This window comes from Martes martes, assembly GCF_963455335.1.
Source record: "Martes martes genome assembly, chromosome: 9".
Classification (NCBI taxonomy): domain Eukaryota; kingdom Metazoa; phylum Chordata; class Mammalia; order Carnivora; family Mustelidae; genus Martes; species Martes martes.
In genome coordinates, this window is record NC_137896.1 from 98801588 (window position 1) to 98923483 (window position 121896).

At 43.2% G+C, this 121896-nt stretch overlaps 1 protein-coding gene across 2 annotated transcripts; it reads left to right on the forward strand.

Moving 5' to 3' along the window:
* Positions 1–45400: 45400 nt before the first annotated feature.
* KCMF1 (potassium channel modulatory factor 1) lies at positions 45401–121622 on the forward strand. Of its 2 annotated transcripts, none has more exons than XM_080814853.1 (7): positions 45401–45756; positions 92286–92453; positions 97812–97951; positions 111077–111178; positions 113873–114047; positions 116550–116832; positions 119518–121622. In XM_080814853.1, the coding sequence occupies exons 1-7, from the start codon at positions 45741–45743 to the stop codon at positions 119777–119779; spliced, it is 1146 nt and encodes a 381-aa protein (XP_080670979.1). In that variant the 5' UTR covers positions 45401–45740; the 3' UTR covers positions 119780–121622. The 2 variants fall into 2 exon arrangements, with proteins under 2 accessions (XP_080670979.1, XP_080670980.1); XM_080814854.1 differs by lacking the exon at positions 45401–45756 and adding an exon at positions 46204–46409.
* The last annotated feature ends 274 nt before the right edge of the window (positions 121623–121896 follow it).

Genomic DNA, 121896 nt, shown 5'->3' on the forward strand with positions numbered 1-121896 from the left:
CTGCCTTTGGCTTAGGTCATGATCTTAGGGTCCTCGGATCGAGTCCCACATTGGACTCCTTGCTCAGCAAGGAGCCTGCTTCTCCCTCTGCCTGCAGCTTCCTCTGCTTGTGCTCTGTCTTAAATAAGAACTTTTTTTTTTTTTTTAAAGAAGAAGGGGGAGGGGGTCAGGAATAGTAGACATCCGGCAAGGCACGGGACAATTCCACACATCAAAGATTTGTGCTGTGCCCTACATGACTTCTTTTTTTTTTTTTTTAAAGATTTTATTTATTTATTTGACAGAGAGAGAGAGCAGCAGAGGGAGAGGGAGAATACAATATGGCACAGTGATACCCTACAGCTAAAGAAACAGTCTGTACTTGATGCTTATTTGGACCTACACACATCCTACCCATGAATCCAGTAGCTTCCAATGAGCACTGATACAATTGCCTTGTGTCAACAATTCAGAAGCCAAGAAAAATATCACTGTCAGTGCCACGAACGCTTGGGAAAGCTCAGAGTTAAAAAACAAAACGAGCATCCCACGGTTTACATTTACAGGCTAGTTGTATTCCTGGAAAATGCAATGTATACTAAATTGGTGCAGAATTCAGTTTTGCTAGATTCACGTAATTATAATGAGAGATTTCATCGATACAAATGTGCAGTAATTCATTTCCAAGACCATTTAGATAGAGTTCAAAAGTAGGCAAAACCTACACATGCTGTGAGAAGTTAAGACAGGTAATGACTATCCTAGGCACTAGGATGTGTTCAGTTGGTGAAGGTTCATCAAGCTGTACACTCATTTTTAAATTTTTTACTTTTTTTGAGCTGTATACTTGTGACCTGTGCATTTTTCCATATGCATGTCATACAACAATGAAGAGTCGTTTAAAAAAGTCACTTGGGGGCGCCTGGGTGACTCAGTTGGTTAAGCACTTGCCTCAGGTCACAATCCCAGGCTCCTGGGATGGAGCCTCACATGGGGCTCTCTGCTCAGCGGGGAGGCTGCTTCTCCCACTCCTCCCTGCTCTGCGGTCTCTCATTATCTCTGTCACTATCTCTGCAGTCAAATGCTCTACCACTGAGCTATACCCCGTCTGTCACTATCTCTAAAGAGAAAAAAAAAAAAAAGAGGAATGCAGAGCCATACAATGGCTTTTCAAGCTCTTCTCAGATGTGGCCCTTCCATTCACATTCCATTGACCAAAGCAAATCATAAAGCAAGCCTGACATCATCATGACCTGAGCAGAAGGCAGACGCTTGACGACTGAGCCACCCAGGCACCCCAAGCCTGACATCAACTGAGTGAGGCACCACGAGTCACATGCTAGTGGGTTGGTATGTATAATTCTGTTATAGGGAAGGCAGGAAATAACTGGGAGTCATGATAATACAATTCACCATATAGATTGAAATGCATATATATAATTTTTTGTAAACTCTCTTTATTTTACCTTTATATTCCAATAAGGGCTTGTATTGATTTGTTTTGAAAGTATGTGTGAGGGTAGATTATATTATCTTTAATTTCCACTTCGGGAAGGAAGAGTGTTATAAAATATTTGATGCAAAAGGAGATCTTGGTTCTAAATGGTTGGAAATTAGCGGTCTGACCCAATTGTGGTAATTTTATTATTACCCTTACAATGATTGACTTAAGAATAGATATGGGTTGAGGGGCACCTGGGTGGCTTAGTCGTTGAGTGGCTGCCTTCAGCTCAGGTCATAAGCCCAGGGTCCTGGGATCGAGCCCTGCATCAGGCTCCCTGCTCAGTAGGAAGCCTGCTTCTCCCTCTCCCACTCCCCCTGCTTGTGTTCCCTCTCTAGCTGTGTCTCTCTCTGCCAAATAAATAAATAAAATCTAAAAAAAAAAAAAAAAAAGAATAGATGCAGGTTGAAAAAAAAAAAGAAAAGAATAGATATGGGTTGCAATTCTGGTCAAGGAGACCCACGAGAAAGCCTGTTGTGGGATTTCTGGGAAGACCACATTGCTCCTTGAGAAGGACATAAGAAAAAGCATTACAGGCCCTTGTGTGAGGATGTGATGCCCTCTCGAACCATGTCAGTTCTCTTGAAGCCGTTAAGGGAAATGCAACACATGGAGAGTGGCAACGTGGAAAAATAAAAAGAATCTGTGTACATAATGAGCTCTTGAGATGCTGAGGTTTCTTGAAAGTGCCTTATCTTCGGATATTTTGTTATGCGAAGTACATGTTTCTTATACTTAAGAAATCTGTATTTAGGTTTCCTGACTTTCATTCAGGAGTCTCTACAATGATTGTCCGCAGTGGGAAGTCTGGGTGCAGAGATGCTGGTTGTGAGTATTAGGGGAAGGCCGGTTCATCCACGGTGGGATGCTGGTCAGTGTTTACCCACCAGCTGTCAGTCAGGGTGGAGGTAGGTAAGAGCTGATCCACAGCATTTGCTGATTTCTGTGGTGTAAATATTGTGAATTTTAAGCTGTCAAGAGTTTAACCATCAGCTTGCTGCCTTCTGAAAATGGGGCTCCTGGATGGCCTTCGGCTAAGGTCCCTTCCCAGCAGGAAGCCTGACTCTCCTCCTCGCACTCCCCTCATTTGTGTTCCCTCCCTCGCTACCTCTCTCTCCCTCTGTCACAGAAATAAGTAAAAAATCTTTAAAAAAAAAAATGTAACAATTGGATCTTTGCAAAAGGAGAACTAGCAAGACTGCAGACGATGGGGTCAATTACAGAAGTTGTACTCTAACAGACAAACAGAAACTTTTACTGGTCTGTGTGGCTTCATTTGTTTGTCTCAGGTTCTAGAGGGGAACTTGATAAGCAGGGTACTTCCCAGAAAGCACACTGGGAGACCTTACGGCTTTGGAGAGAGATTCTACAGTCCCCGAGTCAGTATCATAAATTAGTTTTATGGCCAACACATTGTACAGAGAGACAATAAAATGAGGCCGTGATGAAGTGGGTGTCTCTGGCACTGAGCCCAGGGAAGGGCAAGGTGATTCTGCAAGTCATCGCAGACTAAACCTGGGAAGTTGCCACTGGTGGGAGGCTGGATGGAAGCTCGTGGTGGAAAAAAGCAGCAGGGCCGGCCAGAATCAACACACTAGGTAGGGACAGCCACAGTGGAGAAGCTCTCGATGTTCAATGAACTGTTGCTTTCTCTACTTACTCAACCACAATTTATTAACCATCTGCTAAGGACCCCGTCCCTGGCTAGGTAGTCGCTCAGGATAAACAAAGTCAATTCTCCTGGACCTCATTCGTTCACAGGTAAGATAGACAGGTACCCTGGATTAACGACAAAGTATAGGATCATGGGATACTGTATTCTGGTTAAAAACTAAACAGGTACCAAGCTTAATTCTTATCTCTCCAGTGAAATTCAGAAGACTGAGCCCTTAAGATGAAGAGATGGCCCCGTTGACTCAGTCCTGGCGGTATTCAGCATTTATTCTGAATGTCCGTGGCATTCATGTCACCTCTGTAATGTTCTATTGATGTGTTTCATAGAAGTCAATAAGATCAGAGGACTCGGTTATTAATTAGAAGATTAAAAACAAAAACAAAAACCGGTTGGCCCCGTGAATGCTATCTACATTTATCAAGCACCCACCCCACAGTTAAGAATTTTTCTACATTGTGGAGAAATCCTATTCTCTAGGAAGGCAATTCCGCCCAAAAAAAGCTCCCACTCTTGCATCATTGCAGACCTAAGATCTTCATCAGAGACATCAGTAGCTAAAAAGAACCTGTTCTTTGAGTCACTGTTTTTGTCCAAATGTTACCTCGTGCCAAGCTGTCCCTTACTTTGTTTCCTGCTACTCAGATCCCAGGTTATTTGATCTGGCTTGTTCTTAGGGGGAAAAAAAAAACAGTAGAGTACAGACTCCTACCATGTGGATTCTTTGTGTTTTTTTGTTTTGTTTTGTTTTGTTTTTAAAGATTTTTTATTCATTCATTTGACAGACAGAGATCACAAGTAGGCAGAGAGGCAGGCAGAGAGAGAGGAGAAAGCAGGCTCTCCACGGAGCAGAGAGCCCGATGCGGGGCTCGATCCCAGGACCCCGGGATCATGACCTGAGCCGAAGGCAGAGGCTTTAACCCACTGAGCCACCCAGGCACCTCATTCTTTGTTTTTTTTTTATTTAAAAATTCGTATCCGGCCTGTCGTAAGCAAAAAAAGGATTTATTTACTCATGTAAGCGAGAGATCCAGGGAGTAGGTTTTGCTTCAGGGGTGGCTGATGGAGATAGTCAGATGATGTCACAGGGACCTGGTTTCTCTCTCTCCATCTTTCAGTTCCGCATCCTCCTTCTTGGGCTGGCCTCCTGACTCATGGTGACAAGACAGCTGCTGCAGCTCGAAGACTACATTCCCCCAGAGTGTGAGAACAGCAGAAAAGAGAGAATCTCTCTTCATCCCCTTCAAACACAAGCCTGGCTGGACCTAAGTTTCACCTGCCAGAATTAGGTCAGGTGCCCCTTCCTGACCCAATCACACTGGCCAGGACACAGTTTGGTTTAAACCTAGGTCATATGCTATGCCTGTTGTTAGGGGATGGGTCGGCCTCACTAGAATCATAGGAACATCAAGTAGAGATGGAGTAGATGTCTTTATTTTTCTTAATGAAGTATAACTGACATATGACATATTAGTTTCAAGTGTACAACATAATTATTTGATATTTGCACACACTGTAAAATGATCACCACAATCAGCCTTGTTACCATCTGTCACCATACAAAGTTGCAAAATTCGAGTGGATTTGTAAATGAAAATTAAGGACTGCTATTAAGAACGCCGTGAATGGATATTAAGCACCCAGACTCATCATTATTCACCACAGTCATGTACTAAACTGGCATATAAAGGCTTCATGTTAACCTCTTAGCTTCTGAAGACTACAGGAGCCTTACCTTGGTGTACATGAACTTGAATTGGTAGAGAACCCCTAACTTCTTTGTCATCATGGCCCTTGTTCCCAATGTTCTTACCAAAAAAATCAGGGCTGGGGCAAGGGCTCTGAGATTAAACACACACACACACACACACACACACACACATACACACACCCCACCTATCTACATATGTGTGTGTACATACAGAAAGAGAAGACATTTTTAAGGAACTGGCTCACACAACTGTAGAGGCTAGCAAGATCAGTATCTGTACAGCAGGTCAGCGGGCTGGAAACTCAGCAGTTCTCCTAGGTTACAATCTTAAGACAGAGTTCCTTCCAATCCAGGAAACCTCACTTTTTGCTTTTAAGGCCTTTCAACTGATTAGGTGAGGTCCACCCATTTAACAGAGGGTAATCCCTTTTACTTCAAGTCAGGTGATTGTAAATGCTAATCGCATACCAAATACCTCCACAGCAAGACTGTGTTTGACAGATAACTGGGCACCACGCTCTAGCCAAGGTGACATATAAAATTAACCAGCACAGAGAGGGGCGCCTGGGTGGCTCAGTCAGTTAAGCGGCTACCTTCGGCTCAGGGATCTTGGGATTGAGGCTCCTTGCTCGGCGGGGAGCCTGCTTCTCCCTCTGCCTGCCACTCCTCCTGCTTGTTCTCTCTCACTCTCTCTTTCTCTGACAAGTAAATAAATAAAATCTTTTAAAAAATTAAGCAGCACAGTGCCTTTGAGGATGATAGGCACCGGATTCCAGGAGGCCTTGTCTCCAGGGAAGAACACAGAATGCAGAAGTCAAGTTCCCACCCTGACCTAAGGCCAGGAAATGACCCTAAAGATAGAAACTATATGAGGGATAGTGGAGCAGAAAGCTTGGAGGAGCCTCAGTTCTGAGCCTCAACCTCAGAGCCTCTGTGTCAGGCTTGGGTTGCCTTCTTCCAGACTTCTGCATGAGAAAGACGAAAAAACTTCTGTGATATTTAATTCACTGAATTTTAGGGAGTTTCTGTTATGTGCAACAAAGAAAACACCTTGTTTGAGAAAACAAAGGACTAACCAAGGAAACATTGTTTTATTTATTTTTAAAGATTTATTTATTTATTTGAGAGCAAGAAAGAGCGAGAACACAAGCAGTGAGGAGGGGCGGAGCGAGAGGGAGAAGCAGACACTCCCTCGAGCAGCGAGCCCGATGCGGGGCTCCATCCCAGGACCCTGGGATTATAACCTGAGCTGCAGGCAGATGCCCAACCAACTGAGCCACACAGACACCCCAAGGAATAAGAGAAATAAGACTAGAGAGTTTTGTTGTTGTTGCTTTTAATATAAATATAAATGTTATTTAAAAAAATCTTTGTTGCAGTGTGGGGAGGGAGGGGAGCACCTGGGTGGCTCAGTCGGTTAAGCATCCACCTTCTGGTTCAGGCCATGTTCTTAGGGTCCTGGGATCAAGCTCCCTGCTCAGCGGGAAGCCTGCTTCTCCCTCTTCCTCTGCCCCTCCCCCTGCTGATGCTCTTTCTCTTGCTCTCTATCTCAAATAAATACTTTTTTTTTTAAAGATTTTATTTATTTGACAGAGAGGGAATGCAAGCAGGGGGAGTGAGAGAGAGAGAAGCAGGCTTCCCGCAGGGCAGGGAGCATGATGTGGGGCTTGGTCCCAGGACCCTGGGATCATGACCTGAGCTGAAGGCAGACACTTAACGACTGAGCCACCCAGGTGCCCCAAATAAATACATTTTTTTTTTTAATCTTAAAAAAAAAAAAAAATCCTTGCAAAGGGGCACCTAAGTGGCTCGGTTGGTTAAGTGCCAAACTCTTGGTTTCAGGTCAGGTAGGGATCTCAGGGTCGTGAGATGGAGCCCCACCCCGGGTGGAGTCAGCTTGAGATTCCCCCCCACCTCTGCTCCTCCCCCCAGCTCACACCCCCACCCCAAATAAAATCTTTTTTAAAAATCCTTGTGAAGGTCTCTTAGTCAAAACTATTTTCAATCTTTTTTCAAGAATGGTATGTCAGTTTTCAGAAAGGCAAACTTAGGGTGTTAATATCAAACAAAGTAAAATTCAAGTCAGAAAACAGTAAACAAAGAGTGTTGTTTAATATTGGCAATCACTATTTTAAAACATCCACAAGCTTTTATGCACCGAATAACATCATGGGCGCGCACACACACACACATAGACACTTCGCACATCATTATAACTTAGTAGAGTGCCAGGCCCAGATGGTTTCACAGATGATTTCTTTCAAAGCTGCAAGAAAGCAATAACTTCAACACCTCAAAATTTGTTTCAGTAGCTAGAAAAGGACATATGTCTACCAATACATTTTGCAAAGCCAAAAAGAGCCTGAAAACAAATTCTCCTATGAATATTGTTCTAGAATTCTAAATAAAATACATACTAGCAAATTTAATCAGGAAGTACATTAAAATAGTACCACACAATGCTGCTAATTAAAGTGTATTACAACAATGCCAGGATATTTCAGTACCAGGAAATCTATTGTCATAATTCAGCTCATTAATTGGCAAAAAGAAAAAAGTGTATTTATCTTGCTATGAGCCCCAAAATCTGCTTTTATGAATTTGAACAGTTACATCTGATTTCTTAAAGTTCTTAATAAACTAATACTAGATGAATTACTTCTTAAAAGAATATAAAACTACCTGGTTCGTACTAACAGCCAACACATTATTTAACAGTGAAACAGAGCAGTTCTCACTACAATCTTCATCAACCTCATAAATAAAATAAACACCTATAATATCTTCATGTCAATGCAATTAAGACATCTCTAGAAAATACTCTGCTTTATTAAACTGCAAAAGCAGCGTCCTTACTAGGCACAAAGCAGATCTGTAGCTGCCTCCCTCATTCCCCAGCCCACAGGCCACACTCTTCCAACTAGATTGCTGCCCCAGCCCCTTAAAAAAAAAAAAAAAGTTATCTAGAGGCCCTAGTAAGAATAGAAAGAAGACAGATGAGTAGCCTTTGGGCCAACACTGTTCCTATCACTAAGGCTTAGCTCCTCCTGGAGGAGCTTCCCCTTCTTCTGCACACGGGTTTAGGGTGCTGAGGGGGCTCTTTCCAGAAACTCTCCTGGACTCTGGCCCACCAGAACCCCAGGCCAAGTCCATGGCCTCCCCAAGTCAGGTGGGGCACAGGCTGATTCCGGGCAGGGCCAGGCAAGTGGGATGCATTGGGCTGTTATTTTACAGCGCAAGCCTCCGGAGAGGGTCTGATGACTCAACTAGCAATTTCTTGAGCCAACACCACCCATGTGGAAAGGTGATCAGGATCAGCTGCGGGGCAGAATGGGGTAGAAATGCACCTCAAGCCGGCCACTACTGGACTCGGGAGCTCCGGAGGCCATGGAACAAAGAGAAGCTGTGATGCAAGAGTGCCAGAAACGTGTGCGTAGTCCCCATCCGCTTGTGATTGCGGAGTCCCCAGAAGAATAGACGGGCGCCATCTGGTGGCTCTCTGTGAAGGTGTCCACAGAGTGGCGTGACCCCCGTAACTTAAATCACGCAGAGTACCAGCTCCTCGCCCTGCGGCAGCGTTGCCTCGCTCTCCGATCACCAGGGCGCGCCATTCTCGCCGAATCCAAAGTGAAGGCGCCCGTTGGCGTGAAGCGGTTCGGTGGTCCTGACGGTGTGGGCCTTGGAGGTACCCACAACTCGGCGGAGGGGAGGGCCACCCCTGAGCTGGTTCTTGAATGAGGTGAGGAAGGGGAGAAAGGCCCTTCGGGACAAAGAGCTTATGCCCTGGACGCAGGTTATAGAAGGGCTTGGCACAGAGCATAAGTGCCTGGGGGGCAGGTGGGCCATGGGGAGGAAAAGGAGGATGGCAGTAGCTGGGAAGGATCCCCAGAGCCAAGGTAGGGAGAGTGGACTCTATCCCCGGTCAGGCATTTTAGATCTAAGTAGCGGGCAGGTGGGCATTATTAAGCCCGCTCTGTATTTTAAGAAATTTTGAAAAAAAAAATTTTTTTTTTGAATTGGAATGCAGTCAGGAGGAGATTGTGCTCTCAGCTGGCCCCACCACTCCCCAGCTTTACCCATATACACAGCTCCCCTGGCCCCCGAAGCATGTGGGTTTCTGACCCTGTAAGGGCCTGGGGTGCTGCTTCTGCATAGCACAGCCAGGAACTTACCCAAAGGAGACATGCCAGCCAGTGGCAGGAGCGGGAGTCTTCCAATCCTCCCCGTTGGATGGTGTGGGGTGAGGTGCTCCCCCCATAACCATCGTCACCTCATGATGACATGAGAGGTCCAGGCTCTCCAGGAAAGGCTGTTGCTCTGGCCCAGAGATGCCAGGGGCATGGAGTCCTGCAGTCCCGGTTTCCTGTCCTTGCTTCCGATCAACACCGGCTGGTCCCCTCTGGGTTAAGGAATGCCTGGGTGGCCCAGGTGGGTAAGGGTCTGCCTTGGGTCATGATCTCAGGGTCCTGGGGTCGAGCCCTGCATCTGACTCCCTGCTCAGTGGGGAGCCTGCTTCTCCCTCTGCCAGCAGCTTTCCCTGCTTGTGCACCCTTGCTCTCCCATATGTCAATCTTTAAAAAAAAAAAAAAAAAGAAAGAAAGAAAAAAAAGCCTCTTCCTCCCTGGCTCAGGATTTCATTCTCTTTGATTCTGTCTCCTCTCAGGAAAGCACTGGATGTTTTAGAGGTATACAAGACCTCCCCCATGCGGGCACTCAAACCACCAGGCTGCAAGCAGCCAAAAGCAGGTTCCAGGTGCCAAAGACCAGAGACAGAGACCTTAGAAGGGGGAAAGAGTGCCATCTGGTGGCCATTTGTGCAACACAGGGAACTAGAACCCATGGTATTTTGTTCTCTGTCCTGTGATCTTGAGCATCAAAGAAAAAAGCTAGAGAGTAGTGGAATACCTATCACATCAGACCAGAAATAACAAATTCAAAACATTCTCACATTCCCGCATGGGGCGCCTGGGTCGCTCAGTCAATTAAGCAACTGCCCTTGGCTCAGGTCATGATCCCAGGGTCCTGAGATTGGGCCCCCCTGCTCAGTGGGGAGCCTGCTTCTCCCTCTCCTTCTGTCATCTACCCCACACACACTCATGCTCTTTCTCTCTCAAATAAATAAATAAAATCTTTTTTTTTTAAAGATTTTATTTATTTTTTCAACAGAGAGAGATCACAAGTAGGCAGAGAGGAAGACAGAGAGAGAGAGAGAGGAGGAAGCAGGCTCCCTGCCAAGGAGAGAGCCCGATGCGGGGCTTGATCCCAGGACCCTGGGATCATGACCTGAGCCGAAGGCAGAGGCTTTAACCCTCTGAGCCACCCAGGGGCCCCAATAAATAAAATCTTTAAAAACAAAACAAAACATTCCCTCTTCTGGGAACCTGGGTGGCTCAGTGGGTTAAAGCCTCTGCTTTCGGCTCAGGTCATGATCCCAGGGTCCTGGGATCGAGTCCCACATCGGGCTCTCTGCTCAGCAGGGAGCCTGCTTCCTCCTCTCTCTCTGCCTGCCTCTCTGCCTACTTGTGATCTCCGTCAAATAAATAAATAAAATCTTTAAAAAAAAAAAAAAACATTCCCTCTTCTTCCAGAGCTGACCTTCTCTCTGTTCCCCAGTCACACACACCCCCCTCATGTTATTTCTCTGTCTGAATACCCTTCCCTCCCTCCTGGCAGGCAGCTGCTCTTCCTTGGAGACCAGGCTCAAAGGGGATCCCTTCCATGTTCCAAGGTAGCTAATGCCTTCCTCCCGTGCTCTCCCAAACCTAGCCAAGCCGGTCCTGCACTCATGGCTGTGAGGGGTCACGCCTTGGCTCTGGCACTGTCTCCCACACCAATGGTGTGTGCGTGTTCCTTGAGGAGTGCTGAGCAGCTTCTCGTCCCGTCCTTTGGTATCAGAGTGAGTCCTGTGGGTCAGATGCCCCAGAGGCACCCAGAGGAATGAGACCCCAAGTCCTCCTTTGTGTCCCCTTTTGATTTGACCCCTGGGGGACAGAGGGGGCCCGAGAATGCTGAGATTTGGCCTTGAGCTTCAGTCCTACAGACCCCCAGCCGTGGCAGGGTGTTTGAGGACAGTCTCTGAGTTCCCAATCGTCATTGTTCACGGTCTTCACGAAGCTTCCTCCTGCTTTGACTCCACTTCAGAATTAAGTGCGGGCTCTGGGGAGGCCTCTTATCTTCCAGGGTGCTGCCCTTCCAACCACTCCCTGTGCCTGAAAAGAGGATGTCAGTGAAACCTGCAAGGCTTCAGCGGGGTCTCCTGTGCGTCTCTTCTCCTCCTTCCCAAAGCTGCCTTTCTACCCACACTCACACACTTGTATTGTGCACCTCTCAACACGAGCCTGATTTGAGTGGTTACAGTGTTGTATGTATCCCAAACACAGGCACATGAGTCCTCCGTATTGCCTTTCCGGCTGAGCACCCCTAGGAGACAGACAGCAGGCAGGTTTGAAGGCCTTTTGGGCAAAGGACAGGACCTGTGACCTTCCCCCATGCTGCTTGCAAGACAAGATGCCACAAGGCTCAGATATTTTCTTTAATTAATTGTAATATTTGGAATGGAATATTTGTGTTTGCTGACCCTTGCCATGGTCTCCCTGGACGATGGTTTTGTCCCTTCTGAGAGAATTTGTTGTTTACAGGCCTGCCCTTCATCTTAACAAGAAATGTTAAAAGAAGTTCTTTAGTGAGAAGGAAAATTATATGGATCAGAAAATCAGATCTACATAAAGAAGAGTATTAGAGAAGAAATAAATGAAGGTAAAATAAAGGGGTTTTGTTTGTTTTTTTTTTTTCTTATTCCTAATTGTTCTAAGATTCTTGTTCAAAGTTATAATCACAGCCATGTATTTGGTAATATTTGTGATACTTGTGAACTGGTAGAGAGTGACTTAAAAGTAGGCTTCAATGCATTCTAGCAAACTATAGGGTAACCACTCAAAAGAGTTTTTTCAAGAGATATAACTGAGGGGTGCCTGGGTGGCTCAGTGGGTTAAGCCTCTGCCTTCGGCCCAGGTCATAGTCTCAGGGTCCTGGGATTGAGCCCCGCATTGGGCTCTCTGCTCAGCGGGGAGCCTGCTTCCCCCTCTCTCTCTGCCTACTTGTTGTGATCTCTGTCTGTCAAATAAATAAATAAAATCTTTAAAAAAAAAAAGGAATATAATTGATATGCTAAAAGGAGAAAAAAGTTTTTTTAAATACTCAAAACCAAAAAAGGCAGAAAAAGCAGGGAAGATACAAAAAAAGTAAAGCAGGAACTACTTGTGCATGGACATTCTTAGCAGCATTGTTTATGCGCAATCACCAAAGCTGAAAACGACCTCTACCGCACAACAAAGGTCCACAGATAGATGACTAGAGAAACAAAATTTGTATATCATTGTAATGGATTATTATTCAGCCTTAGAAAGGAATTAAATTCTGATGCATGCAACAATATGGATGACACTGAAAAATATTATATTAAGTGAACCAGACACAAAAATATGAATATCATGATTCCATTTCTTTTTTTAAAAAAGATCTTTTATTTATCTGAGAGAGAGAAAGCATGAGCAGGGGAAAGGGGCAGAGGGAGAAGCAGAAGCAGACTCTCCGCTGAGCAGGGAGCCCCATGTGAGACTCAATCCCAGGACCCTGAGATCATGACCTGAGCTGAAGGCAGCCACCTAATGTACTTAGCCACCCAGGAGCCCCTCAAAATTCCATTTCCATAAGGTGCCTAGAGTAGGCAAATGCATAGAGACAAAAAGTAGAATAGAGCCTCCCTAGGGCAAGGGTGAGGGGGGATGGGGAGTTACTGTTTAATGGGTACAGATTTTCTGTTTGGAATTGTGAAAAGTTCTGGAAATAGAGAGTGGTGATGGTTATATGGCATGGAGAGTTTACTTAATGCCACTGAACTGTACCATAAAAATGGTTAAAAAAATGGATGGCTGGGGCGCCTGGGTGGCTCAGTGGGTTAAAGCCTCTGCCTTCGGCTCAGGTCGTGATCCCAGAGTCCTGGGATCGAGCCCCGCATCGGGCTCTCTGCTCAGCAGGAAGCCTGCTTCCTCCTCTCTCTCTGCCTGCCTCTCTGCCTACTTGTAATCTCTGTCTGTCAAATAAATAAATAAAATCTTAAAAAAAAAAAAAAAACAGTTTAGTTTAAAAAAAAAAAAATGGATGGCTGTCGGTTAAGCATCTGACTCTTAATTGAAGCTCAGGTCAGGACCTCAGAGTTGTGGGATCTAACTTAGCATCAGGCTCTGCATTCAGAGTCTGCTTGTCCCCCTCCCTCTGTTCCTTCCCACCCCCAACTCTAAACTAACTAACTAAATAAAATCTTTTAAAAAATGGTTAAAATGGTAAATTTTATGTAAGCATATTTTACCACAATAAAAAAAAAAGAAATAAAGAACAAGTGTCATGAATGAAAATGTTACAGACAAGGTAGTTACTCACCTAACTAAATCAATAATCAATGTAAATGTGAATAGCCTAAACACACCAACTAAAAAACAGAAACGGTCACAGTGATTTAAAGAGACCCAGTTATATGCTGTGAACAAGAAATCCACTTTAAATAGGAAGACACAGACAGATGAAAAGTAAAAGGATGGAGGAACTCCTTTCTACTTGCTAGATGGGATGCTGCCCATCTAGCTCAACTCATGAATTATTTAATAAAGCTGATTAGATCTTCAAAAAAAAAAAAAAAGGAAGGGTGGAGAAAGACAAACCACACGAACACTACTGAAAAGGAAGCTGGAATTGCTATATTAATTTTAGACAAAGCAGAGTTCAGAGCAGGAAAATATCAGAGATAAAGAGGTCAGTTCTCCAAGTGGATATTAACAATCCTTAAGCTGTATGCATGCAACAACAGAGAATTAAAATACAGGAGACAAAAACTGATGGGACTGTGCTGAGAAAACTCCACTGGTGTAGACCTCAGCCCTCTCTCTCAGTGACGGACAGATCCATCAGGCAGAAAATCGTAAGGATATAGCTGAACCGAACAGCACCATAAATCAGCTGGATCTAATTGACATTTATAGAGCACTTGATCCAAGAACAGCAGACTACATGTTCTTTTCGAATTCACAAGTAGCATTCACCAAGATAGGCCATCTCTGGGCCCTAAAACACACTTTAACTGATTTAAAAGTATAGAAACCATACCAAGGTTGCTTTCAGACCAAATGAAATTAAACTAGAAATCAATACAGAAAAGTAACTGTAAATCCCTAAATATTTGGATACATTAGTATATATTATAACCATTATATGGATATATCAATATAAGAATATATTAAACGGGATACGTGGGTAGCTCAGTTGGTTAAGTGTCTGCCTTCAGCTCAGGCCATGATCTCAGGATCCTGGGATTGAGCCCCGCTTCCTGCTTCCTGCTCAGCGGGGAATCTGCTTCTCCCTCTGCCCCTCCTCCCGCTCCTGTTCATGGTCTCTCCATCTCTCTCTCTCAAAAAATAAATAACTAAAATCTCTTAAGAAAAGAATTTATGGGCGTGCCTGAGTGGCTCAGTGGGTTAAAGCCTCTGCCTTCAGCTCAGGTCATGGTCCTGGGGTCCTGGGATGGAGCATCAGGCTCTCTGCTTGGCAGGGAGCTTACTTCCGCCTCCCTCTCTCTGCCTACCTCTCTGCCTACTTGTGATCTCTGTCAAGTAAATAAATAAAATCTTTAAAGAAAAAAAAAGAATTTATGAAGCACTTCACAAATAACATACGGGTTAAAGAAGTCTCAAAATAAGTCTTAAAACTGTAAAATATTTTTAACTAAATGACATTGCAGTTTATTGAAATTTGTGAGCTGCTCTGAGAACAATAAAGGGAAATTTATTTAAAAAAAATAAAGGGAAATTTATAGCACTGAACCGTACCCAGTACTGATACTTGCTGCACCATAGATGAGCCCTGAAAAGATGCTAAATGAAAAAACAGACACAAAGTCCGTATACTGCATGATTCCATTCATACAAAATGATCATCACACACAAATCCGTGGAGACAAAGTAGATTAGTGGCTGCCTGAGGCTCGGGAACATTTGTCCTGGGGAGTGCATCTGGAGTAGCTGCCAAGTGGATTTCTTTTTGGAGTGATGAAAATATTCTAAAATTCGGGGTGGGGCACCTGGCTGTCCCAGTCAGTAGGGCGTGTGGTGCCTGATCTTGAGGTTGTGAGTCTGAGTCTTGAGGTTGTGTGTGTAGAGATTACTTAAAAATGAAATCTTAAAAAATAAATTAATTAAATTAAATTAGATTGGGAGTGCCTGGCTGGTTCCGTCAGTAGGGCATGCGACACTTGATCTCAGGGTTGTGAGTTTGAGCTCCATGTTAGGCATAGAGATGACTAAAAAAAGAAAAGAAAAAGGAAACAACAAAAAAAATATTCTAAAATTGATTGCAGTAATGGTTGCGCAGCTCTGAATATACTAAAAGCCATGAATTGTACAAGCTAAATGAGTGAATTATACAGTATGTGAATTCTGTCTCAATGCAGCTGTTAACCAAAAACAGTAACTGGGAAAGAAAAATCTCTACGTGATCTAAAAGGCATAAGCAATTAAAATGATTTTGAAATGCTAGATGCTAGAAACACAGATTAAATAGTAAAAACAACGAGGGATGCCTGGGTGGCTCAGTCAGTTAAGTGTCTGCCTTCGGCTCAGGTCATGATCCCAGGGCCTTGGGATAGAGTCCCGAGTTGGGCTCCCTGTTCATCAGGGTGTCTGTTTCTCCCTCTGCCTGCCGCTCGCTCTCTCTCTCTCTGTCTCTCTCTCGGACAAATAAATAAAATCTTTAAAAAAATAGTAAAAACAACCAAAACAAATATTAAAACCATTTAAATCCAGTTGGTTCCATGGGACAGGAGGGGTTTTCTGGTACAAGATTGCCATGTTCTGAATGTTTGTGTCCTCCAGAATTTATAGGTTGGAATCCTACCCACCCCCAATATGATGGCATTAGGAGTGAATGGAGGCTCATGAATGGGATGAGTGCCTTATAAGAGACACTCACTGTGTCTTCCTCCCTGTGAAGACACAGAGTGAGGACGGCTGTCTAGGGACAGAGAAGCAGGCCCTCACCAGGTGACGAATCTGTCTGCTCCATGAATTTGGACTTTCCAGTCTCCAGCATGGTGGGAGATAAATTTCTGTTGTTTAGAAGCTATGGTGTTTTGTCTGTGGTATTTTGTACTGTGGCATTTTGTTATAGCAGCCCAATGAACTAAGACAAAGGTCACATATCATGCAACCAACCTAAGGCAGTCCCAACACCCTGAAGGCTTCCAACCAAGGGGCAGAGGAGCGAACAGGCAGAGGCAGCCTTTTTCCTGGAGAAGAGTCTGTGCACAGGAGGCCTACCTGGGATCGGGACACTCATCATGTTCTGTTTTTTTAATGAAGGTTTATTTTATTTACTTATTTTTAAGATTTTATTTATTTATTTGACAGAGAGAGATCACAAGTAGGCAGAGAGGCAGGCAGAGGGAGAGGGGGAAGCAGGCTCCCCGCTGAGCAGAGAGCCAGGATCCTGGGATCATGACCTGAGCCAAAGGCAGAGGCTTTAACCCACTGAGTCACCCAGGCACCCCCTACTCATCATGTTTTAAAGACGCACAGAACTTCACATCAGAATCTCCTGTGCCTTCCCACCTCAAAAAACAACAAAAACGACAAAAAAAAAAAACAAAACAAACAAACAAAAAAACCCAAACCCTCAAAATCCTGTGTACTAACGTTTGCTGGAGCAGAGCAGCGGCTGCCTCCTTTATAAAGGGCCCGGGTCCTGCCGCTCTTCCAGGACCCCCAGCCCCACCACCGCCTCACTCCTGGGTGGCCCGTCTACCTGGCTTTGCCTGCCTGGCCCCTGAGCAAACCTGTCCCTCACTGAAGATTTCTAAAGGAAATGGGGAGTCTGCTCCTCAACGTCCTCTTTGGTTTGCAAGAGAAAGAACGAGGGATCCCCTTATGGCGACTTTTCGCCTTTAAAAAATGTTCCGCAGTTGTGGGCTACATTTGAAATGTGAATCATCAAAGAAAAGGCACGGCGGGGAGGGAGAGGCGGAGGGCAAAACCCCTCCCTGGGCGGAAAGCAAACGGAGATGGAGAAAGTCCGCAGGTGTAGCGGCGGGCGCCTGCGGCCACCTGGGCCCTGACCGGCCGCCGGAGAAGGACATGCGGAGGATTTCGTAGGCACTTGGTGGGGACCGTTGGCCGTTACACTTTGGTTTCAGTTTTCAGCACGTGGCTTCGGAGGGGACTTCCCCAGCGGAGCAGGAAGAGCTGACGTTGCCGCGGCCAGCAAGCGCGAGAGCCTGAAGCGCTGGAGCGTTCGCCGAGCTGCCGGCAGCCAGAGCCCGCCAGGGGACCGGCAGGCCGGTCGGAGCCTCGGCACCTTCCGCACGCCGAACCCTGAGATTTGTGAAAGCACAACGTCTCCCGTAGGGCGTGGAAAAGGAAATGAAAGCCAACATTAGGTGGAGCAGCTCTCGGTGGCGCTCAGAGTTCATGTCGAGTCGGGGCGAAGAAAGATGCCCAAAGATGGCCTTTCTGGGGGAGGAGAAAGGGATCCCCGAGATGAAATCAGCCAGGCCCACCCTGCCCAGAGATACACGCTGCCAGCCTGCTTCCTGCCCTCAGCTAGGCATAGAGACGGGTGCTTTCTTCATTTTTCTTTTTCTTTTTCTTTTTTTTAAAGATTTTATTTATTTATTTGACACAGAGAGAGAGAGCGCGAGCGCAGGCAGTGGCAGCAGCAGGCAGAGGGAGAGGGAGAAGCAGGCTCCCCACTGAGCAGGGGCCCAACTCAGGGCTCTGTCTCAGGACCCTGGGATCATGATCTGAGCCCAAGGCTCAGAACAACTGAGCCACCCAGGCGCCCCTGAGGGGTGCTTTCTTTCAAACAGATAATACAGTAAAAAGTAAAAGATGGTAAAAATGACACAGTGAGGTCTCCCCGCCTCATCCCTCAGACACCCATGTCCTCTCTCCAAAGGAACCATGTGTCTTTTGTGGTTTCCTTCCAGATCTAGTTTGTATATGTACAAGCAAAATACATAATTTTCTTCTTTTTTGTGTGCAAAAGGGCACTTATTAGGGCACAGCTCAGACGCTTGCTTTTTCACTTCTCAGTATGTCCTTTTTGTAGGTTTTATTTGTTTGACAGACACAGCAAGAGAGGGAAGACAAGCAGGGGGAGTGGGAGAGGGAGAAGCCAGCTTACTGCTGAGGAGGGAGCCCGATGTGGGGCTCGATCCCAGGACCCTGGGATCCCATGACCTGAGCGGAAGGCAGACACTTAACAAATGAGCCACCCAGGCGCCTCTCACTTCTCAGTGTGTCTTGGAGACTATTCCAGATCAGCACCTACTGAGCTGATTTTCTAGTTGTATAGTATTCCTTTGTGTTGTACTATCTGTTTTATCAAAGTCGAGCCTCGAGGTTATTTCCAATCTTTGTTATTACCAACAGCGCTGCCGTGAAAAACCTTATACGTATCTAATTCCTTACACGTGCATGGAAAGGTACCCTTCCAGAAGAGAAAATGCTGGAAATATTTTGCTAGTGGTTACCAGATTCTGCTTCCTACAATTCCTGCCAGCTTTACCCTCCCATTGGCAACACAGAGCAAAGCACCGGGCAGAAAGTGAGGTGATATCAACCCACTGTTCTGAGGAGCTGCACAGGGGAAGGCGCCCCAGGGGTAAAGGGCTGCTCCTTCCTTCCACAGCTCTTCCTCTATAGCTTTATTGTTCATAATCATCACATTCAGGACGGTGATTTGTTCAGTCTGTCTCCCCTGCTCAGGCCCATGAATGCCTCAAGAGCTAAGACTGGGCCTTAATCACCCTTGTACCTCCAGTGCCTGGCCCAGAGTAGGTGATCGATAAATGCTTATCAGACAAATGAACAAATTAATAAATTGGGCTAGTAGGTTCCATGTAGGAAAAAGAATTAGAAACTGCAGAATAAGGACTATGGCCCTTATAACCTTAAAAGACTTGATTCTCTGCAACGTGTCTGCAGGCATCTGGGTGGGGCGGGGCAGGTTGCCTTTTTGCCTGTATTTCCCTAGGGAGATTAGCAAATCTCGAAAACAAAAAGCCTCGCAGGCCTCTAGAGTATCTTGACTCAGCCAGCAGGAGCCAGCAGGCGTCTCCACACTTTGAGCCCGCGTTGTTGACCATAAGGCCAGAGTCCCAGGTGGTGTCTTTGTGGTACCATATTTTCATGCAATGTGGAAGCATTTCCCGAGAGCTGTGGAGTGCCAGGCACGGTGCTGGCTGGCTGGCTGGTGGGATTTCAGAGTGTTGGACGCCCCCACCTGTAGTGCACATTTGTTGCTTCCTCTACTCCCCAACCCACCCTCCCCCACCACCACCAAGGACCCATCCATTCCTCCTTATCCAGCAGAAGCCCTTGCTGCTGGCTCCAGACGTCAAAGATGGGTTCAGGAGCCAGCAAACAGCCAGGATGGTTTGCTCCCACATCAGAGTGACTCTCAGGGCTGCTGCCTGCCCTTATAGATGGAAGGCTTGCTCCTTCTGGCTTGACTGGGCTGGGGAAGAATGACCTGGACCTGCGGCAGCCACTTTTTGCCACCACGCCAGGAGAGCTCGCTGACAACAGAGCCTTGAGCCAGGAAGTGAGACTAAGTCATCAGAGACTGAAATCACAGCCCCGACATTTACATCCAGTCATGGCTAAAGTAAGATCCAGCCCCTGGAATTGTCAGTTATGTGAGTCAATAAGTTCTGTTGTTTGCTGAAACCTGTGCACGCCAGGCTTCCAGTGCAAGGCAAGAAAGAGCCCTACCATGTGGCCCCGCTAAGTATAGGGAACGGAATGCATGAGAAGGGTCATTTCACGGGGCTGCCCGGGCCCTGAGCATCTGGGGTCTGGGTGTCTATAACGGGCCCCTTGCAAAGATTAACTAGGAGAAAGAATTCCCGGAATACGTGGGTGGCACACGGCCACTAAGGAAAGCTGACAAGGGGCCTTCTGCACTATACTAAGACACAGCAGATATGTGGGACACAGAACAGGTCAGACAGAAGCCATGCCCAGGATCTGGGGCCGTTCAGCTTGGCCCAGTGTGGGACGAGTGATGAGTATCTTTTGCACGCTAATGAGCTGGCTGGTGGATGGGATTCAGAGAGTTTCTAGATTAGTGGGCACATGGCGGTGCTAGGAGGGTGAGCACTCAGAGAGGACAAGAGAAGCTCCATGCCACCCTGTCTGGTCCTACACACCTCTTCTCTGTGGCTGTTCCTGAGTTGTATCCTTGGGAACAAACTGGCAAATGTCAGCAAGGTATTTCCCTGAGTTCTGTGAGTTGTAGAGCAAATTACTGAGCTTGAACAGGAGGTTGTGGAAACCCCCAGTTTATAGCCAGTAGGTCAGGTACACTTGAGAACCTGGACTTGCCATTGGGGGTGCTGTCTGGTGGAACCAGCCTTCGCCCTGTGTGATCGGACGCTAACTCCAGGTGGAGAGTATCAGAACTGAGTTGAAGTGGTTGTGTGAGGGAAAAAAACCCACGCACTGGGTGTCTGAAGTATTGTGAGTAAAATCTATTCAGGTGTCCCTGCTCCCAAACCTGAAAACCCGGAGACGTCCTGGAGACCACCCTCTCCCTGCCCACCCTCCCACGAGCCCTGCCCCATCACTTGACAAGTGTTGTGTATTGGTTTTATTTGTGACAAAAATGAAGGAGTTTTCTTGAAATTTAAATATTTCTTTTTAAATCCCCCACAACACTGGAGTTTGCTTCACCTGGTAACAGTTTACAGGACTAATAACTCTAATGAATAATCAATATAATTCCTATCCATGATACAGCTGTGTTGTAAAGTTTTGGATAATCCACTTAGAAATTTGTTGCTTTTGCTTTTACAAAAATATCCATTCAACCCATGATCTGAGTTGCAAAATTATTCCTAGACCTCTATACCTTATAAACTGTAATTGCATTTCAGTCGCATAGCAGGCGAAAATGTCAACTGAACCATTCCTTCAAAATACAGTGTGATGGAGCGCCTGGGTGGCTCAATCAGTTGGGCATCTGCTTCTGGCTCAGGTTATGATCTCAGGGTCCTGGGATCGAGCCCCGAATCAGGCTCCCTATTCAGCAGGGAGCCTGCTTCTCCCTTTCTCTCTGTTAGCTGCTCCCCCTGCTTGTGCTCTCTCTCTCTCCCTCCGTTAAATAAATAAAATCTTCAAAATACAATGCGTTAAAAGTAATTGCTACAATATAGGCACCAATAAAAAGAACTTTCTTGGCATATGACATGATCACGACTTATTCAGGTGCCTGTATTATTACAGAAAGAGAAGAGGTAATGGCCACTTGGACTAAAAACTGTGTTCTTGGGGCACCAGAGTGGCTCAGTTGTCTGCCTTTGGCTCAGGTCATGATCCCAGGGTCCTAGGATCAAGCCCTGTATCAGGTTCCCTGCTCAGTGGGAAGCCTGCTTCTCCTGCCTCTGCTTGTATTTCCTCTCTTGCTGTCTCTCTTTATCAAATAAATAAATAAAATCTTTTTAAAAATTAAATTAAATTTTTTAAAAAACCACCTGTGTTCTTTACTTGAAGAACACCTCTCTTCTAATATTTGGCAATTATTCAGATTTTTAGAAATGACTTCTGTGCAAAAAACCAAACTCTGCAGACCCAAACAACAAAACATTAACTACTAAAACTAATTAATATCAGGGTGCCTCGGTGGCTCAGTGGGTTAAAGCCTCTGCCTTCGGCTCAGGTTATGATCCCAGGGTCCTGGGATCAAGCCCCGCATTGGGCTCTCGGCTCAGAGGAGAGCCTGCTTCCCCCTCTCTCTCTGCCTGCCCCTCTGCCTACTTGTGATCTCTCTCTGTCAAATAAATAAATAAAATCTTAAAAAAAAAAACCCTGATATCAATAACTCTACAACTACTAAAATGTAGCTCTAGTTCAGAACTTAGGCAGGCATAATATATATACTGGCCTTAAAAGAGAAAAGGTATTACCCATGTAACAGCACCATGAATACACCTGAAAATCAACTGTGCAGTCTAACTTAGCTTTTGTGCAGACACAGACCATCCCATACTATGTTATTTTCATATAAACTAGAAAATGCTTATTGAAATACCCTTTCAAAAATGAACAAATGATGCTTATGTACCAGATGATTATGAAGAACAAAAATGTATAAATAGTTTATAGGACATTTCACTACCATGATGACAATATGCTGGTGTAAGTTATATTCATAGCTGTTGATCAGCTATTTAATCATACGGTCATCAGCTTTTACTCAGCTCCCCAAATCAAAGCATATAATATGCGATATATAACTTGAAGATCTTAAAAACAAAGCCTGATGAATTCCTCCAGTATTGCCAAAAACCCATCCTTGACTTAGTATTGCTTTAAATAAAAATGAAGTTGTTTTTAAGAGTAAAGCTGTTTTGAGGATGTAAAGCAGTAAAGCTGGATGACTCAGTCAGTTAAGGGTCTGCCATGGGCTCAGGTCATGATCCCAGGGTCCTGGGATCAAGTCCCGATCAAGTCCCGCCTCAGGCTCCTTGCTCAGCCAGAAGCCTGCTTCTCCCTCTCCCTCGGCTGGCTGCTCCCCACGCCTGTTTCTCTTTCTCTCTCTCTGTCAAATAAATAAATAAAATCTTTTTTAAAAAAGAGTAAAGTTTGTTTTGACATAAGAATAAAGTAAACGGGGGCACCTGGGTGGCTCAGTGGGTTAAAGCCTCTGCCTTCGGCTCAGGTCATGGTCCTAGGGTCCTGGGATAGAGCCCCGCATCAGGCTCTCTGCTCAGCGGGGGGCCTGCTTCCCCACCGCCATCTGTCTGCCTCTCTGCCTACTTGTGATCTTTATCTGTCAGGTAAATGAATAAAATCTTTAAAAAAAAAAAAAGAATAAAGTAAACGGTGTCAGGATGTCATCATATCATCTATGGTCGTTGATAAGCACTCAGTAGGTCAGCTGCTGTGGGCCACCTCGAAGGACTTATCAATAAAAACATACAGAGAAGCAACTATGTCACGGAGACACTTAGACTATAAATACCGAGAGTTTGTGAGACTATCCAAGTGTTCAGTCTGGGCAAGGCAACCTTTTGCTGATCTAAATAGCTCTCTGAAGACCTTGGGGGCAATAAAGGGGACTCTTTCTACCTCTTGTCAGTCAGCCCCCATCATTCCTAGCGATGAGCTCTAGCAACAGGGGATTCTTATTTACTTCCACCCTGACAGCCGGAGGTCCGCTCTCTGGTTGGCTAAGCCGTCTCTCCTGGGTACCAATTCCTATAAAGATACACTTTAACTCAATTTGGACTTGATTCTTTTCAGTTCCTCTTGCCTGGAACAATAGTGTGATTAATCAACCATTGGTTTGTACGCAATTGGTTTGTGAAATTCCCACAGTGTTAAACAAATGGCTGGCAAAGCCAGGCTCAGTCTCTTAGTATTAATTTGCCTCGAATAAAACAACAGATTATCCCGATTCAGCCTCCCCAATATCTCTCATCTCCACTCTTCACCTTTCATTCGGTCTTTTATTCATCAGTCGGGGGTATTTCCTAATCCCCTTCTCTGTGCCAAGTTTTATGCTAGTCCTTTGGAGACCCAAAGATTTTTTTTTTAAATAAAGATTTTATTTATTTATTTATATATTTGAGAGCGAGAGTGAAGGAAAGAGAGAGAGCAAGAGCCCGACGAGGTACTCCCTCCTGGGACCCTGGGATCACGACCTGAACCGAAGGCAGACATTTAAACGACTGAGCGATCCAGGTGCCCCAGGAGACCCAAAGATTAATGAGACCTGACTTCTATCTTAAGAAAATCACCATCTACTGATAATTCAGAAACCGAAATACAATCATAAAGCAATGAGATTCACACCAAGACAGAAATACGTGGAGCCTCGGAGAGCCCAGAGTAGAAGTCCTTGACCCAGCTGGGAGTGGTAGGCTATGGAGTGAACTTTTCACAGAAAAGTCTGTGAACTTTTCTTGGGGGAGGGAGAGTTGATGCCTGAGTTTTAAAAACTTAAAGACTAATGGAGAACTGGCCATGCCAGGAGAGGAAAGGACATAGCAAGCAGATGGGACAGCTTAGGGAATGGCCAAGAGGTGAGGGGCAGCATGGTCTAAATCCACTCTGGGGCTGAATCCAGGCTTTTGTCACTTCTCACCTGGACAAGAGATGATTGAGGGCTCTCCCCCCATTTCCCATGACCGCCAGAAAATCTTCTCAAGCTCAGATGTGACTTCCTGTCTCCCTTGCCTGCAGCCCTCTGCTGGTTCCCCTTCCTGATCCGCGGTCTTTCGGCTTCTCCTCTCTTCATAAACTTCTTAGGTGACTTTGACAGTAGTTCCCATTGCTGAAGCCTCATCTCTGCTCTTCTGTCTGGAATTTCCTGCCCTGCCTTGGTTGATGTGGCGAACTCCTATTCATACTTCAGAGTGACTCAGATGTGACTCAGATGTGACCTATTGCACAACGATCCCCTCCCACTTGCACTCCCCTCTAGGCACACATATTCCAGAGCTGTGCACTTCACCAACTAGCTAGTCTGCTTCTTCTTGCACTGTGCGGGTGCGGACCTCTTCCCCCCACCGCCCCGGGGCTGGCCTGCAGCCAACGGCCAGCTCCTGGCTCAGGCAAAAGTGCATCTCATGACCCGGAAAGCAGAAGCTGCCCTAACATTCCGTGATCCTTCAGACCCAGAAGGAGCCCGACGCAGGGGGCTACTGACCAGGGGAAGGCCTGACCTGAGCCTGCTGCATCTGTCCCCCATCTGCCTCAGACCGTGGCTTCCAGATTCACCCTCCTGACCAAGGCTCTGACTTGGCATCTCCGCCAAACCTGCCTCCCCTTTGTCCATGGATCCATCTAGACTCCCACTTATACCCAGGAGATTCTGTAGCTTAGAAGGGCTGTAGAATGGTGGTGACTGACTGTGTGGCTGTTACGACTGTGAGGTTGTTACGTTTTATGTCGAATACAAATTTATGCACATTATGAATAAGACCAGTAAAGCTCATTTGAATGGAAAAAAAAATCCCAATCGATTTATTTATTTATTTATTTTGAGAGAGAGAACAGGGGAGCGGCGGGAGAGGGAGAGAGAATCTCAAGCAGGCTCCATGCCCACCCAACCCAGCCCGGAGCCAGACAGGGGCTCAGTCTCCGGAGATCACGACCAGAGGCACAATCAAGAGTCAGAGGCTTTTTTTTTTTTTTTAAGAATTTATTTATTTATTTGACAGACAGAGATCACAAGTAGGCGGAGAAACAGGCCTAGAGTGGAGGAAGCAGACTCCCTGCTGAGCAGAGAGCCCGATGCGGGGCTCGATCTCAGGACCCTGAGATCATGACCTGAGCCGAAGGCAGACGCTTTAACTCACGGAGCCACCCAGGCACCCCAAGAGTCAGAGGCTTAACAGATAGAACCACCCAGGCCCCACAATCAAATTTTATTTTAATTACACAACCAAGGCCCTTTCAGGGCCCAACTTTCAAGCGACAAGGTAAGGAGAAGCGCCCATCTGCCCCAGCCTCCCACTTCCTCAGTCCCAGTCCCTCTGTGTGTTACTGTAAACAGTTAGGTGTGTGTCTTTTAAGACTCTTTCTGGGGACTGTACAAGTGTATGTGTAATTTTGCCTTCCTCCTTCCTAGAAATATACATACGTATATATATTTAAAGAACCTGATGGACGTCTTTGTCAATACACATAGTTCTGTTTGATCCTTTAATAGCCTCATAGAAGGGGTTCATTACAGCGGAGGTCAGCAAACCATGGCCCACAGGCCAAAGATGGTCCAACGCCTAAAAAAACTCGACTGGAACACAAACAAGCCCATTTATTTATGTCTTGTCTATGGATGCTTTTGCACTATGACAGCTGAATAGAAGGGTTGCATCAGAGACTCTGTAGCCCACAAAGCCTAAAACATTGCTATCTGGCCCTTTACAGAAAAAGCCAACCCCTGCAATATATGGCTAGACCAGGCTTTCATTAACCAGTCCCCTATTAATAGCATTTAAATTATTTTCCTTTGCTCAGGGTTACAAATAATTCCACCAATAATACCTTTTTTTGTCAGCATGACACAGTCGATTACTACCATTGGAATCAGTGAGTGAGAACATGACCAAGTGTGAACTCGATGTGTCCACAGAGAAGTATTACCTTTAAGTAGGGTCTTCATGGGGCGCCTGGGTGGCTCAGTCACTGAGCATCTGCCTTTGGCTCAGGTCCTGGTCCCAGGGTCCCGGGATCAAGCCCTGCATCAGGCTCCCTGCTCGGCAGAGAGCCTGCTTCTCCCTTTCCCGCTCCCCCTGCTTGTGTTCCCTTTCTCTCTGTGTCTCTCTCTGTCAAATAAATAAATAAAATCTTAAATTAAAATAAATAAATAAATAAATAGGGTCTTTGAGGGGTACCTGGCTGGCTCAGTCCACAGAGCATTCAACTCTTGATCTCAGGGTTATGAGTTCAAGCTCCAGGTTGGGAGTAGAGCCTACTAAATTAATAAATAAAATAAAATGGGTCTTTAAGTCAACAGAACAGTGTCTGAAGGGGGGACCCTGGAATTAGGAGCAGTTGCCCAAATCATACAAGCAAAGGGCTGTAAAGAGAGAGCTTATCTTTGTGATAAAGAACCAGAACAGCCACCAAAGAGCATCAGAGCACATTCATGGGGTGGGTGGGGGGGCACCTGGGTGACTCAGTTAAGTGTCTGCCTTCAGCTCAGGTCATGATCCCAGGGTCCTGGGACCGAGCCCTCCGTCGGGCTCCTTGCTTGGTGGGGAGCCTGCTTCTCCCTCTGCCTGCTGCTGCTCCTGCTTGTACTCTCTCTCTCTCTCTCACTCTCTCAAATAAATAAAATCTTAAAAAAAAAAAAAAAAGCACATTCTTGGATCCAAGGTGAGGAGACAATAAAATGTACATACTGACAATCAAGGGCCTACAAGACCCTAAGGGAGCCTCCCAAAAAAGAGGGAAGGAAAGAAATGAACAATTACCAACTGTATGCCAGACACACAGGCTGGATACTCAGGATGTAGGCATGGTACTCCACACATCATGGCCCTGCATCAGCCCATCAGAACAGATGCAGACCTTCAGTAATTGGTACAGCAGACACTGGATATCATGCTGCTCATATTTATTTTTTATTAATATATAATGTATTACTTGTTTCAGGGATACAGGTCTGTGAATCATTGGTCTTTTTTTTTTTTTTTAAGATTTTGTTTATTTATTTGAGAGATCACAAGTAGGCAGAGAGGCAGAGAGAGAGGGGAAGCAGGCTCCCTGCTGAGCCCAATTCAGGGCTCTCTGAATTCAGGGCTCTCCCAGGACCCTGAGATCATGACCTGAGCCGAAGGCAGAGGCTCAACCCACTGAGCCACCCAGGCACCCCATGAATCATTAGTCTTATACAATTCACGACACTCACCATTGTGCTGCTCATATTTAATACTCAACTTATTCCCCTTAGTAATATGCCCCCCTGACAGCTGGGAAAAGCCACTTTGAGGAAAACCATCCACCCACATAGCATCCCTCTTCCTTCAAGGAATAGGATAGCATTCCTACCCCCTCCAGTCTAACCCCTGATGATAACTTAAATAAGCAATGATCAGAACCCATGCACACTCTCAGACTGTCCATAGGGAATGTGGTTATGTGTGTATAGAGTTAAAGTCATATCTTGTTTGAGATACTTTTCAAAAGAAGATATACAAGGGGCCAGTAAATGTCTGAAAAGATGCTTAACATCATTTGGAGAAAAGTACAAATCGAAGCCACAGTGAGGTCTAGCTTTGCACCGAGTGGGATGGCTATCATAAAACGATGCGCAAAAACCAGGGTGGACAAGGACGTGTGGACATTCATGGTGGGAAGGTAAAATAGCACAGCCGCTGTGGAGATAGCTGATAGGGAACCACTTCCCTAAAAATATAGACATAGGGTTACCTACCATATGACCCAGCACCGCTATTCATTAAGCATGTACTCACTCCACACAGAAGCTTGACGTGAATGTTCATAGTAACATTATGCGTAATAACCAAAACATGGAAACAACACAGGTGTCCTTCTACTGACAGAGGGGTAAACAAAATGTGGTAATAGCCATACAATGGAATAGTATTCGGCCACGAAAAGGAGTGAATCACTGATGCAGGTTAGAGCTTGGGTAAGCCTTGAAACCATCATGCTCTGTGAAATAACAGACACAAAAAGCCACACACATATTGTATGAGTACATTTTAAATGTTTATTTATTATTATTTTTTAATAATCTCTATACCGTACATGGGGCTTGAACTCATGAGCTCGAGATCAAGCTTCACATGCTCTTCTGACTGAGCCAGCCAGGTGCCGCTGTATGATTCCATTTCTTTTTTTTTTTTTTTTAAGATTTTATTTATTTATTTGACAGAGAGAGACACAGCGAGAGAGGGAACACAAGCAGGGGGAGTGGGAGAAGGGACCAACAGGCTTCCTGCTGAGCAGGGAGCCCAAAGCAGGGCTTGATCCCAGGATCCTGGGATCATGACCTGAGCCAAAGGCAGGCGCTTAACGACTGAGCCACCCAGGTGCCCCCTGATTCCATTTCTTATAAAATGTCCAGAAGAGGAAAATGCAGAGCCTGAAAGTAAATTAGTGGTGGCCAGGGGCTGGGGGGAGGGGGAATGAGGAGTTCCTACTGCAGGGTGATGCCATTTTCTAGACTCTGATAATGGAGTTGGTTGCACAATTCTGTGAGTATACTAAAAACCTCCTTCTTTTTTTTTTTTAATTTTTTTTTAAATTTATTTATTTGTTAGAGAGAGAGAATGAGCGAGCACAGGCAGAGTGGCAGGCAGAGGCAGAGGGAGAAGCAGGCGCCCCGCCGAGCAAGGAGCCCCATGTGGGACTCGATCCCAGGATGCTGGGATCATGACCTGAGCCAAAGGCAGCCGCTTAACCCACTGAGCCACCCAGGCGTCCCTAAAAACCTCCTTCTGAAGGGTGAAGTATATGGTATGTGAATAAAATCCTTTTAACAGTTACACATTGTCACACCAGTGAACTATATTGATCAGTGATTTGCCTTAACATTTCATCCCGAAGCTCTCTCACCCTGAACAAAAGAGAACATTTGCTTCGTTTGCCTAATTTTGACACATCTCACCTAAGCCGTCCTTCCAGCTAATGCTGCTAGTTCCTTTTTTTTTTTTTTAAAGATATTTTTTATTTATTTGACAGAGAGAGAGAGAGAGAGAGGTCACAAGTAGGCAGAGAGAGAGGGGGAAGCAGGCTCCCTGCTGAGCAGAAGCCCGATGCGGGGCTCGATCCCAGGACCCCGATCCCAGGACCCCAGGATCATGACCTGAGCTGAAAGCAGAGGCTTTAACCCACTGAGCCACCCAGGCGCCCCGCTGCTAGTTCCTTTTTGAAACCAAGTGCTCTGCTCAGCCTTTGCTGCTGAAGGACTGCTTCAGACTGTGCTTCTCCCCGAGGCCTTGCAGGCCTCACACGGCCCTTCAAACCAAGCCCTCCGGTGCCTTGCTCAGCCAAACTGTCACCCTTGTAGGGACAAGAGTCAGCACCACTTCAGCATGGGAAAGAAGAAAGAGAGAGAAAGAGAGAAGTGAGGGAAGGAAGGTGGGACGCAGGGAAGGAAGGTCCCAGGTCACCGGAAGCCAAATCTTACTCTTGACTCATTTATTTTATTGGTTTGATAGTGTCTTTTATTTTCCTTCTCTATCCTTTCCTCCTTGAATTCATTCATCTGTTCATTCTTTTTTTCGTACATTATTCTTGTGGGCCAGGCACAGGACCAGGCTCTTAGAAAGCCACCACTTTTCTCTTTCAGATTTGTTCTTCCCTTCGGTAAATCTCCTCCTCCTTTTCGTCTATTCCCAGCTGACATTCAGGCTGACTTTGCCCAGGGGCCACGTGGCCTCGGTCGCAGAAGTCCTCTGGTCCTAGAGTTCATCAGCAACACTCAAGCAGCTTCTCCATCTGAAGCTCACTCCTGTATTTTCCTATTTCAAAGCCCTTGTACGTGGGAGTCCAATCCCTGGCCTAAGAGACGCCCCGAGCCCACAGTTCATTCATTGTAAAAGGAGCCAGTAGGTTCTGGACATTCTCTAAATTACCAGCGCTTCACACTTTGCCAGGTCATTAGGGAAGGGCAGTTAGCAAGCCTCTGTCTTTGTTCTGATGGAGGGTCACTTGTAGTGAGGGGAAGGAGAGATGACTTCATAGGGGCACCAGATTGGATAAAAGGGATCACTGGATCACAAACTGAGAGTAAAGCCAAAGGAATAGGTCTATTGACCTATTTCCTGAGCACTCCTAGTTCATGAAAGTTCAAGGTGAGTCCTACTTGCCAATTACAGGGAGCATGGTTTGAAGCAACATAGCAGGAGTCAGGGGGTGTCCGTAAACTTTTAAAGTATGGCTCACTATTTTTGGCTGTTATGTATGCCTTCCTCCTTGGAGAACAGACCTTGTCTGTTTTAATTACAGGGGAATGGCAACAACAACAACAAGAACAATAAATAACACTTAGATAGGCTGACTCTGGGCCAGGCACTAAACTGAGCACTTTCCATAAGTGAATAAACTTTACTAGGTGGGAGAAGCCGCTCTTTATACTCATAGACCAGGGGTCCCTGAGGTTTCCCCATGAGAGTTCTGAAGAGCTGGCCCCAATACTGGGGTGGTGGCCCCAGTGGTGCAGTGAGAGAGCACAGGGCTCCAGGTTCAAAAGAATCAAAAGAGAACTCAGGAGCCCGGGACGCCTGGGTGGCTCCGTCAGTTAAGCACCCAGGTTGTGATCCCAGGGTCCTGGGACTGAGTTCTGCCTTGGCCTCTCCACTCAGCGGGAAGTCTCCTTCTCTCTCAAATAAATCTCTCTCGGGGTCCTGGGATCGAGCCCCGCATCAGGCTCTCTGCTCAGTGAGAGCCTGCTTCCCCCTCTCTCTCTGCCTGCCTCTCTGCCTACTTACCTCTCTCTCTCTCTCTGTCAAATAAATAAATACAATCTTAAAAAAGAAAAAAAAGAAAACTCAGAAGCCTGATAGACGATAGCCCGGGATAGTGTTCGGTAACAGAGAAACAAGGAACCAACTGCCCCCTGATACTCCGTTTCTGCCGAGCCCCTTCAGACTGGCACCTTGGAGGGTTCCCCTCTGCACCTGCTATGAGGCCCAACCACCCACCCTCATTCCATGGCACACGTTGGGAGCAGACTCAGCTCTGCCAGCCCTGGGCTGATTCCTGAGCTCCTGTGTTGCTGTATCCAAGTCTTTGCTTTACACTCTAACCCCAGGAGTCTGCGGCCCGGGGACACCCAAAATCAGGAACCAGGTTGCACAGACTGGGATTGGAAAAGAAGTGAGAGTGGGAGGTGAGTTCCCAAAAGGGGACTGTGTTCAGCACCCCAACAGAGGGGCCGATGCTACAACAAATAATCCCAATAAGGCACAATAAATTTAATCAGGTCTACATCGAGAGTTCTTGGGGCTCCACATCAAGTAAGATGGGGCCAGAAGTATGTGGGGTGAGGGACAAAATGGCCCTGGAGTTCAGCGATGATGCTGGTATGGCCTTCCAAGCCCGATTTTCCAATGGGTCTTGATAGGGCGGTGCCTGGGAGAACAGGGGCAGGACTCAGGGCTCTGGATAGTGCTCAGAGTCAAAGATCCAGTCCACAGGAAGGGCAGGGAAGAGAGCAACACATCACAGTGGGACCCCAAACAAAAAGCCACGCCAAGGATGTAGATCATAGGCAGGGCAAGCAATGATTTCAGAAACATGTGGGCTCAGTGGGTGTCCCTGGGCCGGAGACCCCTGGGGTCAGAGTATAAAGCAAAGACACGGATTTGGCAACATAGGAGCTCAGGAATCAGCCCAGGGCTGGCAGAGCTGAGTCTGCTCCCAACGTGTGCCGTGGAATGAAGGTGGGTGGTTGGGCCGCATAGCAGGTGCAGAGGGAGACCCTCCAAGGTGCCAGTCTGAAGGGGCTCAGCAGAAACGGAGTATAAGGGGGCAGAACAAGAACTAGAGATGTCGGGGTGCCTGGGTGGCTCAGTGGGTTGGGCCTCTGCCTTTGGCTCGGTCATGGTCTCGGGGTCCTGGGATCGAGCCCCGCGTTGGGCTCTGCTTGGTGGGGAGCCTGCTTCCCCCTCTCCCTCTGCCTGCCTCTCTGCCTACTTGTGCTCTCTCTCTCTGTCAAATAAATAAATCTTAAAAAAAAAAAAAGAAAGAAAAAAAGAACTAGAGACGTCAGGATAGGGCGAATGCATTCAGAATGGGGAGACAGTCCTGGAGAAACTCCCCATGTGGCACTGGGAGCAGGTCAACCGTGGTTTTATGCCCTGCTGGGAAGAGGGTACTAATGAAGGCATCACTCCAGCTCGAATGGAGTCTGGGTCTGCCTTCCTTCCTCTCTCAACCCCACGAGCCGGGCTGAGGTTACTCCCGTACTCCCCACCTTGGGGGCTGGCTCAAAAAGTGGATTTAGGGAAAGCAGCAGTGGGCCAGCTGTGAGCTAGCATTGCTTGAGCTCTCCCTGCGGCCAAAAGCAGTTCTAAGCATGGCCTTTAAGTTACAGTTCACCTTTCCAGACTTTCCAGTCTTTCTTCCTTAAACGAAGTTCTCCTTTTGTAATTGTTTTATAACCTCTATAAGTGCCCAAATAACAAGTTTCAGACAAAATGACAAGTATCTGTTAATAAGGTAGGCATTGCGTGCATTTTACAAAAAAATAAAAGAAAACAAAAAGGTTAAGATGGATTTTTTTTTCCATTTTTGGGAGGGAAAAAACCCCATATCCCCGCTTGTTGAGCACTGTGGGAGTGGGACACTTGTGTATATGTTATTCTTTGTTCAACTGATTTGTAGTTTTAAGTCATTTGGGGTTGTTTGTTACTGCAGCAAGGTTCACTTGGCCTGATTTATATGAGAATGTAAGAGAAGGAGACCAGGACAGGCTTCCCAGAGGAACCAGGGGAGAACAGAGAAAAGGACACCCTAGAGAGGGGGTGGGGCACAGCTCCCAAGCTGCACGAGCCACTGACCTGATCTTTGGTCTGCTGTGGCTGGGGTGCAGGACACGGAGGGGAGAGGGAGAAGGAAGAGACAGGGCTGCAGAAAAAGAATGGGACCAGGTCATGAAAAATCTTGAGGGGTCCACTTGGGAGCTGCAGAAAGTAAGGAGCCAACAAAGAGGTTTGGGGGAGTAAAACCCTAATGGGATTTGTATTTTAGAAAAACCTCCAGCCGCAGAATCGAGAGAGCAGAATTGGGGGTAAGACCAGAAGCTTTCTAAAGCCTCTCTAGAGCTTTCTAGAACTTTTTCCATTGACCAGTTAGGTAGGAGTCAATACTACAGTCTGGAAGTAAGGAAGGCCTAAACCAGAGGTTGACAAACTTTTTCTGTATCGAGCCAGATGGTAAAGATCAGCCTTCAGTTGCCACATCGTTTCTGTCATAGCTTCTCAATTCTGTCCTTGTATCACAAAAGCAGCCATAGACAATGTGTAACAAAAACATGTGTTCCAATAAAATTTTATTTACAAAGAAGGCGGTGGAGCCACCTTAGCCCATAGGTTGCAGGCAGCCTACCCTTGATTTAAATAACAGGACAGCTGCCCCTGATTGAGGCCTACCAGGTACCAGGCCCTTTATATACACTTCTGAGTCCCACAATCTGGCAGAGATGTGTTACTGGCCCCATTTTGCAGATAAGGAAACTGAGGCTGAGAGATGTTGGGTAATCTGCCCAAGGTCTTGTGACAGTGTGTGGCAAAGTTGGGATTCAAACTCGGGTCTGACTCTAGAGCTCATGCTCTTTTGTGAGTTCATGCCACCACCTGCAGGTGGTCAAGAAGGAAGGGAGAGAGGGATATACAAGACTGTCAATTCTGAGAGCCCAGAGCAAGTTCACTCGTTCATTTGCTCATTCACTCACTCACTCATTCATTCATTCACTCATTCATCCATTTACTCATTTATTCCTTCTTTCAACAAATACTTGGCTTCTGCTGTGTGTGAAGTACTGGGAATTCAGAGATGAATGACAAATGATTTCCATCCCTGAACAGCTCAGTCTAACATTTAGACCTACAACTGGGTATGGGAGAATGAAGAAAAAAATGTGATCAATAAGAACAAGGAAGTAAAACATTAAAGTTGCTCTCATCCTTGCCTCCCTCTTTCCTTTACACATCCAGAGAGAACCTCTGATCCTCTGGGATCAGAGACACCCGATCCTTTTCCCCTCTAGCATGAACGCAAAGACGGATTTACTGTGAAACTATTGAAGTTGAAGCTTCTGGGTCCCTTGCTTCCTGAAACAGGGCCTTCTAATGCCCTGTGTCTGATTTTGTATTTCTCTCTTCAGAGTTGCCCCTCAGAGATATGTAAACCTCAGGCACCCAAACGCAGATCGTCTCTTGAGTGAAAGTTTTCCAGAGCCAGATCTGCTAAGTGCCATTTGTAGGAATTACTTAGGGGCTAAGGATCTTGGTTTTGGCTCTTGAGGTTTCTCTCAGGGGAACTAAGAATCTGGGGGCTATCCTCAAAGTCCCAAGTGTGGCCAGTCCAGAGGCTGTTCCCATTATGTCCACTGTCCTCCACTACCATCAGCTGCCCCTGCTCCCTCTTCCTTCCAGGTCAGCCCAGGGCCCTAAGGTTTCCCTGACTTAAGCTCTTTGGAATTCAAGGTTCCAAGAATCCCCTCAACAACCTCTCTGGGGGCCTTCGGGGCAGGAAAGGACACCGGCAATCCTGATGGGGGTTGGGGGGCGCGAGGCACTGCAGTGAAGGAGAGCTGCTGGAGGCTGGCCAGTCTCCACTGCTGGGCTTCCTGGGGTAGGGCTGTCGCATCAAGCCCACCAGCAGGCCCAGCTCTATAGCCATCTGTCCAGAGGAGACAACACTCTGGGAAAAACCGCTTCACGTTCACCCAAGTCACAGATGATTCAAAGCAAGAATGCTATTAGTGTGAGCACAGGAGGCCTGCTGGCAAAACAGCGGGCTCTGGTCACTTGCTGAGTCCTGTGCCTTGCCAGGCCAATCCGCAAAGCATACCAAATTATAGGCTGGGAGACGGGTGAGTGAGCAAGAACAATGCGGGAGTCCTTTAAGGGCAGGTACAATGTCAGTTTGCCCACTGTCACATCCCTGGCAGCCAGTCCAGCCCCAGGCCCATGATGGAAGGTGCTCAATAAAGTCTCTGATTAAAGAAAGGGGATTCGCTGTTCTTAGGAGATACCACAATTTCTCCTAAGATGAACAGTCATTGTTTTGGACTAGTTCTCTCTCAATGAACAGCACTAGCCAAAAGAATCAGAGCATGTCTATCCTTGGGTAGTGTGGGGGATACCCTGTAATTTCTCCAGGCAAGTCACACGCAAGACTTCCACAGGACTCCACCTCCCAAGCACCCATCTTAACTGCTGCATTCCAGGGCTCTTTTCCAGAGTACGTTTTAACTTCTTGATGGGTTTGGGGGAGACTTGGGTGACACAGAATAGACACTGCCGGCTGTAGGGGCTTGTTCCTATAAGCTCGTGTTGATTCTACTCAGTTTACTTCAGAGCTCTTCACATTTGAAAGAGGACTTCGACCACCTCCGTTCTGACCTCAAACTTCCCAATTAAGTTCTTCTTTCGAGCTTATCTCTAGACCCTGAGGACAAAGCATCCCCTGAAGGGAACCAAAACTATCTCTTTAAGGGTGCCTGGGTGGCTCAGTGGGTTAAGCTTTTGCCTTCGGCTCAGGTCATGGCCTCAGGGTCCTGGGATCGAGCCCCACATCAGGCTCTCTGCTCAGCAGGGAGCCTGCTTCCCCCGTTCTGTCTGCCTGCCTCTCTGCCTACTTGTGATCTCTCTCTCTCTGTCAAATAAAAAAAAAAAAAGAATCTTAAAAACAACAACAAACTACCCCTTCAAGCAATAAGCACAGTCCTGAGCCAGCAAGACCCCACCTGCAATTGACCCCGAGACAAAGATGACTTGACCTTCCCTCCCCACCTATAAGACCTGGAAATATTTTCAGCACTTCGGAGACAGTCTTTGAGATGCGAATCTGCAGTCTTCCTGGGTTTAGCCTCTCGGAAATAAATCCCTTTCCGTTCTCACCACCCCGCGGTTTCTCTGCCTTCGGATTTTGTCAGCAGGTGAGTGGCCGAGCCTGGTTTGGGACCCCTGGAGCCCATTGCCCTGGCTCTCCTGCAGCCCCACTATACTTTGGGTTTTCTCAAACAATCCTCCTTAAGCCCCATTGTTCTCAGGGTCTCTCTATGTGTGAGGTTAAGTTTGCATGGGATTTTTAGACAAGCCAAAGCAGGAAATACTTTCCTGAGAATTCAGCGGCTTACGGAGATAAAACATGGTGGAGTAGGGAGGTTGCGGATCTGGGGGTTAAGACACCTGAGCCCCAGATTTGGACACATTATTCATTTCACAAATGGCTTTCACAAAACCCAAGGCGGGCTGTACTAGAAGCATGAAAATGAAGAGACACTCCTTCCCAAGAGTAGCGTGGTGGGGGAAGGGAATAGTTTAATTTCAATAATGGACAGTTGCAAAATGAATTGGGAGCACTTAGGGGGGTGATTCTCCAATTTATGGTGCCACTGGGGTTCCCCATGGGTGTTCTTTCAAATGTAGATCTTGGGCCCCACCTCTTAGGAATTCTGACTCAGTCTGGGCATGTTCAGGGACTGGCAACAAGCCCCATTCCCCAAGGTGACTCTACTGGATCCAGCCCCAGCACACTTGAAGGAAGAAGTCAGGAAGTGGGTCACAAGGGCAGAGCTCTACAGCTGATTTTTTTTTTTTTAAGATTTTATTTATCCATTTGACAGACAGAGATCACAAGTAGGCAGAGAGGCAGGCAGAGACAGAGAGTGAGGAAAGCAGGCTCCCCTGTTGAGCAGAGAGCTCAATGGGGGGCTCGATCCCAGGACCCTGGGATCATGACCTGAGCTGAAGGCAGAGGCTTTAACCCACTGAGCCACCCAGGCGCCCCTCTGCAGCTGATTTTTAAAGGAAGGAGTAAAAATGTATAGGCACAGAGACCCAAAATGGTATGACCTTACCTCCCACTTTCGGAAAATGGAGGTCATGAGGCAGGACTGCCACAGCTTCCTGCTCTACCCAAACTGACTTTATCTCCATTGACAACTGTCAGCAGAGGATGAAGTGTGATGGCAAGCTTCATCTGGGCTCCTCCCACTCCTTCCCTCCCCTGCCCCACTTGAACACTGGCATGGACACAACATAGGAGCACACATGTCTTCCCCTCAGCCTCTAAACATGCTGGTGTCTCTCTGATTTCAAAAACAATCCCAATCAGAGCTGTTCATTTCGCTCTAGGCTGCACTCCACTTACCACCTTCTACCTCCTATTTATTTCAATGACAATCTTTACTTTTTGTTAAGATTTTATTTATTTATTTGAGAGAGAGAGAGAAAGCTTGAGCAGGGGGAGCAGAGGAAGAGGGAGAAGCAGACTCCCCACTGAGCATGAAGCCCAACTCGGGACTCAATCCCAGGACCCTGAGATCATGACCTGAGCTGAAGTCAGATGCTTAACTGACTGAGCCACCCAGGTGCCCCTCAATGCCTATCTCTTTTACTAAATATTAAAGGAGAAAAAAGAAACGAAAGAGCAATGAAACTAGTACAAGTTCATTATAGAAAATTTCAAAACTAAGGCCCTTCACATCTGCATCAGGAGCTCTCAGAATACTTATCAAAACAGAGTCAATTCAATTAATTTTGTCACCAGAAAGTAAATATCTTGAGGATGGGGACATGGTTTTCCTTCTCATCCTTGTGTCCTTGGTGGACACATAAACTCTCAATAAGTATGTATTAAACAAATAACATACATCATTCATGGTATGCCCCCATAACCATATTAAGAATCTGGTATGAATCCAGTCTATATTTTTAAAAAAATGGCATAGTGCCATTTAGAAAAGGATCATATGTTTTTGAAACCTGGTTTTCTCACTGAAAATGTACCACAAATATATTTCTAGCTGCTTTGGGCTTGTATAAAGCATAATTTATTTAGACTGTCTTCAGTTTTAAATATTAAAAAGGAACATTGTGATAAACATCCTTGTATCTACTTTGCATGTATCAGTCATGATTCAAATAGGCCAAATGTCTTGAAGCAGGACTGCTGCATCCAAGAATGGGAAAGAGCCTGTGGCTCTTGAAATCCTGTTTTGCAATAGTTGTAACAATTCTTATGAATAAATATTAAGAAAAGAAACAGGACTGGGGGTCTGGGTGGCTCAGTTGGCTAAGCGTCTGCCTTTGGCTCAGGTTCTGATCTCAGAGTCCTGGGATCGAGCCCCGAGTCGAGTCCCTGCTAGACGGATAGCCTGCTTCTCCCTCTCCCTCTGCTGCTCCCCCTGCTTGTGCTCTCTTCCTGTTAAATAAATTTTAAAAATCTTAAAAAAAAAAAAAGGAGCAAGACATTAAAAAAAAAAAAATCAGTGTGTAGGAGGAAGACATCTTCTATGAGATAGAATGGTTGGGAAAGGCTTCTCCAAGATGACCTTAAGTTAAGCCTGTCACAGGAGGATTTAGCTACAGACATGCCAGAGAAGCAAATGTGAAGTCCCTGAAAGGAGAAAAGGAGACCACTCTGAGCCAGGGCGACCCACTTAACACTGACTGTGTGGTGGAGAACACCGCCCCCAGGGCGGGGAGCAGTAGACAGCTGGAGCAGTGCAGCAGGCCTATAAAGACTTCAGACCTTGGTGGGCATTTGGGTTATCGTAAGTAAGAGGGAACATTGAAGGTGAGCCGTTGAAGGCTTTAAGCAGTGGAATATGATGCAGTCCGTGATTCTGAACAATAGCCCTAAGAAGGAAACATCTCAAAATATGATTTTTTAAAATCTCTGGGTGCTAAGATCATAAACAATTTTTAAAATGCTTTTCTGTATTTTCTAAAACTTCAAAGAACATGCATTACTTTTACAGATTTTTGTTTTATTTAAGTGGGCTCTGCTTCCAACATGGGGCTTGAACTCATGACCCTGAGATCAGGAGTCACATATCCTGCTGACTGAGCCAAACAGGCAACCTTTACAGATTTAAAAATTTAGTCAAAAAAAGAAAAAAGCTAACTGGAAATAGTATGAAGGACAGTGGACGGAAGCGTGATTAGTGGTAAGAAGTCAGGATCACTCTGAGTCTCAGGGAGGGATGGGAGTGGCCTGCAGTGGTTTGGCCACCATGGGTGTGGAAAAAGGGGTGAACCTGACCAATGTTTCATGAGTAAAATCTGCCAGTGACTGACTGGCGCCATGAGAGGTAAATGGGAGGGAAGTCTATGATGACTGCTGGTTTCATCTTGGGTGACTGACGAGGCTGATTGTGACTCTGTTCAACTCAGTAGGAGATAGAGGAAGAGCACGGACATGGCAGGCAATGTGAGCAATGGTGTCATAGATAAATGAGAGTGACTCACAGCATTAGACACCAATCAACCAGATGCATCGGGTGATAAAGTTGAGAAGTGATAGTTCTTCCAAGAAGTCTGACTATGGAGAGAAATAGGACAGTAGCCAGAGGGAGTATAGGGTTGGAGTGTTTTTGGACAAGGGAAATGAACCAGGGAGGCTGAGCAGTTGGAAGTACCGATGTTAAGGGGGTGGCTAAAGGAGAGTGAGCCAAGAAGGGTTGAAGTGGAATCCTAAGCAGAGGTGGGATTGAACCAAGAGAGGGACATCTCAGTTCTTCTGGGATGGGAGCGAGGGCGTGAGGCAGCAGGATACACATGGACAGATTACCCTAAAGGCTCATAGTGCAAAGATGTTCTTGCTTTTTATTTATTTATTTATTTTTTAAGATTTTATTTATTTGACGTAGGGAGACCACAAGTAGGCAGAGAGGCAGGCAGAAAGAGAGAAGGTAGCAGGCTTCCTGCAGAGCAGAGAGCCCAATGCCGGGCTCGATCCCAGAACCCTGGGATCATGACCCGAGCCGAAGGCAGAGGCTTTAACCCACTGAGCCCCTGTTCTTGCTTTTTAAAACTTTACTTTGTGGGGCACCTGGGTGGCTCAGTGGTTAAGTGTCTGCCTTTGGCTCAGGTCATGACCCCAGGGTTCTGGGATCGAGCCCCGCATCAGGCTCTCTGCTCCATGGGAAGCCTGCTTCTCCCTCACCCACTCCCCCTGCTGTGTTCCTTCTCTCACTGTGTCTCTCGCTGTCAATTAAAAAAAAAAATCTTAAAAAAAAAAAACAACAAGTTTACTTTGTGATTAGAAGGTGAGGTTATACATTAGGGATATGGATGCATAAGCAACTGAAGGCAAGTGAAGGATTATAGTAATCTGAGAATGATAGATGGCTGATTAAAGACACGGACTACTGAACAGAGGTCCAACTGCAGTTGGACCCACTAGATTTTTTTAACAGCTCTCCACCCCCCCCATACATTTCCATCATTTTTTTAATGCATGTTCTGCACCCTAATCAGATACAGGCGGGGAGAAATGGAGTCATGCAAGTGATTCAGGACAGGAAGTTTGCAGAGCTGATGTAGCTTGAAAACGAGGAACTAGGGGCGCCTGGGTGGCTCAATGGGTTAAGCCTCTGCCTTTGGCTCAGGTCATGATCTCAGGGTCCTGGGATTGAGCCCCACATCGGGCTCTCTGCTCAGCAGGGAGCCTGCTTCCCCCTCTCCACCTACTTGTGATCTCTGTCAAATACATAAATAAAATCTTAAAAACAAAAACGTCAAAGGTCATGAATGAGAATACCTTGAGTTGCAGATAGGGCACCTGCTTTATCAGGAAGAGCTTGGGGTTAAAAGAAAAAATAAGGGCCAAATGGTAAATCTGAGGGTTTGGGATTCTAAATAAGTAAAAGGATACATATAGTGGTAGATTAAGAAAACTGAAAAAACAGGAAGTTATGATAAAACAGGAAGTTGTATATCCAAGTTCCGGGTATGGTCATGAGAGGGGACTACGTGAAGCGTAGGTACACATGGTTAGATTTGAAATCAAGGCATTGCAAGACCATGCTTTAAAGTACTCAGGATGGCAGAATTTGAAACAGTAACAGTAAAGCAGGGTTGCTGGGGTAGCTCAATCCGTTAAACATCTGCCTTCAACTCGGGTCATTATCCCGGTGTCCTGGGATTGAGCCCTAGGTCGAGCTTCTTGCTCAAAGGGGCCTGCTTCTCCATCTCCCTTTCACTCCTGCTCCCCCTGCTGTGCTATCTCTCTGTGTCAAATAAATAATAATAATAATATATATATTTTTAAAAACTGCAAAGCAAGTTCAAGGCCTTAGTGACTCTTGCAGTGACTGTGAGGTTAGAGAGCATACAAGGGGTGAGGTTACCAGATAGCACAAGCTTTTCTGACCCTTTCCAGGCCTCTAAGGAGGTGGAAGAAAACTAGTTAGTAGCAGAGCCTCTGGAACCACAGGGGCTCAGATCCTGGCTCTAGCAGTGACTAGGTATGTGGCCAAGTCAATTAACTTCTCTGTGCCTCACTTGCCTTATGAGTAAGATAAAGATATACTAGCACCCATAAAGTAAGTAAAGGGCCCATAACAATGCCTGCTACCCGTACCAGAGCACTACTAATCGTCCGCATCATTATCTCTCATTCCAACGAGGGGGTTGTAAGAATCTCTACCTTTAGAGATTCTTAAATGTTTTGGTCTCAGAATCACTTTACACTTTAAACATATTTTTAAGAAAAATAACAATTTTCCAAAACAAAAACATTTGGAGGTGTGACAATGTTTGCTGGTTTTACAAATATCCTTAACGTTTGGCCTAACGGAAGACAGCTGGATGACCTTATCTGCCTCTGCATTCAATCTATTGAGGTATGCTGTTTGAAGTATATAAAATCCAAGCATTTTCACTGACCTTCTAGAAAGGTCTTGAGGACACTGGACCACACTTTAATAAGCATTCTTCTAGTTTTCAATCATTCATTCATTCATTCATTCACTCACTCACTCACTCACTCATTCAACGCTACTGGATCCCAGAGATAGAAATGAATCATGTGAGTGCCTACCCTGGAGTTTAGCTGAGAGATGAAATCTAATTAAAAATTACAGCACACAGTAAGAGCAGAACAGAGGAAGGTACTAGTGTGCCTAATGGAGGCAAGGAAGGCTTAACAGAGTACAGGGAATCTGAACTTGGGCCTGAATATCCTGTGCTCTCTTTAAGTGAAAGGAAGAGCAAGTGCAAAGGCTTGGGGGCAGGAATCAATACAGTATAAACAGCACAGGGTACACTGGCAGATGGAGGATGTTGGGCCTTACACAAGTTAAATTTCATTCCGATAGGCCACAGGAGGCTGAGGTGGCAAGAGCTTGCTTTCCTTTTTTTCGAGTCAGTTTTGAGGTATAATTTATATAGAAGTAAACTTACCCTTCTGGGTGCATAGTTCTTTAAGTTTGGACAAATGTATTCAGTAACACTAAGACAATCAAGACTTGGGATGCCTGGGTGGCTCAGTTGGTTAAGTGTATACCTTTGGCTCGGGTTGTGATCTCAGGGTCCTATGATTGAGTCCCACGTGGGGTCATTGCTCAGTGGGGAATGTGCTTCTCCCTCTGCTTGCTCTGCCTGCTGCTGCCCCAGCTTGTGCTGACATAAATAAATAAATCTTAAAAAAAAAAAGACAATCAAGACTTAAAATATCCCCATCACCTCTCAAGGTTCTCTCTGTAGTCAATCCCCATCCCCAGGCCCCTCAGTGGCAGGCAATTATCTGATTTGTCTACAATTTTTAACCCACCGAGCCACCCAGGCGCCCCTGATTTGTCTACAATTTTTTTTTCTCTGAAATAATTACATACACAGGAAGTTGCAGGGAGGGCCCATGTACACTCCCCTGGCTCCCTCCAATGGTAGTAACATTTTACAGGACTACAGAAAATTATCATAGCCAGGAAGTAGATGTTAGCACAATACAATTAACCAGACTACAGACCGTATTCAGATTTCACCAGGGTTTCCACGGGTTAGCTTCTTTTACTGAACAGAATTGGGCCATGGTATGGAAGATGGGCTGGCAAGGTAAGGACCTGGAAGAACTCGAGGAGATACTGGGAAAAGAAAGGACTGGAGGGACCATTTCTAGAGAACAGAAATCATCTGATAGATAATTTGGTATAAGCACTTAATCTTTTCAGAAATAAAATATCCCATGTGGCAGGACAGCAAGCAGGTTGTTTTCAACTGAAGGGCCTAACCTTTAACTGAATTGAGAAAAGGTTTCCTGCAGCCAAGAAAACCCCAAATAACTACAATATTTTTGCTTAGTCTTATGCAAAGAACAACATTTAGTCACTTTTCTTTCTTTTGACGAACTGAAAACAATGGAATAACTATCAAAGATCTGATATTCCTGTGAGTTTGGGACACTTACCTGTTTGCTCTCCTAAACAGAATTAGATAACCCCCCAAACCAAAACTAAATCTCTATACTTACTCTTATTCCTTCCTGAGTGCAATATTTTTGTCCATTCTCCTACCTACTCCAGCATGCTTTGACTGTTATTGACAATGCCTTAACCTCTGTGTCTTAAGATATTTACAGACATCGTTCACTCACAAAACTGTAGGGTGGTGGTGTCCTCACCTTTACAGCACAAGAAACGGAAGCCCATGTTTGGTACCCAGGATCACACACACCAATACTGTAAAGTGCTTAGGAAGATGCAAGTAAGCATTCAGTTTAAGTGTTAGCCAGCCCTGAACCCCAATTATGGCCTGGATGGACCGCTTTCTTTAACCACTGGGCTGGATTTAATTTAGGCAAAAGCTCCCGAAGTGCAATGGAAATATTTCTGGTGACAAAGTTCTTGTTTAAATCCTTGTTTGTTTAAACCTTATTTGGCTGATATCTATTACTAGTTACTACCAAATACAGTCCTTGGGTAGATCTGAGTGCCCTAATACCTATTTCTTGACGTAAAGATGAGCTTTTCAATATGTTTGAAATCAAGAAGTGCTTTAAAACCAAATTTAATTAAATTTGATAACAAACACTATTTTTACTATGTCCTGTGCTAGATATTGTATGTACATTTCAGCACTTAATCCTCCAAATACCTCCTTGTTATTATCATTATTAGACACAGTATCATCTGTAATCATGCTCAGTTTAAAGATGGGGAAATCAAGGCACAGGAAGGCTGTCATTTGCCCCGGGTCACACAGCTAGTAATGCGGGATTAAGAGTAGTAGCCTTAGCCTAGAGACAGGATTAATTTTACACACACACACACGCACACGCACACACCAAAAAAAACCAAGAACAACTTCAAATATAAAAGGATAAATTAAAATAACCCAAACCAAACACAGTACAATGAAACGGAGGCTCAGCAAGGTTAAATATTTTGTCCAAGGCTACACAGAGGATATCAGAACCAGAACCCGATGGCTGATCTGTCTTGACTCCAAAGCATGGTCTATTTCCAACAAACCACGCTACCACGAACACGTGTTAAGGGGCAGTATGCATGTTCGTTGAGTTAATAAGCCTGAAAACAAAGTTGACAAGAAAGAGGGTAAAAATGTAAAAGAGAAGTGAAAACGGGAAAGTGGTTCACGGGCAGGGGGAAAAAAAGGAAAATACACCCCCCCCCCCAACAGTTTTCCAAGCAGCGCACTGAAGGCGAACCAAGGTGCTGGATCAAACTTTGCGCGGGTACCGTCGGACACCCAGACTGGCGGGGGCAGAGTCTTCAAAGAGATGGTTCTCGAGGAGCCTGCCTCCAGAGCACGGTAGCCAAGCCTGGCCGCCTCCCGCGCCCTCCCGTGCCCACGCCCTCTCTCGACCGCGAGTCACCGGCCGGGGAACACCCGACGACCACCGGAGGCCAGCAGCCTCTCCGTTCCGAGCAGCTTTCTTAAAAAGAAACACAAACACATGTCCCCAGGCAGTCCGCAGCCTCTCCTCGGGGTCGGAGCCCGCCGCTCGCTTCCCCAGCCGGCCCGACAGCCATGCTCCCCAGAACCAGAGCCCCTCGGGGCCCGCAGCTCGTCGCCGTGCAGCGCCCGCCGACCGCGGTCAGTCCAGCCCAGCCCAGCCCAGCGCAGCGGCGCGGGCGCCCGCTGCCGGGACCCTGGTAGGGCCCAGACGGAGCTGGGGCGGCCGGGCAGGAGGGCGCCCTTCGGGCCACGCGGACCGGCAGTACCGGCGAGCAGCGGGCGCCGGCGGCCGGGCATTTCCTCTTCCTCCCTACGCGCTGCGCGCCGGCGCGCCGGCGGCCAGGCCAGGCCGAGGCCGGGCTCAGGCGCCCGACCGCGGCCTGCTGGCGAGCGCGGGGAGGCGCCGCGCCGCCCCCGCCGCGACCGCCGGCCGCGGGGCCTGCGGGCGGCTGGGCCCGGCGCGGGCAGCGAGAGGCGGGGCCGGCGTGCGGGCGGCGGAAGGAGGCGGAGGAGGAGGAAGAGGAGGAGGAGGCGGCGGCCGGGAGCCGGGGGAGAGGGGCGGGGGGTGGGCCGGGGGAGGGGAGGAGCGGGATTTGCGGAGCACCGCGCCGCAGCCGGGAGCCGGCGGGCCCGAGAGTGACCGAGTCACGGCGGGCGCCGGCGGAGCCGCGGCGTCGGACCCGCCTCCTGGAGGAGCTCAGCCCCGGCCAGGCCCGGCCCCATTCCCGCCCCGCGCCGCCTCCCCGCCGCCGCCGCCGCCGCCGCCGCGGGAGCGCTCCCCTGCCCACCCCGCCCCCGCGGCCGAGCCCGGGAGTCGAGTGGGAGTCGGCCGGCCGGCGCGGGCAGCGCCGGGACCCCGCCGGGGACACTGCAGCCGGAGCCCGGGAGGGGCCGCGCCGCCACCGTCTGAACTAGGATGTCCCGACATGAAGGTGAGAGGAGCCCCCGCCCCCACCCCCACCGCCCGGGCCTCGGCCTACCCCGCCCGGGCCAGGCGCCGTGGAGGGCGGCCGGGAAGCGGCGAAGACTTCGGTCGAGCCCGAGCCGGGCCCGAGGCGCCTGGCCTGGGAGCGAGCGAGCGAGGGCGGAGAGCCTCGGCGGCACGGCGGCCGCCGCCGCCGCTTCTGCCGCCGCCGCCACGGTCGCGGCCCTGAGCTGGGCCTGGTGCCGGAGGCGGGGCGGCCGGGCCGGCCGGAGGGTTTGCACTGTCATGGGGCGGGGGAGGGGGAGGGGAGTCGGCGGGGCCCGTTACCGGCGGGAGCCCGGCCCTCGGGACTGATACCGGACGCCGCGGCCCGCCTGGCCGGCCCCGGAGCCGCGGGCTCCGGCGCGGCCTAGCGCTCCCGCCGCCCCGGAAGGGCTCGGTGCGGCCGCCGAACGGGGCCGCAGGCGGCGGCGGGAGACAGAGGAGCCGTCCGTGGACCCGGCAGGCGCGTCCGGTCGCCGGGAGACGACGGAGAGTGCCCCTGCCTGCGGGCAACTGCGGGGCAGGCGGGAAGGCTCTGTGGCCGGGGAGCGAGAAGCCCCCGCCACTCGGAGCCCGCCCCGGCCTCGCGGCTAGGCCTCGGCGCGTCCCTGGGCTCGGGTAACCAAGTTCCCGGGGCGGATCCGGCCGGGCTGGGGCGGGTAAACTCCCTGCTCGATCACCCGGTCAGAGCGGGACTCGCTCCGGGCGGGCCGCGGGCCCCTCGCCCTGCCTGCACTACCTATCCAACCGGGTTTTGGTAAATGACCGTGGTGAGGTCTGTTAATGGTCAGGGGGCGTTTTGGACTTGTTTTTCGATCTAAAAACATGATTGGGGTTCAGTTGCAGGTAAGCAGACAGTTCTAACCCAGTCCCAGGGCACAAAGAGAAACATGTTTAGGACCGATGTATAGGCGTTGAGCCGGTAAAAAATAAGTTAACTTCAATTTACTGCCATATGGTTTAGAAAAAGGGGGAGGGGGTTGTGTTTTCTTTGTTTCACTACCACAGGTCTTTAAATAAACAAAAAAGTGTTAAGAGACTTGGCGAAAAGTTTATCCTGGTAAGGTTAATGCAAGATTGTAGAAGTGGCTTGCAAGTATTGTGTACTCTTGATTTTAAAATCCTGTATAGGTGATGTAGGAGTGGAGAAAGTTTAGTGAGTCAGATTAGTGTGTGCTTCACACCATTGCGAGGGTTTTCTTAGGGAAATGCAGGCCTTAGAATTTCGAGGTTGAAAAACTCAGATTGATTAAAATTATATTTAGAGTAAGTTTCAGAATTTGTATTATTAATTGCAGTGTTGAGATTGTCTCAAAGAACATTTTGTGTTCAAGGATTCTGTATTTTAAAAGGCTCAAAACTAAATACCATCTTCATTTACTGTATGCAAGTGTTGGACATTTTGAGATAATAAGGTACTTAGGCTCATAGAAATTTTTGGAAACTATGCCCATTTTCCCAATTTTGCCTACTTAATGGGAATGTATCCTCTATCTCTGGAATTTATAAGAAATTCTTACTAAAGCTCCGACCAGATTTTAATTTGGGATCTTAAAGTTTATGTTATATGTAGTTGTATGTACGTTGACCACCTTCAAGACAAAATGAAACTGAGTATGGCTGCAGGCTCTCTTACTCATGAGAATGGGGATAGTTAAAACTATAGAATCAGCAGTGAAAGAATGGTTTGAGACCCATTCTTCTGCTTCAGAAAAACATCCAGATAGTTCCATTCTAATTGAGTGGTGTCCTGGGAAGATTCCTTTACCCTCAGTAATCTTTTAGAGTAATTAAAATTCTTGAATGTAACACGAATTCTGTAATTTAAGCCCGTTTCCCCCTATTTGGCCCTGTGGAAAGGCATATGGTTATGAAACTTACATTACCTTTTAGTTACTTGATTATTACTGAACCTTAGCACATTAATAGCACACTTGCTGGTAACTTACATAATGCCAGATGTTTCTGAAAAAGGAACATTCTTATAATTGGTCAGTTGAAGGCCTACAGTACAGTATTTGACAAGTGATTATCTTTTAAGGGGCTACTTTAAGGCCTAAGGCAGCCTCATTAAGAATCACATTTAATTCATTAGATATCTGTTTTGTGGAGTATTGGTTCAGGCTCCACTAGTTACTCTATCAACAAATGTAGAGTTTGACACCCTCACTATTGTAGTTCTTTTCCCACCTTTCTCTTTTTCCGGCAAACGAATCCCATTTCTTTTAGCATTTCTTTAGTGGTATGATTTTGTGGTCTTTTAATCATCTGTCCAACCTCCAAATTCTCTGTGGTTCTTATTTCCTTTCACACTGTGACCCAGAACTCAATGTAGTAGTCTGGTAAAAGAGCTGAAGTGTGCTGCCTGTAATGTTGTATTTGGATTATGCTACCTTTTCAGGGCCTTCCGAATGCATGTGATTTGTTACTTTGTCTTTGTGCCCACCCTAAAGAGTTGCAGGATATTATATGTAATGATGTAACTTTGGACAACACAGCCCCAAGATGGACATCTGTCAAGCTTAGAGTCTCTACCTTGGGAAGCAGTGGACCACCTCTGAGAAAGGAAATGCAACCAGGAACCTAAAGAAATGCTCTAGCCAGGGTTCAGCGTACTTTGTCAGCCAGGTAGTAAATATTGTAGGCTGGGTGTGCTGGAAGGTCCCTGTCATCTCTGCCATTGTAGTCCAAAAGCAGCTATAGACCACATGTAAATGAATAAGCACAGCGATGTTCCAATGAAAACCTTATTTTTGGATGCTGACATTTGAATTTCATATAATTTTCATGTGTCATAAAATGCGAGTTTTTGTTTTACCATTTAAAAATGTAGAAACCATTCTTAGCTTGCAGGCCATACAGACACAGGTGGTGGCTGAATTTGGCCCAGTTTGGTCTGTGGGGTATAATTTGCCTACTTTTCGCAACTAGAGCTTTAGAGAGTTGGTGCAACTGACATTGTTGGGAGCCCGTAAAGGGCCCACTCTGCTCGGTATTCATTCCATCATTTCCTTTGGGTGATGGTAGTGGGGAGTAACTGGTTTGGCCTGTGGTCTGTACCTCAGTTTCTAGCAGCGCTGTGTAGCTTGGTAGAGAAGTAATTGTTCTTCAGGGTGGGATACAGGCTTCCCAACTCCTCAAGACCCTGAGTGGAGACGGCAGTACTCTATATTAAAGTCTCCTGCTTGCCCACTATGACTTTTCTAGCCAGAATTCTATTTTTCCAGCTTCTAATTCTCTTTGTAATGTTCTTGTCATGTTAACAAACCTTTTACTTCACTGCTGGGTCACTTTGTGTTCACCATACCAACACCGTCTAGTTCCATGTTACGTACAGCAAAACCAATCATTGCCTTTTTTATTTGTATGAATATTTTTTTAATGTTTCACTACATACTTTCTTTTGAATTTGTTTAAAAATAAGAATGTTACTCAGAGCTTGAAATTCATTTACTAGCTTGGCAAATTAAAAACACGTCAAATTACTCAGTGCTTATTAACTAAAATGAAATTATGAATGTTCTTGCATGAGTTCGAGCCTAATTGATTACCTGCAGTTGAAACACATGTATTGCCTTAATTCAGTCAACCTGTTTTCAGTTGCTACTATGTATAGGGCACTTTGCTAGGAACCGGGGAATGTGGGGGTGAATGAATGAGAGACCCAGCTCCTCATCTTTAGTTCGGTGGCACAACATCCACAGACAAATGTGAGACATGCCTAAGGAATGGCTAAACGAATTAATAACAAAATAATTACCAACCTTTTTCTTAACCAGATTTCTGCACTTTAGAGAGGGAATCTTTTTCTTAAGTGCCTTCTTAACTTTCTGGTGGGCTACTCTTGATTTTGGAAAAAATTGAGATTTCAGATAGAGTCCTTATCTTTACTGGATTTGTATTTCCCCTAGCATTTAAAAAATTCTCATATGTAAAAATGATACCGAGTAAGTGAACAGGTAGGTGGTCATGTTCTGATATTATTCTCAGAAGCATCTGATACTGTTTATTTTCAAACTGTAAAGTACAGAAGTAGGTAGGCCATTAATCTAGCTTTTAAAAGTTGTACCATTTTTTAAAATTGTGCCACTCTTGTTAGAAGATTTAAATTTTCTCTTCTCTAAAAATGTTATCTGACACTAAAAGCATACATGTGGATGATCCCAGAGTGAAGTACAATAATTTTGTTTTCAAGATTTGGGAACTGCAAAGCCAGGATTGGTAATTGGCTTGTGATTTTAATGTGGTGACTTTTGCCTTCCTGTAAGTGAAGTAAATTGACTCCCACTGAAAAGATTTTTATCAACATGTCAGATCATTTATTTTATTTTAACTATGATCTGTTAAAAGATTATGACATTCTTATTTAAGACTTTTTCAGTTCAATAAATCGTGACTTATATTTACCTTGACTTTCAATAAAGGATAGATAAGAATGTAAATATTTTAATTTCTCTGGTCTTCAGTTTCATGATTTCATAAAAAGCTCATTTTGGAGTTCATTTCCCCTAAATTTTGACATTCATGTTTCAGTTAAAATGTCCTAAAATATAATTTTCTTATTTTAACTTGGAAATTTAATATGGAAGAAATTCCTTTCGGTCTTAGAATTTTAAGATGTATTTGCAGCGATCTTATTTAAAGATTGAAAACTTTTTTTTTTTTTAATTTATTTATTTATTGGACAGACAGCGATCACAAGTAGACAGAGAGGCAGGGAGAGAAACAGGAGGAAGCAGGCTCGGAGCAGAGAGCCCGATGTGGGGCTCGATCCCAGGACACCGGGACCATGACCTGAGCCGAAGGCAGAGGCCTTAACCCACTGAGCCACCCAGGTGCCCCGAAAACTTTTTTTTTTTTTAACAGTAAAAACGTAATAAACTGATGTGAAACAAATCCCTAGACCAGGCTTGCAATATCTTAAAAATGAAGAAATCCGTGCGCTTATGAGTCATGATTTTCAAAACATCAGCTTTATAACATTTACCAAGTACATTTGCTGAAGTTTATGGGTTTTTTGGTGTTTTTGTTTTAAACTGGAGGTCCAAAAGCTATTTTTAGTGAAGGTTAAGGTATTGTTGGATTATCCTAGAAGTAGTGTTTTTTAATTACAGCATAAATATTCCTGGGGGTTATTTTCACGAGGATGAACTCAAAGGAAATATTTCCTACATTTTATTTTTATTTTTTTTAAGATTTTATTTATTTATTTGACAGAGATCACAAGCAGGCAGAGAGGCAGACAGAGAGAGAGGAGGAAGCAGGCCCCCTGCTGAGCAGAGAGCCAGATGTGGGGCTCAATCCCAGGACCCTGGGATCATGACCCGAGCTGAAGGCAGAGGCTTTAACCCACTGAGCCACCCAGGTGCCCCTTTCCTACATTTTATATTCATAAAAGTTAAGAGGTGCCTGGTTAAGCATCAGACTCTTGATTTCAGCTCAGGTGGTGATCTCAGGGTCATGAGATTTAGTCCCCTGTTGGACTCCACACTGGGTGTGAAGCCTAAGAGTCTCTCTCCCTCTCCAGCCCCCTCCAATGTGGGTACTTGTGCGGTTCTCTCCCCACCCTGAGTTAAAAGTAAAATACTGTTCATAGTTAAAATCTCTGTTTGTAAAAGATTTGTTTCGTATTCATTTTAGTGTTGTCCTAGGAGCCATGTTTTTTAGTTTTTTTTTTAAACAATAAGATACAGATTTTTTTGTTGCGGAAGTTATTCATTAAAATGAGGAAAGTGGGGTGCCTGGATGGCTCAGTCGATTAAGCGTCCGACTCTTGATTTTGGCTCAGGTCATGATCTCAGGATTGTGGAATTGAGCCCCTCGTGGGCTCTGTGGCTGAGCGCAGAGCTTGCACACACACATTTCCCTCTCTCTCGCTCACTCTCTCTCAAATAAATAAAATTATTTTAAAAAATTATTTTAAAAAATAAAATTGTAGAAAGAACCCTTAAGAGGTGTACAATCAGAACTTTTAAAAAAATGTAATTTTTATATGTTAGCCATGTCCTGATTCATGATGGAGATATGTGATAAGGCAGACAGTTTTCTAAGGGGGCACATTACCTAGATTCCATGGGAAGGAAGTGAGTGATCAAGAAAAGAGGATGTTCTTGGTATGGTAGGGGCAAGAGGACAGGACGGTGTTGGCAGAGGAAAGTTAGGCAAGTTGGGCATGAAGCTTGGAAATGATCTGTAGCCACAGGGAATTAGAAACAAAAGACCAACTTTCATGCCTGAGGAAATGTCCTAAGGACTGAGTACCAGGAGGTGAAAACGGTGTCCTGCGAAACTAGCAAGAGATGAATTTCCAGGGTGCCATCCCTACTACCTCTCTTACCGCCCTCCCACAGTGTTTGCTAATGGTGGTTTTAGTTGTCTTTCTGAATAGTAACAGAGCAGTGTGGGTCCATCCGCTTCGTGTATGTGGTCAGTGTGTTTCTTCCATGGCTGCAGTGCCAACCAACAGTCCAGAAGATTTTACTGCTGGCTGCAAGGAATATCAGAAGTATGGATGGGTCCCTGCAAGTCTATCACTGCTGCTAGAAAAAAACAGCTGGAATCACAAGAGTGTGTCAGTCAAGTCACCTTCAGCTAGGAGGGACAGACAATAAATGGGTGAAGCCTCTTGACATCATGACTAATTAGGTTTAGCATTAAGTCCTGCTGAATTGTGTGGGGCTTTTTTTTTTTTTCCCTCTCTTGCTGGTACTCAGTGCCAGTGTCATGAACTTCAACATTTTTTTTTATAGTAAGAGGATTTTCATTAGAGTCACTTTAGAGTGCTAACTTGGGCTAGTAGAACAGTCACAGGCATATTCAATTATAATTCATTTTTTGGTTTTGACTTATTTCTTCTGTTGTTCCTTGAAGACTGTTGTCACCCTCCCCTCCCACCCAGTAAAATTAAGGGTCCCTCTAGTGGCACTCCTACCTTATTCTCCAAGCATTTTTTTATGCTGTAACTGTTTGCTGGTTTCCCTCCCCAGGAAGCTCCCTGAAAGGTAGGTATAGTGTTACACTTACCTTTGTGCCCTACCACCGAGCCCAGTGTCCCGCCTTGAGATGCCAGAATCTATGTGAACACTTGTGTGTGATTGTTGGAGATGTTATTACTTGTCTAAAAAATGGTGAGACTAGAAACTGCTGTCTTTTTTTTATCTGGGGAGCTGGTTAAGAAGGAGGGAGAATGGGTGAAAGGGGATTTGGGACTTTCATAAAAGTAAGAGGGGGTGAATAAACTACACCGAACAAAAAAACTTAAGAGGAACTGACTCCTGGGGGAATGGTTTGTGATTAGCCTTGGGTACTGTTTTTGGTTCTACTTCTAGCTCTGGTTTCAGATTAACTGGCTGTGGGTTCTGAATATTAATTGCACCATGCGTGAGTTTCCTGATTCATTCAGTTATTCATTCCGTGGCTATTTATGGGCTTCCCACTCGAGTACCACTCAAAGTTATCTCCAGAGCTTGCCACAAGTTGTTGACCCTTGCTGCAGGATGATAATATTCAGTGGGTTTGAAACACCTTGGGGAATTAAATGCTTTCCTGCTGCCTAGACTGTGGTTCTTTTCCAGTATGCTGGAATTAGTCCTTGAAGTTTATATTTTATGACAGGGTAATTAAATCATGTATGTATTTTAATGTTTTGGCAATATTCATCTCCCCCTCCTTTTTCTTTTTCTTTTTTAAGCTTATTTTCATTTAAGGTTCTCAATTACTTCTAACTCTGCCCAGCAGTACATTTCTTTCTATAACAGTATTGTCCTTTGACTATGGTAGTCTCAACACACATCTGTGTATGTTAATCTGTGTTCAAGAAGGTTATTCCTCATAGGTTTATAAGTATCTTTTTGATGCTTAGAGAGAAAACAGCTCAAGGGATAAAATGTTTAAATTTTGTATTCAGTTTAGGGTTTTTTGGTGCAAAGGCTTAATGGCTATATAGCAACTGTTGAGTGAGTAAGCACACAGTACTGCTTTTCGGTATTCTTCCTCAACCAGTATTCTCCTTTCGTGTCCTCTATGGTTGTAGAGGTTTGGCACTGCAAGGAAATGAGAAACTTTCTAAATTAGGAGTTAAGGGCATTGCAGTAAAACAGGCAGGGATTATTTATAGGAGTTGTTACAGGGGCATCTGGGTGGCTCAGTCGGTTAAGTGTCTGACTTGGGTTCAGGTCATAATCTCAGGGCTCCCTGCTCAGCGGGGAGCCTGCTTTTCCCTCTCCCTCTGCCCCTGCCCCCACTCATGCTCAGGTACACACACTCTCTCTGTCAAATAAATAAATAAAATCTTAAAATAAAAATACGGGCGCCTGGGTGGCTCAGTCAGTTGAACATCTGCCTTTGGCTCAGGTCGTCAAATAAATAAATACAATCTTTAAAAAAAATAAAGGAGTTGTTATAGATGTGTCTTTTCTATAAGAGTGAAATATATACTGGGAGCTGGGGGTGTTTGGGAATTGGGAACCAGGTAGTTTTCATAATCAGAGATCTTGCATTCAGCCTGATAAGCTAGGGATTCTGATACAGTTAATTGCAACTTGAAATTAATGTAAAGTTTGCAATTTGTGTGTGTGGCTATAGCTATGGATATCCATAGTGGTCACAGGGGAGGGACTAATCTTCCCTTCCCTAGGAAAAATGGTCATTAGACCTGAAGTGACAGTGGATGAACACCTGACCCATGGTTTTCCTGACATCCCATGTCAGCCATACCACATAGCTTCATGTTCTTAAATTGCTCCATATCATTTTCTATAAGCTTTTTAGAAATCACCCAAAGGAAGAGGAAATAGCAAGTCTACTTGCAGAATTGGATTAGCCCATCACTACACAATAGAAATCTAATGCAAGCCAGAAGTAATTTTAGTTCTCTGGTAGGGGGGCACCAAGGTGGCACAGTCGGTTAAGGGACCCACTCTTGGTTTCAGCTCAGGCTGTGATCTTAGGGTTGTGAGATTGAGCCTTGTGTTAGGCTCCATGCTCAGCATGGAATCAATGCTTGAGATTCTCCTTCCTTCTCCCTCTGCCTTTCCCACTTGTGTGTGTGCACGAGCTCACTTGCTCTCTCTCTCTCTCTCTCTCTCTCAAATAAATCTTTAAATTCTCTGGTAGCCACAGTAACAAAGCCAAAGAGGTGAAATTAATTTAAATAGTTTGATACTTTAACCTAGTATATCCAAATTAGCATTTAACATGTAATCAGCATAAAAATTATGTTCTTTTTTCCTTACAAAATTTTAAAATCTAGTGTATATTTTACACTTAGGACACTTCAGATGCTAAATTTGGATCGAAAATACTTGATCTTAGCTGAGAATCATCTTCAGACTCGTGCTTTGGGGGTCTGCTAATACATTTTTTGATCACATACAGTCTCTTTTTCTAGGTACGTATTGATATAGTATTGCTGTCTTCTTAATGGTCCATTCATTAACATTCTGGATTTTTGCTTCTTGAATTTCTTTCCTAAGAATCTTTTTTTACCTTCCTTTTTCACTTAAAAATTATTTTAAAACCTATGTTAGCAACATATAACCATTACAATAGAAAACTACTTTATAAACAGCTACAAATGTATATAAAGTATAATCCCTCTGTGGGCTGTTAAGATTGGAAGAGTAAATAATGGCCTCGGGTGATTTTAATGTGAGTTTGGGGGGTTATTTTAAGTCCTCTGTGATGACAAATGTAGAACTTGGAAAAATTGTTACTAGTCCGTTGCAAGTATATTATGGTGGATTCAGGAGGTAGTTGTAGATTCTATCTGGTGGTGATAGACTTTTTATCATTTGAAGAAAGTGACCTCCAGGCTTGGTAATTTATTGGAGGGGTATATTTCATTGTAATGAGATTGGATATCTAGTATCCATCTGGAAAAGGCCTTTAGTATCTAACAATAGAAAAGCAGGCAGTTATGATTCTTCCTCAAAGTAATTTTAAGAAAATTGGGGCATGTGGCTGGTTCAGTCTGTAGAGCATGAGACTCTTAATCTTAGGGTCCTGAGATCAAGCCCTATGTTGGGAGAGGAAACTACTTTAAAAAAATAAAAAATAAAAATTTTTAAAAATTTTAAGAACTGATTATGAGCTAATAGTCCACTATCAAGGTTAAGTCAGCCACGGTGATTTCTCTTTTTGTACCTGTTTGATGTATTGTTTTAGCCAGTTAGAACTATAATTGCAAGTAAAAATAGAGCATTGGGCGGTCTGTTAAAAATTAAAGACCTTTTGGTTTTTGCCTTCATTTCACTAAAGCAGCATTTCCATGGAACAGTCAGTTTTATGGTTCTGTTCTTTTTTCAGTCCCCTGCAGCCAGAACACTGGAACATCAGGAATTTATGGCTTTCTTTTTCTTACTAGTACTATATGGTTTTTGGGTGCTCTTACGTACGGGTTCCCAGAGAGTACTTGAGGACCAGCACTATTTTTTTTTTTTTAAGATTCTATTTATTTATTTGACAGACAGAGATCACAAGTAGGCAGAGAAGCAGGCAGAGAGAGAGGAGGATAGTAGGCTTCTCACTGAGCAGAGAGCCTGATGCGGGGCTCGATCCCAGGACCCTGAGATCATGACCTGAACCGAAGGCAGAGGCTTTAACCCACCGAGCCACCCAGGCGCCCCGAGGACCAGCACTATTAACATCACCTAGGAACTTGGCTAGAAATGCAGATTCTTGGACCCTACCCTGAACCTACTGAATCAGAGTTTCTGGGGGTGGAGCCAAGGAATTTGTGTTTTAATAAGCTTCTGCCTGGACCCAGTTAGGACCAAAGGCCTTTATGTGTGAGATGGTTATTGCTGGTGACAGGGGCACATAATGGTTGCAATACCATTTTTCATGGTATGGTGCTAACCAAGTGGAAATACAGTTGCTGACCTTGGCCTCATTCTTCTTGAACACCATGTTACTGTCACCCAAGGAAGTGGAAGAGAGTTGAGGCTCCCCACTCCAGACCAGTGGACTATTAATTTACTCAGCACATATTTACTGAGTTAACTGGATGTGTACTTGGGGATAGGCACTGTTCTGGCCTCACATATACCATAATGAGTAAAACAGAGAAGATTCCTGTCCCTATGACACTCATACTGGTTTTTTTTTTTTTTAAATGACCCATTCTATTAGAATTAATATTTTAGGATGGGCGCCTGGGTGGCTCAGTGGGTTAAGCCTCTGCCTTCGGCTCAGATCATGATCCCAGAGTCCTGGAATCGAGGCCCGCATCGGGCTCTCTGCTCAGCAGGGAGCCTGCTTCCCTTCCTCTCTCTGCCTGCCTCTCTGCCTACTTGTGATCTCTATCTGTCAAATAAATAAATAAAATCTTTTTAAAAAATGAAAAAAAAAAGAATATATTAGGGGTACATGGCCTCTGAGCCAAACCTGGCTGGCTGCTTGTTTTTGTAAATAAAGTTTTATTGGAACACAGCTGCATCTGCTCATTTACATATTGTCTTAACTGCTTTTATATTTTAATGGCAGAGTTGAGTAATTGTGACAGAAGAAGCTGAAAATATTTACTGTTAGGCTTTTTATAGAAAAACCTTGTGGATCCCTGGGGTAGACCATAAAAGAATCAATGTTAATAGAGTGTTAGGAGGTGACAAGTGTTATGAAAAACCATATAGTGGGTTAAGGGAATAGAGAGTGGGGTCCTCATACTGTGGTCAGGGAGAGCCTTATTGAAGATGGGACATTAAAAGAAAAAAACTGAATTAAGTGAAGGATATTTAGAGAAGGAAGGGGGCACCTGGGTGGCTCAGTCAGTTGAGCGTCTGCCTTGGGCTCAGTTCAAGATCCCAGGGTCCTAGGATCAAGCCCTCCGTTGGCCTCCATGCTCAGCAGGGAGACTACTTCTCCCTCTGCCAGTCCCCATGCTTGTGCGTGCTTCTCTCTCTGTCAAATAAATAAAAAGAAGAAAATAAATCTAAAGAAGGAAGGATACAGCTAAGGATGTAGCAGGTGCAGAGATGCTGAAACTTGAAATGTTCTGGGAACAGCATGGAGGGCACTGTGGTCAGAAGACCATGATTGAGAGGGAAACGGAAATGTTGCCATAGACAGGCCAGATCCTACATACCCTTGTATTGTGGGCTGTGGTGAGGACCCTTTAACTGTGAGTATTGAGAAATACGTTTTCGGAGACCTTCTGTAGAGAGGTCTTCATGGCTAAACAAATGTCAGAGGCTGGAAACTAAATACCTAGTGTTGTAGCACATTCCAACATCTCTAAGAAACACTTCTTTACAAACTTCCCCTTACACTCATTACTCTTTTAAGTTTTGGCTTCCTCAGCCCCTGTGTATCTATGTATTCTGTTTAGCTGATTGTTCTTGTAGGGTGTGGGGTTTGGTAGAAAGCAAATATCTCTTTGGCTTAAATGTAAAACCTTTGAGCCTAGAAACTGGGTCATCTACATTAGCAGCTTTTAAACTTGAAAAAAATATACATAACACATATTAAGAAATGTATCTGATATTATGATCCAGCAGTTACATACAGATGTAATGAAATAAGAGTTTCACAAAACAGCAGTCATCTTTACTATGAGAGATGTATTCTGTTTTCTGTTGTTTCATTAAGAACAAAATACTGACCTTTCTGTAGTTCATAAGCATGGTGATTGGCTGTTCACTGCGTATGTGACATGTGCCTCCCTCGGACCTTACTACCACCTCGGCACATTACCCATATGAGGTGGAAAAAAAAATACTAGTTGTGACCTTCTAGATTGACTTCACATTCTGCTCACGGTTTGTGACTTGCTATTTGAAAAACACTGGGCAACACTGTCTAATCCAAAACTTCCAAGTCCTTAGGTGCAAAGTATTGTGATAGGTACAGAGACAAATAGAAAACTAACAATTTTTGCTTTTGGAGGGGGCTGTTGGAAGGCCTAAGTATATTAGATAAACTAGCTGTAGTATGACAGGGGCAGTAAGTGTCAAATCAGTTATTACAACTTCCATGGTGTTGGCAAGTGGAATAGAATGTTATTGGATATCAGAGAAGGCATTCCCAAAAGGGTGGCATTTAAACTGAAGACTTGAAGAAACTACTGTGAGTTTTTTAAATTGAAGTGTAATTGACATAGAATATTATATTAGTTTCAGGTATACAGCATTGTGATCGGCTATTTATATACATTTTTAAAAAAGATTTTATTTATTTATTTGACAGAGATCACAAGTAGGCAGAGAGCCAGGCAGAGAGAGAGGAAGGGAAGCAGGCTCCCGGTTGTGCAGAGAGCCCAATGCAGGGCTCCATTCCAGGACCCTAGGATCCTGACCTGAGCATAAGGCAGAGGCTTTAACCTACTGAGCCACCCAGGTGCCCCTATTTGTATACGTTTTGAAATGATCACAAGTCTCGTTTGTTCCCATCTGTCACCATACAGTGTTTTTGTAATATGGCTATATTATAATGGCTGTATTCCCCATACTGTATTACTGTATTATTTATTTATTTATTTATTTATTTATTTATTTATAAGATTTTATTTATTTATTTGACTGACAGAGATCACAAGTAGGCAGAGAGGCAGGAAGAGGGAGAGGAGGAAGCAGGCTTCCCGCTGAGCAGAGAGCCCGATGTGGGGCTCGATCCCAGGACCCTGGGACCATGACCTGAGCCGAAGGCAGAGGCTTTAACCCACTGAGCCACCCAGGCGCCCCTGTATTACTGTATTTTTTTTTTAAAGATTTTATTTATTTATTTGAGAGAGAATGAGTGAGAGAGAGCATGAGAGAGGAGAAGGTCAGAGAGAGAAGCAGACTCCCCAAGGAGCTGGGAGCCCGATGCGGGACTCGATCCTGAAAGTCCAGGATCATGACCTGAGCCGAAGGCAGTCGTCCAACCAACTGAGCCACCCAGGCGCCCTTACTGTATTTTTATAACAAGAGTTGGGGATTAGGCCATCTACCAAGTGAGAGAATGGTAGAGGGTAAACTAGAGAGCTAAGAAAACGTGAGGTATATTGGAGAGAGGTGGATGGGACAACACTGAGACTGGAATTTCTGGAAGAGAAGACTCCTGTGTGTAAGTGGTGGGAGTGAGGTATTCGGCAGATTGATTTACCTAGGAATCCAAGGGGGGAGTGGGACAGGACCCATTTGTTCTGACTCCCAGCTCGGTGGTAGAAGTCTGTTTTCTCATCTATGAAAGAAAGATACTGATATCTGTTTAGCCTCTCTCCGAAGGTTATTTTGGAGATGAAATGCCAGCCAGGTATGAATGTTTACTGAATAAGTAAAATAAAGCACTGCGTAAATGTAAGATGATGATATTTTTATCCTGGGAATAAGATTAAAAAGGAAGACTGGAGCTAAGTAGATAGGGAAGGAGTTTAGGTTGCCACACTGAAGTCAATCTCTGCCTTTATCCATATAGATTATGGGATGGAAGAGGGAGTAGTACACCAAAAGTTTTAAGCAGAGAAAGGGCTTGGTGAAAAGGGGTATGTTTTAGGAAGACGAGTGTGGTAGCGTACACAGGATAGAGTGGTGCCTGTGGTGGGGAGACCAGTCAGAGCTTTTTTCATGGAATAAGCTTGAAGTTAAGGGGCCTGAAGTAGTCAGTGGCAGTAGGAGCAAAAGGAAAAAGATGACTTGAGCTAGCCTTATTGCAGGAGATCAAGGACTAAAGTATAATTTTAGGACAACCGGCCTGTGCGCTGGAAGAATAAGAGGTTCTTCTCTTGGAAGATTGGAGGGGAGAGATGGGGAACTGTTGGGGGGAGAATAATTTTCAGGTTTTGTCATTTTCAGTTTAAGGTGATTCTGGGCCATTAGGTGTAGAAATCAGGAGTTGAGAAATACTACCCTGGCACTCAAGAGAGCAAAATCTTGGCTAGGGATGAGAATTTTATAGCTCCCTAATTTGAAAGCCTGGGGATTTGCTAGATTTCTAAGGAAGAAAACATTTAGAAAAGGGAGAATTGGAGACATAAGAGAACTATGACTGTGATGTGAATGCAAGCCACAGAGACCCTTTCCTGATCACCCATTTTTCTATAATAGTACTTGTCACGCCGGTATTAACTTACTTCTGTAAGTGCAGGCTTCTTTGCAAAGGCATGAGAGGTGATGTAGATGTAGGAAGGGAAAAACTAATATTAACCATTAATACTGCTATACTAATAGTAGTATTTATTGAGTGCTTGCTGTCTGCAGGCACTGCTCAGCATTCACATGTACCAACACATTCAAGTCTCACAACAGTCCTGTGAAATATATATTATTATCCACGTCTTATAGATGAGATTGTTGCACTGAGAAGTTAAGCATCTTGCCCAAGGTCATACAGTCTAGCATAGAGCTGGGATTCCAACCTGGGCCTGGCTTCTCAACATTAAGTAGTCTGTACCGAGCCCTTTATAGACTGGTTCCTACAGCAGAGACCCTGATTAAAAGGCTTAGTAAAATTTCAAAACAACCTGGCAAGATATGTTAACCCATTTTACAAATTAGGAAATTGCATCTCAGAAAGTTTAGGTTATTTGTTGTACTAGGTCACACAGATAGTAAGTGGTAAAGCCACTTACTATCTTGAACCAATTTCTGTCAGAAACCAAAGCCCATGTTCATTTATATTTCACTTGGAGGTCAGCAGACTTTTTTCTGTAGAAGCTATAGCAAATACAGCTTTGGGGGCCATATGGCCTCCATTGCTGCTCCTCTACTCTGCTGTTGGCGGTATGAAAGCAGCCGTAAGACTAAACATAAACAGGTGAACATGGCTATGATCCAGAAAATCTTTATGGACTCTGGAATGTGAATTTCATATAATTTTCATGCAGCACCAATTGTTGTTCTTAAATTTTTTTTTCTTTTCTAAACATTAAAAAGTGTAAAAACTGTTCTTGGCTAGCAGGCTGTACAGAAACAGGTAGTGGGCCGTTGTTTGCTGACCCCTACTTGATTTTATTTATTTATTTATTTTTTTAAGATTTTATTTTTAAGGGGCACTTGGGTGGCTCATTTGGTTAAGCATCTGCTTTCAGCTTAGGTCATGGCCCTGGAGGCCCGGGATCGAGTCCCACATCAGGCTCCCTACTCAGTGGGGAGCCTGCTTTTTTCTCTGCCCTTCACCCTGCTTGTGCTCTCTCTGTCTCTCAAATAAATAAATAAATCTTTAAAAAAATTTTTTTAAGTACTCTCCACACTGAACATGGGGCTTCAACTTAACCGTGAGATTAAGAGTCTCATACTCTACCACCCAAACCAGGTGCCCCTGATGACCCTACATTTAATACATTTATTTAGTAAGTATATTTTGAATACCATCTCTAAGTGGAAATATTACATTGGCCTCCGGCTCTCATAAGATGAGAGAGGTGATTATAATACAATATTGTAAAAGTGTAATAAATTTATACTTACAGTATATAGTCAATAGGTGATGGAGGCTCTGTTTCTTGGATGAATTCATGAAGGCATTCCAAGAGAAGTTATGCATTTGAACTGGTAGTTGATGGATTTCATGGTATTGAGGAGAGTATCCCATGGAGGGAGACTTGAAAAGGATTTTCCTTTGAGGAGAGACTGTAAAAAATTTAACATTACTGAAGCAGAAAGGGTTGGACGGGGCTAATGCCAGGAGATGAACTTTGTCCAGAGGGTAGGGTAATAGAGAGTGAATTTTTGGGAAATTCTAAGCCAGGAATTAGATTTTTGTGTTCCAGAAGGATGGATTTGCAGGGAGGAGGGGAACAGTTAAATTAGCATAAGATCAGAAAGTTGCTGTAGTGCATGCAAATAGGTGATTGGTCATTAACTAGGCATGGGGATTGTGGAAGAGTGAAAAGTCCAGGAAAGCTCAGAGTTCTGGATTGATCAGTTGGGCATTGCCATCACCAAGATGCCTGCAAAAGACAGAAACATGCTTTGAGGAAGAAGGTAGGAAGCAGGAGAAAGAGAATTGATTTCCATTTTTAGCATGTTGGGTTTGAGGTACATGTGGGAGTCCAGCTAGAGATGTCCAGGGGCAGCTGAACATGTGGGTCTGGAATTCAGAAGAGTTTGGACTTAATCCATAATAGTGGAGTCGGTTGCTCAGTGACGGTGAGAACATATGGATTGAGAAGATGAGGGGAGACTGATCACTAAGCCGTTGGAAACATTGAACATTTAAGGAGCAGGAGACTGTGAGTGGGAAAAGCCTGGAGAGTAGGAAGAGAACCAAGAGAGAATCCTGGCTGATTTTCTGGGAAGGAGGATTCAGTCAGTATTGCTCAAATAGGTCAAGAGGACAAGGAGCGAAGTGTTCGATGGCTGGAGCTATTGGAGTGAGGAAGTTGTGGAACTCAGTGAGCATTTTCAGAGGAGTGGACTAGGGAGCCCAGACTACAGGGTGTTCAATCCTCTATGTAGGTGAGAAGTTAGGAACACTACCTAAAGATTTAGCCATGGAGGGAAGGAGAGATGTCAACAGCTAAAGGTATCTCCAGCACCTAGAACAGGTTTTGGCAAATATTAGAAACTGGGAAAATTCAGGCACCTGGGTGGCTCAGTCGGTTGGGTGTTTGCCTAGGGCTTAGGTTGTGATCCCAGGGTCCTGGGATTGAATCCCACATGTGGCTCCCTGCTCAGCTGGGGGTCTTCTTCTCCCTCTCCCTGTTCCCCTCCTCCCCTCCTTGTGCTCCTGCTCTCTCTCTCATAAATAAATAAAATCTTCAAAAAAAAAAAAAACTGAAACTGGGAAAATTCATTAACGCAATAAATAAATATGTGCCTGTAGGCACTCAGTATTTGAAACTGGGAATAGAGTAATGAAAGATAAGAAGTTCTCATTGTAGGGCTTACATTTTAATTGAGGGAAGAGGACAGCAAAGAAACCTGTAGTATAATTTTGATTCATGATAAATTCTCTGAAAAAAGTAAAGCCGAGTGAGGCAATAAGGATTGAATATGATAGAAGGTCAAAGAGTGGTCAGGAAGGTCTTTCAGACGATGTGGTCTTTCCTCTCTCCTTTCTTCCCTTCTTCCTTGCGTCCTTCCAGAGAGAACTAGAGTGTGAGGAGGGGAAGAATGGTTAGGAAGAGATTGGAGGGAGAGAGACTCCCAGACAGGCTCCACACCCAGCACAGAGCCCGATGCGGAGCTCAGTCTCATGACCCTGAGATATCATGACCTGAGCCAAAATCAAGAATCAGAGGCTTAACGAGCTGAGCCACCCAGGTACCGCAGATGTTCTCCGTGCAAGCAGATACTTCATCGAGAATAAAGCCCTGGGGCTGGAATAAAGTAGGTTGTTTGAGGAACAGAGTGGCTGGGAGCTGACTAGGCAGGGAAGAAGAGGAGAGAGGACTAGGTAGGGAGAAACTGAGTCCAGATTATATTGGGCATTTATAGGCCTGGTGAGACATTTGAACTTAATTCTTTGAATGTAGGGCTACCAGAACTTGCTGGGTGTAGTGTAGCCAAAAGCATGTGGGTAGGAAGAGGGCCACTTACTGAGACAAGGGAGGCAGGAAGAGGGAAAGAGCATGGGGGGGGGGGGGCAGGAGTTCTCTTTCAGACATACTGGGTTAGAGATGTTTGTTAGATGTTCAGGTGGAGGTGTGTAAGCCATCTGGATGAGTGACCTGGAGTTGAATTGGCTGAATGATTGAACAAACACATGCTCAGCAGGTCATTAGAGATCTGAAAGTCAAGAATGGATGTGACTGATGTGACTGTGTTGCTTGTCCCTCCAGTTTACTGTGACTTGAGTTCCCCAAACCTTTAACCAGGTAAATGTCTGTTTCAGGGCCTACAGACCTTGTCTTCTTTTCTCAAATAGCAGGAAAGAGGCAGCACAGAGGTAGAGAGCCCGGTGTGTCTCCTGGGGCAGTGCTGTAGTGTGATACAGGGCTAGACCAGGAGAGCTCACTGTGGGAATTAGGCCAGCTTTGTAGCTGGATAATGAATCAGTTTATTTTTGTTCTTTTTTCTCATGAATAAAATCAAGAGGTAGCTGGAATAATAGACCTTTTGGTCCAGAAGGAAATCAACCTTCCTTTTTTTTTTTTCTTTTTCTTTTTTTTTTTTTCTCCAAATAAAATTGTGTTCTAGAAAGGCTGAGTCATACTTCTTGAGGTCATAGTTAGGACTAGAATTCAGATCCTATGACTCTTATTCTAGCCTATTTTCTACTGTACATAGTGTTGAGATGAAGTGACCCAAAACTGTAGGCTTAGAGTTTATTTATTGGTTTGTAGACTAATACTAGAGGCTAGATTTCTGAGGGGATAAAATTCTCCTGTTTACTCAAGTTTTTTTCTGAGATGCTGAATAGTAAATTTAAGAATGGGATTTGGGAGCCAGACTGCCTGAGTACAAACCCCCCTTGGTTACTTACTGACTGTGACATCAGTAAGTTGTTCGTGCATCATTTCATGAAATGGGCGTAATGCTTACTAGCCTCAGGGTGGTTGGTCAATGGTTATTATATATAAAATAGGCTGGTACCTGGCATATAACAAGCACTCATTACTTGAGCCATCTGCATCATTTTCATCTTGGGTATAGAAAACAGCTGTTTTATCATACTTCTAAATTCTTTGCATGTAATTTGAGTGCTAACGATATGCAAGGTATATTTCCTTATATAAGATATAGTCCCTGCCCTCAAGGAATTTGCATTCTAAAAGAGCAGGAAGGATAAAAATACGGGAGATACCAAAAAGCTTACCTACTTAAAATTAAAAGGCCAATGAGAGCTACCAATGCCTCTTCATTTTCTGACATTCTGTAAATCAAAGTGTACAGATGAAGGCACGGAGACTGAGGAGAGGGGATTTGAGCCAGCAAGAGGGAATTGCCTGGACAGAGTAGAAGCATACAGACACTCCAGACCAATGCCATGGCCAGAAATGAGGATGTAATGCAAAGGCCAAGGCAGGAAAACACACAGGAGATTTTGTGAACAGTAGAGCAAATCTGCTGAGGAAAAGGCCTATGAAAGATAATAGTGAAAAGGATCCATGGAGAATATACCAAGACCAAGCATACCAAACTTAGCTTTTTTTTTGATTAGGCTTCTCAAGTGGTATATCAAGGGGCACCTGGCTGTCTCATTCAGTAGAGCCTGGGACTCTTGATCTCGTGAGTTCAAGTCCCACATTGGGCGTAGAGTTTGCTTAAAATAGAAAGATATATCAAAGTATCACTGTAGACAGTACCTCTCCCACATTAGGGTATATCAGACCAAGACTGTTCTTGTCCTCAGGGACAGGATGGATTTATTAGATGACAGGATAGATGTATTAGATAATGGTATAAGAGCTGCTCATTAGTTAAGTAACTCACAGAGTGTTGATCCATAGGTTGTGGCAACCTAAACACAACTAAGGAGATGATTCTGTATCCTTTTTTTCTGTTCTAGGACTTTAAAGAAGTCAACTGAGATTAACACATAATTAATATATTACCCTGTTCTGTTACGAAGTTTCAGCACATCCACATTTTGCCATTTTTGTATCTGTTTCCAGCCCCCTCCCTTTTAGGGGGGTTTGAAGATTCTAAAGCAAATCCCAGACCTGCATATCATTTCATCCACAAATATTTCAATGTTTATTCCTGGCTGATAGGGATACACTACAGTACACAAGCACACACACATGTGCACACACACATTTGTATGTGAAGCTATAGTATCATTATTGTACCTCCTAAGATTAACAATAATTCTCTAATATTATCTAATACCCAGTTCATGTTCAGTTTTCCCAGTTGTCCCAAAAGTGTCTTCTTAAAGTTAGTTTGTTAAAATCAGTACTTAAAAGTCTACATATTACATTAGATTGGTATGTCCTTTAAAATCTCTATTAATTTGTAACAGCCCTCTCCTCTTTTAAAAATGCCATTTATTTGTTAAAGAAACTGAACTGTTTCCTTGATAGTATTTCCCACATTCTGACTCACATTTTTGTGATGTCATTTTAGTGTATCCTTTCATTCCCCATATTTCTTTTAAGTGGTACTCTGTTCTAGAGGCTTGATTCAGATGTTTGTTTGTTTTTGGTAAGAATGTTTCATAGATGCTGAATATTTCATAATACTTCTTATTATATCATGCTGAGAGGCCCATAATATCTGGTTGTCTCAGTGGGTTCAAATGTCAGCCTGTCTCTCCGTGGGCTGTCACTGATGTAAGCTGCCTGGATCTGTTGTTTCAGAGTGGTTGCAAGATGCTGATTTTCCAGTTCTTACCATTTTTTCTGTTTTAATACATTGGAATTTTTCTAGAAAAAACTCTTATTTGTGTACTTTAAAGAAATCACTGTAATGCTATAATACAAAGGAAAAATAAAAATGAAATAATGTATAATAAAATAATGTGTCTTTCAAGATGTAAATGCTCAGATGTGACTATATTAGAGGAAATAACAAAAGATGTTGTACCTATATACAGGGTCACTTCACAGTGACTGCTTCAGATGCAAATCCCTAATAGACATATTGGCAGTTCAGATGTCTTAAACAAAGTTGCCTTCGATGCTGCTTCTTTTTGAACAACTCATGGTGTCAAGTTCTAAACAATTTACCCAAACAGTTGTATTACTGGTGATTTCAATGTGTGTTAAAATCATGCAAAAAGTACTTAGTATCTATATATAGCACTGACTTAAGCTTCTAAGTTCAAGTTGTTATAGACTGGGTTTTCCATTGGGACATTTTATTTATTTTTATTTTTTAAAGTAAACTCCACACCCACATTGGACCTGAGATCAAAAGTCATATGCTCTGCCAACTGAGCCAACTAGGCACCCCTCCATTGGGGCTCCCCCCACCCCATTGGACATTTTAAAGCCGTGGGAAAGGTGGGACAGTTCTTCACTGTTATCACATTGCAAATTTTTAGAATCCCTGGTATCAATCAACCTCCTAAATGCCCATGTGATATCCAATCATTGTGATAACCAAATTTTCAAAATGTTCTCTCAAAAGTAATACCTCCAGTTGAGCATTAACATATTAAGACAGGAAATCAAATAACTACTGCAAATAAACACTTGAAAATAAGAGATAAAATATATCTCTCTTTTTGCTAATATTACTTTATTCCTAGAAAACTTAAGAGACTCTTAATAAATTATCTCATTAATTCTATTCATTTTTTAAGTGTCTAGGTGTATACCTAAGAGTAAGAACTGCTGGATCATAGGGTATAACTAATTTTCATTTAAAATTTTTGCTGCACTCACTTTTTTCCCATCACTAGAATTGCTTCTTTGTTTCTGATTGTTGTTGGTCTTAGGGATTTTAAACCTTTTTGATACAAGGACTTTTTCCCTAGTCATATTTGCCTTGTTATGTGTATATGATGTCTTGGCTCCTCCAAAAGATTTTCATTTTTATTGTAGACATATCTCTGCCTTTTCTTTATGCTTTCTGGATTCCATGATGTCTAAAAAGGTCACTTTTAAAAAAAGATTTTAGGGGCGCCTGGGTGGCTCAGTGGGTTAAAGCCTCTGCCTTCGGCACAGGTCATGATCCCAGGGTCCTGGGATCGAGCCCCGCATCGGGCTCTCTGCTCCGTGGAAAGCCTGCTTTCTCCTCTCTCTCTGCCTGCCTCTCTGCCTACTTGTGATCTCTGTCTGTCAAATAAATAAATAAAATCTTAAAAAAAAAAAAAAAGATTTTATTGGGGCACCTGGGTGGCTCAGTGGGTTAAAGCCTCTGCCTTCGGCTCAGGTCATGATCCCAGGGTTCTGGGATCGAGCCCCACATCGGGCTCTCTGCTCAGCAGGGAGCCTGCTTCCTCCTCTCTCTCTGCCTGCCTCTCTGCCTACTTGCGATCTCTATCTGTCAAATAAATAAATAAAATCTTTAAAAAAGAAAAGCCAATAAATATAAACAAATGTTAAAATGTTAAAAAAAAGATTTTATTTTATTTATGTATCTTATAATTCTTCTTGAAGATTTATTTCTTTATTTGAGGAGGGGTGCCTAAGTGGCTCAGTCCTTAAGCGTCTGCCTTTAGCTCAAGTCATGATCCCAGGGTCCTGGGATCGAGCCCCATATCAGGCTCCCTGCTCAGCAGGAAGACTGCTTCTCCCTCTCCTGCTCCCCCTGCTTGTGTTCCCTCTCTTGCTGTTTCTCTATGTCAACAAAATAAATAAAACCTTTTTTTTTTTTAAGATTTTATTTATTCATTTGACAGAGATCACAAGCAGGCAGAGAGGCAGGCAGAGAGAGAGAGGGAAGCAGGCTCCCTGCTGAGCAGAGAGCCCAATGCGGGGCCTGATCCCAGGACCCTGGGATCATAACCTGAGCCGAAGGCAGAGGCTTTAACCCACTGAGCCACCCAGGCGCCCCCCAAAAATAAATAAAATATTTTAAGAAAAAGTTTTTAAAGAAAAAATGAGGGAGAGAGAGCATAAGTAGGAGGGGCAGAGGGAGAGGGAGAGAGAATCTCAGGCAGACTCCTTGCTGAGTGCAGAGCCTAACTCAGGGCATGATCTCATGACACAGAGATTAGGACCTCAGCTGAAGCCAAGAGTCAGACGCTTAACCAACTGCTCCACCCACACACCCCAAGATTTTATTTGTAAGTAATCTCTACTGGGTCCCTAACTCATAAGCTGGAGATCAAGAATCACATGCTTTACCAACTGAGCCAGCCAGGTGCCCCTATAAAGGTCACTTTTTTGGCCTTTTGCCATGCCCATAATTTTTTCTTTGTTTATTTACTTGCTTGCTTTCAAGACAGAAAAAAGGTAAAAAATAAATTGAGAGAGTGACTTGAATCCATACATGTGGGAAGTGGGAAAGGCAAGATTGCATGGGCTTTAGAGAGAGGAAGAGGACATGGAGATGGGAAATAGATTGCAGAAAGCCCAAGAGGGGAAATGACCTTGTAGGAGGATTGTTGACCACTGGTCTGTACAGTTACTGGGGGAGGTGGAGAAGGAAGGGTCTTTTAACTGTGGCTTGCAAACTTACTTGGCCCTGAATTGTAGCAAGAAACACTTTTTTTTTTTTTAAGATTTTATTTATCTATTTGACAGAGAGAGACAGTGAGAGGGAACACAAGCAGGGAGAGTAGAAGAGGGAGAAGCAGGCTTCCTACTGAGCAGGGAGCCCGATGCTGGGCTCAATCCCAGGACCCTGGGATCATGGCCTGAGCCACCCAGGCGCCCTAAGGAACATGTTTTTCAACACTCAGGAAACACACACACACAATGGAAATAGAAGCTTTATGAAACTACCCTATTTGCAGTGTATTCTGATAATTTTTCTCTTCTATTCCATTTGCAAGAAATTCTGCTTAAGATCCATTAAATGAGTGATCCTCAACTCTATCAGACCCAGTGCCTTAGTTATTTGTATAACAAATATTTTAACACTCTGTTGGTTATTCCGAAATGAAGTTCATTGATAAATCATCAACTACCTCAGATGTTACAGTGAAGTACATCATTGAGTGCCTGCATCTATTTATAGTAAATATGTTTGAATTTAAATAAGTTCAGGAAACATACCCTATTTTTATTTATTCATTTGACAGAGATCACAAGCAGGCAGAGAGGCAGGCAGAGAGAGAGAGGGAAGCAGGCTCCCTGCTGAGCAGAGAGCCCAATGCGGGGCTTGATCCCAGGACCCTGGGATCATAACCTGAGCCGAAGGCAGAGGCTTTAACCCACTGAGCCACCCAGGCACCCCACTCTGAAGTACTTTTTAATGTTAATACAATTTGGAAAGAACCCTCTGTTGCATAAATCCCTACTCAATAATGTTTGGAAATAAATCTCTTCAGAGGAGTCTGTATTACTTATTCAAAAGTTATAGCTATAAAAGCAGTCTGGTATAGGTATGCTCTACTAGAAACTCAGCTATTACAAACAGCTTCATCAGATTTTCTGAAATGCTAGAGAGCCTTTTGTAAAGTTCTGAATAAAGCACATGGTCTTACGAGATAGTGGCATACCTGGAAAATAAGTGTTTGCTAAAGCTGCAAAAAATACTTTGTGTTTATGGGGGAAACGAAGTTTGGTAGTATGATTAGATAATTTTAAAGGTTTATTATTATTATTATTATATTTTGTACTTGAATGTCTAGTGGGAGATTTGGCATATCTTATTGGGATGCTGGACAATTCTTTACTACATTTCCAGACACCTAGTATCTTTGGTACCTTTCCCCTGTAAACTCCAGTAGTACCCCCCAGTCACTGTGAGTTCCAGCCTGCCCCATGGGAGTGTTGCCTCCAGGGAGAGCTGTTGTGACTAAACTAATTTCATTGGATTGTGACCTATTGTTGGAAAAACACTTATAGAAGGCTTTGGGGTCCTCTTCAAAACTAGCAGAAGTGGGGTGCATGGGTGGCTCAATCGGTTGAGTGTCCAGCTCTTAATTTCAGCTCCGGTCTGTCTGCTGAGATCAAGCCCCCTCCTCAGACTCTGTGCTCAGCAGAGAGTCTGCTTGAGATTCTCTCTCTCTCTCTCTCGCTTTTCCTCTGCTCCTCCCCTACTCATGTTCTCTCTCTAAAATAAATAAGCCTTAAAAAAAAAAAAAAAAAAACAGAGTGGGTGTCTCAGTTAAGTGTCTTGCCTTCAGCTCAGGTCATGATCCAGGGTCTTGGGACAAGCCCCACATTGGGCTCTCTGATCAGCGGGGAGCCTGCTTCTCCCTCTGCCTCTCCCCCTGGCTTGTTCGCTCTCACTAGCTCTCTCTCTCTCTCTCAAATAAATTAAATCTTTAAAACAAAAACAGAAACAAAACAAAACTAGGAGAATCAGTTGCAACATTATTGGAAATCTAAGATTATTTCCCTAGTATTGATGGATCTGCTTCAGTTAGCTTTGTTCTTTACATTCTGGCTTTTGGACTCCAAGGTTAGATATTAGGGGCCCTCCTAAATTCATTTGACCTCCAGTTTAAATGGTAACAGTGTGCCATGAAATATGCAGATATCCTCTTTCAAAGGTGCATTTCAGTTTGTCTAATCTCTGAACACAACCCATGCATTGATAAGAGCATTGACTATGCTATTGAAAGTCATTTGTTGAACCATCTGCCTCCTTTATTTCTTTTTATAACCTTTTAATTTGTCATAATCTCAAATTTATGGAAGAGTTGCAAAGGTAGTTAAGACTTTCCATATACCTCTCACCCAGTTTCTCCTAAAGTTAACATGTTACCCTGGAATATTTGTCAATACTACTTCTCCGACATTGGTACGTTATTATTAAACTGCAGACTTACTTGGATTTTACTAGTTTCTCTGCTAATCTCTTTCTGTTGCAGGATCCAGTACAGGGTAGCATGTTGCATTTAGTGCCTTCTGGTTTTGACTTCAGTGGCGGGAGGAACCAGTGTACTACTTTCTTATGCTAGCTCTGTTTAAAGCTGTCACATCCCCTGTGTGTTACCTACTCCCAGCTTTTCTGCTAAATAGCTCATTTGGTCTTTTAGTAATTTCTCTTGACTTAGTTTCTAGAACCTTTGCCATTCTGTCATTATACTGTATTTGTTTCTCATTTTAAAACAAGACACCCAGAACTGAATGCAGTTTTTCACATATGGTCCAACAGGAGTAAGACACTGTGGGAATATTACAGTTATGTATCTTACACGTTTGTTTATACCACCTGAGCTTGTTTATTTGCTGGTTTTTTAGCAGTCGCATCCCATCTTAAGCTAATACTGAAGCCGAAGTTCTGCTTACTTAATTTTCCCAGAATTTTTTAGCCCATAGATTGCTATTTAATCTAAAGGCAGGACTTTATGAGATTCCCCTTAAAAATTTATCTTACTTCCGCACACCCATTCACCTTTCTTTGAATTTCTGTTCTGTCACCCAATATTGTAGCTGTTTCTTTCATGCACAAGCTTTATAAGTATATTTTCTGTCATTTTCCAAGTCACTATTAAAAATATTAGGTAGAACAGGGTCAAGTACATGACCTTACAATGGTGCAAGATAAGTAGGCAAGTGAAAAGATGTAGCAAGTATGTAACTATGTGAGGAAGCTAAAATGTTGTTAGCAAAGAGTGAAGGCCTTGATTCGCCTGACTTCTGTGTTAACTGTGGGTGTTGCCTAAGCTAGGCACCAAATGAGAGCATTTAATTTTTTGGAGGAAGGTCTGGTAGGAGGAGGGTCAGTTTTACCTCAGCATAAAGCCCGTTTTTGATTCACAGGCATGATAGCTTACTTTTTATTTTACTGGTCATCCTTGAACCTTCTACTTTAAAATTTTCGTGAGCCTTACTTGAATGAGGCCTTTTACTGAATGACATTGAGAATTTTGGAGGATTTTAGATACTTTTATTACCAAGGATGTACTTGAATCACATACTTCCTCTTCAGTATGCCTGGTCATATCTCATTTCCCATTTTTCTAATTTTTTTTTCCTGTTGGTCTTTTTCTTAATTTTTAAGAGCCCATCATTGTTTGTTTATTGCAAATATTTCTCCTCATCTGTTGTTACTTGACTTTGTTTGTGGAATCTTTTGCCAATATTAAAGGTGTATACCTCTCATCAAATTTAGTGTGCTTTCCTCCACCCCATTTATGGTTTCAGGTTCCCTATATTGCTTAGACAGACCTCACTCACCCACCAAGAGGTAATGAAAATATCCTCTTACAGTTTTTTTTTTTTTTCTCTAAAGATTTTATTTATTTATTTGACAGACAGAGATCACAAGTAGGCAGAGAGAGAGAGGGCGGGAGCAGGCTCCCCACTGAGCAGAGAGCCCGACACGGGGCTTGATCGCAGGACCCTGGGACCACGACCTGAGCCGAAGGCAGAGGCTTTAAACCCACTGAGCCATCCAGGCACCCCAGCCCTCTTACAGTTTTTAAAAGAAGTTTCTACCTCTTTTTTTTTTTTTTTTAAGTCTAAACAGTATTTACCATTTTTAAGATGCATGGCCAGTAAGTCAGTCCTTTTCTTTAAAAATGGAGTTTTTACATATATGAGAAATGTATCATGCATTCAGGAGAGTATGTAAAATGTGTGTATTCAGTAAAAAGATAAAACAAAGATCTTTGTTTCCATCACCCATATTAAAAAGCAGACCATCTCACAAACATGTCCATTACCACTATCTGGACCTCTGTCTTGATCATCTCTTGTCTTTCTCTATACTTTAACCCTCGATATATCTATTCCTATCTAAGTAACATATTTTTAGTTACGAAACATGGAGTAGGAAACTACAGCCTTGTAGTGTGAGGAGAGGGCAGCTTGCACTATTGGGTGAAATCGCCGAGGACAGGAGAAGCTGAACAGTCTGCCTTCAGCCTCACTGAGAGTTTCTGGGAGACTCTTTGGAGAAGTGATTGAGTGAGGTCATGATTGACCCCTGGAAACTCAGGGCCGCCACAGATGGGGGATTCAGCTGGCCATTGTGTGGCCCAAGGCAGATTTACGCAGAGGTGTGGTAAGAGGATGGCTGTTCACAGTGGCCCACCTCCTGCTCTCGTGAACAGGTCAGAGCAGAACACTTGGGGGAAATGAGGGTCCTCGGCTGAACCTCTGTCCTGGTGGGGAGAACACAACTTCATCAGCATGCAGTCGTGACCAGCCCAGTCCAGACAAGCAGCTGAGCCTGGGCCAAGACTCCCCTGGGCCTTGTCCTGTTACCAGATTAACAGGAAAATGTACAATACTCTGTGATTGTGTATGTGTAGTTGATTCTTGTTACCTCTGGTAGTTCTGTAAAGTTTCCTGAACACTGAATTAGCAAATACTGAATAATTGCTCCTAGGGGAAACTCAGGGTTAGGGTTAGGCGTAGGTTAGCCTCTGGTCACATTTTCATCAATAGATCAGTCTTGTTTTTTTATAAGTGATTCTGTTGAAAGACAGCTTATGTAATACATATTGTTGATTTATGATCATAGAACTCATAGCCAAGAGCAGTGTAACTCATGCCTGAACAAAGCTTATCTAATATGTATTATCTCTGTAAGACACGTCACAGCCTTACAGAGTGTAGGAACACTGGACAGCACCGCAGCCATACTGTTACGGGCCATCTGAAACTGTGAAACCACCTGTAAACAATCCAGAAAGGTGAAAAACATGGGACTAAATAGACAATGAAAAAAATACTTGTTTACACTGTGAGGGCAGAAAAAAGAAGGGAGACAGTTGACTTTTTTTTACCCCCAGCTAGTAATGTGCACAAATGCCTGTGAGAACACTGTAAGTATTAATACATGTGTACGTGTATTTACACATGTATGTCAACAAGATGGGAAATTAACATAGAATGTTAAAAGTCAAGATAGTAACTTGGGTGGTTACTAGAAGGGGCATGAGGGAGACTTTTGGGGTTCTTGATCTAGGTGTTACACAGAATGTGTTCACTTTGTGAAAACCAGGCTGTGTGTTTATGATTTGTGTACTTATGCGAATGGTGTCAAACTTCAGGAAACAGTGTAAAACAAACACTACTGTGACCTCAGGATCTAGATGATGACCCCTTGGCATACATGGCTTTGAGTGTCACTGCTCTGGTGAGGACTGATGATTATGGGACTTCCCACATCACCGTCTAGCTTCCTGGTGATTTTTGTTGCTTCTTTCTTTTCTTTTCTTTTCTTTTTCAAGATTTTACTATTTATTTGACAGACAGAGATCACAAGTAGGTAGAGAGGCTGGCAGAGAGAGGAGGAAGCAGGCTCTCCACAGAGCAGAGAACCCGATGCGGGGCTCGATCCCAGGACCCTGGGATCATGACCTGAGCCAAAGGCAGAGGCTTTAACCCACTGAGCCACCCAGGTGCCCCTGTTGCGTCTTTCTTTTATTGGATCTTCTGATTCAGTCTTCTGATTGCTAGAGTCCATCTCCCCGTTGTTTTCCTTTCTCACTCTTTTGGTAACTTATACTCCTATAGTTTCAGGAGAAAGGATGCATGAAAAGTAATTTTTTTAAGGACTCAATGCACGTTTAAAATGTTGTTATACTACCCGCATACTTGAGTGATAACTTTCCTGGTGTAGAACTTTAGTTTAGAAAGTCTTTCCTTTAGAACTTTGGTGACAATAATGCATCCCGTTTCAGTGTCCAGTGTTCCTATTGCAAACATCAGATCTTTGATCTTTGTGTGACCTCTACTCCCCTCTTCCCCCAGCCCCTCTTCTGGAAGCTAACAGAATTAGAGTGTCCTTTGAAACGTGATTGGTAGGTCTCCTTTTATCCACGTGCTGGGTATTCTGTGGGCATTTTTAGTCTGGCAACTCATATCCTTTTTTCTGAGACATTTTCTTGAGTTATTCTGTTGGTTATTTCCTCCCCTCCATTTTCTCACTTAAAAGGGTATTGAAACTTCTAGACAAGTATTCCAGTTTTCTTCTCTTTAATGTTGTATTCTTCTCCCCTCCCCAATACTGCTTCTCCTGAAAGTAATTCAGTTACTTAACTCCAACTCTGCCGATTTCAATACATAATGCACTTTACTGCATTGCTGTCAACAATGCCATGAGTTCCCTAGGTTCAAGACTCCCTGGTTTACCTGCTTTAATGAATAAGCTTTTACTTTCCACTTGGAGTATACTGTTTGAGAGGCAACTTAGAAATGTAACTGCCTCTCAGGGCATCTGAGTGGCTCAGTCAGTTGGTTAAGCGTCCAACTCTTGATTTCAGCTCAGGTCATGATCATCAGGGATATGGGATTGAGCCCTGCATCAGGCTCTGTGCTCAGTGAGTAGTCTGCTTGGGATTCTCTCCCTCTGCTCCCTGATCCCCCACTCGTGCTCTCTCTCTCACATAAGTAATAAATAAAATCTGTTTTTAAAAAAGAAATGTAACTGCTTCTCGATTCTTAACTATAGAGAGAACTGATGGTTACCAGAACGGAGACGGTGGGGATTAAGGAATGCACTTGTGATAAGCAACGAGTAATATATGGAAATGTTGAATCACTATATTGTACACCTGAAATTAATATTACACTGTATGTTAATTAACTGGGATTTATTTATTTATTTTAAAAGATTTTGTTTATTTGTCAGAGAGAGCACAAGCAGGGGGATCATCAGGCAGAGGGAGAGGGAGAAGCAGGCTCCCCACCGAGCAGGGAGCCTCATGCAGGACTTGATCCCAGAACCCTGGGATCATGACCTGAGCTGAAGGCAGACACTTAACCAACTGAGCCACCTAGATGACCCAACTAACTGGAATTTAAAGGCTTAAAAGAAATGTAACTGCTGGGCGTCTGGGTGGCTCAGTGGGTTAAGCCTCTTGTCTTCAGCTTGGGTCATGGTCTCAGGGTCCTGGGATCGAGCCCTACATCGGGCTCTCTGCCTGGCAGGGAGCCTGCTTCCCCCTCTCTCAATGCCTGCCTCTCTGCCTACTTGTGATCTCTCTCTCTGTCAAATAAATAAATAGAATAAAATAAAATAAAAAAGATAACTGCCTCTAAAGTCCTTTTACATCTTCCATCTTTCTACACTTCTCCATCCTTTCACTCTGTTGGTACCTGATGCTGCCAGTCCTGGACATATTGTTGCATCTGCACTGTAAATTGCATTGTTTCTTTGTTTTCTCCTTTACCCGGATTAGGATTTAACTGTCTTCAGTTTCCTAACTCTTGTTACCACTCACCCATCTGCTTTCCACTTCCAGATTTTGTTGCTATTGTTTACTTTTTATCATTATGAAATTGTTTTTTAAATTCTAATACTAAATTTTAAGAGTTTCAGAAAAGAAGAGAATTAGATCTTACCTTGTTATTTGTTCTAGAATTTATCCTCACAAAATTATGGTTTAGTCTCAAATGCCATTGTCCAATATCTTGCTATACAGTGCAGTAACCACTAGCCATGTGAGCACTTGAAATGTGGCTTGTGTGGAACCGGATTTTAAATTACATTTGATCTAAAGTCACATTTAAGAAGTTGCATGTGGCTAGTGGCTGCAGACTGGACAGCAGTGCTCGTGAAGTAGGATTTAGCAGTAACTGATCTCTAATCTATATATCTACCGTAAGGAAGAGGATTTCTCTTTTCCTATTTCCTATACTATAAGGAATTTTTTCCCCCATTTCCTTCTCTTTGACTTTCTTATTTGTATCAGTATGGACACTTGAATCTATGTTCAGTGGTTATAATCTAATACTTTTATTACTTATTTTGGTGCTCAGATTATCCCAGATTTGGCCAATGGAAACCTCTTTGAGTGACACCTGGGTGGCCCAGTCGGTTGAGTGTCTGCCTTCAGCTCAGGTTATGATACCAGGGTCCTGGGAACGAGTCCTGTGTCAGGCTCCCTGCTCAGCAGGGAGCTTGCTTCTCTCTCTGCCTGCCACTCCTCCTGTTTGCGCTCTCTCTTTCTATGTCTCTCTTACAAGTAAATAAATAAAATCTTAAAAACAAAACAAAAAACCCTTGAAGGTATCTTCTGTATCCTTTGACATGTATCCATCATTCTCTCTGCATCATTCATTGTAAAAACTACATATTACAGGCTCATGCACTTGCCCTGCCCCAGCCCCTGAAATTATCCATCTTCCCAGGGAGCTCTGGTTCCTGTTAGTGGAGGATACTGTTTAGAAGCCAAGATCATGGTGCTGTGTGTGCTCATTGCTGCTGGGGCATCACTGCTTCTAGACTTTCTCAGCTGACAGGGTATTTTAATAGCTAGTAGTTGTTGCGTTGGACAGTACAGATGTAGACATTTCCACTTTTATAAAAAAGGAAAAGATGGTGTTACTAGAGTTTTATGAGCAGGATGCAACTAGCTGGTGATGAGAATGCTGGGGCCAGAGCCCCTCTTCTGCTGGAGGGATGCTTTCTCTCTCCCTCAATGGCCTCCCATTGGCAGAATGTAAACATGAAGCCAGCTGCCAAGGGAGTCTGAATAATGGTTAGCAGACCCTAGACATGGTTGCTTAACCTCAGTACCATTGACATTTTGGGCCAGGTGGCTATCCTGTGCTTTGGAGGATGTTGAGTAACATACTTGGCCTTCTACTCATTTGATACCCTCCCTCCAACCCAGACATTTCCATACATTCCCAGATATCCCCTGGGGGACGGCCCCTGGTGAAGAACCACCTCCAAGAGATCCAGCTTTGCAGAGCTGCTCACAGAAGGGTAGGCTTGAAGCTGAGAAACAGCGGTAATAAGCAGCGCCCTACTTCGTAATTCACATGCTCTTGATATCCTTGAAAAGTGAAGGAAGGGAAGAGAAATTTATATATATACATATATATGTCTGTGACAGCCCTGCAATATAGAAAGATTATTATATGCTTTCTTCCCCCTTTTATTGATGAAGAAAGCAATCTCTTTGCAGTCAGGCAGGATTTAGATCCTTGCCAGTAAAGTTATTTGTTTACCTGCTCTGTAACGTTTGCTCTTGGAGTTACTGCCATTCCTTTTTTAAGTGGGTGAACTGCTCTTTTGAGTGTTACATTTCAAAGTTATATTTGATGTATTGTCAGCCTGGATGCATATTCTGTATGGTGCCCTCCTCAGGAGGGTCGTACTGCTCAGAGTCTTGGCTAGAAGTGTTCATAAGTGGAGGGAAGAAAAAACACGAATAATAATTATATTACAGCCAGTGTTTTTACTTTATTTTTACCTTTGGATACTTACATTTGAATACCAGTTGATTTCTTAGAGACTTACTTCAAACTCTATACTGTTCATTTTCCTCATTTTGTGCTTTCCTTCTTTCTGTTCCATACTATTATTGTATGTCTCTCTCCCTGATACAGAGATGTGTCCTCTCTTAAAGGGAATATCCCAAAGATCAGCCTGACTGTTTACAATATCTTTCTGCTTTCGTGTTTCATTATCACCTCAAAGGTAACATCTAAAATTGGATAAGTATGCTTCCTAAACCAGATGTAAACTGCCTCTTTTCTCCCAGTGCTAGAGCATTCTCCACACTTTGTGTTAATTATTTCTAGTCCTCTCCAGAGTTTTAAGTCTGCTGTAGTCCCTTTATTAAAATCAGTAAAGAACTGGAGCAGACATAAAGAAGAATAGTGTAACAGCTGAAGGGAGCATTTTTGAAGACCTGTTAGGTTTTAAATTGGCTAGCCTAGACAGGAGGAGGTAGTGACTGAATTTTTTTTTTTTTTTTTGTGACTGAATTTTTGTCTTAAAGCTATGTTTAGAGTTAACTGTTCTTTGTGTAGGTAACATGGAAGAAAGGGACCTGAGGTGGTTATTTCAGTGTTTTGAAGAAAAGGTACCTCAGGAACTGCACTGGGACAAAGAGTTGTGTCAGAGGGAGGCTAACTGTGGGTTCTCTTGTACCTTTCCAACCAGAAGAGGTTTTTTTTTTTTTTTTTTTAAGATTTTATTTGTTTGAGAGTGAGGCTTGAGTAGGGGGAGGAACAGAGGGCAAGGGAGAAGCAGATGCCAAGCTGAGCGTGGAGCCTGATGCAGGACGTGATTCCACGACCTTAGATCATGACCCAAGCTGAAATCAAGAGTCAGACCCTCAGCCAGCTAAATCACCCAGGCACCCCAGAATAGATCATCATTTATTGTTGTTATTGTTCATGTTGGATGCATTTCCATAGTTCTCTGTCCCTGAGTCACTCTTCGAACTATAGTGTGGTTGTTTACATTTCTTCATTTCCTACTAAATTTTAAGCACTGATTGGGTACCGCAGGTGGTCAAAATTTTTTGTTGATTAAAATAATGTGTTTAGGTAAATCAATGCAAAATTAGCTCCTACTATCGATCCAGGACAAATCTTTTCCACTACAATAGAAAGAGCTGTGCCTTTCTTGACTAGGAATTTTTTTTTTTTTAAGATTTTATTTATTTATTTGACAGACAGAGATCACAAGTAGGCAGAGAGGCAGGCAAAGAGGGAGGAAGGGAAGCAGGCTCCCTGCCGGGCAGAGAGCCCAATGTGGGGCTCGATCCCAGGACCCTGAGATCATGACCTGAGCCGAAGGCAGAGGCTTTAACCCACTGAGCCACCCAGGCGCCCCTTGACTAGGAATTTATCATAAGTACATGTGCATGCATTTCTAGCTCAAATATCATTAAGTAGATACTATTAGACACTAAGTTTTCTGCTCCCTTCCTGGTCATCTTGTGGTACATTAAGGATTTCCAGTTTTCTTCCCCTTTCCTTCAAACAGTTGCAGAAAATTAGTTTTAAAATGTTTAAATGTAGGCCAGGAAGTTTGGGGGTAGGGATGGGGGGTATGCAGTGTGTGTGTCGGGGGGGCAATACCATTAAGTATGTTTCACCTTTTAGTTGTTTGAAATTACATTATTTTCTTACACAAGTATATATAGTCTGTCTTTCCAGGCAATAAGTCCCCTAAGCTCTTTGTACTTAATTGGCCAAGTATATGATGGGAAAGCATTCTAAACGGTGCCTCCACCCTGCTGTCAGTGTCCAGTGGTATGAACGTCACACTGCCTTTGCGTTGTTTAGCCTGCCCAGCTCATAGACCGTGCCTAAAAGAAGTGATTCTTGAATGCTTAGCTGGACACTCAGCGACTAATTCATATTTTAGCAGGAATTAACAGGTATAGGATATAGAACCCATCTTTTCCCCCCAGAAAGTTTTATGTCATAATTTCATGAGGTCAGCTCTTTTACGCATTTATACCTCTGCACAAAACCAGCCACCCTGTGTCTAAAAGTCGTCTTCCATGTTACTTTATACGTTAAGAGGAGGTGGGGAATTTGTCCATGTTGGTTGATTTTTTTTTTTAATTAAGAAAACATTTTAAACATAGAATTAAGGCTTTGCAGATACAGGTGAATTCCATTTTATATCCTTTCTTGATTCCATTCTGTTTCCTTCAATCTCTCTACCTCCCCGAGTAGCACTTCTTGGCAATTGGTATGTATCCTTTCTGTTCACCTTTCAGTATGCTTTGTACATATGTTATGTGTCCATAGAAAATTGTATACTTTTAAACTTAGGGAAGTGGTTCTGTATAGTATGTATCCTTTTACCACTTTTTTTTTTTTTTTTTTGGTAGGGACTGGTGCACATTGATACAGGGAAGGATTATAGTTCATTGGAGCACAGTGATGTAGTATTGTAGGATGAGATTGTGGCGTGTGTCATAGGCTGTCACTTCCCATGTCTGAAGATGCATGTATCCTGGATTTCCTGATTTGTTTGAAAAGACCGAAAGTGAAAAATAAACTATATATTAAAGAGTCCTATTGATTGTTCTGCCGTGATTTGAAGGAGTGAGGCCAGACAAGTTTCCAGCTTCCTGAAATTTTATTTATCTCTACATGGTAGCAAATAAAAACTGCTGAAGAGAAACACTTCTGAAACAAACAACAACAGATTTATTGTTACAAGGTGTGTCCCAGTAGGTTGCTCTGTGTAGCTAGCAGTCATTGGTCTGCCACTTAATGGCTGTGTGCTTTTGGAGCCAGGTGCTTAGTGCTTGTGTCCTCTCTTTATTTATCTGTAAGAGAACAACAGTTCAGTGACCAAGCCTTTTGGGAGGTGCCTGGGGCGTCAAGGTCAGTTAAACACTGATTGGTTATTGAAGGAACCTTGCTGGGTAGAGGTGAGCTGAGGGAGATTCCCCTATGTCGTGCAAGGCCCACTTAAGTGTTTTACTTTCTTTAGACTAGCCCCTACAAGTTTGAAATTTAGTGTTTTTTACTAGTATTCGCCTTTCCAAATCTCTGCAGAATATAAGCACTAGATATTTTCATTAGAACGGTTGCCTTCTCTCGGTTACTTGTTTCGGGAGGGCCGAGCACTCTGCCTCGCTCCGTGGGCCTGCCTGGGCAGGGCTCGCAAATGGACCCGTAGTTTCTCTGCAGTAGTTCTGCTTCTGTGAAAGCAGTTACACCGATGCAACGCATATATGTGAATGTCGGGCTTTTATTTTTTATTTTTACACATAAAACTGTGACTGCCCAGAAGTAACCTGTTTCCCACCCCCAATGGCATCATTTGTTACAGCTGGCAACCGAGCTCTGCTGGGCCGATGTTGTTGGCTGGTGGCTGGTGCCTACAAGTATTGGGTGCAGCATTTTTGCCTAACTCATTTTCTTTTCTCCTATAGGAAACAAGTACCTGTTGTTCAGTCACTTTCTCTTCCCCTTCAATTGTCATCATTCAGTCATTCATACATCAAGAAGTCTATTATAGACACACAGTAATCCCTTTCCCGTCTCTCTTTTTGAGCTCTTATCTAATTACTCTAGGAAAATATCCTCTTCTCTTTTCATTCATTCAGCAGATATCTATTGAAATCCTTATATACCTCCTCTTCCTTCATTTTATGTGTGAGTCAGAAAACAGCTGTAATCATGGCTGAACGTAATAACAGATTGAGTAATACAGAAGCCTCTCTATTTCCAGATAAGAGTTTCTGAAAGGCTGTTCGTCAGTTCATGAGTGAGCAAGTCCATTGTTACTAAGGTTTCCTTTGCAGACCAGGGATGCAGTTCTATGAAATAAGAGGATAGACCAGTTCTTCAAAACCAAGCAAACCAGTCATTTATTCCAGAATGGACCAACTTCCTCTAATTGGAAACTTTTAGAGATGAATTTAACTTCCCTTCTTGACAAAATGCATAAGGAACCCAGTCCAACCCCTGCCTCTCTGTCCACTTTTTGGGGCAGATTTGAACTGGCTTTGAATCTCCTTAGCCACAAAAGAAGTTTTATCACACTTCGCAACTGCCTCATAACTTTGTTGTGAAGATTAAGAAAGCAATACATGTCAGCTTTCTGGCACACAGTAGATAGTGGTAGAAGTTGCTCCTCATACCAGTGGAGTGTTAGCTCTGTGTAGCAGACATTTGTGTATCTGGCACATAGTAGATAGATACTCAGTAAATAATGAAAGGATAGATAGATGCTCCTTATTGTTACATATGACAGAACTTGAAGAATTCTACCTAAAAAACATTAAAAGTAGGAAAGTCGAGGCTACATACAGAAAAGGTTGTTCTAAATTGCGAGTAATGTATCAGTTTCAAGCAGGTCTATTAAGTGTGAAAAGCACAAGTACTGTGAAACTACTTCTCAAACTTACCCATGTTTTCTCTATTCCAGCGCTCCTCTTGGTCACCCAGTTCTGTTCCTTCTGAATCTTGCCTTCCCTCAGCTATATACCTCTTTCTCATTTCTTCTCTTCCTCTGCCCCAGACTCTCTCTAACTGTAGGTCTTTTCTTGAATGGTATCTTTATATGGGTCTCATTACCCAATTTTCTCTCCTTTTGACTTTCTCCCTTAACCATATGGCAGAGATTTTTTAAAGTAAACATGTATAGAGTTACATATGTATTTAATTTTTTTGGTTTTGTTCCTAATTCTAAAAATAATTAAGTAGGGCTTTTTTTTTTTAAACTCCTAGAGTTTCTTTATCTTTGCAAGGCATGATTGATTGTAGTTCCTCTGTGATGCTTTAACAGAAAGAGGGAAAGCTTTTTTTTTTTTTTTTTTTTTTTTTAAATTTTTTTTTTTAAATTTATTTATTTGTCAGAGAGAGAGACCGAGAGAGAGAGTGAGCACTGGCAGACAGAGGCAGAGGGAGAAGCAGGCTCCCCGCCGAGCAAGGAGCCCGATGTGGGACTCGATCCCAGGACGCTGGGATCATGACCTGAGCCGAAGGCAGCTGCTTAACCAACTGAGCCACCCAGGCGTCCCGAGGGAAAGCTTTTTGCTCCTAATCTAGGCTCCCAGTTTGTGAAGCATTTTAAAATACATCTTAAATTCCTTCCTGCAGCAGTTTTGCTTGAGATGTTTCTCCAGGTATTTCGAAATATCCTTCAACCCTCTTAAATGCTGGCTCCTTTTGCTTTTCACAGAGTCAGAACAGTTCATTTATTTTTTTTTTAAGATTATTTATTTATTTGACAGAGACAGCAAGAGAGGGAACACAAGCGGGGAGAGCAGGAGAGGGAAAAGCAGCCTTCTTGCTGAGCAGGGAGCCCGATGCAGGGCTCAGTCCTAGGACCCTGGGATCGTGACCTGAGCTAAAGGCAGCCGCTTAATGACTGAGCCACCCAGGCACCCCTAGTTCATTTTTTAAACTGCTTCCATGTTCATCTGAGATCCTTTCAAAGGATTGCATGATTTTTTAACCACCTAAATGCAAAGAGCCTGTTCTTGGAAATTGTCCTTACCACCATAAAGTTGTTTTAATAGCATAGTTTTCTGTGCCGTTCTTACTGTTAAAATTATCATATAGTGCATATAGTATAATATCCTCTTTTTTTGAAAGTCACACTTAGTAGAAGTGCATAGGCTTATTAGAAATGCATGGTACGGGGCGCCTGGGTGGCTCAGTGTGTTAAGCCTCTGCCTTCGGCTTAGATTGTGATCTCAGGGTCCTGGGATCAAACCCCGCATCAGGCTCTCTGCTCAGCAGGGAGCCTGCTTCCTCCTCTCTCTCTGCCTGCTGCTCTGCCTACTTGTGATCTCTGTCTGTCAAATAAATAAATAAAATCTTAAAAAAAAAATCCTGGTACTTAGATGTTTTGTTAAAGTAAAAAGAAGGTCTACTCCCCAAATTACCTGGCACTAGAAGTCAGAATAGATTGTCATTGACAGGGGTGCTTGGGTGGCTCACACGGTAAGCATCTGCTTTCAGCCCAGATCATGAACCCCGGGTCCTGGGATCAAGCCCCTTATCAGGCTCCCTGCTCAGCAAGGAACCTGTTTCTCCCTCTCCCCCTGCTGCTCCCCCTGCTTATGCTTTCTCTCTCTGTCAAACAAATAAAATCTTTTTTTAAAAAATTGTCATTGACAAATACTGTATAATCCTAGGCCTTCAAATTCCAGATGGGGTCAGTTTCCTTCTCTGTTCTTTTTCACTGTGATCCTTGACACATCGCTGCCCTTTATTGACCTTCCCTTCCAGTCAGCTCTTCCCTACCTAAAAATTTATTCCAATGAAAAGGCTGTATCACCTTTTGGGTGATAAAAGGTGAAACTGTAAATGGGGTGCCTGGCTAACTCAGTTGGTAGAGCGTGTAATTCTTGATCCTCGAGGCTGTAAGTTTGAGCCCCACATTGGGTGTAGAGAGTATTTTAAAATAATCTTTTTTTTTTTTTTTAAAGATTTTATTTATTTATTTATTTGACAGACAGAGATCACAAGTAGGCAGAGAGGCAGGCAGAGAGAGAGAAAGGGAAGCAGGCTCCTTGCTGAGCAGAGAGCCCGATGTGGGGCTCAATCCCAGGACCCTAGAATCATGACCTGAGCCCGAAGGCAGGGGCTTTAACCCACTGAGCCACCCAGGTGCCCCTAAAATAATCTTTAAAAATAAATAAATCACTGTGAATAAGCAACTGTAAAAGCCTTTGTTTCATTTTTATTTTTTATTTATTTTTTTAAAAGATTTTATTTATTTATTTGACAGACAGAAATCACAAGTAGGCAGAGAGGCAGGCAGAGAGAAAGGGGGAAGCAGGCTCCCCGACAAGCAGAGAGCCCGATGTGGGGCTAGATCCCAGCAGCCTGGGATCATGAGCAGAGCCGAAGGCAGAGGCTTTAACCCACTGAGCCACCCAGGTGCCCCCTTTGTTTCATTTTTTAAAATTAAGGGTAAAAAAGACTTTTTACATAGTACTTCAGAGTGTTGTTTGTTTTGTTTTTTTTTTTAACTTATTTTATGTTCCCACTAGAGGGCATTCTTTCCTTTGATTTTTTTAGTTCATAGCTTTTGTGTATTTATTTTACAGAACTGTTAAATAAAAAGGTAAATGTTGAGGATGTGAATGTGCTCAAATATCCCTCTTACAGATAAGCGTTGTCAGATATACACATTCCCTTCGTTTAAGTTTCACCAGGACCAGTATCATAATTGAGGTTAAGCTATATTTCCTAGCATTTTTATTTTGTAGCTTGGTCAGATGGAGATCACAAATATCCCACCATAACTTTATGATGTAGCTTGTGCAGTTACCATCTTATAAACCAGTGCTTACCAAATTCATTTATGACACACTATGGCTAACACTAGATTCTTCAAAGATGAGTTGCCTGTTTTATCATTTGGTTAACTCAGTTTTTGCAGGATGTATTTAGTGTAAGGTAGATGAACCTAAATAGTGTTTTTAATCCAGTAGATCTCAGTGCTAACACCCAGTGGTCCCCCAGCCTTGTCTCACAAGGCAGTATTTTGTTTGACAATATTTGAACTCTTATTTCTTTTTTTTTTTAAGATTTTATTTATTTATTTGACAGATCACAAGGAGGCAGAGAGTCAGGCAGAGAGAGAGGAGGAAGCAGGCTCCCCACTGAGCAGAGAGCCCAATGCAGGGCTCGATCCCAGGTCGCTGGGATCATGACCTGAGCTGAAGGCAGAGGCTTTGACCCACTGAGCCACCCAGGCGCCCAGAACTCTTATTCCTCTTGTAACATCATACTATTCTTTGGGAACGTTAATTCTTAACATCTAATCAGAAGCAGCTCCGTTCTTCCTATCAAGGAATTGGTAATTTTACATATACTGTGTATAGTTCTGTTTCAGATTTTACTGAGCCTCCTGGTAACAGGTAGGACCACAACTGTTAACCCAAGGGACTATGTAGCAACAAGCTAACTTATTTTCTCTAATAGGAACTGTAGATTGCCTGTAGTTGACACTAAGGGAGCAAATTCTGTTAGTCTGTGTTACACAATGAATTCAGACAGATATACTTAGAAGGGACTCTGTTTTAAGTGGGAAATCTGGGCTCCTTTTCAAAGCTAAATGAGGCTTGGTAATTCTAAATGGGAGTGGGGGAAGACGTGGTTGCTGTTGAGAAAGTGCCGCAAAGCCTGTGCCTGCTTCTGTGCTTTGCTTTCCAGTCAGAAGGTGGTATGGAATCTTCTGTAAAATTAGATATTGACTCATTAGGTATTGATTTAAGCTTATTTTGACAGATTAGAAGTATTAAATTAGAAGTGTTAAATGGCAGAGTTAATACAATGAGAAGGGCAGGCTGTGTGGAGAACTATGCGGTCTAAAACATTTTCACCTTCTCAATTTTTTATTCATAGTCCACTAATCACACACACACACGTAAAACCCTCCCTCGAATATTGCCACCATAGATTATTATAAAGTAACTTAGGTTTTAAGAAACCCTGCTAGGAACTTACCCAACATAATGTTTGGTGGTTTGGCTGAAATAAGTATTTGTGTTTGAAATAATAATTTTGAATCCTAAACATTGTTGAATGTCGTAAGTGTTTAAGAAGTTAGAAAACCTACGGGTCGCCTGGGTGGCTCAGTCAAGTAAGCATCTGCCTTTGGCTCAGGTCATGATCCCACCACCTTGGGATCGAGCCCCTAGTTGGGCTTCCTGCTCAGCAGGGAGTCTGCTTGTCCTTCTGTGTCTGCCCCCTGCTCATGCTCGCACTCTCTCTCTCTCTCTCTCAAATAAATAAATCTTTTTTTAAAAAAAAGTTAGAAAACATACATTTCAGAAATGACTCCATCATGGTCACATCAGCAGCACATATACTAAAATTAGAAATGACTCCCATCAAAAAACAACTACAACCCTACTTCTTAAGATTTTATTGTTTTTAAGTAATCTCTATACCCAGCATGGGGCTAAGACACAATCCCGAGCAAGGGTTGCATGCTGTACTGACTGAGCCAGCCAGGTGCCCAGCAACCCTGTTTCTTAAAGGTCTGACAGTTACTGAACTGCAGCTGGGCTGTGGGTGATGCCTCCCAGCACCCCACACCCTCACCCTGTAGGAGAACTATGGGCATTTAGATTTAGGTAACTTAGAATTATATCGGAAGAGTGAAACAGGGAAGGGACGAGCATCATCAGACCTTCTGCTCAAAGTCGTGGTTGCGGAGTTTGGTGGTGTTGCCATGCACATTTGCCGAAAGTTTTGTTCATTATACCGGTCAGCAGGCACCCCCACTACGGAAAGAAAAGCCAGGCCTGCAGGGTGACCTCAGACGGGACACACCAAAAAGTTAGTGTTCAAAGCTGGGTTTTCCTTTCTGCCACCTTTTTAGCACAGTTCATGCCACATTTGTTTGGCAAAGTTACTGTATCCAATTACATTAAACTTCCGTTGTGATCTGAATAGTTACTTACCCCTTTTCAGTATCTTTAATGTTATATGGGAAGCATTGGCCTGCCTGGCAGCTGTTTTGAATGAGCAAATTTTGAAATATTCCATCTTTTTGCTCAAATACCATCTTTTCTGTGAAGCTTTGTTGCCCACATAATTTTTCCTTTTCTGCTTTATTTCTCTCCATAGCGCTTTCTCCTGATTTGCTTTACAGCTTCATTTGTTTCTATACCTGTCTTCACCCACTAAACTGTTAGCTTCACAGGGTTAGAGCTCTGTGTGTTTTATTGCTCTAGCCCCATGGCCTAGAACATGGTAGGCACTCAATCAGTATTTACTGAATTTGCTGAAAAACTGTTGGCTTGATGCCATCATTGGCTTTCAGTGTAACTTCGTGAGATCTCAGTACAACTTGGAAAATCTTAACAATCTGGAAGGGTGTTTTGAGGGCTGATTTTTTTTTTTTTAAGATTTTATTTATTTATTTGACAGAGATCACAAGTAGGCAGAGCAGTAGGCAGAGGCGGGCGGGAAGCAGGCTCCCTGCTGAGCAGATAGCCCAATGCGGGGCTTGATCCCAGGACACTGAGATCATGACCTGAGCCAAAGGCAGAGGCTTAACCCACTGAGCCACCCAGGTGCCCCTTGAAGACTGATTTAAAAGGTTGTATATACTAGCACTTATATTGAATATTAGTATACCAGAAAATGTGATGACATCATCTTAATACATCCAAATGAAATAATGTAAGACCTTCAAGGGCACCTAACTGGCTCAGTTGGAGGAGCATACAACTCTTGATATCAGGGTCATGAGTTCAAGCCCCATGTTGGGTGTAGAAATTACTTAAAGGAAAAACAAGAGTGGTACTACAGACCCCCTCTACCAGATCTAAAAGTGTGTCAGTCCTAACCTTTCAAGATCACTGAGGGCTCCATACCCCTCAGGGAACCACTGACCAAAATTTTAGCATTCCATTTTCCTTTTATAGTTTCATTACATGTTTGATTTCCTAAACTAGATAGTGTTTTTGGACTTTAAACTATATATATCCATTTGAGACTTTGTTTCAGTCATGTGAGATTCTTGAAGTCCTTGCCTGCGGCTATGATGCATTTTCTTCTTCTTCTTCTTTTTTTTAATATTTAATTAATTTATTTGACAGGAAGTTAGAGAGGAAACACAAGCATGGGGAGTGGGAGAGGGAGAAGGAGAAGCAGGCTCCCTGCTGAGCAGGGAGCCTGATGCAGGGCTCCATTCCAGGACCCTGGGATCATGACCTGAGCTGAAGGCAGTCGCTTAACAACTGAGCCACCCAGATGCCGCTATGATGCATTTTCTAATTCATGCTATTAATATAGACTGTTATGGGGCCTTTGGGTTGTTAACACCCCACCTCCCCCATGCCCGTTGCAAAAACTGCTGTGACCATTCTTCTACATTCTTCTGATACACATAGACAAAAGATTCCCCAGGGAATCTACTTACAAGTCTCAGACTCCTAGGAATTGCACAGATTTAACTTGAATAGAATGTGAACAAAATTTTCCAAGTTGTTGTACTGATATGTGCTCCCACTAGCAGAGTAGAAGTGTTTCTGTTGTATCTTCGCTAGCATAGCCTCACTAGCATTTGAAATCCTCAGATTTCTAGGTTTTTGCCAGACTAGTAGTTGTGAAATGATAGCTTGTGAATTTGTACTTCTTTGATGACTGATGAGATTGAGCATATTTTCATGTATTTCCTAGTCACTTGTATTTATTGTTCTTTGTAGTGCCCACTCAAGTGTTTGCCCATTTGCCCATTTTTCTGTTAGATGTTGGTCATTTTCTTACTGTTAATGTCAGAGTTCTTAATGTATTCTGAACCCCAAACTGTTGTCTGTTGTGCATGTTGCACGTGTCATCAGTTTCGGGGCCTTCTCTTTCCATCACTAGGAATGGAAAGAGCATTTAAGGGCTCTGTTTAGGGCATTTAGAGCTTAATGTAGTTAAACTCGTGGTTTGGACCGTGTGTGTGTGTTTTAAGAAATTGTTTCCTACTCTGAGCACATAAAGATATTCCCCTGTATTGTCTTCCAGAGATATTTCCCCCCCCTTTTCCTTCGGCATTTGTCTTTAAACCATCTGGAATTGATGTTTCTGTGTGGGATCTGTGGCGGAGATCTGATTTTATTTTCCCCACATATGGATAATCACCTGTCCTGGCACCATTCATTGTCTCCTCCTTCCTTTCCCCACTAATCTTGTAGGGCCTTTGTTGTCATAAAATAGATTTCAACATGTTGTCATAAAATAGATTTCAGCATCTGTTTTGGGCCTTCTATTCTGTTTCATCGGTCAGTTTGATCTGTCTCCATGCTAGTAGTATCCTGTCTCAATTACTGTACTTTTATTATTTTTTAGTTTTTTAAGTCTTTATCTGTGAGAGAGAGAGAGAGAGTGCGTGCACTGGTGAGCAAGCATGCACAGAGGAGGGGTGAGGCAGGGAGAGGGACCAGCAGACTTCCTAATGAGGAGGGAGCCCCATGTGGGTCTCTATCCCAGGATCCTGAGATCATGACTTGAGTCTAAACCAAGAGTCCAAGGCTTAACACTTAACCAGCTGAGCCACCCAGGCACCCCTAACTGTAGCTTTATAATAGCGCTTGATATGTTAAGCAGATCCCTCCATCTTAATTTTTTTCAGGAATATCTTGGTTATTCTTGGCCTTTTGCAACTTTCATAAAAATTTGAGTCATCTTGTCATGTTCCACAAAAAGTTTTTTTGTGATTTTGATTAGAATTGCGTTGCTTCTATCAATCAGTTTAGGGAGAATTGACATTTCATTTCATTGAAGCTTCCCATCTGTGAACCTGATACTTTTATTTTTTAAAGTCCTTTAAATGTCTTTGAGCGTGTGTGTGTGTGTGTGTGTATTTATTTATTTAAAGCTTTTATTATTTTTCTTTTATGTACTCTCCGCATCTGTCGTGGGGCTCGAGCCTACAACCCCAAGATCAAGAGTTGGACACCCCACCCACTGAACCAACCAGGCATCCCTGAATATATGTGCACTTATTTGCTTCATAAAGAGCTGCCTTTCTTTGGTTAGATTTATTGATAGGCATTTTTTTAATGCTGTTTGCAAATGCCATAATTTTTTAAAGTTATTTACATTAGGAATATAAATCAGAGTAACAGATCCACCGTATTGTTGGAAATTCTTAGAACATTTTACTATGTTGTTTCTAGTCATTTTGGGAAGGAAATATGGGGTTAAATATGTACCTTAAAAATTTTATGGGGGCGCCTGGGTGGCTCAGTGGGTTAAAGCCTCTGCTTTCGGCTCAGGTCGTGATCCCAGGGTCCTGGGATCGAGCCCCGCGTCGGGCTCTCTGCTCAGCAGGTGAGCCTGCTTCCTCCTCTCTCTCTCTGCTTCCTCTCTGCCTGCTTGTCATCTCTGTCTGTCGAATAAATAAATAAAACCTTTAAAAAAAAAAAATTTTATGAAAAATGGAGTGTGGCCTATTACAGTTGCTAATTAATGATATTTCTTTTTTTTAATAGGTGTCAGCTGTGATGCATGTTTAAAAGGAAATTTTCGAGGTCGCAGATATAAGTGTTTAATTTGCTACGATTACGATCTTTGTGCATCTTGTTATGAAAGTGGTGCAACAACAACAAGGCATACAACTGACCACCCGATGCAGTGCATATTAACAAGAGTAGATTTTGGTATGTATTCAGTTCACATTCTAATGGGTTGTCATTTAGAAATTTGTGTGTATGTGCGTGAAAAAGGAAAGGCAGAATGTTCTAAGACTCTTGCCAATAGGATACATGAAAAATAACATGAATCTTACTTCTATATTCTAAATAATTCTCTTAATCATAGCTTAATTGTTCATGAAAGCCATTCAGAGATCTGTAAAACTGACAAGGTCTGAGATGGAAGAGTGCCTCAGTATAGAAGGAGTAAAGCCAATGGACTGTTCTTGCCAACAGCATACAGTATTCTTGCTCTGATTATCAGAAAGCAGACTGTTTCTACAGTTGATTAGAAGACCTTATTAAGCCATAAGAAAAGCTATAAATGTTTCATGGTGTAATTTCTTACCTAGTCAGCACTTGTTATCTTTGTGTTTACAGCCATCACAGTTGCTGTGAGGTAGTATCTCATGGGTTTTTTGTTGTTTTGGTTTTTTTAAAAGATTTTATTTATCTATTTGACACAGAGGGAGAGATCACAAGTAGGCAGAGAGGCAGAGAGAGAGGGGGAAGCAGGCTCCCCGCTGAGCAGAGAGCCTGATGCAGGGCTCCATCCCAGGGCCCTGAGATCATGACCTGAGCCAAATGCAGAGGCTTAACCCACTGAGCCGCCCAGGCGCCCCTCTCTTGGTTTTTTGTTTTTTGGGTTTTTTTTTTTTAAGATTTTATTTATTTGACAGAGAGGCATCACAAGTAGGCAGAGAGGCAGGCAGAGAGAGAGGGGGAAGCAGGCTCCCCGCTGAGCAGAGAGCCCGATGTGGGGCTCGATCCGAGGACATGGAGATCATGACCTGAGCCGAGAGCAGAGGCTTAAACCAATGAGCCACCCAGGCGCCCCTCTCACAGTGTTTTGATTTTTGTTTCTCTGCTGGCTAATGATAGTGACCATCTTTTCTTATGCCTACTGGTCATGCAGTAGATCGGTGTTGGAGAGATATCAGTTCAGATCCTTTGCCCATTTTTTGATTGGGTAATATGTCTTTTTTATTATTGAATTTTAATAGTTCCTTGTATACTCTTTATACTAGTTCCTTATCAGGTGGATGATTTGCAGAAATTTTCTTGCATTCCATGAGTCTTTTCACCTTTTTTTTTTTTTTAAGATTTTATTTATTTATTTGACACAGAGAGAGGGGACAAGTAGGCAGAGTGGGAGGGAGAAGGAGAAGCAGGCTCCCTGCTGAGCCTGTTGCAGGACTCCACCGCAGGACCCTGGAATTATGACCTGAGCCAAAGGCAACTGTTTAACCGACTGAACCACCCAGGCCCCCCAACCCCGACTTTTACTTATTTATAAAACTAGGCTCCATGTCCAGTGTGGAGCCTGATGCAAGGCTTGAACTCAGGGCCCTGAGATTAAGAGTTGGACACTTGACTGACTGAGCCACCCAGGTACTCTGTGTCTTTACTTTTTTGATGTGTGTTTTGAAGCACAGAAGTTTTAATTTTTTCTTTTTTTTAAAGATTTTATTTATTTATTTGACAGAGATCATAAGTAGGCAGAGAGGCAGGCAGAGAGAGAGGAGGAAGTAGGCTCCCTGCTGAGCAGAGAGCCCGATGCGGGGCTGGATCCCAGACCCCAGGATCATGACCTGAGCCAAAGGCAGAAGCTTTAACCCACTGAGCCACCCAGGTGCCCCAGAAGTTATAATTTTGATGATGTCTAGTTTATTTTTTCTTTTGTTATGCTTTTGGTATCACATCTAAAAAACCATTGGCCAATCTAAGATCATGAAGATTTAAAACTATGTTTTCTTCTAAGAGTTTTATTGTTTTAGCTTTTACCTTTAGATCTTTGATCCATGTTGCATTAATTTTTGTACATGGAATGATGAGGTAGACCATTTTTTGCATATGGATATCCAATCATTCCAGCATCGTTTGTTGAAAAAGACTGTTGTTTATCCAACGAATTGCTTTGGCATTCTTGTTAAAAATCAGTTGACCTGAAGTGAGGTTGGGGAGATGGGGGGAGATGTTGGTCACAAGGTACAAAGTTCCATTATGCAAGATGAATAAGCTCTAGACAGCTGATATATTTGGTATGATGACTGTAGTTAACAATATTGTATAACTGAAATTTTTGGAGAGGATAGATCTTAAATCTTTTCAACACACACATACAGGTAACTCTGTAGATGTGGTTGTTATGTTAGCCTGATTTTGGTGATCTTTTTATAGTATCTACATGTATCAAAACATCAATTTGTATACCATAAGTATACACATTTTTATGTGTTTAAGATATCTCAGTAAAGCTATTAAAAAAGAAAAGTTGGTAGACCATAAATGTGTCTATTCCTAGACTCTCAGCCTATTTCATTGATTTATATATCTTTCTTTATGCCAGTACCACACTATCTTAATTACTATAAGCTTATAGTAAGCTTTGAAATTGACAAGCGTGAGTCTTCCAGTTTTGTTTTGCTTTGTTTTGTTTCTTTCAAGATTGTTTTGGGTATTCTAGACCCCTTGAGTTTCTATGAAAGAATTTTAGGATCAGCTCATCAAATTTCTGCAAAGAAGCCAACTAGGATTTTGATAGGGATTGTTTTGAATCTGTAGATCGCTTTGGAGAGCAATGGTATTAAGTCTGCCAGTCCATAAACATGAGATGTTTTTCCATTTATTTAGGTCATCTTTGATATTTTCCAACAAAGTTTTGTAGTTACCAGAGGATAAGTTTTATACTTCTTTCATTAAATGTGTTCCTAAGTATTTTATTCTTTTTGTTATTGTAAATGGATATTTAAAATTTTACTTTTAGATTGTTCACTGCAAGTGTATAGAAGAACAGTTGGTTTTTGTACATAGATTTTATATCCTATAATTTTTTTGTTGTTTATTCTAATGGTTTTTTAGTGGATTTTTTTTAGCATTTTCTCTTTTTTTTAATTAATTATTTTTATTAGCATATAATGTATTATTTGCCCCAGGGGTACAGGTCTGTGAATCATCAGGCTTACACATTTCACAGCACTCACCATATCACATTCCTTTTTTTAAAAAAATAAATATTTATTTATTTATTAAATTTTATTTATTTACTTGACAGACAAAGATCACAAGTAGGCGGAGAGACAAGCAGAGAGAGAGGAAGGGAAGCAGGCTCCCAGCCAAGCAGAGAACCCAGTGCGGGGCTCGATCCCAGGACCCTAGGATCATGACCTGAGCCAAAGGCAGACGCTTTAACCCACTGAGCCACCCAGGCGCCCCTAACATTTTCTATATACAAGGTCATGTCATCTGTTAATAGAGATGGTTTTACTTCTTCCTTTCCATGTAGCTGCTTTTCTTTCTTTTTTTCTTTTTTTTTAAAGATTTTATTTATTTATTTGACCGAGAGAGGGAACAGAAACGGGGAGTAGGAGAGGTAGAAGCAGACTTCCCGCCGAGGAGGGACCCCATTGCAGGGCTTGATCCCAGGACACTGGAATCATGACCTGAGCTGAAGGCAGACACTTAGCAACTGAACCACCCAGGCGCCCCATAATCTAGCTGCTTTTCATTTTGTTTCCTTGCCTAATGACTAGACCCTCCAGAAAATAATGAATAGAAATGGCGAGAGTTGGGGTGCATGGGTGGCTCAGTTGGTTGAGCTTCTGACTCTTGGTTTTGGCTCAGGTCTTGGGATCTTGGGATCTATCCCCACCTTGGGCTCACATGGAGTCTGCTTGAGAGTCTCTCTCCCTCTCCCTTTGCCCCTCTTTCCTGTGTGCATTCTCTCTCTCAAGTAATCTTTAAAATAATAACAATCTTTAAAATAATAATCTTTTAACAAGTGGACGTCTTTAAAAGAATGGACTTTTTTTTTTTTTTAAAGATTTTTATCTATTTGACAGACAGAGATCACAAGTAGGCAGAGAGGCAGGCAGAGAGAGAGGAAGGGAAGCAGGCTTCCCGCTGAGCAGAGAGCCCGATGTGGGGCTCGATCCCAGGATCCTGGGACCATGACCCGAGCCGAAGGCAGAGGCTTTAACCCACTGAGCCACCCAGGCGCCCCAAAAGAATGGACATTTTTATCTTGTTCCGGGTCTTAGGGAGGAAGACATCCAGTCTTTTCACCAATAAGTATGATGTTAGCTATGGGTTTTTGTACATGCCCTTTATCAGGGAGCAAGTTTTATTCATTTTTATATATTATCCCCATCTACCCCAAATCCCCAAAGTCTTATGAATATAATAAATGGGTAAATATTTTTAAGATAGTCTGAATCTTCCTAAAAACAAATGTGAACAAATCTGTCATGTAGTGAATACTCTTTCATTTTCTCTTCTCACAAAAATGGTTGTATCTTATTAAGCATTTGTGTCATGTTACATATAGTTCTTTATAATGAAGGAACGTAACATACTAAATATACTTGCAATTGTATTTCCTTTTGTACTACTAATGGAGAAAAATAGAACTTGAAATGTACTAATGAGGCAAACAAATTATTTGCATGGAATATCTTTAATTGGTTGGTTCTTCAGTAACCAATTTGGACAGAGTATGTTGTGGTAGTGCTCCATTCAGGTTAGCATTTTACAAGAACTGAATGCTTAGGGTCCCTCCTGCTGTAGGAATGGTGTGTGCTTTAGACAGATAACTGCATCTGGGAGTTGGCATATTGATCGCAGTCACATACTCTGAGCACTTGTGTTCTTGTAGTAGGATACACTCTGCTGATGGTTTTTTTTTTTTTTTAAGATTTTATTTTTAAGTAATCTCTACACCCAGCGTGGGGCTTGAACTCACAACCCCAAAATCAAGAGTCACACATACTCCACTGATTGAGCCACGAGGCGCCCCTCACCCTGCTAATTCTTTGTGGTGAGATTGGCATTGCTACACATAAGAGATAAAGAAAAAATAAATTACAATAAAATTAGAACTAGATGTGAAATGAGAGCTGTTTCAAAATTAAATGAAGGGAGAGGGTGCCTGGCTGGCTCAGTCAGAAGAGCGTGTGACTCTTAATCTTGGGGTCATGAGTTTGAGCCCCACCTTGGGTGTAGAGATTACTTAAAGTCTTCCAAAAAAAAAATTCAAAATTAAATGAAGATATTAGAAGTTATTTTCTTTATTTTTCTCTTAAGGCAATAATAGCTATATGGGTAGAAAAGAAATTTTGGAGGGGTGTCACGGAGTCCAGGGAGAATAAGGATGTTGCATATGTAAGCAGAGAGGTTCCCAAGCACTCCTTGACAGAGTAAAGTTGTTGGAGATTTCAGGCACACTTCTGTTACATTATTGTACCTTCTGTTTACATTTTTATGTAGTAAAAAAAAAAAAAAAAAAAGCAATAATTATTCTTACTACAACTCCGCGTTATTTTTCAGATTTATACTATGGTGGGGAAGCTTTCTCTGTAGAGCAGCCACAGTCTTTTACTTGTCCCTATTGTGGAAAAATGGGCTATACGGAGACATCTCTTCAAGAACATGTTACTTCTGAACATGCAGAAACATCAACAGAAGTGGTAAGTGAAGCAGCCTTGTGTCTAAAAGGATGTGTTGAAGTATATTATTTCTACAAAAATAAAGCTAGGTCACTGTCAGCTTATCTCCTGCTAAGTGGACTGATACTGTTGGCATAATAGTTATTAAAATTATCTTTTAACAGCAAGTTTTACACATCGTAGGAGGCTGCACGTGTGCAAGATAGCACGCTTCATTTGTTCACACTAGCCTTTCTTACCCTGTGGCCAAAAGTGCAGTGTGGAATCTTGACCAAATTCAGGAGCCCTTAGCAAATGCCCTGTGCACAGGGTGAAAGCACCCCAGCCTGCAGCATAGCTCTTTTCTAGAGTATTCTTGCTACCTGCTTCATTTCTTTTCAACGAGTAAACTTCGTAAGAAAATTTTTAAATCTTAAGTCATTAAGTATAGTAATCCTTTGTCACATCTCATTGTAACAGATCACTTACTTGGTTTTCATCAGATCAAAGCTGTAAGGTCCTTAGAAATTCCTCCTACTCTAATTTTTCCCTTTGGCTAAAAACCAAGGACCTAGAATAATGCACAAAGAAAATCTTGCCTTGAAAGCCTTTTGGATATTTTATTTGACATCTGAGTCAGCATATATTCAACTTTTAAGAAATGATAAAGTACACCCCCCTTTACCATGGGTAATAGTAGATAAAGTAAGAGATGAGAGGTGGAACTCTGGGTCTGGAATTTGGAGAATTTTGACACAAACAGTTGCACATTGCATCAACTAATAAGCCCCTAAGTATACTCAAAACAAATTAGCTGAAAACTCAAGAGAAATAGCGTGTCCAGGGACACATGGCTACTAAGGAGCAGAGCCAGGTGTTTGAACTCAGCCAGAGTCCCTCCAGGTTGTAGAGTCCCTACTTAACCACTGTCCTCTTTTATCTCGGCTACAGCTCTGCTGTTACACTTGTGTGTAATTCAGGTTCACTTCTATTCCCGTTTACACTGCTTAGCTGGATGCTTAAAGTTGCTCATGAGATTTATAGTTCAAGCATTTGGTAAATTTACATTACATTTGTCCTCCAGCCAAATCTTACTACCTAACAGCTCAGAACTGCTTTCGTCTTGCACCATCTTGCAGCCTCAGAAAACTGTTGTCACGTTTTACTACTGTTCTTAATCTGTTCTTATTCTGTAAAGGTGACTTTGCTTCCTTCAGGAACAGTCCCAGGTACCAGTCTGAGGAATGTGGGCTTGATTGCATCTCTGTCCTAGTTGTTGGAGGAAATTGGGAGTAATTTCTTTTTGACTTAATTTCTTTGAAGTTTGGGTACTTTAGTTACCTAGATACAGTAGAGAGGGGTGTCCCCACTGAAGCAGGCATTCTTAAAATTGTTACGAGGCGGTAGGTCCTAGTACAGTGCTTTCATCACCCCACCCAGACAGGAAGGCTACTCGGTATTCCGCATCTGCAGTGGGAGAATCTAGCAGAAAGTTAAGTCCTTTCCATGAATGAAAGGCTAATTCTTTTTCTTTTTTTTCTTAAAGATTTTATTTATTTACTCGACAGAGATCACAAGTAGGCAGAGAAGCAGGCAGAGAGAGAGAGGAGGAAGCAGGCTCCCTGCCGAGCAGAGAGCCCGACGCGGGGCTCGATCCCAAGACCCTGGGATCATGACCTGAGCCGAAGGCAGAGGCTTTAACCCGCTGAGCCACCCAGGCGCCCCTGAAAGGCTAATTCTTTAAGAATCAGTAGGTCTGCCTCAGCAGCTTTGCCTTTATTTTTTTCCTGAGAGTAAACACTCAAAATTTGTTTACACTCCTCTATACCTGATCCATGGTTTGAAAATTAAATACTTGCTGTCTACAAATGGTTTCGTGGTGTGTCTCTCAGAAGTCCTGTTCAGTACATGCCTGGAAAGTTCGCAGGCTTTCGGTACATAGCTCAAGACAGTGGCCTTACTGTTTTTCGAATGATGTTGGTAGAGTATTTTAGGGATTGCTGCCTCCTCGTCAGCCCCTAGTCTGCATGAATGCTGCATCTGCCATGTGTTTCCACCCAGGCATTTCAAGTGAAAAATGGCAAGTAAGCAGGAATCTTTGATATGAAGGACAGGGTTTTTTCTTCACGTAAGTCATGTCCTCCTCAATCCCAGGCTGCACCATGTATGGCTTCCTGACTACTCTCCATTGCTGGGGGACTGGTGCCTGTGCCACCCCAGTTATTAAATATTTTGAGTGGCTCTCTGTACATGTTTGGAGCATGTTATCAGCTCTCATAACGTTACAGTTGTATAAATGTCCAGGTGATGTTACTAGGTGTCCCCTTGCTAGGTGTACTCCACCCCCCATTGCAGTGTTTTTCCAAAGTCATGGTTAGTCAAACATGGAAAAGTTCTGGATTTCAAGAATGACTCGTCATTTTGGTGGGGGACTGTATGCATTTAACAACTAACTGTCCCTCCTTTTCTCTTCCTGTTTTACAGTTTTCTTTCTGAATGCTCAGTGTGCAGTGTGCTGTCTTCTTTTGCCCCTGTGTTCCCTGCATGTGTCCTCTAAACCAGGTGTTTGTATCTTCCTAGAGGACTTAAGGATCTCACTCCTCTAACCAGCATCCATCTGGAACATTTAGGGGCAAGAGGCTATGTCACTGCAGAAGTCATTGTTACCAGTAATAAGCATTTACTGATACCTGACATAGCTAGCAAGAAAGTCTACTGAAGGTTAATTTTCAAAACAACTTTGTAGACAACTTTGTAACCTTGTCTATATTTTTGTTTCCTTTCTCAACTGGGGACTCTAAGGCCCCAACCTCTGATTTGCCTCCATTCTTAAGATTAATTTGCAGTTACTCAAGATACTTTTGATTTTGAGGGTATGGAAGGGACCTTTCAGAGCCAGATACTGTGAAAAACAACATCTGATACAGAATGCATAGTGAAGGTGATGACTAGTTAAAAATGTAAGAAGCAGATTGGGTATAATCTCAGGAGTTATACCAAATATGATAAACAGTTTGATTTTGAAATTAAGCATGAGTTCTTAAAATCCCTGGGAGTTGGTAGATTGGGGCAACTAACTGGATTTTGGTTGTGGGAAGAATTAAGAGGGGTAGGAACACAGTATGTAATTTTAAATTCCATCAGTCTGGTAGTAGAGGTGAGCAATCGTGCTCAAATGGGATTTGCAAATATGGATTATTGAGGAAGTGTTAGGATGGTGGAAGAAACATGGTAGGTAGAAAAACTTCTCTTTGGACGTGAGAGGGAACTGAGAAAAAACTCCTGAGATTTTTCTTCAATCTTCCATTTGAGCTTGCATTGCCCCTAACTAGAAAGCCTTCAGGGATTTTGTTGTTGCTTTTAGATGAAACACACTGCAACGTTTCATTAATGATATGTAGTTAATCTTCTTTCACTCCTTCCTTTAGTAAATCTCTTCTAATTTATCTGTAGAATATTATGCTTAAAAGATAACAGCACTTTTTTGTTTACCAACATTTTCTTCCCACTTCCAGAAATTATGAACAGAACTGCAGGGCTCAAATAGGTCATTGCTGGGAAATTTTTGCTTTCTGTTTTTCATTTGATGTATTTATTCATTTTCATTGTTCTCCAGAACGGGGGCTAGGGCAGTGACCAGCGTTTGAATTCTCTTCCTTTATGTGAATGATAAATTTCCCTCCCTTTTTAATGGAGACCTAGATGTGTTCATAACAGAATGAAATATATTTGAAATAGCGTGGTTTTACTGTGTTCCACTTATAAGAAATCAAAATCAAGGAGAAAGAATGGTTTTTGGAAATTTCCCACAGTCTGACTTGAGACGATTTTATTTTAAGTGATAACTCCTGTGGCGCCTGGCTGGCTAGGTTGGAAGAATATGCGACTGTCCATCTCAGGGTGGGGAGTTGGAGCAGATCACATACGTACGTACATACCTAAACTTTAACAATGACAGTTATTATGGAGAAAAGTAAGAGCATAAAAGGACCTTTAAGTCATTTTTAATGATTCAGAATAATCGGTATTAGCTGATATTTATTAATATTTAAATAGTTGTTTGAGTGTCATAGAGCACAAAATAGAAATTATCATGATTGTTGTGGCAATTTGTGTATAAACAATTAGATGCATTTGATCTCTAAATTAAGCAAGCAGGAAAGTATTAGATCAAATCTGCAAACCAGATTAACATTGATAGATATGATTTATGCATGACGGCTTTGAGAAGTAATACATGTTTTAAATTGTCTATAGGACTTTTGAGATTTACTATCAATATATCTGTATTTCATTGAGAGACCATTTTATTTTATTTTATTTTTATTATTTTTTTTAAAGATTTTATTTAGTTGACACTGAGAGAAATCACAAGAAGGCAGAGAGGCAGGCAGAGAGAGGGGGAAGCAGGCTCCCTTCTGAGCAGAGAGCCTGATGTGGGGCTCAATCCCAGGACCCTGAGACTATGACTTGAGCCGAACGCAGAGACTTAACCCACTGAGCCACCCAGGCGCCCCTATTTTATTTTATTTTTTTAAGATTTTATTTATTTGAGAGAACGGGGGCGGAGCAAGAGAGAGAGAACACAAGTTGGGTGAGGGAGTGCAGAGGGAGAGGGAGAAGCAGACTTCCCTCTGAGCAAGGAGCCCGATGCGGGGATGCAGGGCTCAGTCCCAGGACCCTGGGATCATGACCTGAGCCAAAAGTAGGTGCTTAACTGAAGTGAGCCACCCAGGCACCCCAAGAGACTATTTTGATATGTACGTATATAGAACTAACTTCCTAACACATTTATTTCCTTATTAGGGGCAATAATGGTGGAGTGAACCACAGTTTTTATAAATCTTCTAATTTAATTTTATATACCTTCTTAAATACTCTAATTCATGTTTACCCTTTTAATCAGATAATCAGAAAAGGTAAGCATTTAAAAGCCAAATATACATTTAAAAAAATAGGCTTTGATTTCTACTGCTTGCATTCTTTATCAAAGAATGCAGTTGGATGCTGTCTGCTTTTGTGTGAACTAACAAGGGTATTTTATTTAATAATAGTGGAGAAATACATAGGATTTGAGAAATACAGTTGCTATAGGCAACCATGTTGTCACTGCTCAGCTGCATTCAGCTAGAGAAACTGTAGAAGATTAGGGTTTGGTACTTTTTATCTTTTGTGCTTTTCATTGGTTTTGACCCAAAACACTTTCTGTTTTATAAATCACCTTTTTTTATCTTTAGTGTTTGGCTGTCTTTGCATATTTTTAAATAATAGTTACTTTGAACACATTTACTTGTTTAAAATCAGATAGATCATAGTACTTTCCATTTTAAGGGTGATATAGCCATTAGCATCCCAGCAGATTTTTGGGTTGTGAGCCGGGGAGGAAGTAATAGGAGACACCTATCTGGAGACAGAGATTCCAGGTTTGTTCTGGGATAATCCAGTATGCATCTGTTATGATGTTTTTAAGAGATATTTGTATGAGAAATCAGTTTCTCAAGATGATATGAAAACCAAGAAGGGAATTATGAAATTATTGAGAAAATGAGATAATAGCTTTTCTAGGAAGGTGTCTGTGCCTGGTTATTTGAGAGGCTTTTCATTACTTTCTACTCTCTCCTATGTTGAAGTTGAATTAAAATCCTGTAGGGGAAGAGAGACAGGCAGTTTTCTGAATGGAAACAATGCCTAATGTGCAGGGGGGCACTGGCTAAGACAGCAGCTGTCAGACACATTCATTCTGAATTCTTTTTTTCTTTAGCCACTGATCTGGTTTCTTCTTTGTCCTCTGAAGTACTGGTTTGTCTAGTTCAGTGTCCAAACAGCTAATTTCAGGTCAAAGAAATGTTCTGCAGGATTTGTAGGAAGATTTGTAGGGAAGATGGTATAAAGATGGAGCTCTCTGGCAACTGTTGGCAAATTACAAGGTGGCTCAGAAGAGTTTTTCAAGCAGGTTTCAGCTTTGTCTCTTCTCCCCTCATTCCTTCTTTTCCCGACCTACCCCTCAGATTTAAACAGATAAAAAAACAAAATAAAACAAAATAAAAACAATAAAACAACAAAAACTGATTAAAAAGATTATTTGAAGACAGGGCGCTTGGGTGGCTCAGTCGTTAAGCATCTGCCTTTGGCTAAGGTCATGATCCCAGAGTCCTGGTATCAAGCCCCGCATTGGGCTCCCTGCTCAGCAGGAAGCCTGCTTCTCTCTCTCCCGCTCCCCCTGCTTGCGTTTCTTCTCTCGCTGTCTCTCTCTGTTGAATAAATAAATAAAATCTAAAAAAAAAAAAACAAAAAAAAACTATTTTTGTAAATGCCCTTTGGACACCTAGCTTGAAACCAGAGCACAGTGAGCACATAGTTTGGTAGAACACAGCATGTGGTGAATTCGATTTCAAAGCTAGCTTAGGGAAAGCCTATGTAACCTTATGTTAGAAAGTGAATATGGTATTAAACAACAGAGGGAAATTCTTTGACTTAAAATTGTGTTTTGGGGCACCTGGGTGGCTCAGTAGGTTAAGCCTCTGCCTTTGGCTCAGGTCATGATCTCAGGGTCCTGGGTTCAAGCCCCATATTGGGCTCTCCGCTCAGAGGGGAGCCTGCTTCTCCTTCTCTCTCTGCCTGCCTCTCTGCCCACTTGTGATCTCTCTCTGTCAAATAAGTAAATAAAATCTTAAAAAAAATAATAAAATTGTTTTTATCTTCCTTGTGCTTACAATGTGTGTGTGTATATGTGTGTGTGGCAGGGGGGCAAACTTGCATAAGGATGAAAAAATAAACAGCTTTTATGAAGGTAGTAGAGCTGTGGCATGATTCTTCACTACGTCTTTTTTTTTTTTTTTCTTTTAGGATCTTATTTACTTATTTATTTATTTTATTTAGAGAGCACAAGTTGGGGGAGGGGCACAGGGACAGGAGAGAGAGAATCTCAAGCAGACTCTGCAGGGAGCCCAGTGCAAGGCTCAGTCTCATGACCCTGAGATCATGACCTGAGCCGAAATCAAGAGTCAGACGCCTAACTGACTGAGCACCCAAACTGCACTACATCTTAATTTTGCTCCAGAACCCCTAACTCATCAGATACAAGGACAGTACCTTTCATCTTTCAACCATGATTAATTTCACAACTTGACCCAGAGCTGTAGTAGAGGAAAAAAACAAGGGATGGGGGAAAGGAGAAGGAAAGTTCAAGCGATGACTGGACAGAAAGCAAAGAAACAGGAGAATGGGGGCCGTAGAAGGGTATTGTGTGAGAAAAGGTGTGGATGCCTGAGAGAAATTAACTGAGTTGTTAAAACAGGAGGAGGGTGAAGGGAACACAACAGTTACCCCACTTCTTTGCCTTCAAAAGGATAATGTCAGAAGAAAGTCTGTTTTAGATCATTCCTGGGTCAGTTACTAAGGACAGCTTGGAAAGGGAGATCTTTACTGGCCTTTCTCAAGATTAATGCTCATGACTCTGAATATGTCTCTCCAAGTATTAACCAAAAGCATTACATTTAATTTGTAAAGTGTGAAATACCGCTTTCTGAAGTCCCTAAATTCTTGGAGTAAGGCACAATGGCTGTTACCATAACAACCTTAAAATAGGGCCTCACCTCACACAAAACTTTATGGCACATTTTTTTTTTTTTAAGATTTTATTTATTTATTTGACACAGAGAGAGAGATCACAAGTAGGCAGAGAGACAGGCAGAGAGAACGGGGAAGCAGGCTCCCTGCTGAGCAGAGAGCCCGATGCAGGACTCGATCCCAGGACCCTGAGACTCATGCCTGAGCTGAAGGCAGAGGCTTAACCTACTGAGCCACCCAGGCGCCCCTTTATGGCACATCTTAAGACCAAACTAGCTTATTTGACAAAACTGGAGAATAACACAGAATAAGTCAGAGGGCTTTGTGACTTTACATAGGCTTTGAAAAATGGATATGATTTCAAAAAGTGGGGAGAATGGAAAAGAAAGGCATTATTCAGGGGGAAGAGACAACACAAAGTAAGATGTGGTGTTGAGAAAGAAATGTAGGAAGTAGAAGGGATGGTAAGGCATTGAATGTTGTGGAAAATAGTGGGAAATAAAATGGAATCAGCTGAGTGAGGCCAGATAATAGAGAACCGTTAAAACCAGAACATTTGTCCACTTGGGTTGGTGGACAGTCAAGGGAAGGTTTGGCATTTGTACAGAGGAATAGCATTACTTTCTCCATCATCATGCCACCCACGTGGGCTGCTGTTTGGGAGTGGAAGGATGGTAGAATATGAGTGATTCTGTAGTTCTTTTGAGACAGGATGAGCCTATTCAGGATGATTGTGTGGATGAAAATGAATCCAAAAAAGAGTCCAAAAAGAAATGACAAAGAAGCTGTGCTGCCATAATAAGATCACGGTTGCCAGAGAAATGATGCATCAGACATTCGCTGTTACCAGAAAGTAACGATAGAAGACGATAAAGGGAAACCACTGCTTTTTTTTTTTTTTCAAAGGTTTGTTTAATTTATTTGACAGAGAGAGGGAATATAAGCAGGGGGAGTGGCAGGCAGAGGAAAAAGCAGGCTCCCCACTGAGCGGAGAGCCCAAAGCGGGGCTTGATCCTGGGACCCTGGGATTATCACCTGAGCCAAAGGCAGCCGCTTAACCAACTAAACATCCCAGGTGCCCCTGAAGTCACAGCTCTTGAACAAATACTCAAAAGAAAGTGTTTCTCATGGAGCTAAAATTAGTCAGATAAAAGAAATAAATGAGTTTATCAAGTTTGTGATCCAGAAACCTAGTCGAGAAATACCAATTGGCATTAGTTACTTCTCTTAAAGTGTTTGCTGTTAACAAGAAGCGTCGTGTCTCAGAATCTGAGTTCAAGGGCAATTTCAAGTGGTCTGGGAGGACGATGCTTCCAGGTGGGTCAGCCTCATGGTAGAGAACCCGTCTAGCTCCTCCCCAGCATCTGCTGAATGGTTTTGGTGCAAGACCCATCTCGCTGTGGTGCTGCAATCTAGCTTCAGATGAAGCCATGTGGTATGTGGGGCAGAGAGACCAGTTTTTTAAATGCATTTTTCTTTTTTTTTTCTTTTTTCTTTTCTTTCTTTCTTTCTTTTTTTTTTTTTTTTTTGGATTTTATTTATTTATTTGAGAGAGAGAGAAAGCCTGAGAGGGGGGACGGTCAGAGAGAGGAGCAGGCTCCTCACGGAGCGGGGAGCCCAATGCGGGACTTGATCCTGGACTCCAGGATCATGACCTGAGCCTAAGGCAGCTGCTCAACCAGCTGAGCCACCTGGGTGCCCTTAAATGCATTTTTCTATAGCAGTAAACAGAGCGGGCAAGAAACTTGTCATGAGACCTATCCCCCCAAAAAAGGAAAAAGGGAGAAGCGCTTACCACATCTGTTGTTTTTGTTTTAAGGATTTTATTTATTTATTTGACAGACAGAGATCACAAGTAGGCAGAGAGAGAGGGGGAAGCAGGCTCCCTGCTGAGCAGAGAGCCTGATGTGGGGCTCCATCCCAGGACCCTGAGACCATGACCTGAGCCGAAGGCAGAGGCCTAACCCACTGAGCCACCCAGGCGCCCCCACATCTGTTGTTTTTGAAGCGCTGCACAGCAGCCGGAGAGAGAAGCCCTCCATATGAGTGTGTGAGCTCAAGAAAGAGCCTGCAGGGAGTGTGCACTTGCTTTAGACTAGTTGGTGATTGTAGGGGGAAGAATGTGTGGAGTTCCTGTTTAAAAACAAAAACCAAGCATGCTGATTTTACATTTTTTTTTTATAGATATAACCTGTCACAGGGGAAAATGTTCTATAAATGTAGTACTGAGCTGGTGTGTAAGAAATAATGGCTTCTGAAGCTGTGGGCTGGACGTTGGTGACCTCCGGTGTTAAGAATCCACGCTGGCCAGGGTGCCTGGGTGGCTCAGTTAAGCATCTGACTGCTGGTTTCAGCTCAGGTCTTGATCTTGGGGCTGTGAGACGGAGCCCCACGTCAGGCACTGCCCTCAGTGCAGAGCCTGCCTAAGTTTCTCTCTCCCCGCGCTGACTGGTTGCTTGCTGGCAATCATGCACTGGGGCCACGTGAAAAATTGGAAACTCCATTATGTTTTTGGCATGGGATTTCATCTCAATACATGGATGGAAGCTTCCAGAGGGCTGCACATAAAAAGCAGGACTGATGGTGAGCTTCAGTAGTGAGATGAAGCAGAAGACGAAGACTCGAACAATAGCAAAGACAAGACTGCAAATAAATGGCAAGGACATTTGCGATTAAAAATTTGAGCAAGGTGGGGCGCCTGGGTGGCTCAGTTGGTTAAGCAGCTGTCTTCGGCTCAGGTCATGATACTGGAGTCCCGCATTGGGCTCCCTGCTCAGCAGAGAGCTTGCTTCTCTCTCTCCCTCTTCCTGCTGCTCTGCTTACTTGTGCTCTCTCTCTGTCAAATAAATAAATAAAATCTTTAAAAAAAAAAAAAAATCTGAGCAAGGTGATAGTAAGTAAAGCAGCATATCGTGTTTTGTTCCACAGGGTAAATATTTCTTACTTTTCGGTACCATTGTACATTCGATCTGTATTTGCCAGATTGATCTAATTATAAGATAATTGGGACCCTTGTCAAAAACATAGATTTTCAAGTCTCCTAGAATCAGTTTTCAGACATGGGCCTAGGGAACTGTATTTTTAACAAATATTCCAGATGAATTCATATACTCTGCCAATTTCAGGAAGTACTGAGTTATGCCAGTTCAGTGTGCCTGAATGTTGGCAAGTTGTCAAACATTAAGCTCATGTGTTACATGGAATTTTCTTGTTCAAGTAATAGATGTTACTGTATCATGTGGCAGTAGAAGTACGATAAATATTAATGTTGATGAACTCATAATTTTAGAGTTTAAGATAAGGAGTTTTGAGTTTAAGATAAAGCTTATCCTTTTTGTGGAATTTTCCTGTCTTACAGAGGTATTAGGTATCACCATGTAGAAGTAAAGACACACACACACACACACACAAAACTAAACAATATTCCACATCCTAATCTCAAAAGGTGCTTTTCTAGGTCGTAGGAAACTCTCAATCCTGTTAAGGGCATTCTTAGTATGCTTGGTATCTGTACTTTCCCATTCCGTCTTCCTTCCAGGAATGCAAATCCTCAAGGAGATTTTTCTCATCTCAGAACATTTGCGTGTGTCTTCAACGTACTGAAACTTCTATGGCGATCTTTGTGCAGTTGAAGTTGTACATAGATTTTATCCAAAGGTCAGCCTAAAGGAAATATCTTAGAAGGAACGTGGCTTTTCCTCTTAATGGTTATTACTTTCTTTGGATAAAGATCTTACAGTTGCAGTCTGTGGGGTTGTAATAAAACTGTACATAGTCCCAGTACCTGTTAAGTGTTGCAAAAATATCTAAACTGGCTTATTTGTTTGATTCTTAAATAACGGATGGTGGTTTCTGCTTCTCCAAACCTGTTGGTCTTTTTGCTGTAAGTAAGTGTAGTCACAGTTCCCAAACAAGAAACAAATCATACTGTCTTGCATTTCCCAAAAACTATTGACTATCCAGCCAGGCAAGACAGAAACACACAAAAAATAAGTGTACCAGACACTGCCTTGCAGTGTCACAGCACAGGATAAAACCTAAATTCCTAGGAAATAGAGTTGGGAAGTGGTAAACTTATGAACAGTTACAGTTGCTTTTCTCTCTGACAGAGGAAAGAATGTCTGACCACCTTTCTGGCATCTTCTAAGAAAGGCACACACATGTCAATCCACTTCATTTCCCTGACAGGCACCTTCCTGTGTGACACCCCCGCCCCCACTACTTCTTTCTCACTGTCCTGCCTAAACCTAAATGTTATTCCTCATAAGCATCTTTAGGTTTTCTTGAGGATATGTCTCAGACTCCTGAGGCAGATGGAATCAGGACAGCTGACTGCACATAAGAGGAACTGGGATCAAACCAGAGTCAGACTCTCGGGGACTCCTGCTTTCTTGTCCAGAGAGGACGGGGATTTGTGTTGGCTTAGGCTCTGGCGGTCAGTTTTCCCTTCCGTATCCCAGGGTGGGCCTTCCAGTTCTCACCTTGCCCATGCCTCCTCATCTGCAGTGCTACTCTCGTCTTCCCTCTGTCAGGAGCAGGCAGCAAGGTCCAGTGAGTGCCTGAATTTTACTCCAGGGGAAAGAAGTGAGGTACAGAACATATGTACTGGCAAGATGAATTACATCCCATCCTCAGCTCTTTCGTCCGTAGAGACACACAAGCCTACAAATCTGTACATTTCCTGGGGCTTCCTTTGGTTGTGCTCCTTTGATTCAGACCTTTCTTCTTGGCTCTGTTCTCTAAAGTTCTTCATAACCCAAGGCTTGGCTGCCACTCTTAGAACATCATCTGCCCACTTGCATTTCTAGAAGAGAGAGGGCCTTTCCTCTGAAAGTGCCTCATTCTTTCAGTCCTCCCCCTCTTCTCCTTATTTCACCACTTCCCTTGAAACTGCTGTTTCAAAAACAGTATTCCCAACCTGTGAAGTCTCCCCTGAGCTCTGCCTTTGTACACACCATTTTATCCCTCCTTTGTCCTGTCCCTTGCTTCAAGGCTCATGGGAAGTTGGTCTTCCAATCCTTGGCCTTTTGTTACACCCCCATTTTCCCTTGGAAGTCCTGTTCATGAATGTATAGAGCTCATTTGCTTGTTAGCAGTAAATATTGTCTTGATATTTGAGTTTGTGTAGTTGTGTTTCAATAAGAGCTTTGCTGTCACGTTTGGAGATTGGTCCTCCAATCTAGCTTACTTTGGGGACACGTATGTCTCCGTCTTTACCATTCAAGACCAGACTGAGTCAGATGAGAATGTGCACTAAATAGCACATCTTAATTTTTTTTTTTAACATCTTAAAATTTTTTATGGACACTATTTTACTAGACCATGCAAATGCATTGGCCAGGCTGAGAAGGCTTTGCCAGAGCTCATGTTTGAGCTGTTTGTTGAGAACTGTTATGTCTGACCCTGAGAGGTGGTCTGTTTGAGTTGAAGGACCAGCGTGAACGGACTATAGTCCATAGGCCTCTGGTGCTTCTGACGAGTTCACGGTCTCTGCTGTGTTTGTGCCTGGTTGAAACTCAGATTTAGTAAAATATTCATCCAGAAAGATTTCTGATCAATATTCGTCTATTAAATCTGCTTTCTTTTCTTTTATTTCAGATTTGTCCAATATGTGCAGCATTACCTGGAGGCGATCCCAATCATGTCACGGACGACTTTGCAGCTCATCTTACGCTTGAACACAGAGCCCCTAGAGACTTAATATCCTTTTAAGAGGCAAGAAGGGATACAGTTGTTTGTAATGTTTGTTGTTTTGGTTATTTTTAAGGACAATATCCCTGAAGAGAAAAAGTAACCTCTGAATTATGTTAATTTGACCTTTCCTAAAAGTGACTCAGTGTTGAGATGCAGTTTACTTTACTTGTCTTGTTGTGTGCTGTGACTGTCACTTGAGCAGTGCTTATTAACTGAAAGTTGCTCATCATCTTTACTTCATTACAGGCAGATTTTTTTTAAGACCATTTAACTGGGTTTAAGTTTTCAGCAGGGTGTTTTCATACAAAAGAGGAAAATGCTAAGCCAGATTAGAATCTAAGTAAATATAAAGAGAATTTATTTGCTTCCCTTCCATGTCCTCTGTTGCCTTATCCTGTTACCGGCGGTATGATGAGCAGGGGTGCATGTTGGGGCTGGTTTCCCTTTTGGAGTCCCCTTCTCCAGAGACCGCCATTCCCCACCCAGTCTCCGAGTAGGACAGCATAAGGTCACGGCCAGCTCCAAAGTCCTTTCCCACTTTCCTTCCTGCTTCCCCTTTGCAAATCTATCTCAGCCGTTGCTGGTGATGTTCCCTGTAATCCAAGAGATGAATGGCCTACCAGAGTAATTAAGATTGTACATTCTGTGCTTCTTGTTTCAAGTTCTGAATTATTTTTCTATGATTATTATCTGTTAACTTAGGGATCTGTTTTCATGTAAAGGTTTCAGTGTTCAGTGCAGTTTGAAACAATTCAAAAGCTAATCACAACTTTTCTCTTTGCCAGACTTCATTCTGGTTCCTTTGATTGCCTCCCAGCAATCATAATTCAACCTTAGTCCTATTGAGGCAGAAACTGGTTTAATGGTTTTCTCATTCCACAGCCCATCCTGTCCTTACAGTTCCTAATTTTCTAATTGGAAATATGGCCCCTTAGAGTTAGGGGAAGATGAAAAAACTAATGGAAAGATAAAGACATGGAACCAGCCTAAGAAATTAGAATGTCAGCCAGACCTGAGCCAATCAAGGGGCTAGTACTCATTGAACAGAGGAAACCACTTTTCCTCTCTCCTAAGTGCTGAGGACACTGAAAGCATAATGGAAGAAAGCGTGTGGTTTGTTGTTGTTGGTTTGTTTTTTTTTTAAGAGAATAAGAAAACCCTGATGGGCCAAGAATACTTAAGTCTTTGAGTCACTTCACTTCACATTTTACATAAAAGAATCTTATAACAATACCCAGAGGGTTATGCTTGATTGCTGTTTCACTCTATCTTCATGAAGAAGCTAGGCAAATAAGCTGTTATCTTGAACTTTTTTTTTTATCCTGAGCTTTTTCAGCAAGTTCAGGGGCTTCTAGTGAAATTGGTTTTCATTCAGTGGAATGTCTCACATCACCTACATTCATTTCTGTGCAATTTTTACAAGAATCTGTGGTTATCAAGAGATTAAATTATGCAAAATATAAGAATAAGGGAAGGCATATGTTACATTTTAGATTCCTAATGAGTATTACCATGAGGTTCTGGAAAACAGAATGTTGACATTGCAGTTATCCTGGAAATATACTGATTTTTCAGGTACTTCACGTGCTGCTGTGGGGTGACTTTATTTGTCGTGAAGGCGCAGCTTCTCTTCAAGCCTCATAAACACCAGAGCTTTTTTCTTTTCAACTGTTCTGATGGAACTCTTCCTAAAGTGTACTTTTTACACCCTGATGCTTTTAAAGGACAAAATACAGTGATCATAACATCACTTTTGTAGAACCCGAGCCATGGTCCTGAATACCATGGTGAGACAGTGCACATTCCCGTGGCCCCTGAGGGCTTCCTGGAGCCACTCAGCCTGTCCCTCAGTGACTCCACAATCATCAGCTGAAGACTGGGAAGCCAGCAGAACGTTACTCTGCACAATACAGATGTTCTGTGTGCTGCTTTGAAAGAAAAGTCTTACGATGAGAGCTGTCTTTTCCCACACGTCTGCCAGCGTGGAAACACAAGATTGTCTTCATGAGTTTGGGCGGCCGTGTGCTCTTCAGGACGTTCCTTAGTTTGAGTCAGCTGCAGAAGACTGGGCGGCGGGGGGCTGCTGGCAGTGGGACTTGTTGAGAACTGTGGTATTACTCTCTGTCCACTTCTGCAAGAAAATCAACTCTAGTTTTCTGTTTTGCAGCAGTGGAGGACAGATTAAAACTAGTAACCAAAAGGAGTCTTTTACTCCTGAATTTAAATTATTCCTACTGTTCCTTTCTCATTTTAGATTATAATTGAGATCTGATTAGCACAACTCTCCTCAGGCATTAAAATTGATGCCTCTTAATTCTGGTTACTTCCATGTGAACATATATGAAATTCAGTACTGAGGTCAGGGTAAGGAGACGCCTCACCTGGGTGTCTTTCGCCCCATCTGGTTATTGTAGCTGGAGCCTAGGAAGAAATTTCTTCTTGCCTGGAAAACCTTTTTCCCCTTCGAAAACATACACACATACAATATATCCACACTCACTCATTGCTTTCTATTTGAGAGTCTTTTTTTAGAGTTAATAGCCCTCATAAATATGGTTGTGACATCTGCATTCTAAATTAAATGTGCTGTTTTTAAATGTTTACAATTTAGGAAATCTGCATATCTATCTAGCAAAGGCTCAAGTGATTTTTTTTTCTTTCTGTGAAACATTTGGGTTCTTTTCTTAACTTCGGAGTTATGATGAATCGAGTGGTGTTCGACATGTACGTAGAATGTTTCACCCTGGCCGGGGATTAGGAGGTCCTCGTGCTCGTAGATCAAACATGCACTTTACTAGCAGTTCTACTGGTGGACTTTCTTCTTCTCAGAGTTCATATTCTCCAAGCAATAGGGAAGCCATGGATCCTATAGCTGGTAAGTTAGTTGCACATTCATAAAGGAAATGGCCTTTGTGGGAGGGGCCTCGCTTTAAAAGTTTTTGTTGGAATTTGTGGTTTTTGTTTTTGTTTTGTTTTTTTTTAGATTTTATTTATTTATTTGACAGAGCGAGAGACATAGCAGGCAGAGCAGCAGAGGGAGAGGGGGAAGCAGGCTCCCCACTGGGCAGGGAGCCCAATGTGGGGCTCAATCCCAGGACCCTGGGATCATGACCTGAGCTGAGGGCAGTTGCTTAACCCACTGAGCCACTCAGGCGCCCCTGGAATTTGTGTTTTTAATTTCTCATTATGCTCTTGTATTCCTTTGCAAAATTCCCCTCTTTTTTTTTAAGATTTTATTTATTTATTTGACAGAAAGAGATACAGCAAGAGAGGGAATACAGGCAGGGTGAGTGGGAGAGGGAAAAACAGGCTTCCCACTGAGCAGGGAGCCGGATGCGGGGCTCAATCCCAGGACCCTGGGATCATGACCCGAGCCAAAGCAGATGCCTAACAACTGAGTCACCCAGGTGCCCATAAATCTTAGAATTATAAAATCCTGTAAAAGTAGACAATGTAAAGTAGTTCATAATATTCTGGCATTTCCTTAAGTATGTAGAGCAGAAGATAATAAGAAATGGTTCTCTTTGTGGCCTCTGTTGAAACCCAAGAAAGTGATAAAGGATTTCAGAGTTGAAAGACCACCAGAATCCCATGGTTCAACCTCCACAAGCACACAGATAATAAGACTAATTGACACGACTAAAGAATTAAGCTGTTCTCATAGAAGAAAGTAAAGTAGGAGTTTCTCTGTTCGTGGCCTTGATTTGAGAACTATATTCTTAGGGAACATACTGAAAAGTACATGTTAGTAACTTAGAAAAATCTTATTTAAAAAAACAACATTTGAACATGTAGTTCATAGCCAAGTCCATCGGGTCTAATACATGGCCAACCTGGGAAGCCAGCAGCAGAGCAGAGGGGTTGGGAGTCAAAATACAAGGTCAGAAATCATGGTAACCTGAGACTGTAAGACACAGCAAGGACAGACAGGCAGTAAGACCCTGGCAAGCCTGTACAAGTACTGAAATGGGTGCACATGGTGGAATATGTATCTGGAAATTGTGATGCACCTTGCTGGACACCCTGAAACACTGGTGGATGTAAATCTAATGGCAGCTAGGGACAGTTTTACTCATAAAGTGTTCTGAAAATTGTACAGATGTACAGATAAAAAATCTGAATTCTGAATGTGCTGTGGGCATTTGCACGTGCAGTAAGCCCTGTAAACTGTGCTTTGGGAATTTTAAAAAATACATCGTCATCCAAAGGGAATATTCACCTGCTGTTCTTGGTAGCAGGCTCTAAAAGTTAATTTCTAGAAGCAAAATTCAAAAGTGAGAAATTCTGTCCATTCGGTTTTCTCTGTCAGTGAAAATCAGTTTATTTTAGTGATGGACTCTATGAAAGAATGATGTAAGAACCCTTGGGATAAAACAATAGTGAGCAAGAAAAAACAGAGATGTAGCCTGTTAATGAGTTGTAATGATGGAGAGTATTTGCCAGCCAGGGAATGTCTGTGTGGCTGTTGTCGATCCCATGTAAGCTAGGGAGAACCTCCCCCCTCCAGAACACACACACGCATGCACCCACGCACAAGGCAATTCCTACACCTGATTTAGAATGAGAACTCAGGCAGAGGTCCACATTGCCCTTGATGAGTACAACCTTATTGAAACAAGAGTCTGGATTGTGGCAGGCCTCAAACTAGGCTAGTACAGTCAGGAGTCCGCCTCACTGAGCATCGCCAGTGCTACTCACTGCAGTGGTACGCTGGTTCTCTGAAATGAGAGAAGGCAGAGGCGAGTGGTGCAAGGGGTCATGGATAGAAATTATCCAGGCCTCTTGGATACAGTTCTGACCATCATTCAATCATTGCATGAATGTTAGAGGCCGACCGTGTGTCAGGCACTGTTCTAAGGGTTGGGAGTATCATAAATGGTAGACTCGATCCCTGCTTTCAGGGAGCTTGTGTTGAGAGGGTTTATATTGTAATTGCACTGGCAGATAATCACTTTAATTTACTGAATACTGAGAGAAAGTGTAACTAAATTAGTCCATTAAGCAACAGTCTGTTATGTTTTACTTACGACAAAAATAGTTGTATGTGGGCTAGTTGTATTTGCATTCCCCATACACAACAGCTCCTACCTCTGGGAGGCGTTCTGAAAGATACTGCGGGGTGCCTGGCTCGCTCAGTTGGTAGAGCATGCAGCTCTTGATCTCAGGGCTGTGAGTTCGAGCCCCACATGGGGTATAGAGATTACTTTAAAAAATAAACAAAAATAAAAGGTATTGAGCTGTAAGCTGAAACTTTATGTTGCCATGGATACCTGCCTATTGACAGTCATTTCCATGTTCCTCTAAGAGAGTGATCTTTAGCGTTTTGTTTTCCACACTATTTTAAGGAGACATTAATCACCTTCATTTCCATTGGCAGAGCTTTTATCTCAGTTATCAGGAGTGAGACGTTCTGCAGGAGGACAGCTTAATTCTTCCGGCCCTTCCGCCTCTCAGTTACAACAACTGCAGATGCAGCTGCAGCTGGAACGGCAGCATGCCCAGGCAGCGCGGCAACAGCTGGAGACTGCACGCAACGCAACCCGGCGTACTAACACGAGCAGTGTCACCACTACAATCACACAATCCACAGCAACAACCAACACGGCTAACACAGAAAGCAGTCAGCAAACTATCCAGAATTCCCAGTTTCTTTTAACAAGGTATTTCATTTGTCAGTACAGCTTCATTTGAGAAGTAATGTTTCATTAAGCACCATGCAGTCTGCAGTGATCTTTTATCTTTTGTGCCTTACATATGTTCTTGGAGTTTGGCCTTTGATTAGACCCTTAAAACTTCCAAATCTGATCAAAACTGCATATTCAGATTTCCCCAAGAGTATGAAAAATAATGATTATTTTAGAGAAAGTGGGAATGTTTGTGGTCTCGTTCTAACAATAAATTATTATCTAATGTGAATTCCCCCTCCCCCCCGTATTGTCAATAAAACTGAGACCTAGGAAAAAACTGAAAACCAAAACACCGTATCATTACGTTTTGGGGACATATTGGGTCCATTTATTGTCATAATTAACCGTGCTTTTTTTTAATTGCCAATTTTAGCTGTGAAATATTAAAAGGTACAAAAGAGGATTTCATAACATAGTAGTTTTTTTCTGAGAATTTCCAAAAAAGCAGGATTTAAATTCTTAGAGTTGCCACAAACAAAAGTAGTGGTTTTAAAAAACGCTTCACCATGGTGTAAAAAATAGTACACACAGTAGATGGTTTTACTGGATGGAACAGTTACCTGCTTCTGAAAACTACCATTAGTCACCAAATACGTTCCTTTCTGTCAGCATTTTATGTCACTTTTAAGAATATAAAGGATTTTATTTTAGAAAAAGTGGTGATGAGTAGACTTAGGCTCAACAGGTAATGAACTTGGACTTATCTGGGCCTTTAATGGAGCAGAGAGGAATATAAAGCATAAACTATAAAGTGAAGGAGAAAATTAGTGTAATGTATCAGTTATCTCCAGACAGACAGCAGAAGACAGTATTGTTTCTCTGTGTATTTATTTTATGTTATACCTTTTCATATCTCTGTTAGTGCAGTGGCACATATGCGTAGTTGTAAGTAATCTTTGTGGATGCAGAATAAAAAGTATTTGCAGATCTCTGTATGGAGCCCCAGTTTGCCACTCACTAGTTTGGACCTTAGGCAAGTCACTTAACTTCTCTTAACCTGTTTTATCATCAGTAGCCCCTGAGTTTGGCCTCTTGAGAAGGAGGAATGTTTTGAGGATGAAACAGAATTTCAGTGTGTGTATGGTCTGGCTCAGTATCTGGCATATAATAAAGGCCCAGTTAATGGTTCCCATTACGATCATTGTTATGGATCTAAGGAGGAAGTGTCAAGTGGGGGAATATACCTTTGGGTTATGTCTGCAAAGTCAGTAACTATGCTGAGTTATGACCAGAAGTGTTGCTTCAGCATAAATCACAGAGCCACCCTGCTAATATATAACCTTACCTGTAAGGACCTACCAACTTGCCAGAGCCAGATACTGCCCACAGACAGGAGACCTAACTATGTGTATCCACTGATAGTTCACGGAGCTGTGGATGGAGTGAACGTCTTCAGAAAAGACATCTTCCCACCCTTGACCCATTATTTTTTTTTTTTTTAAGCCCCAAACTCAGTGGACTTGATTTGGAATTTTTCTCTCTGTAGTTACTCTGCACCAGACACCCCGCTCCCAGGGCATGGGATGGGTAGCCTTTGAGTTGCCTTCCTTGGATTCTGGTCGTACCTTCTTGAAGAGTCATCTGGTACAGGACATTGCACAGTACCTTGAAGTCTGCAGACTACTTTGCCCATCTTTCATTGTATCATTTGATCATGACTCGTATGATCTATTTTAGGCAATATTTCCCAAAATGTTTCCTGGGACTTGATGTGTTATTCTGAGGAACATATATAATTATTTATGTTCAGTTTTTGTTTTTTTTTTTTAAGATTTTATTTATTTACTTGACAGAGATCACAAGTAGGCAGAGATGCAGGCAAAGGGTTGGGGGGAGAAGCAAGCTCCCTGCTGAGCAGAGAGCCCGATGTGGGGCTCGATCCCAGGACCCTGGGACCATGACCTGAGCCGAAGGCAGAGGCTTAACCCACTGAGCCACCCAGGTGCCCCTTATGTTCAGTTTTTTTCCTGATGAAGAATTTTGGGCAAAACTAAGTAACAGAAGTAGTTATTTATTGTTGAACTTCTCAGAACTTTAAATATATTAACATGCATTATGAAACTTCAAGGCAAGAGAGCTTCCAGGCTACAGCGTTTCCAGAGAAAAAGCCTGGTCTCTGGTTACATAGCCATTACATGATGTATGTAGAGCCCAGGCCTTATCTTTGGCCTCTTTGACCAGGGACCATTCCTGTTCATATTGCCTTGGAGCTCCTGGTGGGAAGATCGTTTCTTTTCTTTTCTTTTTTTTTTTTTTTTTTAAAGATTTTATTTATTTATTTGGGAGAGAGAGAGACCATGAGAGGAGAGAGGTCAGAGGGAAAAGCAGACTCCCTGCAGAGCAGGGAGCCTGATGTGGGACTCAATCCTGGGACTGCGGGATCACAACCCAAGCTGAAGGCAGTCGCTCAGCCAATTGAGCCACCCAGGTGCCCCGGGGAGATAGTTTCTTTGGATCCAAAGGGTGACAGTATTGCTGCAAGTGTGGGGAATTCATCACAGCATAATGAAGGTGACAGCTTAGAGCCAGGCGTTCCAACAGTAGGTTTCAGTGTTTGGCCACCTGTAAAGCTTGCACGGGATCAGACATCGTCGAAATTGACCCTGCATCGTTCATTGCCGCTTTACCAATAAGATCTTTTCTTTTTAACTCCCGCAGGTTGAACGATCCTAAAATGTCAGAAACAGAGCGCCAGTCCATGGAAAGCGAGCGCGCAGACCGCAGCCTGTTTGTCCAAGAGCTCCTTCTGTCCACTTTAGTGCGCGAAGAGAGCTCGTCCTCCGACGAGGATGAACGGGGGGAGATGGCAGATTTTGGTGCTATGGGCTGTGTAGATATTATGCCTTTAGATGTTGCTTTAGAAAACCTAAATTTAAAAGAGAGTAATAAAGGAAATGAGCCTCCACCACCTCCTCTTTGATGACATCCCAATTCGCAGACAATGTCCTCTGTGCTGTATTTGCCAATGAAAGTGGACAACAACTATCTTGGGTTTGTTTGGTGATTGTAATTTCAGGTCTGTCACTCTTGTTACATTGTGTACATTCAAAGGAAGAGAGAAAATATATATGATAATCATTTCCACTTAACTAATTTTTACTTCTAGCAGGTAAATGTAGGTAGCAGTGCAGGGGTGATCTCTGCTTCCTGTACCTTGACATGCAAAAGGCTCTCCTAATACTCCACATTCAAACTGAAGAGGAAAATTGAAATCTCTAATGAAGCTGCTGTGTGTATTTATGAATATTAATGAATAAAAACTGCTTGGATGGTTTACCTTAACTACTGCATGAGGTTTTTTGCAGCGTGCATGAGTTTTAGTGACCTTGTTATTTAAAAAATTAAATACAAGGAGTAAAACTTAAACAAACATAAAAAGCCCAAAGCTTTCCTGAGCATTATTCAATGGTTACGTGGCAGAAGAGTTACGCGGCGAAGTAGCTTTTGAATAATGTCCGCCCGAGTCACCTTTCTTGTGTGCCTCCTACGCACAAAGCCAGCTCTGCAGCCGAGTCTGGGGGTCGTAGCCAGGGGTCGCACTCTGCCCTGTGTGGCTGTCCTGTCGCCCTGTTAGTCATCCTACCTGTGTGGAGCTCAACCTGTCTCTTTAAACTCATCTGTAGAAGACACACCAGTAAAGCGACTGTCGGAATCTGCTGCGGGGCGTCTGTGTGCCCTCAAAACAAAGCCTGTTCATATGTGTTTAAAGTTTTTACTTGTTGTGGTTGTTGACAATTTTTTTCAATTGTTAAATATGTTTTATTCAGGTGTAGATGAATTTCATTTATTCACTGTTCAACGGAGTTAACCTGAATTATGTTGTCTTTGTTTTTGAAAATCTCACATTCTCAATCATATTTTGCGTTATTTATGTACTTGCTTCATAGTTTGCTGAGACAGATCAGATCAGGGGAGCTTTGAGGATTTGCCTTCCCAGATTTTGTCAGTATATCACAACCAAATTCTTAATGCTAACTCTAGCACCTTTTATTTATTGGGTTTTTTCTGGCATAAAAAGTAAAGCCTTTTAATTGAATCATGCCACCTATATGCCTATATTATTAATCCTATGTGTAAAAAAAATGTACAGCTTTTTGGGGTTTGTTTTGGGTTTCGGAGGGGCTGGGATATTTTTTATTTCCTGTTTCGGTTTTTGTGCATAGACTTTCACAATAGCTCCAAGGCAGGGACAGCGGGTTTGGGGGTTGGGGGGCAGTTTTTGGAATGTAAATTTAGGACTTTTAAAAAAGGTGCGCACAGCTTCTGATAAATTTATAACTAGACTTAACCTAATCATGTCTTGTTCCAGTTCTCCTTTCTCAAGTCTCCTCTCTTTCTCCTGTGTCCTTTTCCTTTCCCATCTGTGTTTCTCCGTTCCTCCAACATGACAAGCATACAGACTTGAACACCCTCCGGTGTTCTTCCGAGAACTGTGAAGTCCATGTTCGTCCAAATGTAACCAAAAAAGAAGTCACCCCACATGTCTAAAAACTGTTGCTTCTCCTCCTCTGAAACTTCAGACTCCAACAACTTCCAAATATAATAGCTTTGTTTTCTTTAGTTTCTGTGATGGAAAATGTTTTCAAGGAAAATTTTACACCAGGCTTCTAGTTATACTAGAAGTCAAGTCCAGTAGGGATTTTCTTTTTTTTTTTCAATTGGTTGTTGAGACGTTTCAAAAACCAGTTTTCAAGCTGTGGTCTTTTCAAACACATCTTCTGCACATAAGTCACACATTTCAATAAAGCATTTTCAAGACTGTTGACCACTTGAATTTCTTTGCTGTTGGTGAATTAGCCTAACCATTACGCAGGGATAGTATTGTATCTCTAATCCAAGAGATTTTTTTTTCCTTTTTATGCGAAACGTGGAGGTCCTGATTTTGTGTGAATGCATTGCTTTAGATGTAAGAAACATCCATTTTTGGATGGAGAAACAGGAATTGCCAATAATGTGCTTTCCCTTTTCTGCACAAGTTCCGGGAAAATGTAAGATCCTTCCTTTTTTCACATGGTTTGAGGGAACAACTGTAAGTCC

Excerpts from the sequence above, each read along its gene's own strand:
- KCMF1 (XM_080814853.1), top strand. Across the intron at positions 111,179-113,872 it reads ACAGAGCCCCTAGAGACTTA|GATGAATCGAGTGGTGTTCG; the intron begins ATATCCTTTTAA and ends CTTCGGAGTTAT. Across the intron at positions 114,048-116,549 it reads AGCCATGGATCCTATAGCTG|AGCTTTTATCTCAGTTATCA; the intron begins GTAAGTTAGTTG and ends TTCCATTGGCAG.